Source organism: Staurois parvus, unplaced genomic scaffold, assembly GCF_062004578.1.
Source record: "Staurois parvus isolate SC_StPar_1 unplaced genomic scaffold, SC_StPar_1.0 ptg001254l, whole genome shotgun sequence".
NCBI classification, from domain to species: domain Eukaryota; kingdom Metazoa; phylum Chordata; class Amphibia; order Anura; family Ranidae; genus Staurois; species Staurois parvus.
Window position 1 is genome coordinate 80,595 of NW_028319050.1, and position 144,179 is coordinate 224,773.

At 46.5% G+C, this 144,179-nt stretch overlaps 4 protein-coding genes and 1 pseudogene across 5 annotated transcripts; 2 read left to right on the forward strand and 3 right to left on the reverse strand.

Annotated features, from left to right (window-relative positions):
• Nucleotides 1–12,959: 12,959 nt before the first annotated feature.
• LOC149437784 (uncharacterized) lies at nt 12,960–95,233 on the reverse strand. The gene is made up of 6 exons (XM_089660607.1): nt 95,169–95,233; nt 91,977–93,282; nt 83,976–83,979; nt 39,082–39,825; nt 14,487–14,640; nt 12,960–14,078 (listed from the first exon to the last, which is right to left on the reverse strand). Exons 1-6 carry the CDS (start codon nt 95,230–95,232, stop codon nt 13,447–13,449), a joined length of 2,904 nt encoding a protein of 967 aa, XP_089516733.1. The 5' UTR covers nt 95,233; the 3' UTR covers nt 12,960–13,446.
• On the forward strand, nt 25,364–30,833 carry LOC149437785 (uncharacterized). The gene is made up of 5 exons (XM_089660605.1): nt 25,364–25,459; nt 26,021–26,155; nt 26,242–26,365; nt 26,482–26,579; nt 30,618–30,833. Exons 1-5 carry the CDS (start codon nt 25,364–25,366, stop codon nt 30,831–30,833), a joined length of 669 nt encoding a protein of 222 aa, XP_089516731.1.
• LOC149437786 (uncharacterized) lies at nt 61,952–73,267 on the reverse strand (annotated as a pseudogene). Its single transcript, XR_016308008.1, has 5 exons — nt 73,211–73,267; nt 66,716–66,839; nt 66,502–66,599; nt 66,212–66,422; nt 61,952–63,387 (listed from the first exon to the last, which is right to left on the reverse strand). The product of XR_016308008.1 is annotated as an uncharacterized LOC149437786 (transcript).
• A 418-nt stretch (nt 95,234–95,651) lies between the features above and the next one.
• On the reverse strand, nt 95,652–97,808 carry LOC149437787 (uncharacterized). Its single transcript, XM_089660611.1, has 4 exons — nt 97,800–97,808; nt 96,457–96,585; nt 96,049–96,183; nt 95,652–95,939 (listed from the first exon to the last, which is right to left on the reverse strand). Exons 1-4 carry the CDS (start codon nt 97,806–97,808, stop codon nt 95,652–95,654), a joined length of 561 nt encoding a protein of 186 aa, XP_089516737.1.
• A 20,322-nt stretch (nt 97,809–118,130) lies between these two features.
• Nucleotides 118,131–127,685, forward strand: LOC149437788 (uncharacterized). The gene is made up of 11 exons (XM_089660612.1): nt 118,131–118,251; nt 118,368–118,465; nt 118,539–118,745; nt 119,142–119,348; nt 119,458–119,599; nt 119,990–120,787; nt 120,881–120,967; nt 121,059–121,130; nt 126,113–126,177; nt 126,275–126,340; nt 126,891–127,685. Exons 1-11 carry the CDS (start codon nt 118,131–118,133, stop codon nt 127,644–127,646), a joined length of 2,619 nt encoding a protein of 872 aa, XP_089516738.1. The 3' UTR covers nt 127,647–127,685.
• The last annotated feature ends 16,494 nt before the right edge of the window (nt 127,686–144,179 follow it).

Below are 144,179 nucleotides of genomic sequence, written 5' to 3' on the forward strand. Positions count from 1 at the left end.
GACGCTTTTCCAAGGTCTATGGCCGGATAGAACTGAGCATGTGCAGGACACAATTTAGCCGTCTGCCGTGGGCGCTTTCTTTTTAGACACTGTTCAATAGTAAATCTCAGTGTGGAGTCATCTGACAGACGGCACTCGATCGCGTCTCCTGTGTGTGCCAACCAGAACGATTTGTAGCCAGGCAGATCTTTATGTATTCTCATTTGACTTCCTTAGTTCTATTGATTCTGTTTTTGTTTCTTATCCTTTATAATTATTTCTGTAATGGTTTTACAGATTTCGAAGATCTAGATAATATATATTTTGACAGCTGAATCTAAAAATTAAGGTTGGCAATTATATAAATAAAACAAAAATGGCATAGGGTCCCCCCTCCCATCCATACCAAGCCCTTTGGGTCTGGTATGGATTTAAAGGGGAAGCCCTACGCCAAAATTGAAAAAAAAAATGGAGTGGAGTCCCCCCAAAATCCATACCAGACCCTTTTCCGAGCATGCAGCCTGGCAGGTCAGGAAAGGGGGGATGAGCGAGTGACCCCCCTCCTGAACCATACCAGGCCACATGCCCTCAACATGGGGGGGTGCTTTGGGGCAAGGAGGGCTTCCCTCCCCAAAGCACCTTGTCCTCATGTTGATGGGGACAAGGGCCCTTTCCCCACATCCCTGGCCAGTGGTTGTGGGGGGTCTGTGGGCGGGGGTCTTATCGGAATTTGGAAGCCCCCTTTAGCAAGAGGGCTCCCAGATCCAGGCCCCCCCACTAGTTGAATGAGTATGGTATACATGGTACCCCTACACATTCATAAAAAAACAAAACATGTAGTGTGGAAAAAGACAGGAGTCTGTCTCTGACAAGTCCTTTATTAAAAGAAGAAAACAAAAAGAATGTCCCCCCCGCAGTAGATCCAACGTAAATCACAATGCCCACCAACACCTGAGAAAAACTATTAAAAACAGGCTCTGCTCCTGATGATGGCTTCCAGTCGTCTGCTTCTGAGGTGGCTTGACAGTTCTTTAATATATAAGGGGCGGGGCCACCCAGGTCATGCATGAGACCCCACCCCATGTGACATCATTAGCAACATAAAGGAATACGCCCTGAAAGCCTGGAGGTGCTTATTGGATTTTGGAGTCCTGTATGTGGCTAGACTGCCAAAACGTCTCACACATGTGGTACCCCCATACTCGGTAGAAGTAGCAGAATGTATTTTGGGGTGTAATTCCACATATATCCATGGCTTGTGTGAGAAATATATCATTTAAATGACAACTTTGTATAAAAAAGGAAAACTTTTTTTTGCCAATTTTAAAAACTTGTGACAAAAAAAAAAATCTTCCATGGACTGAACATTTCTTTCAGAAAATTCCTTGTGGTGTCTACTTTCCAAAAAGGGGTCATTTGTGGGTCTTTGTACTGCAATGATATTTTAGCACCTCAAGAAATGTGATGAGCAGTCAGAAAGTAAAAGCTGTGTAAATTCCATTATCTCTCCCATAGTCTGTAGACGCTATAACTATCACACAAAGCAATCAATATACACTTACTGGGATTTTGTTTTTACCGGAGACATGGAGCAGAATACAATTTGGCCTAAATTTATGAAGAAATTTTAGTTTATTGGATATTTTTTATAACAGAAAATATTGTTTTTTTTGTAATGTTGGTCTTTCTTTCATTTATATGGAACACACCCAGTGCTGAGCAAATACCACTAAAAGAAAGCTTTATTTGTGTGATAAAGGATATAAATGTTGTTTGGGTAAAGCGTTGCATGACCGAGCAATTACCAGGTGAAATAGTGCAGTGCTGAATAGTAAAATCGGCCTGGTCATGAATGGGGGAAACCTTCCACAGCTGATTGGATCCACAGAACAGAACAATCTATAGCTGATCATACACTGTTAGTTCTTTTGTTCAGATTTCTCCTTCCACACAAACAAGGTGAACGGAGGAATCCCTCCCGCTGGGAATACACTGATTGGTGGCTGCAGACGCTGATTGACAAACGTTTCCCATCATATCCCTGAGACAGAAACAGCCAACGTTTGTTGTAGGAGAACAGCCACACATGGAGCGGAATGTATAATTATTATACAGGATTTATATAGAGCCAACAGTTTGCTCATCACTTTACATACAATATGAGGGCAGACAGGACAATTCCAATACAATTCATTATAGGAGGAATCAGGGGGCCGGCTCGTTACAGCTTACAATCTAAAATGGAGGGTAACCTGATACAAAAGGTAATAGTTGGGGGGATGGGCTGATGGAGAAAATAAAAGTACAGATATTAGGTGGGGGCAGGATAGGCTTCTCTGAAGAGAAGAGTTCTCAAGGATCATCTAAAAGTGGACAGAGTGGAAGATAGTCAGACAGATTGTTCCATAGCATGGGGGAGCCTTGGGAAAAGTCCTGGAGGAGAGCATGGGAGGAGGTGACAAGGGAGCTAGAGAGTAGGAGGTCTTGGGAGGAACAAAGAGAACAATTTGGTTGGTATTTTGAGACGGGGGGTTGATGTTAGTGGGGGCTGAGCTGTGGATGGCATTGTAAGTTTTTAGTGATTTGAATTGAATTTGTTGGTGAGTGGCAGCCAGTGAAGGGATTACAGACAGGAGTTAGGTTGGTCTTTGGTGAATCCACCACATTCAATCAGTGTATGGTCATCATAACCCGAATGGTGTGTATGAGTAGAGGGATGATGAATAACGTCCTCCCAGGAGGAGAGACCATTCCCAATCATCCTACAAGACTTCCATTCAATGTCAATCTGCAGCTTCTACAGCCGGCAATGGAGAGGAGATCGAAGTACGGACTGAACTTTTCCTGTTCTGTTCTTTGTCCAAATGGCAGACTATTTGCTGATATATAGTAGCTGTATGTCCACCACTTCTAGACAGAGCACCTTCCTTCCTGTCATTGGTGGTAAGAAACCAGCGGATGGCTACCAGTGATGTCACCCGGCCCCAGTCAGGAGTCCCCAGCCATGTAAATAAAGGGGCGGAGATAGCATGACATCACTAACCAAAAAGAGACACATGCTCATATTTGGATAATGACATCACCCTGGAGATCCCGCCCCTCTTTTACATTTAGCGTATAGGGACCAGAAGTTGTCATTCATGGTCAGTGCAATAATGGATCATATGTATTCTCTGGAGTTGTCATCAAAACCTTTTTGGCTGCAATAGTCAATCCAGTATTGCTCACTGACACCATAAGGCTGGAAAAACCAGAGTTAGGCTTTACCGGTAACTCCTTTTCTATGAGTCTTCCAGGGCAGCCCCTTGAGATGTAGCACTCCTCCCTCTGGGTCAGGAAACATGTAATCCCAATGCCTTAAAGGTGGAGCTCCAGGCCTCCATCCTCAGTTTTACCCGAGAACTACTGGAAGACAATGAAAGACATGAACACTTAAAGCGGAGTTCCACTCAACCTATCAAATAATAAGTCAGCAGCTCCAAAACCTAAAGCGGAACTTCCTTTTGGGTGGAGCTCCGCTTTAAGTAACCAAAGATACATTACTTGAGCAATGTTAGGGTGGGAAATCACAGCTGTCCTGGAAAACTTGTAGAAAGGAGTTACCGGTAAGTTTAACTCTGGGTTTCTCCCAGCGTCTTCCAGGACAGCCCCTTGAAATGATAATCAAGAACTTACCCCCTAGGGTGAGGTCACTGCCTGGAGGACCTTGCACCCAAATGCCTGCTCCTTGATAGGAGATCCAGGCGATAATGCTTCACAAAGGTAGAGAACCTGGACCAGGTGGCCGCCTTACATATCTCCTCCAGCGAAGCACCGGTTCTCTCTGCCCAGGATGCTGATAAGGATCTGGTTGAGTGTGCATTAACAAACGGGGGAGGAATCTATAATAATTTATAAGCTTCCACGATAACTAACCTAATCCACCTAGCTATGGTGGATTTAGATGCTCTGGAACCTTTCCATGTTCCTGCAAATAGCTCAAAAAGGAATCCAAATTCCTAAACTCTCAGGATCTACTAAAATAAACCATAAGGCTTCTTTTCACATCAAGCAAATTCAATCTTTCTTTCTCCCTACTGCCGGGAGAACAGAAGGTCAGTAGGACTATATCCTGAGACCTATGAAAGGAGGAGGACACTTTAGGGAGAAACCTGGATATGTTTTGCGCACAACCCTGTCTTCAAAAACAGTCAGATAGGGCTCCCTAATGGAGAGTGCCTGTAGCTCACTTACCCTACGGGCTGACATGATTGCTACCAAAAAAATGTTTTTTAAAGTCAAACATTTTATAGAAGATTTTTCCAGTGGTTCAAAGGGACAGAGGACTAAGGCCCTTAGGACTAGGGACAGATCCCAAACTGGGCAAGACTTGACCTTTACTGGTCTGGGCTTGGAGAGAGACCTGAAAAAATCTATTACAAAGTGATCCTGCTGCAGGGGGACCTGAAGAAATATACTAAGGGCCGATGCTTGCACTTTTAAGGTGCTGACTGAGCGCCCCTGATCTGCCCCTTCCTGAAAGAAATCTAAAACTGCCAGAATATCTGGAAGGCCATCCGTTTATTTAACAACCAAGACTTGAATTTCTTCCAGACCTTCACATAAATAGCTCTGGTTACTGGTTTTAGGGCAGTTTACCAAAGTTTTTATTACGGTGTCTGAAAACCCCTGAGCTTTCAGAAGTTGCTCTTCAGAAACCATGCAGCCAACTTCAAGGTTCTGATCTGAGGATGTAGAACAGGACCTTGAGAGATCAGATCCTCCCTCTCTGGAAGTGGGAATGGGGGAGCTGAGATAAGGCTCTGCAGCAGAGAAAACCAGGGTCTCTTTGGCCAGAATGGTGCTATCAGAATGAGATCTGTCTTTTCTATCAGAAACTTCTGCAGGACCGCTGGGATCTGTCTCACTGGAGGGAATGTGTAAGAGAGGTTGAATTCCCATGTGCTTGTCAGGGCGTTCACCCTCAAGGCCTGCTCTCACGGATCCTGTTCTCCTGGGAAGCAAAATGATTTGCCTCTGGTATGCCCCAGCTAAGAGCTATGCTTGAAAGCACCTCTTGGTTGAGAGACCATTCATCGTGACTGACTGGCCGTGGACTTAGGAAGTCCGCTAGGGAGTTTTGTGACCCTTTCAGATGAATGGCAGAAACCGAAAGCAGATTTTGCTCGGCCAAGGATAGAATGCTGCCTGCAATCTCCTGCAGAGAGGGGCTTCGTGTGCCCCCCTGCTTGTGGATATACACTACTGTAGCCATATTGTCGGACCGGATTCATAGGTGAAGGTCCGATAGCTTAGTTCCGAAGGCATCTAATACCCTTTGGACTGCTATAAGTTCTTTCTGATTCGAGGATCTCTGAGACTCCTTCCAAGACCACAACCCCTGGGCCACCATATCGCCTAGATGGGCTCCACAACCAAAACTGCTGGCATCGGTTGTAATAATGAGCGGAGAAGGATGGTTCCACTCAAGACCCCTGGCCAGATTGACTTCCTACTGCCACCACCAGAGGGATGTCTTGACCCTGGATGGGAGCTGGACTGATAGATCTACGGTAGACCTGTCTCCGTTCAAAATCTTCAGAAGAAAAGCTTGAAGAGGCCGCTGGTGGAGTCTTGCCCACGGGACAGCCTGGAAACATGAAGTCATGAGCCCCACTGCCCTTGAAACCTTCCTTATTGACACCGACAGATTGCATTGTAACTCTGCCAGCATCTGATCTATCTTGAAAAATTTTTTCCAGAGGAAGGAAGGAAGATTTTCTCCTCCATTGAAGAGATCTTGTATAGATCACTCTCTGGGAGGGAGTTAAAAATGGCTTGTCCCTGTTTATGGGCCAGCCCAGGAAATCCTGAGCCACCTGTAGATCTGCCAACTGCTGGTGAGATTTGGCCACAAAGAGAAAGTCATCCAGAAAAGGAACGACGGTAATGTACTTCATCCTTAGGGGAACTAAGGCCTCTGCCAGCACCTTTGTAAAAATTCTTGGCGCTGAGGCTAGCCCAAAGGGTAGAGCCCAACACTGCCAGTGGAGGATCTGTGAAACCATATTTACCACTATTCTCAGGTATTCCTGACTCGCTCGGCAAATGGGAATATGGAAATACATATCCCTCAGATCCAACATGCCCATAAAACACTCTTGGAAAATAATGTTTTTTACAGAGAAGATCAATTCCATCCTGAAGTGCTTGTATCTCAGTGATCGATTTAGGGGGCGCAGGTTTAAAATTAGGCAAAACTTACCCGAAAGCTTCCCCACTACAAACACATGGGAATAATATCCCTTTCCCTGCTTGCTCTGAGGGACATGAACTAGGACTGCTGGTCCACCAAGTCTCCAATTAGGCAATGCAGAGCTTGTGCCATGTTTCGGTCTTTGAGAAGATTGGTTACCAGAAATCTGGCAGGGGGACAGGAGTCGAACTCCAACCAGTACTCCCTTTCTATTAGATCTAAAATGTAGGGGTTCGGGGAGATTGAAGCCCACTGAGGGAGAAAGGTCCCCATTCTTCCTCACACTGGGATGCTCAAGTGATTGAGGCTTGGAGGGGCCTTGAGGAGGATTGAATAGAATCCCCTTTTTTCCCCTATTTTTGTGTCACGTCCAATATTTTTTGGGCTGACCATCCTTAATCTGCTGTACCTGCGATTTTGGATGAAAAACCATAAGGCCTGCCTGCTGAGTTTTCCAAGGCTGAAGTCCTTGCGGCTAGCTTCACTGATGATGCTGAGGCATCTGCAAGAAACCCTATCACCTTAAACAGTAAAGGTGTCAGGGCTCCGGGTAAGACCAGAGGTATGTGAACTGACGCAGGGAAACGCAGGCTTCATATATGTTATAAACAATATAATTTATTAAAGACTAACAATACAAACATAAATGCAGTGCACCAAACCCCAAGCTAACACAAATACATACAACAAGGTGAAACAAACCCAAACCTAAACTGATACAGATACACAGGTACATACACATATAGAGCACAACGTAATCAGGCAGGCCGGGTCGATAACTATCGGGCAGGTAGGTACAGGAGGAGCAGGCGGAGAGAATGATCAGGGTCACTAGCCAGGGATCAAAACAGGAGAAGTCAGCAGAGGTCAGGATCAGGCAGGGTCAGCAACAAGTTAGGCAGAGGCAGAGGCAGGAACAGGAACGCAGGTTACAAGATACAGGGGCCCATGGAAAAACACACACCAAGGCCCAGACTGCAGGTCTGGCCATCCCTTAAATACACCTCCGTAATCAGCTTCAGGTGTTTGGCTGACTGCAGGGTTGAGTCTCTGATTGCTGAGAGCACCCGCTGGCCAGCCCTGGTACTGCAGCCCACAAGGCAGGTGAGTCCCACCATTACTGGCAAGTCCATTCCTGACAAAAGGCAAGGATTTTAAGATCTGCTGCCTGGAGATTCATGTTGCCAAGTGAGTCTGTACTGGGTAAGCCAGCATTCGAGGTTTCTGGCTATACAGGTGGCCGATAGAGCCAGATTAAGGCTAATGGATGAGGATTATCATTCTCTATGCAGCAAGATATCTCCCCTCTTATCCATGAGGTCCTTTAGGGCCCGCATGTCCTCCAATGCCAAATCCATCCTCTTGGAAACTCTGGATAAGGGGCGTCCAATCTTGGGACCTTGTTCCAAGGTTGGGACCCATCCTCGTCAAAAGGCAATCTTCTTTTTAAACTCCTTGAAAAAAGGGCTTCCTTTCAGGGTTTTCCCACTCCTGCTTAATGGTATCAACCAGGGAGCTGTGGACCAGAAAGACCCTATTCTTCTTGGCATGAAGACCATGATATATGAGGTCATGCTTAAACAAACTTCCTCTTCAATCTCTAAGGTTTCGTAGATAGCCTTCAGGTTGTCGTCCACATCTTCCAGGGTCAACTTGTATCTGGAACTTCTGGAGGAGCTAGTTTCTTCCTCGTTCCGCTTCTGAACCTGAATCCGCTTGAGAAGAAGCAAGGGACCGAAGGTCCTCTTCCAGATCCTCCTGCCTTGCTGATACTGCCGTAGCGGCCAACTTGGTCCAAGGGCCCAGTGGTGTCTGCATCCTATCCAGCAGGGATCTGAAGGATTGGAATGTAGCTGTCATGTCATCTTTAATAGAGGTGAGAACTTTGTGACAGGCCGTAAAAGACTCATCTTTAACTAGGCTATCTACACAGTTGTGACATAAGGGTTTTTCACAAGTAGAACCCAACCTAACCACGCACACGTCACACTTCTTCTTTGGGGTCTGACTCTGAGTCCTGTCCTGGGTCTTATCCTAAGAAAGAAAAAGACAGAAAAAGGAGGACTCTCAGCCCTAATCTCCTTCCATACACCCTGTGCTAGGTGAGAATGTGAAGTGTGCCCCACAGTCACCTGCCATCAGAGACTGAGAAAACAATTACCCACCCCCCAGGAGTCAGCAAGAGGGACTGTCCCCAAGCCTACCTGAGAGGAACTGGTGCCGGAACCAGGGTCTGCTTGCTGTGAAGAGCCAGCTTCCATCACATCCCCTTTGGCGTGGTCCGCAGCATCTGCTTTGTTTCAAAACGCTGCACCGACCGCTCAATCTGGATGCCTTTACCTTCTTCTATGTAGACGGTAACCAGCGTCTACAGGCGCCCGCTAATGATGTCACCACGCCGACCTTCCTGCTTCTGGAACACATAGCCACGCCCCCAAAAGTCATGCCCGGCCCTCCTTCTGCCCCGCGCCTTTCACTCCTGTACAGCCCATACCGGAGAAGGGAAGGGATGGCTCCCTAGGCTCCTGGGGGAACGGATGCTCTGGGCTCACCGCCAAAGACTCCCCATTCCTCCTGTGGGTGACCTGTCACTGGCAGTCTCTCCACTGATGACTGCAGGTGATCTGACCCACAGCCCTACTCCACTCACCATGGAGGGATCGCGTCATGAGAGGAGGTAAGCTACAAATGGGAGTTTACACTCTTCCAGGACCCCCAAGAGTACAGAGACCCCTCGGGCACCTCAATGTGTATCTTTCCAGATCAGGAAACACTAAAAACTGAAGATGGAGGCCTGGAGGTCCACCTTTAAGATGTTGGGATGACGTGTTTCCTGACCCAGAGGGAGGAGCTCTACATCTCAAGGGGCTGTCCTGGAAGACGCTGGAAGAAATTTCATTCTAATGTATTCCCATCATTGCTTCTGGATGATAGCGTGATCTAAAGCAGTCAATTAGTTTATAGAACTCTGACACAAACCTTGCAATCAAAGTTGAGGGGATGGAGTGATACCAATTGTTGGACAGAATTTTGTAACATATTTCCTTGTAATGTATGTTTTCCATAATGACTACGTTACCACCTTTATCAGATGGTTTCATTGCAATGTTGTTATTGTTCTGTAGGGCGCATAGCGCTCATGTTCCATAGAGGACAAATTGTCACTGTAAATCTGATCATAGGAGAGGTTCTTGATGTCTCTCAATGTAAATCTGATCATAGGAGAGGTTCTTGATGTCTTTCAATGTAAATCTGATCATAGGAGAGGTTCTTGATGTCTTTCAATGTAAATCTGATCATAGGAGAGGTTCTTGATGTCTTTCAATGTAAATCTGATCATAGGAGAGGTTCTTCATGTCTTTCAATGTAACTCTGATCATAGGAGAGGTTCTTGATGTCTCTCAATGTAAATCTGATCATAGGAGAGGTTCTTCATGTCTTTCAATGTAAATCTGATCATAGGAGAGGTTCTTGATGTCTTTCAATGTTTGTATAAGGAATATAGCAATGCTAGGATAATTGCTCAAAGGTGGAAACTTTGAGGATGGATTTTTAAATAGAGTCAAGGAATCGAATGGTGATTGGTCTGAATCCCACAATAGTGAGTCCAGATCGAGTTGATCAATAAGATCCCTGGGTTGGCTTTCTTCCAGCAGGAGCATCAAATCTCTGAGGGCTTTGAAATCTCTGCTGGAGTATTGCGACCAATCAAAAGATTCAGTGGCATGACCGGATGAACACATCTTAGTGAACGTTTTCTGGCAAAAATCTGTAAATCCTTAACTAATTCAAACTCATCTGTATTTTGAAGTGGACAGAAGCTTAGTCCACAAGAGATTTTCTTCAAATTGGGTCAAGGCATATGAGGACAAATTGACAATATGTAAAGTAGAGGTCAAGTTGGGGTCAGGTAATGTTCTATCCCCCGGCCCGATCTCCCCCTTCGGGTCCTAAAAAAATCAGAATGTGACTGGCATGTGCCAAAAGGAAGAAATCTATACTACGGTGCTGGATGAGTCTGACAAAGAAGATTCAGACTCACCTGCTATTGCACCCTCTACAAGAGAGGGTCATGTGATAGGACTTCATGACTCACTCATGTGTTCTCCTGTAAGGATACGGGGCGAGTATCCAGAGAACGGTTTTTATTTTTCTATTATGGTTTCTTTTAAGGTGACCTTGTCCCCTGTTCGGAGTAGAATACATTTGAAGAGAGGAGGAGGAGTCAGAGTCCAATGGTGTATTATTGAAATGTGATACTTCTAAGGTGTCCTGTGTAGTGTGGTGATAGCGCCTCCTCTGGAGGTTCATGTTCTAAGGTGTCCTGTGTAGTGTGGTGATAGCGCCTCCTTTGGAGGTTCATGTTCTAAGGTGTCCTGTGTGGTGTGGTGATAGGGCCTCCTCTGGAGGTTCATGTTCTAAGGTGTCCTGTGTAGTGTGGTGATAGTGCCTCCTCTGGAGGTTCATGTTCTAAGGTGTCCTGTGTAGTGTGGTGATAGCGCCTCCTCTGGAGGTTCATGTTCTAAGGTGACCTGTGTAGTGTGGTGATAGCGCCTCCTCTGGAGGTTCATGTTCTAAGGTGTCCTGTGTAGTGTGGTGATAGCGCCTCCTCTGGAGGTTCATGTTCTCAGGTGTCCTGTGTAGTGTGGTGATAGCGCCTCCTCTGGAGGTTCATGTTCTAAGGTGTCCTGTGTAGTGTGGTGATAGCGCCTCCTCTGGAGGTTCATGTTCTAAGGTGTCCTGTGTGGTGTGGTGATAGCGCCTCCTCTGGAGGTTCATGTTCTAAGGTGCCCTGTGTAGTGTGGCGATAGCGCCTCCTCTGGAGGTTCGTGTATTGAGGGATAGTCCACCTGTATGCTTTCCCTTCCAAAAACAGTTTTATCTCCCCAAAATGTGTTCTTTTTTGTTGATATGTGTTTGTACAAATCTGCTAGGCCTTCCCTAAGTTTCCTCTCCAAATCAGAATACAATGAATGTGTTGTGAATGCAGATAACAATCTCTCTGCACCTCCAACATCCTTCTCCAATGATAACATCTGTTCATTATATTCCGGAGCCACCGGACATCATTTGCTGTGAGCATGATTGTAGGCTTTCCTCCCGTTCCCTCTTGAATTCCTCACTTATTTTTTCAATGTTGGGAAAGATCTGGATCCTCCACCCAAGTGGGTTGATCTTTTCTCGGGCATACTTATCGAATGTTTTAATAAGCCAAAAAAATGCTGATTTCTTTTCCAAGAGCTTTCCCAACCTCAAAAACAGCGAATACATTTCTGTTTCAGTTTGTTCCTTCTGGGTAAAGTCCGCCTGATAAGAAGACATGAAATGTAGCCATTCTTGACCCCGGAACTCACTGATATTGATGGATCCACAATCCCATTCCAACAAATGTAACACTTCAGTGGCAGAGGATGTGCCCTGTACAGAGGAAAACATGTAAATAATATTCTTTGTAATGTGTAAACGATGATCGCGTTCCTTCATTTTTATATTTAATAAAAGCTCTTTTCTTATTATCTATCGCTTTTGTAACTTTGGCCGTAAGCCACATAGGTTGGATTTTTAGCCTTTTATACTTGTTGCCCATGGGAATATATTTTGCAGTGTGGTCACATACAGTCTTTTTGAAGAACTCCCATTTCTGTGTTGTGTTGATCAATGCCAATATTTCCTCCCAGTCTAAGTCTTGGAGAGCAGATCTCAGCCTTGGAAAATTAGCTCTCTTAAAGTTGAGCATTTTTATTTTTCCCATATGTGCTCTCTATTTACAGCTAACAATAAATGAAATCATGTTATGGTCACTGCTACCCAGATGTTCTTTTATATGGACATTCGTAATAAGCTCTGCGTGGGTGGAGATGACCAGGTCCAGCAGAGCTTCATTCCTAGTTGGGGCCTCTATGAACTGGACCATAAAATTGTCCTGCAATAGATTTATACATTTTTGCCCTTTAACTGTTCCTGCAGTACCATTACTCCAGTCAGTTTCTGGGTAGTTACCATCCCCCATTATTATCACTGTCCCAGCCCTTGCAGCCCTTTCCATCTGTGGGAGGAGCTGAGTCTCCACCTCCTCATTAACACTGGGAGGCCTATAACAAACTACAATGATTACCTTTGTAGTACCGCCCCCCATGTGCAGTTCCACCCCTAATACTTCAGCCTCATCACACTCTCCATCATCTAGGTCCTCTTTCACACTCGCTCTGAGATCACTTCTCACATAGAGACAGACACCACCACCTTTCCTATTTCCCCCGTCTCTCCGAAAGAGAACCTAGCCAGGAATATGAATGGCCCAGTCATGTGAGGAATGAAGCCAAGATTCAGCAATACCAATTCAATCCTAGTTCTCTTCATGCACCAGACCTTCCAACTCACCTATTGTGCTGGACACACTTCTGGCATTGGGGAACAAACACTTTCATTCACCAACACCTTGTCCATTCACCGACACCTTGTTCATTCACCGACACCTCGTTCATTCACTGACACCTTGTCCATTCACTGACACCTTGCTTATTCACTGACACCTTGACCATTCACCGACACCTTGTCCATTCACCGACACCTTGTCCATTCACCAAAGCCTTTGTTCATTCTCTGACACCTTGTTCACACGGATTTTATGTATTTTTTATTTTCATACAAATGGTACCAATTCCACTGGTTGTTTGTAACATGGGAACCTTCTTACCATCTGCCATAGCCCTCCCCCCATCTTTCCCCATTCCTCCCCCCAATAAGTACTGACCCGTCTGATCTGTCTACCCCGTTATAATCAAATTCTCCCTCCCCATCCATCCTAGTTTATATACTCCTCCAACCTTCCCATAAACACCTCCCACAGCACAGCTTCCATTTAGGTGCAAACCATCTCTAGTATATAGGCTGCACCCCAATGATAAGTCAGCCCAGTGCTCTAGGTCAGGACTCCATTGTTATTCTTCTCCTGCTATCAATGGCCAACCCGGTCCCATACTTCATCCATGGCTTTGGGGGCCTCTGATCTCCTTATGAACTGTTTCTTCCATGATGAAGATCAGCCATGGAGTATATCTGAGGTGTATATCAGGGTGTGCTTCTTAAACACGAGAGCTGGGATGTCCAGCAACATTCATCTAGAAGACATTTCCCGCACTCAAGGCACTAATACACCGCTAGGGCTGTGTGGGGCCCCTGATGTACAGGAAGAAAGGACTTAAAGACTTAAGTGAAGAACATTTCCCTCACTAAGGACAGGAAAGTGGCTTCTCCCCAGTGTGAGATCTCTGATGTTTGTATAGATGGGGCTTCTGTGAAAAACATTTCCCGCACTCAGGACAGGAATATGGCTTTTCCAAATTGTGACATCTCTGATGTCTTTGTAGATTCGACTTATCTGAAAAACATTTTCCACACTCAGGACAGGAATATGGCTTTACCCCCGTGTGAGATCTCTGATGTCTGTAAAAACTGGACTCATATGAAAAATATTTTCCGCACTCAGGACAGGAAATTGGCTTCTCGCCCGTGTGAGATCTCTGATGTCTGTAAAGATCAGACTGCTGTGAAAAACATTTCCCACACTCAGGACAGGAATACGGCTTCTCCCCTGTGTGAGATCTTTGATGTTTGTACAGATTGGACATCTGTGAAAAACATTTCCCGCACTCAGAACAGGAATATGGCTCTTCCCCCGTGTGCGATCTCAGATGTGTGTTAAGATTGGACTTACGTGAAAAACATTTCCCACACTCAGAACAGGAATACAGCTTCTCCCCTGTGTGAGATTTCTGATGTGTGGAAAGATGGGACTTCATTAAAAAACATTTCCCGCACTCAGGACAGGAATACGGCTTCTCCCCTGTGTGAGATCTCTGATGTCTGTGCAGACGGAACTTCACTGAAAAACATTTCCCGCACTCAAGACAGGAATATGGCTTCTTGTGAGATCTCTGATGTGTGTGAAAACTGGACTTCTCTGAAAAACATTTCCCACACTTAGGACAGGAATATGGCTTTTCTCCCGTGTGAGATTTCTGATGTGCGGAAAGATGGTACTTCATTGAAAAACATTTCCCGCACTCAGGACAGGAATATGGCTTCTCCCCTGTGTGAGATCTCTGATGTCTGTGAAGACCAAACTTCACTGAAAAACATTTCCCGCACTCAGAACAGGAATACGGCTTTTTGTGAGATCTCTGATGTGTGTGAAAACTGGACTTCTCTGAAAAACATTTCCCACACTCAGGACAGGAATATGGCTTCTCCCCCATGTGAGATCTCTGATGTCTACAAAGATGGGACTTATGTGAAAAACATTTCCCACACTCAGTACAGGAATATGGCTTCTCCCCCGTGTGAGATCTCTGATGTCTGTGCAGACGGAACTTCACTGAAAAACATTTCCCGCACTCAGAACAGGAATACGGTTTCTCTCCCGTGTGAGATCTTTTATGAACATTAAGATGGTATTTAGAACAAAAACCTTTCCCGCACTCAGTACAAGAGAACCTCTTCTGGCCGGCCTGGTCCCACACAGTCTGAGGTTCCTCAGGATACGAGGAATCCGATGGTCCATCTACACTGGGTGGTGCCGGATGGACATTGGAGGGAGCCGGGTTTTCTCTTGGACTATACGGTGTGATGTCCTCATCTTCTACTTTCCAGTCTGGAGACAAAGTGAGACAATCCTCGGAGGTTTTCCTCATCTCCCGGCCATGGACTAAAATACAAAGACAAAGAGAATTACTAGACAGGAGCTGATTGGTTCCCCCAAACTAGGACTCCGCCCACATCAGGCAGCTTGGTCTCTGAGGAGCTTACAATTCCACCCTCAAGGGAACTAGGAAATGGCTCCTCTGATCTCCTACCAGGTCATTTCTTTATTCATGGACCTTAGTCAGAGAGTGAGGAAACAACCAGAACTGTCTTTTATAGGAGGGACAGTGATGAGGGGATTATAGGACGAGGGTCCCCACCCCCTCTATCACTCATCGCCATCTTCCCAACACAAGAAGTACTGCACTTCCTTATTTACTCCATGATTTAGTCATGAAGAACAGCGGGGCTGAGCCCCACCAGAGGTCAGAGAGTGAGGATGGGGGGAGAACAACCAAGATGAAGACTGGACTGATCCTGAAGACCACCATCATTGGGTTATTGACTCCTCCCTCATTATCATTTTCTGTTTAAGGGTCCAAAGTTGGAGGATGTTATCACATTATTATCACCATGTAAAAGTCTGTGCTCCAATCACATCATCCGATATAAAATATCCAGCTGGGAGGAAATGGGGGGAACAAAAGAGAATCCATAATATGTGTATATATTGCAGTGGGGGAGGGGGGAGAGCAGAAGTCAGGAGTATGTAATGTACAACATAGAGTATATAGTGCAGGGATCAGGAGTATATAATGTACAACAGAGAGTATATAGTGCAGGGGTCAGGAGTATGTAATGTACAACATAGAGTATATAGTGCAGGGGTCAGGAGTATGTAATGTACAACATAGAGTATATAGTGCAGGGGTCAGGAATATGTAATGTACAACATAGAGTATATAGTGCAGGGGTCAGGAGTATGTAATGTACAACATAGAGTATATAGTGCAGGGGTCAGGAGTATGTAATGTACAACATAGAGTATATAGTGCAGGGGTCAGGAGTATGTAATCTACAACAGAGAGTATATAGTGCAGGGGTCAGGAGTATGTAATGTACAACATAGAGTATATAGTGCAGGGGTCAGGAGTATGTAATGTACAACATAGAGTATATAGTGCAGGGGTCAGGACTCATAATATTGGTATTCAGCAAACCATAGAAGTTTAAATGTTTACTGTAGACAAGTTGCAGAGGTCCAACACCGCTGCCTTTCCTGGGACTGCACTCAGTGACTTGTAACTCTTAGAGGATTGTTCTGTCAGAGATCTTACTAGACCCGGGCATGGGGAAAAAGACTCAAAGCACATGTCCCAGGTGCCCAGGTATAGTAACATCTATGGTGAAAATGAACATTTTGCTGCCAGCTGAACCCCAGAACCTCCATAAATCCAGTCTAGAGACATAAATTGTGTCTGCAGCACAGAGAAGGAAGATTATCCGAGAGAAATCCAGGAATACAGGACGGGGAACACAGCTCAGGAAAGTGACCAGGGGATTACAGGCTGATATCACCCAGTCCCCGCCCTACTCTGGACCAATCAGTGAGCAGTATGGGTGGAGGAATGGATTTAGTGTTCATGACCCACCTGTGCTGATCTCTGTAGGAGTGTCCTCCTCTATAAATGTCCCCGTTATTCCATCCTCCTCCATAGACTGCTGATCATCCCTCACATACGCCTCTTCTTCTTCTGCTTTCACCTCAAATTCTATATCGATTGGATCTCCACTCTAAATCAAGGAAATGAGAGAAAATATCATCTGTAAAATATAAGATTTATGATTGTGACATCACACACACAATCCACACATTGTCTCCCTTCACAGAAGCAGATCACATGTGATATGTGGGTACATTTCCCCTAAATACCGCATGCCATCCTGAAACTGTCCATTTCCTATCCCGTGTTGCGGTATTGACCACAAACACTGAACACGCTCAGTAAATACCGCATGAACAGGCGTTACATTCACAGAAGGAAATAAAGAATGAAATGCATGCGTTCATTAATTAGTGGTGGAGACATGCGGCATTCAGGAAATGTGTACTGCTTGGTAAAGAGTGGGCGGCCGCTGGCATCCTTAACAACCAGTAAACAACATGGTTGTTAGGGAGCGAGCGTCTGCCATGTCCTAACCAACCGATAAATCGGAAAAAAAGAATTACTGGCAATGAAATATTAAGAAAATGGTGTGGGATCCCCCCCTTTGGGGATCTAGTATGAATTTTGAGGGGGACCCCTTGCCAAAATGAAAGAAATACATACCAGACCCCTTTCTGAGCATGCAGCTCAGGAAAGGGGGGACGAGCAAGTGACCCCCCTCCTGAAACATACCAGGTCATGTGCCCTTATCAAGTACCATGATTGGATCATCGATGGTTCTACATCAGGGGGATATTTTTCTTTATTTTTGTCTTGTCAAAAATTACTTCCAGTTTTTGTTTACACTATATGTTTTTGGTGAATGAATAGGGGTACAATGTACTCTATACTCATTCACATTGTGGGGGGGGCTGGGATCTGGGGGCCTCCTTGTTAAAGATGGCTTCCAGATTCCAATAAGTCCCCCACCCACAGTCCCCCAAAACCACTGCCCAGGGTTGTGAAGAAGGGACCCTTGTCCCCATTGACATGGGTACAATGTGCTTTTGGGAGGGTAGAGCGCCCTTGCCCTGAAGCACCCACCCCATGTTGAGAATATGTGGCCTGGTTTGGTTCAGGAGGAAGGTGGGCACTCACTAAGGGTCTGCTATTGATTTTGGAGGGGAACCCACGCCTTTATTTTTATTATTTTGGCATCGGGGTTCCCCTCAAAACCCATACCAGACCTGTCACAGCTGTCAGCGGGGAACCTGGCGGCCATCCGCTCCTTGTTTACTGGTTGTTGGGTACACTGGCGGCTGCCCTCTCCTTAACAACAAGCTATTTACAAGTGTTGCTATGGACACCAGTGGTAAATTCCCCGCAGGCTTCACTACTAAAAAACAGAATGCAGCATCTTACTACATACTGGGATACGGGAAGATCCCGCTTTGTGATTGGAGCCCATAGTCTCTACAAGTCCATGTTCTAGATTCTCCATCCACCAACCTTATAATAGTGAGGGATGGTGTGACCTTCCTGTGTGGAATCCCAGGAATACAGAGGACGGGGACATCTCTCTGGTGGGTTCCTGGTATTAGGTGGCTCCATCATCTCCTTGTGTCCTTCTGAAAACTCCTCCATCACTCCATACTCCTCATCCTCCTCTTTATACTCTTCTTTAACATCAATATTATCATCCCCGAGGATTCCACTCTGAAAGATATAATAAAACATTCATTGTAACAAACATGCTGTGTATAAATCACAACTACCAATAATTGTCATCATCTACCTGATGATGGTGAGGGATGGTGTGACCTTCCTGTGTGGAATCCCGGGAATACAGAGGACGGGGACATCTCTCTGGTGGGTTCCCATGACTGGATCCATCTGTAGGAAACACACACACTGACTGAATCCATTGTTTCTATGTGTTTATCAGATGATGGGGGATCTAGGTGGATCCTCCGTACTGCTCTCTCCTTTACAATAAAGTCTCCTCTTACCCGGTGATGTGAGGGGCGGCTGATTGTCCATCATGACGTCCTTGTAGAGATCCTTGTGTCCTTCTAAATACTCCCACTCCTCCATGGAGAAATAGACAGTGACACCCTGACACCTTATAGGAACCTGACACACACAATGATACAGTCACCATCCAGACACATCCCTTGTCTGTTACTGGAGAATGTCCCAGAATTCCCGGCACCGCTCACCTCTCCTGTCAGCAGCTCAGTGATCTCTCTGGTGACTTCTAGAATCTTCTTCTTCTTTCTCTCTTCTATCAGGGAGGGAGGTGGAGGCAATGTGATGTCATATGATCTCCAGACTTCACAGGAGGAAAACTCTACATCTGAACACAAAGAGTCACATCAAATGATATTCCCAGAATCCTCCTCACCTCTCCATTCAGGTCTCCATTTTATTAAAGCCCCACTTCAGGTTGAGCTATAATTCCCCCCCACAGGACCCCCACACTACGCAGGGTATAGGCTTGTTGCAGCATTCTGATGTCATTACATACAACGCAGGACCAACAGTCCCACTTTACATGTGAGGATACCAAGGGACCCCCACATCCTAAGAGGATCAGAAAAAAGTCAGATGGAGCGACATTGGGAGGAGGAGCTGTGAGGTCAGTGTGATGTCATAGGATTCTCTGACTCTGGATGGAGGGACATTGGGAGGAGGGGCTGTGAGGTCAGTGTGATGTCATAGGACATATAGACTCTGGATGGAGGGACATTTGGATGGGGAGATTTGAGGGGTCCTCTATATGAGGCTCCCATGCAAACCAAATCCTTGTTCCTGGGTGCGTCCTACCTCTCCTAAACTGAAGAGTGACCTTTGACCTTTACCATCCAGAAATCTGTCCGGAATCTGTGGAAGTAAGCTGTCATGTGATCAGGTGACGTGCGGAGGAACGGAGTGTAAATAGCAGACAATTGTCTCCAGAGCCCCTAATGGTGGGGATGGATTTGGCGGCGTGCTGGTGCCAAGTTTCCTCCCCCCAGGGTCACTGCAGGTGTGGAGAAAAGCTGTGTAAGAGGATATGGAGGAGAGATGAGGAGGAGATCCAGGAATCAGGAGAAAGGTCAGGGCAAGCAACAGACGAGCGCATCCAAGAGACCAAGCCGGGGTCACTACACAGAAAATCAATCCAAGGAAACAACAGGCAGGACGAGGAATAGCAAGAAGGAGCTGAGAGACAAATGAGAATATTGCTCAGCCAATGGGAGATGATCTCAGCATGACTTCCATCATGAAGGAGATGAGGGGGAGGGGAGGAAGTCACTGAAGGTGACCATAGATCCATGGAAATTCAGCTGGTTCAGCTGGGATCGCTCACATTTCCATCCATGTGTGGCCACTGCCGGATAAAAGCCACTCCCCCCGCGGCTGCAGCCAATAGCTTCAGTGCTGATCTGTGTATTCTGAGAGCAGAGGAGCCCCCCATTGTCAGAATACAAGAGTGCAGTGGGGAGGATTCCCCCATCCACCTCCAATGTGTGGATGGGGGAATCCCTTCAGTTTTCATGGTCATCCCGCTGGCTGAACGATAAAACTGAACCATGTAGGCCAGCTTTGGGAGCAAATATATTATCATCAAATCCTCCCCCTGAAGGCGTTAATCTGGGTTCCCACACTATATATGTGTGTATCATCATCTGCTGGAGATAAAAGACATCACAATGACTATGGAGGAAGAGGACGGACATGACTATGGAGGAAGAGGACGGACATGACTATGAAGGAAGAGGACGGACATGACGGGAAGTTACTAGGTGTAAATAGGAAATAACATCTTATTACCTCCTCTGCTGCCACTTCTAGCAACGTCTCCTCTCTACTTCCTGCCTGTACCTGACATCACATCCTGTCTGTACCTGACATCACTTCCTGTCTTCAATAGAGACTTCCTTTCTGGGTAGAAGTGAGATCCCCACCTTGTGGAAATCAGAGGAACTGCAGCCCCGAGAAGCGTCTGGTAGTGTGACCCCGGCCTTGTGCTGGGTGTGTATGGACTGTAGATCCTTATAGAGGGGTCACCTCCACTCCCACCAAGGGGGACAGAAATATGTGACTGCTCGGGGAGGGATTTTGTCATCTTTGATTTTGCAGTAAAATGTAATTGCAGATTTAGTCCTGTCACATATCTGTTATATGGATACAAGGAACCCCAGATGAGAAATGGCTCCTGATCCCCATATTACATCAGATTTTTTATTTTGGTGGGCATCAGATTTCATGATTGACATTAATGTACAGCATAGGACATTTCTGATAATTCTTTTTCTTTACAATTTCTCTTTTTCTGAGTGAATAGAGGTATAGAGGAAGAGACCCTTAACCTTGTCCCCCCCGGCAAGTCCTCATCTCAATGTTGAGGGTATGTCACCTGGTATGGTCCAAGAAGGAGGAAATACATCCCCTCCCCACCTGTTTCATGGCCTGGCCATGCTCAGATAAGGGTTTGGTATGGAATGTTGGCAGAACCTTCTGGAACAGCTCAGATACTCTCTGTAAGGTGACCATAGACATGGAGGACACCAGCAATGGTTGGGATGTAACATCCCCTGTAAAGGTGGCATGATATGACAGATATTCCTGGAATTCAATGTTCAGTATTACAGATACAGTGTTCTCTTCATTTAGTGGTCAGTAGAAGACAAATGGTCACAATATAAAAATCTGAATAGTCGGCTCTGGAGTGTGAAGATTGGAGGAATGAACACCTAGATGGCAATAATGATCTGACATTCCTGTAGACATAGATACGGATGAATGATCTGTCACCTCACTGAGCCTCAAAGGAAATATTTTGATGTGCTGACTACGACCCCAGTGGGGAGAAGAGATTTGTGCACATTGGGCTCCTCACTGGCTGAAAAGGATTGTCCTTCTTATATAAAATGGTATGTGTCAGGAGTACAGAATCCCAGAGGGGCCCCAACATGGTTCTATGGGGTCTGCTCATGACAGCCGTGCTGTGAATGAATATGTTGTAATCAGACTTAAGCAATGGTGTTGGAAATCACATCGCCAACCCAGATACCAGAAACGTTGGGTCCATATCTATCTATCTACACACAAATCTATCTCTCAACCCCCCACCTCACCCCCTCGGTCTCCGCCCGAATCACACACCTACTGAGTGACATATCAGACTGGATGTCACTCCACTTCCTTAAACTGAACCTCTCCAAAACCGAGTTTCTTGTCTTCCCCCCAGCCCGGACCCCACCCCCCATTGACTTCTCCATCACATCCAACAATGTCACCATCAAACCTGCCCTGCAGGCCAGAGTACTTGGTGTCATTCTGGACTCCAACCTATCCTTCCAGCCCCAAGTCCAATCTTTAACAAACTTGTGCAGACTCCACCTCCGCAACATCGCCAAAATCCGCACGTTCCTAACCCCAGAAACCACTAAACAGTTCATCCACTCCCTCATCATATCACGACTCGACTACTGCAACTCCCTCCTCACTGGCCTGCCTCGCCGCTGGCTATCCCCGCTTCAGTCCATCCTGAATACGGATGCCAGACTCATTCACCTTTCTAATGGCTGCATCTCCACCACCCCCCTCTGCCAATCCCTCCACTGGCTTCCACCCCCCTCTGCCAATCCCTCCACTGGCCTCCGCTCAGTGTCCGCCACCCCCCTCTGCCAATCCCTCCACTGGCTTCCGATTGCGCAACGGATCAAATTTAAAATCCTAACACTGACGTACAAAGCCATCCACCATACTGCCCCGAACTACATCACCGACCTAATATCCAAGTACCGCCCAACACGCACACTCCGCTCCTCACAAGACCTCCTTCTCTCTAGTTCCCTGGTCTCCTCCTCCCATGCCCGCCTCCAGGACTTCTCCAGGGTGTCACCCATCCTCTGGAACTCCGTGCCCCAACCCATCAGATTATCACCTACTCTCCTCTTCTTTAGGCGCACCCTGAAAACCCACCTCTTCAGATAAGCCTACACCACCCCCTCCTAACTTGCTGACCTCCTCCACTCTTCCTACCACTCCATCCCCCACAGCTATCTCCTCCTGTGCCACCATCCCCTCCCTCCTAGATTGTAAGCTCCAAGGAGCAGGGCCCTCGATCCCCTCATGTTTTGCATTGTATTGGTATTGTTCTGTCACATGTTCTGTCCCCCTTTGTAATGTACAGCGCTGAGCGAACTATTGGAGCTTTATAAATACTGTATAATAATAATAATATAGCCCATGGCACCTTCAGAAGACAGAACCAACCCCAGGACTGAGGAGGGAACACCCCCCAGAGGTGATTGGACAGGGTTAGAGCCCACATATTATCTCTATAAATTAGGAAGCATGAGATATGGACTTGGTCTCCTGTGTTCTCATCTGTGACTATACCGTCTACAAGAAGATGAAGAGTCTCACTACGTAATCAGCCCATTCTTCATATTTTATTCTGTGTGTCACCCCAATGGGCTCGTTCACAAGGATAGAGTGGCCCCAACCCTACTCTATGTGAACGAGCCCATTGGGGTGAAACATATTTCGGGAGTTTGGTTTATCAGGAGATCATGTGTATGGAGTTATTTCATCATCAACAGAATGAAATATCAAGAGGGAGCTAATTACAGAGTGCAGCTGATGAGAATCCTTCATGTGACAAGTCACCCCCAGGTTCAACTATGGCCCCAGGCAGAGACAATAATATCAATAGTTTTTGTTATTCTTAAGAAAGATGTAATCCTCGGGACATTGCTGCTGAGTTATGGAGGGTTTTATAGGCTGATTGCCATCATATGGATTAGATTGGATAACCCAGGTCTGTAACTTCCCCACTAAGGATAATTAATGGGCAAATGTTACAAGAAAACATTCAAAAAGCTGAACTCATAGCACAAGACCATGTTCAGGGAGACATTTCTCTGGGCTGCAGTTCCTCTGAGCTCCACAAGGTGATGTTCTCGCCTATACACAAACAGGAAGACAATATGGAAGACAGGAAGTGATGTCAGGTACAGACAGGAAATTCCATGAGGTAGGTGGCAGCAGAGGAGGTAATGAGATGTGATTTTTTATTTACACCCAGTAATCCTCCGTCATGTCCGTCCTCTTCCTCCATAGTCACGTCTGTCCTCGTCCTCCATAGTCACATCCGTCCTCATCCTCCATAGTCACGTCCGTCCTCTTCCTCCATAGTCACGTCCGTCCTCATCCTCCATAGTCATGCCTGTCCTCTTCCTCCATAGTCACGTCCGTCCTCTTCCTCCATAGTCCCGTCCGTCCTCTTCCTCTATAGTCATGTCCGTCCTCTTCCTCCATAGTCATGTCCGTTCTCTTCCTCCATAGTCATGTCTGTCCTCATCCTCCATAGTCATGCCTGTCCTCTTCCTCCATAGTCATGTCCGTCCTCTTCCTCCATAGTCATGTCCGTCCTCTTCCTCCATAGTCATGTCCGTCCTCTTCCTCCATAGTCATGTCCGTCCTCGTCCTCCACAGTCATGTCCGTCCTTGTCCTCCATAGTCACGTCCGTCCTCGTCCTCCATAGTCACGTCCATCCTCGTCCTCCATAGTCACGTCCGTCCTCTTCCTCCATAGTCACGTCCGTCCTCTTCCTCCATAGTCACGTCTGTCCTCGTCCTCCATAGTCACATCCGTCCTCTTCCTCCATAGTCACGTCCGTCCTCTTCCTCCATAGTCACGTCCGTCCTCTTCCTCCATAGTCATGTCCGTCCTCTTCCTCCATAGTCACGTCCGTCCTCTTCCTCCATAGTCACATCCGTCCTCTTCCTCCATAGTCACATCCGTCCTCTTCCTCCATAGTCACGTCCGTCCTCTTCCTCCATAGTCACGTCCATCCTCTTCCTCCATAGTCACGTCTGTCCTCTTCCTCCATAGTCACGTCCGTCCTCTTCCTCCATAGTCACGTCCGTCCTCTTCCTCCATAGTCTCTGTGAGTTGTCATCCATGGTGAGTAGTCTCTGGAAACAGATGGTGTTGGTGGTCAGCATGTGTTTTCTCATTGGGCATTGTTCAGTATTAATGATGTAGATCTGCATTGTTGATGAGTGACGAGGGATTACTTTGGGGGAATCTTTGTTTATTAATAAAGGACGAGTCATGTGATGTGGGTGACGTCTTTATTTACTAATTTCATTATTTCTTTCTGAATGAGCCCCCCGGGGTATACGTACCCTTACACATTCATGTGGGGGAGGTAGCTGAGAGCCCTCTTATTTGAAGGGGGATTCCAATATGTCCCCCACCAGGAGACCCCCCTGGGTCAGGGTTGTGGGGAAGAGGTCCTTTACAAGATACACTCCCCATATTGAAGACACATGGCCTGGCATGGTTTGGGGGAGGGGGTGCGTGATCTGGGGAGGACCCCAGGCCTTCTTTCATTGTGTGGGCTTCCCCCATTTATATCTATACCAGACTCCCATCCAGGATAAGGGTCTGCTATGTATTTGTAAGGAGGACCCCACACAGTCTTGTTTTTGTTGTGGAAGTTCCCTATTACCATGTATCCCAGGCCGCTCTATTTACAAACTAGACTGAACCGGGTACATTTGGCTCCTCAATACCTCTCACTATCACCAACTCCAATGTACTGACATCATGGCTGCTCTCAGACCCCCCCACCAGGTATAGGGACCCCCTGTGATGTCTGCAGCTTCTGACTCTGTATTTAGCCTGTTGGAGCTTCATATACACATATCTGTCTCCAGTCAAAGGACAAGAAAACAAGGATTTTCCTGATATTACAGACCTGCAAGAAACACAACAAACACTAAGTAACCTGATCTACATGTTCCATCTCCCACTGAGAGCAGCCCGTCTATTACCCCCTTATATCCCCCCCCCCTAATATTATACAACCAATACAGTCCAGATAATTCTCTGCTATCCATCTACAGAAAAAACCACATGACCCCACCAATGAGGATGGAGGAGGACCAGAGTCACATGACTGAGAGGATACTAAACCTCACCCTGGAGATCATCTACCTGCTGACCGGAGAGGTGAGGAGGATTCTGGGAGGTCACATGACATCACTTATCTCTATTAATAAAACACAGACCTGACCGGAGAGGTGAGAAGGATTCTGAGAGGTCACATGACATCACTTATCTCTATTAATAAAACACAGACCTGACCGGAGAGGTGAGGAGGATTCTGGGAGGTCACATGACATCACTCTTATCTCTATTAATAAAACACAGACCTGACCGGAGAGGTGAGGAGGATTCTGGGAGGTCACATGACATCACCCTTATCTCTATTAATAAAACACAGACCTGACCGGAGAGGTGAGGAGGATTCTGGGAGGTCACATGACATCACTCTCATCTCTATTAATAAAACACAGACCTGACCGGAGAGGTGAGGAGGATTCTGGGAGGTCACATGACATCACTCTCATCTCTATTAATAAAACACAGACCTGACCGGAGAGGTGAGGAGGATTCTGGGAGGTCACATGACATCACTCTCATCTCTATTAATAAAACACAGACCTGACCAGAGAGGTGAGGAGGATTCTGGGATTCTAACATGATATTCCTATTGGTTCCTCAATACAGAGATTTCCTCCTCTGAAGTCAGGTGATCATATGACCATCACAGTGCCTCCATGTGACTCCCTAAACCCTGAGAGACACAACATGCAGAAGATTCTAGAAGTCACCAAGAAGATGATGGAGCTGCTGACAGGAGAGGTGAGCGGTGCCGGGAATTCTGGGACATTCTCCAGTAACAGACAAGGGATGTGTCTGGATGGTGACTGTATCATTGTGTGTGTCAGGTTCCTATAAGGTGTCAGGGTGTCACTGTCTATTTCTCCATGGAGGAGTGGGAGTATTTAGAAGGACACAAGGATCTCTACAAGGACGTCATGATGGACAATCAGCCGCCCCTCACATCACCGGGTAAGAGGAGACTTTATTGTAAAGGAGAGAGCAGTACGGAGGATCCACCTAGATCCCCCATCATCTGATAAACACATAGAAACAATGGATTCAGTCAGTGTGTGTGTTTCCTACAGATGGATCCAGTCATGGGAACCCACCAGAGAGATGTCCCCGTCCTCTGTATTCCCGGGATTCCCCACAGGAAGGTCACACCATCCCTCACCATCATCAGGTAGATGAGGAACAATCACTGATAGTATCATTAGGATCTGTACATTATCTGCATTGTTACCATTGATGGCATTTTTATTATATATTCAGAGTGGAAACCTGAGAGATCCTAAAGTTGGGGTTAAAGAAGAGATAAAAGAGGAGGAGGATGAGGATGGGGGGATGGAGGAGTCAGAGCTTCTAAGAGAACACAAAGATCTGTACCAGGACACCATGGTGGAGTCATCCAGCTACAGGAACCCCCCAGAGAGATGTCCCTGTCCTCTGTATTCCCGGGATTCCACACAGGAAGGACACACCATCCTTCAGTATTACAAGGTTGGTGGGATGGAGCATCTAGAACATGGACTTGTGGAGACAATGTGTGGAGTTTTTATATGATCTTATATTTTACAGATGATATTCTCTCTCATTTCCTTGATTTAGAGTGGAGATCCAATCGATATAGAATTTGAGGTGAAAGCAGAAGAAGAAGAGGCGTATGTGAGGGATGATCAGCAGTCTATGGAGGAGGATGGAATAACGGGGACATTTATAGAGGAGGACACTCCTACAGAGATCAGCACAGGTGGGTCATGAACACTAAATCCATTCCTCCACCCATACTGCTCACTGATTGGTCCAGAGTAGGGCGGGGACTGGGTGATATCAGCCTGTAATCCCCTGGTCACTTTCCTGAGCTGTGTTCCCCGTCCTGTATTCCTGGATTTCTCTCGGATAATCTTCCTTCTCTGTGCTGCAGACACAATTTATGTCTCTAGACTGGATTTATGGAGGTTCTGGGGTTCAGCTGGCAGGAAAATTCTGATTCATGGGCGTTACTTGACATAGACACCTGGGACATGTGATTTGGTTCTCCTTCCCCATGCTCGTGTCTAGTAAGATCTCTGACAGAACAATTCTCCCAGGGTTCCTTGCTCTGTGGTCTGCTGGCTGTGCCGGGTGGAGGGATATGTCTGTAGTGTCTCAGACCCAAGTCACTGAGTGCAGTCTCAGGAGATGGGAGGCAGCGGTGTGGGATCTCTGCAACTTGTCTACAGTAAACATTTAATCTTCCACTGATTACTGAGTACCAATATTATGAGTCCTGACCCTTACACTGTATAATTTATATTGTACATTACATACTCCTGACCCCTGCACTATATACTCTATGTTGTACATTACATACTCCTGACCCCTGCACTATATACTCTATGTTGTACATTACATACTCCTGACCCCTGCACTATATACTCTATATTGTACATTACATACTCCTGACCCCTGCACTAGATACTCTATGTTGTACTTTACATACTCCTGACCCCTGCACTATATACTCTATGTTGTACATTACATACTCCTGACCCCTGCACTATATACTCTATGTTGTACATTACATACTCCTGACCCCTGCACTAGATACTCTATGTTGTACATTACATACTCCTGACCCCTGCACTATATACTCTGTTGTACATTACATACTCCTGACCCCAGCACTATATACTCTATGTTGTACATTACATACTCCTGACCCCTGCACTATATACTCTATGTTGTACATTCCATACTCCTGACTTCTGCTGTCCCCCTCCCCCCACTGCTATATATACACATAATATAGATTCTCTTTTGTTCCCCCCATTTGCTCCCAGCTGGACATTTTATATCGGATGATGTGATTGGAGCACAGACTTTTACATGGTGATAATAATGTGATAACATCCTCCAACTTTGGACCCTTAAACAGAAAGTGATAATGAGGGAGGAGTCAATACCCCAATGATGGTGGTCTTCAGGATCAGTCCAGTCTTCATCTTGGTTGTTCTCCCCCATCCTCACTCTCTGACCTCTGGTGGGGCTCAGCCCCGCTGTTCTTCATGACTAAATCATGGACTAAATAAGGAAGTGCAGTACTTCTTGTGTTGGGAAGATGGCGATGAGTGATAGAGGGGGTGGGGACCTTCGTCCTATAATCCCCTCATCACTGTCCCTCCTATAAAAGACAGTTCTGGTTGTTTCCTCACTCTCTGACTAAGGTCCATGAATAAAGAAATGACCTGGTAGGAGATCAGAGGAGCCATTTCCTAGTTCCCTTGAGGGTGGAATTGTAAGCTCCTCAGAGACCAAGCTGCCTGATGTGGGCGGAGTCCTGGTTTGGGGGAACCAATCAGCTCCTGTCTAGTAATCCTCTTTGTCTTTGTATTTTAGTCCATGGCCGGGAGATGAGGAAAACCTCTGAGGATTGTCTCACTTTGTCTCCAGACTGGAAAGTAGAAGATGAGGACATCACACAGTATAGTCCAGGAGAAAACCCGGCTCCCTCCAATGTCCATCCGGCACCACCCAGTGTAGATTTCTCGTATTCTGAGGAACCTCAGACTGTGCGGGACCGGGCCGGCCTTCCAACAGGGAAGAGATTCTCCTGTACTGAGTGTGGGAAGAGGTTCTGTTCTACATACCATCTTAATGTGCATAAAAGATCTCACACGGGGGAGAAGCCGTATTCCTGTCCTGACTGCGGGAAATGTTTTTCACAGAAGTCCATTCTTTACACACATCAGAGATCTCACACAGGAGAGAAGCCGTATTCCTGTCTTGAGTGCGGGAAAAAATTTTCACAGAAGTCCCATCTTTACATACATCAAAGATCTCACACAGGGGAGAAGCCATATTCTTGTCCTGAGTGTGGGAAAAGTTTTTCAGATAAATCCAGTCTTTACAGACATCAGAGATCTCACACAGGAGAGAAGCCGTATTCCTGTCTTGAGTGCGGGAAATGTTTTTCACTTATATCAAATCTTTACACACATCAGAGATCTCACACGGGAGAGAAGCCGTATTCCTGTCCCGAGTGCGGGAAATGTTTTTCACAGAAGTCCCATCTTTCCAGCCATCAGCGATCTCATGCGATGGAGAAGCCACTTTCCTGTCCTTAGTGAGGGAAATGTTCCTCACTGAAGTCCTGTCTTCCTGTACATCAGGGGTCCCACACAACCCTGGAGGTGTATTAGTGCCTTGAGTGCGGGAAATGTCTTCTAGATGAATGTTGCTGGACATCCCAGCTCTCATGTGGGGAAGAAGCACACCCTGATATACACCTCAGATATACTCCATGGCTGATCTTCATCATGGAAGAAACAGTTCATAAGGAGATCAGAGGTCCCCAAAGACATGGATGAAGTGTGGGACCGGGTTGGCCATTGATAGCAGAAAAAGAATAAAAATGGTGTCATGACCTTTCATTGGCTGAGTACATTTTGTGGTGGGAGATTTCACAAACATTTAGAGGTCTATTTAAAAAAAAAAAAAAAGATTTAGTTGAACGAATGTGACCGGCGTTCGCCCAGCTGGGATGAATATTGGCCATATTTTATTTCATACTCTGATTTTCTTGGCTCCATCTAGTGGCCATAATGCAGTATTGCACTACTTTTACTGATTGAGGTATTTCATGAATAATACCTCATTATGGTCACTAGATGGAGCTGACGGTCATAGGAAATCAATGTGTTACATTTTTAAATATACATTTTTATCATATTCGTCCAATGAATTTTCTTTGAGCAGACCCCTTCATTTCCTTCTTCAGGCATGGATTCATACTAACAGCACACGCCAATTAGGCCACAACATGCTATTATCAGACCACCCATTATTTGCCTCAATCTTCCTAGGCCGGGTATCCATCCAAATACCCCGTCCCACCCATTACCAGGGACATCCTGTTTAATTCCTGAGGACAAGTCATGTAAAGCCTTTATGTGTGATTGTATAGAGGTGGCATGATCACTTACATTCCGTCACAATGTTCCCAACCATGATCATTGTTAAGCAGTAAATCATCTATAGTCACTGGATTCTGAAGAACAGCTTTACGGGTTCCTTGGAGGTGGAGTAACAGTTCCTGCAAAGCCATAGAAGTACGATTCAGACTTTTATCCAGACTACATACAATAGATCCAACTAAACTAGTGTATTCAGCTTTGGAAAGCAGTGTGATGTCTGATATACAATCTTCTGATACAATCTCAGTCCTCCTTCTTGATCTTAGATCCTTCTCCGTAGCTTTAGGATGCTCAGGCAATATCATACTCAGACGGCTCCAAGTACAAGGCCCTCCAGTAATATTCCTGGAATATATGAATATGTGGGATTTCCACAAGAAAACAACCATCCTAAAGGTAGTGTGACCTGTGACTGTGGCTGGGCTGTGATAGAACATGATGACAGCTCATTGGGTTATGTACTGAACTACATGTTCTATTAGACGTACAGAAAATCCTGTCCTGAGGAGATCGGGTTGTGTGATGTGGGCCATATGGAAATCTGAGATCCCAACACCGGGGAATCTCTTCAGAATCACACGTCATATTGTAACACATCTCCTGGGGGAACATTCAACGTTTTCATACCAGTCATATATTCCCAGCCTTTATATGGACCTGGACAGTTCTGACAGTCCTCATACAATTATTATTATTATTATTATTATTACTACGAGTTTATATAGCGCCAAAGGGTTTGCTCAGCGCTGTACAATAGGGGGGGACAATACATGGCACAGTACAACAAAGACAGACAGCGTACGAGGGGTAAGAGGGCCCTACTCTTACGAGCTTACAATCTAGGAGGGAGGGGGTAAAGGTACAGTAGGAAGTGGCTGGGGGGGATGAAGTGGTAGGAGGAATGAGGGAGGATGGCCGTTAGGTGGGGTAGGCTTCCCTGAAGAGATGGGTTTTGAGGGAGCGCCTGAATGTGAATAGAGAAGGCGACAGTCTGATGGATTGGGGCAGTGAGTTCCAGAGGATGGGGGAGGACCTGGAGAAGTCCTGCAGTCGTGCATGGGAGGAGGAGACCAGGGAGCAGGATAGAAGGAGGTCCTGTGAGGAGCGAAGGGTACGGGTAGGGTGGTACCTGGTGATCAGATTGGTGAGGTAGTCAGGGGCAGTGTTGTGAACGGCTTTGTAGGTCAGGGTAAGGAGTTTAAATTTGATGCGTTGGGCAATCGGGAGCCAGTGGAGGGAGAGGCAGAGGGGGGTGGCAGAGGTGGAGCGGGTGGTAAGGTGGATGAGTCTGGCAGCTGAGTTCAGGATGGTCTGGAGCGGGGAGAGCCTGCACTTGGGTAGGCCGGTGAGGAGGGAGTTGCAGTAGTCAAGGCGTGAGATGATGAGGGAGTGTACTAGAAGTTTGGTGGTGTCTGGGGTGAGGAAGGAGCGGATCTTGGCAATGTTGCGAAGATGGAGCCTGCATGTGTTTGTCAGTGATTTGACATGCGGTTGGAGGGAGAGGTTCGCGTCAAGAATGACGCCAAGGACTTTGGCTTGCGGGGCGGAAGTGATAGTGGAGTTGTTGGTGATGATGGATAGGATGGGGGGGGGGGGGTGTTGGCAGGGGGAAAGACGAGAAGCTCGGTTTTGGAGAGGTTAATCTTGAGGAAATGTAGCGACATCCAGTCTGAGATGTCATATAGGAGGTGAGTGATGCGGGCGGAGATAGTGGGGGTGAGGTGAGGGGTGGAGAGGTAGATTTGGGTGTCGTCAGCGTAGAGGTGATAGTTGAAGCCGTGAGAGTGTATGAGTTTGCCCAGGGAGGAGGTGTAGATGGAGAAGAGAAGGGGTCCAAGGACAGAGCCTTGGGGGACCCCAACAGAGAGGGGGAGGGAGGGGGAGGTGGCACCATTGTAGGTGACACTGAAGGAGCGTCGGGATAGGTAGGATGAGAACCAAGAGAGAGCAGCATCTCCGATGCCAAGGGAGAGTAGTTTATTAAGGAGGAGGGGGTGGTCAACTGTGTCGAAGGCCGCAGAGAGGTCCAGGAGAAGGAGGACAGAGTAGTCGCCCTTGGCTTTGGCGTTGAGTAGGTCGTTAGTGATTTTGAGGAGGGCAGTTTCAGTGGAGTATAGGGGACGGAAGCCGGACTGTAGAGGGTCAAGGAGGTTATTGTCAGTAAGGTGGGAGCTTAGGCGATCGTAGACTAAGCGTTCAAGGAGCTTGGAGGTGAGTGGCAGCAGGGAGATGGGTCTGAGGTTGTTGGGGTACGCGGGATCCAGGGAGGGCTTATACAATGACATAGATGGTCCATCATCCATTCTTACATCAGTATCATTAGTCATTACTCTGAAAATGTCCAACAAAACCGAGGTTGGGGTGGGAATGGCCATCAAACATGTAGTTAAATGATCGGCAGCATATCTGACAGACAGAAATTGGGAACATTCATCACTCTCAGTACCATATAAACCCAGACATTCTCTGATTGTTTTAACAGTTCACGTGGATGTGTGCGTGGGACAAGGGTCAGTCTTATGGGGCTGCGGAAGGGCCGGATCTATCCTGATCTGGGGGTGCAGTAGAAAAAAGGTGAGGGGCATAATGAAAATAGTGTGACAGAGGTGCATGGAACTGGTATTCCCTGTTCATTTGGTATGTTTCTGTACTATGGAGTCACAACCTGGAAATAATATGACAGGTAGTGCAGAGAGAACACTAGTATGTATTAGCATGATAAAACAGAGCTTGTGTCCCTATCAGAGTCCTTTCTTGCATCAGGAGTCCTCAGAGTTTCCCCTTTACGTCACGGTTCTTTTGAGAGTCCTCCCTTGCATCAGGTGTCCTTACCAGTGTGTCCCTTATATAAAATGTCCTCATCAGAGTGCCCCTTTACATTAATTGTCCCCATCAAGTGTCATGGATCAGTTGTATCCTCTCTCAGAGATCTGGGAGTATAAGTAAAATCTGGGGGTACAAAGCCCACCCCAGCACCCCCTAGATCCGGGCCTGGGCTATGGATAAATGTACATCAAGTCCTGCAGGTGATAATAATGTACTAATCACCCAAATCGGGAGAAATACAATCACTGTAAGACAACCTATTAAAAGGAAGATATTCCAGGCGGTTTGTGGATGCAAAAGTATGGACATCTTGATTGTTATCGGTCCGTCTGTCTTCTAGTGGAACTATCGTCTGCTTCTCTCTCTAACACGTCTGCTTCAGGGTGTTCAACACCTTCTTTTGTAGTGAACACCTCCGGTGGAAGAGAGTCCAGGACTTTCTTTACCCTTGACACATGGATCCAGGCCTGAGAATCTGCGGTCAGAACTGCTGTACGGGTCACGGCTGTTATCACTGTGGGCTCCCCATAAGGTGGGTCCAGGACCTTGTGCTTATGTACGGCTTTAACAACCACATGGTCTCCAGGCATGAAAGGATGTGTTGGTTCCTGTGAGCGAAGCAGAAAAGAAAGAGATACATCACCGTAGATGCCATTCAAAAGCCTTATACGATTCATCACATATGTTTCTTGGATCAGCTCTAATTCTCCAGGAATAATCACCAGCAGACCTTTGGTCCATGGGGTAGGAAATGGTCTATTAAAATTTCAAAAGGTAACAATTTAGTTGTTTTGTTTGGTGTCATCCTGATTTCAGCCAACACTGCGGGCAGATAAGTCTCCCACTTAACAAATGTACCTCCAGTAGCTTTCCTCAACTCCTTGATTGTCCTGTTCATCCTCTCTACCATTCCTGAACTCTGCGGGTGATAAGGGATGTGAAATTTCCATTGAATAACCATTCATTTGGCTACATATTGAGTCACTTTGGATGTGAATGATGGGCCCTTGTCTGAATCAATCACCAGAGGGCATCCCCATCTTGGAATGACTTCCTTGCACAACATTTTGGCCACAGTGGAGGCATCCTCTTTGTTAGTGATAAAAACCTCCGGCCATTTTGAAAATGTATCCAATATAACCAGCAGATACCTCTCTTGTTAGGCATGTGTGTAAAATCAATCTGTAATTCCTCAAAAGACCCCGTGGTGGAGGAAGATGGTCATGTTGGCCATACTGATATCCTCTATTATTGTTCCTCAAATAACACACCTAACTGATCTTGCACCCGTTGTGACATATTCTGTATACAAAATGCTTTTTCATTTCCTGCAAAGTCCTCTGCCATCCTCTGTGCCCTATGCCATGAAACTGCTATAAGCACCGGTGCACTGTGCTGAGGTATCCCTATGATCCCCTCTTTGGACATCAGACCATTCTGGTCCAATGTCAAACCTTTGTCTTTCCAATATTGAATAACCTTTAGTGCCTGTGTACTGTAATTCTGTGAGTAACTGTTGTTCCGGGAGCATGGGCGGCTCTAACATAGTCAAAACAAGGCTGGCAGACTCCTGTGAAGACTGCAAAGCAGCTTCCTTGGCCGTACAGTCAGCCAATGCATTACCCAGAGCTATGGGGTCATGTGAAGATGTGTGGGCTTTACATGTGATACCAGCAATAGTATGGGGTTTGTGTATGGCTTCCAAAAGATCATTCACTAAAGATGCATGAGATCCCCTGCCAAATCTTGCCAAAATCCTGCACTACATCAAATGTGTACTTGGAATCTGTGTAAATGTTAACATCTTTCCTTCAAATAATTCACAGACACAGGTCAGGGCTATGAGTTCTGCAGCCTGTGCTGAGGGATAAGGCAGGGCTTTGCTTCCCATACCTTATCTGGGAGTTGAACGACCGCATAACCTGCCAAGTAGACATTGTCATTAGGTCTTGTGCATGAACCATCTACAAAGATATCAACATTCCCTTCTACTGGCTCTTCCAACATGTCAGCTCTGGGAGTAATGTCTTCATGTATAACTGGAACACAATCATGTTCCTCGGGAGGAATGTCAGATTCTGACTTCAAACCAAGCATGCCATTTAAAACAGCAATTGGTCCTGAACTTGGAGATGAGTATTTAATAGATACATGAACAGTGGAAGTGAGAATGACCTCATACACACTGGCTCTTTGGGCTGTCATGTGTTGTGTGGGAAGATTCTTCAGAATTTGTAATACATGATGTGTGGTATGTAACACGGTGTTATGTCCCAATGTCATAGCCATAGATGCCTCCACTCCCATTTTCTATCCCTGCATGACTGCCTGTATATATATAATTCCTAACTCTGGTGTTGTCAGATTTCATCCTGCCTCTTCTTTCCAGACCTTCTTAAATCTTTTTAGTTACTCCATAGTTGATTCCTTGCTGCTCTGCTTACAAGCAACTGCTGTATCTAGTGACTGCTTATCTTTCCACAACCTCTGCATTTCTGCAGCCAACTCCTTCCACATCTGTTCCCGACACGGTAGTTATCCATTCATAGTCCACAGCCAGTTTAAATGGCTCATGAAGCTCATAAATAGCAGCACATTGGTCCAATCCCAACCTGATTCCATATCATATCCCAAAATTCCATCGATGATTATCCTCATGTCCTGTTGTGAACATTGTTGCCCCTGAGTTGCTCTTTTCAAGTAGTTAATGTCAGCAGTGGGGTTTTCCCGAGGATCAGGACAACCCTTTATAATGTCATTAACGTCATTAATTTCCATTGGCTCTATCACCACATCACATCCCACAATGATGGAAGGGTAAGCTTGGGTGGCTCCCTCGTCTTCTGCATCTTTTCTGGACCTCATATAATACTTACCAAATTCTTCTGAATTATCCTGCTCCGGCCAACTCACCTCTCATGTTGAATCTTCTGACATCTCACTTGCTGTGTCCCTCTCCTGTACTGTCTGCTCTTGTAACATAGATTTCTGTCCGCCTGATTTCATTGCCTTGCTTACTACCTTGCCTTTTTTACTTTTCTCCATCTTGGTCCTGGGCAACGGAGCAGTCACAGTTTGCTGCATCTGGTCTAATGTCCTTCCCAATGTAACTTTTGTTTCTTTCCACTCTTTATTAATTTCACGCATTGATAAACTTCAACCTGACTCTTCTTCTGAAGAATCTTCCCCATCACCACTGATCACTGCCAAATGGCCTCCTTCATCAGTGGGAGACTCTTGGGGCAGAATGTAATGCATGTCTCCTCCGATTATGTGACAACAAATAATCCTCATCCTTAGGGAGCTGAGGATACAGCTGAATATAATCAGGAAGCGCAGTGTCAGGCATCAAAGTGCCATAAAAAGGACCATTACTGTGTTTAGCTACTGGGGCAGAAGGGATTGGTGTCAGGTGCTTATATCCTGGGCCATACTTCAACCAATTCAATGCTCCCTCTCATATATTTCATATCCCACTCAGGATCTGGACCAAAATAGAGAAAGTCAGTTTTATCCCCTAAACATATCCCCTTTATCATATCCATGTGAAAGTCATCATTGTACCCATCTCTGGGAAAAGGACTGGCACTCCCCATGGTTGAACTCCACCCCACCAAGCTGTCCACTCATGGGACAACACAATTCCAAGGTGACACTCAGGTAACATATTCTTTACATGTCTCATTAGCTGGTAGTTGGGATTTTTCTAGAGATGATCCGTCTTCCTTAGTAAATTTCTTTAACAGTTTTCTTCCTCTGATTACTTTACACGGTGGCTCCGGAGGGTCTGGGTACTTCCCCTTACCTTGGGAGTTTCCCATCATCACTGCAAAGCAAAGAAGCAATATTATGTGAGCTGGCCTATGTGTTTCTCTCCCGGTGATGACTCTTTGTGCCGGGTGAAGCTGGACTGAACTCACATAGAGCTCCGACAAAATTCTTCTCAACTGCACAAGTGCTTCAAGGCTGAAAATCACCTGGACAGGTACACCCCCTATTGTGACTCCTTCAGACTGTCACCATGCTTTCACCTATCCCAGGTCAATGGAGAAATCTCCTCGCTGAGTAGATGGGACGTCTCACAGTCCTACAGAGACTTAGAATACATCTACTGAACAGTTTCTCTAGTTACAAGCGTACATAATCACTGAACACACTACTCTGTATGATTGTATGGAGGACATACACACATTTCTTATACATCAACCTAGGTTCTGTTTAACCCCGCGAGCTCCCAAAGCTCCAGAGAACAATTGCTCATGCTACCGCAGCACAGAGGCTTGGTGGAGATAGGGGGCGATCAGGGCAAACAAAGACAAAAAATGCTCACTTACCTGCGATGGCCGATCCTATCCCACTTCTGACACCACTTCTGTCAGGAACATCAATTTATGCCGGCCTCCTCCTCCATACAAACATCCAGTTCAAAGTACTTTGGGAATAATACAAGTCAGACATCTGGATGTGTGATGCAAAATGTGACTTCTTTATTATTCATCAAGCTTTAATAATAAATGAGAACGCGGCATATTTCAGGCGGTTTCCATAAAGCACCAATCAGAATACAGAATAGAGATTTCAGTAAACTACTCCATGGCGCGTCATAACAGAATTACAACAGGATAGTGACTTCTGTGATTTCTATAAACAAGAAATGTGTGCATAGATACCAGCATTCACATCCCACAGGAACATCTTGTATGTACAACAAACCAGTTAGTAGGCACAGAGCAAAAGTGAGTGAACTATTAACCCTTTCATATAGTAGGTGGAGCTAATTACTGATTCTTAGCGCCATCTAAAGAACAAATAGGGTTTTTTTTTGTTTAAAATCAATGGTTGGTTTAATCCTGAGGTGTTATTCAGTGTATGTTCATTAATATCTACTGTGCTCATAAATGTAGCTCCAACTAGTGGCCATAGTGAGGTATTGGTTCCAAAATGCCTCACTCAGCAAAAACCGTTCAATACATTATGGCCACTAGATGGAGCCAATGATCATAGGAAATCACTGTGTGAAATAAAATAAGACCAACATGTGACATGGCTGAATGAATGCTGGTCATATTAGTTCATCTATTCTCTAAGTGGGGTGGTAACTATTGGGCCAATCCCTTTTACAAACCACACATAATATCGCCCTTCAAAGTGAAAACAGAAACGATTTGCACAAAATCAAATAGAAATATCTTCCGGTGGATCCCCTCTACCCAGACCCCATATGTAGACATAGAACAACAAGTTGTGTTCCCTCTCGTGCCGCACTCCTCCAACCACCCAAACCCACACAGAAGCAAAGGGAAATAATGAGAGGAAAGTTCCCCCCTAGTTTGGGGCGGAGTTCTCCTTCCCTCCTGTTGGGGGATGGGAGAAGGATGGACTGAAGACAGAGAGACGCTTCGGGGTCACCACTGTTCTGTAGAGCCTTGAAATGAAGGACATCAACTTCAGAAGTTCTTGTTGTCTGTGTAAAGTTCCCCGATAACGAGATCTGGGCTCTCCCGGCTTCTAGCTCTGTAACCCGCTATATCATTATCAGGAAACGCAACTCCGACACCCAAGAAGGGCTGAAGTTGTGTCCTTCATTTCCAGGATCTACTGACCACTCTGCACCCCGACATTTACTGCACTTCATCCATGACTTTGGGGGCCTCTCATCTCCTTATCAACTGTTTCTTCCATGATGAAGATCAGCCATGGAGTATATCTGAGGTGTATATCAGGGTGTGCTTCTTCCCCACATGAGAGCTGGGATGTCCAGCAACATTCATCTAGAAGACATTTCCCGCACTCAAGGCATTAATACACCTCCAGGGTTGTGTGGGACCCCTGATGTACAGGAAGAATGTACTTGAGTGAGGAACATTTCCTTCACTCAGGACAGGAAAGTAGCTTCTCCTCCATGTGAGATCTCTGATGTTTGGAAAGACTGGACTTCTCTATAAAACATTTCCCACACTCAGGACAGGAATACGGCTTCTTCCCCGTATGAGATCTCTGATGTGTGTAAAGACTGGACTTCTCTGAAAAAAATTTCCCACACTCAGGACAGGAATATGGTTTCTCGCCCGTGTGAGACCTCTGATGTCTGTAAAGATGGGAATTCATTGAAAAACATTTCCCGCACTCAGGACAGGAATACGGCTTCTCACCTGTGTGAGATCTCTGATGTATGTAAAGACTGTACTTCCCTGAAAAACATTTCCCACACTCAGGACAGGAATATGGCTTCTCCCCCGTGTGAGATCGCTGGTGTGTGTAAAGATTGGACTTCCTTGTAAAACATTTCCCACACTCAGGACAGGAACATGCCTTCTCCTCCGTGTGAGATCTCTGATGTCTGTAAAGATGGGACTTCCTTGAAAAACATTTCCCGCACTCAGGACAAGAATACGGCTTCTCCCCCGTGTGAGATCTCTGATGTCTGTAAAGATGGGACTTCTCTGAAAAACATTTCCCGCACTCAGAACAGGAATACGGCTTCTCACCCGTGTGAAATCTCTGATGTCTGTATAGATAGGACTTTGTTGAAAAACATTTTCCGCACTCAGAACAGGTATACGGCTTCTCCCCTGTGTGAGATCTCTGATGTTTGTAAAGACTGGACTTCTCTGAAAAACATTTCCCGCACTCAGGACAGGAATACGGCTTCTCCCCCGTGTGAGATCTTTTATGCACATTAAAATGGGATATATAATGGAAACCCTTCCCGCACTCAGTACAGGAGAATCTCTTCCCTGTTGGAAGGCCGGCCCGGTCCCGCACAGTCTGAGGTTCCTCAGGAAACGAGGAATCCGATGGTCCATCTACACTGGGTGGTGCCGGATGGACATTGGAGGGAGCCGGGTTTTCTCCTGGACTATACTGTGTGATGTCCTCATCTTCTACTTTCCAGTCTGGAGACAAAGTGAGACAATCCTCGGAGGTTTTCCTCATCTCCCGGCCATGGACTAAAATACAAAGACAAAGAGGATTACTAGACAGGAGCTGATTGGTTCCGCCAAACCAGGACTCTGCCCACATCAGGCAGCTTGGGCTCTGAGGAGCTTACAATTCCACCCTCAAGGGAACTAGGAAATGGCTCCTCTGATCTCCTACCAGGTCATTTCTTTATTCATGGACCTTAGTCAGAGAGTGAGGAAACAACCAGAACTGTCTTTTATAGGAGGGACAGTGATGAGGGGATTATAGGACGAGGGTCCCCACCCCCTCTATCACTCATCGCCATCTTCCCAACACAAGAAGTACTGCACTTCCTTATTTAGTCCATGATTTAGTCATGAAGAACAGCGGGGCTGAGCCCCACCAGAGGTCAGAGAGTGAGGATGGGGGGAGAACAACCAAGATGAAGACTGGACTGATCTTGAAGACCACCATCATTGGGGTATTGACTCCTCCCTCATTATCACTTTCTGTTTAAGGGTCCAAAGTTGGAGGATGTTATCACATTATTATCACCATGTAAAAGTCTGTGCTCCAATCACATCATCCGATATAAAATGTCCAGCTGGGAGGAAATGGGGGGAACAAATGAGAATCCATATTATGTGTATATATAGCAGTGGGGGGAGGAGGGAGAGCAGAAGTCAGGAGTATGGAATGTACAACATAGAGTATATAGTGCAGGGGTCAGGAGTATGTAATGTACAACAGAGTATATACTGCAGGGGTCAGGAGTATATAATGTACAACAAAGAGTATATAGTGCAGGGGTCAGGAGTATGTAATGTACAACATAGAGTATATAGTGCAGGGGTCAGGAGTATGTAATGTACAACATAGAGTATATAGTGCAGGGGTCAGAAGTATGTAATGTACAACATAGAGTATATAGTGCAGGGGTCAGGAGTATGTAATGTACAACAAAGAGTATATAGTGCAGGGGTCAGGAGTATGTAATGTACAACATAGAGTATATAGTGCAGGGGTCAGGAGTATGTAATGTACAACATAGAGTGTATATAGTGCAGGGGTCAGGAGTATGGAATGTACAACATAGAGTATATAGTGCAGGGGTCAGGAGTATGTAATGTACAACAGAGTATATAGTGCAGGGGTCAGGAGTATGTAATGTACAACATAGAGTATATAGTGCAGGGGTCAGGAGTATGTAATGTACAACAAAGAGTATATAGTGCAGGGGTCAGGAGTATGTAATGTACAACATAGAGTATATAGTGCAGGGGTCAGGAGTATGTAATGTACAACACGGAGTATATAGTGCAGGGGTCAGGAGTATGTAATGTACAACAGAGTACATAGTGCAGGGGTCAGGAGTATGTAATGTACAACATAGAGTATATAGTGCAGGGGTCAGGAGTATGTAATGTACAAGTTATATAGTATAAGGGTCAGGACAGTATTAGTATTCTGTAATCAGTAGAAGCTTAAATGTTTACTGTAGACAACATGTAGAGGTGAGCTGGGATTAAACCATCAAGAAACAGGTTAGATTGGAGGTGAGCAAATCCTTGGACAGAGGGGTGGCGGTGGACGTGGTATACTCGGACAGAGGGCTGGCGGTGGGCGTGGCATACTCGGACAGAGGGCTAGCGGTGGGCGTGGTATACTCGGACAGAGGGGTGGTGGTGGGCGTGGCATACTCGGACAGAGGGCTGGCGGTGGGCGTGGCATACTCGGACAGAGGGCTGGCGGTGGGCATGGCATACTCGGACAGAGGGCTAGTGGTGGGCATGGCACACATGGACAGAGGACTGGTGGTGGGTGTGGTATACTCGGACAGAGGGGTGGCTGTGGACATGGTATACTCGGACAGAGGGGTGGCGGTGGACGTGGTATAGTTGGACAGAGGGCTGGCGGTGGGCATGGCATACTCAGACAGAGGGCTGGTGGTGGGCGTGGCATACTCGGACAGAGGGGTGGCTGTGGACATGGTATACTTGGACAGAGGGGTGGCAGTGGACATGGTATACTTGGACAGAGGGGTGGTGGTGGATGTGGTATACCTGGACAGAGGGATGGCGGTGGACGTGGTATACTTGGACAAAGGGGTGGCTGTGGACGTGGTATACTTAAACAGAGGGGTGGCGGTGGATGTGGTATACTTGAACAGAGGGGTGGCGGTGGACGTGGTATACTTGGACAGAGGGGTGGCGGTGGACGTGGTATACTTGGACAGAGGGGTGGATATGGTACACTTGGACAGAGGGGTGGCGGTGGATGTGGTATACTTGGACAGAGGGGTGGCGGTGGATGTGGTATACTTGGACAGAGGGGTGGCGGTGGACATGGTATACTTGGACAGAGGGGTGGGGGTGGATGTGGTACACTTGGACAGAGGGGTGGCGGTGGACGTGGTATACTTGGACAGAGGGGTGGCTGTGGACGTGGTATACTTGGACAGAGGGGTGGCGGTGGACGTGGTATACTTGGACAGAGGGGTGGGGGTGGATGTGATGCACTTGGACAGAGGGGTGGCGGTGGATGTGGTATACTTGGACAGAGGGGTGGCGGTGGATGTGGTATACTTGGACAGAGGGGTGGCGGTGGATGTGGTATACTTGGACAGAGGGGTGGCGGTGGACATGGTATACTTGGACAGAGGGGTGGGGGTGGATGTGGTACACTTGGACAGAGGGGTGGCGGTGGACGTGGTATACTTGGACAGAGGGGTGGCTGTGGACGTGGTATACTTGGAAAGAGGGGTGGCGGTGGACGTGGTATACTTGGACAGAGGGGTGGCGGTGGACGTGGTATACTTGGACAGAGGGGTGGCGGTGGACGTGGTATACTTGGACAGAGGGGTGGCGGTGGACGTGGTATACTCGGACAGAGGGGTGGCGGTGGACGTGGTATACTCGGACAGAGGGGTGGCGGTGGACGTGGTATACTCGGACAGAGGGATGGCGGTGGGCGTGGCATACTCGGACAGAGGGCTAGCAGTGGGCGTGGTATACTCGGACAGAGGGGTGGCGGTGGGCGTGGTATACTCGGACAGAGGGGTGGCGGTGGGCGTGGCATACTCGGACAGAGGGCTGGCGGTGGGCGTGGCATACTCGGACAGAGGGCTGGCGGTGGGCATGGCATACTCGGACAAAGGGCTAGTGGTGGGCATGGCACACATAGACAGAGGGCTGGTGGTGGGTGTGGTATACTCGGACAGAGGGGTGGCTGTGGACATGGTATACTCGGACAGAGGGGTGGCGGTGGACGTGGTATACTTGGACAGAGGGGTGGCGGTGGGCGTGGCATACTCAGACAGAGGGCTGGTGGTGGGCGTGGCATACTCGGACAGAGGGGTGGCTGTGGACATGGTATACTTGGACAGAGGGGTGGCAGTGGACGTGGTATACTTGGACAGAGGGGTGGTGGTGGATGTGGTATACCTGGACAGAGGGATGGCGGTGGACGTGGTATACTTGGACAAAGGGGTGGCTGTGGACGTGGTATACTTAAACAGAGGGGTGGCGGTGGATGTGGTATACTTGAACAGAGGGGTGGCGGTGGACGTGGTATACTTGGACAGAGGGGTGGTGGTGGACGTGGTATACTTGGACAGAGGGGTGGATGTGGTACACTTGGACAGAGGGGTGGCGGTGGATGTGGTATACTTGGACAGAGGGGTGGCGGTGGATGTGGTATACTTGGACAGAGGGGTGGATGTGGTATACTTGGACAGAGGGGTGGCGGTGGACATGGTATACTTGGACAGAGGGGTGGGGGTGGATGTGGTACACTTGGACAGAGGGGTGGCGGTGGACGTGGTATACTTGGACAGAGGGGTGGCTGTGGACGTGGTATACTTGGACAGAGGGGTGGCGGTGGACGTGGTATACTTGGACAGAGGGGAGGGGGTGGATGTGATACACTTGGACAGAGGGGTGGCGGTGGATGTGGTATACTTGGACAGAGGGGTGGCGGTGGACATGGTATACTTGGACAGAGGGGTGGGGGTGGATATGGTACACTTGGACAGAGGGGTGGCGGTGGACGTGGTATACTTGGACAGAGGGGTTGTTGTGGACGTGGCATACTTGGACAGAGGGGTGGCGGTGGACGTGGTATACTTGGACAGAGGGGTGGCGGTGGACGTGGTATACTTGGACAGAGGGGTGGCGGTGGACGTGGTATACTTGGACAGAGGGGTGGCGGTGGACGTGGTATACTTGGACAGAGGGGTGGCGGTGGACGTGGTATACTTGGACAGAGAGGTGGCGGTGGACATGGTATACTTGGAAAGAGGGGTGGTGGTGGACGTGGTATACTTGGAAAGAGGGGTGGCGGTGCACGTGGTATACTTGGAAAGAGGGGTGGCGGTGGACGTGGTATACTTGGACAGAGGGGTGGCGGTGGACGTGGTATACTTGGACAGAGGGGTGGCGGTGGACGTGGTATACTTGGACAGAGGGGTGGCGATGGACGTGGTATACTTGGACAGAGGGGTGGCGGTGGACGTGGTATACTTGGACAGAGGGGTGGCGGTGGACGTGGTATACTTGGACAGAGAGGTGGCGGTGGACATGGTATACTTGGAAAGAGGGGTGGTGGTGGACGTGGTATACTTGGAAAGAGGGGTGGCGGTGGACATGGTATACTTGGAAAGAGGGGTGGCGGTGGACGTGGTATACTTGGACAGAGGGGTGGCGGTGGACGTGGTATACTTGGACAGAGGGGTGGCAGTGGACGTGGTATACTTGGACAGAGGGGTGGCGGTGGACGTGGTATACTTGGACAGAGGGGTGGCGGTGGACGTGGTATACTTGGACAGAGGGGTGGTGGTGGACGTGGTATACTTGGACACAGTTCCCCACATACGGCTAATGTGTAAGGTAAAGTCTATGGGTGGAGAAATCTGAATGTAAATGGATAGAAAACTGGCTAAAAGATGGTATTCAGAGAGTAGTGGTTAATGATTCATACTCTGAATGGTCTGGGGGTGTCAGTAGTGTACCCCAAGGTTCAGTGTTATTAGTGGGGTACCCCAAGGTTCAGTGTGATTAGTGGTTTACCCCAAGGCTTACTGTTATTAGTGGGGTACCCCAAGGTTCAGTATTAGTGGGGGACCCCAAGGCTCAGTGTTATTAGTGGTGTATTCCAAGGTTCTGTGTTATTAGTGGGATACCCCAAGGCTTAGTGTTTTTAGTGGTGTACCCCAAGGTTCATTGTTAGCGGGGTACCCCAAGGTTCAGTGTGATTAGTGAGGGACCCCAAAGTTCAGTGTTATTAGTAGTGTACCCCAAGGTTCAGTGTCATCAGTGGGGTTCCCCAAGGTTCAGTGTTATTAGTGGTGTACCCCAAGGTTCAGTGTTATTAGTGGTGTACCCCAAGGTTCAGTGTTATTAGTGGGGTACCCCAAGGTTCAGTATTAGTGGGGTACCCCAGTGTTCAGTGTTATTAGTGGTGTACCCCAAGGTTCAGTGTTATTAGTGGGGTACCCCAAGGTTCAGTCTTATTAGTGGGGTACTCCAGGGTTCAGTGTTATTAGTGGGGTACACCAGGGTTCAGTGTTATTAGTGGGGTACCCCAGGGTTCAGTGTTATTAGTGGGGTACCCCAAGGTTTAGTATTATTAGTGGGGTACCCCAAGGTTCAGTATTATTAGTGGGGTACCCCAAGGTTCAGTATTATTAGTGGGGTACCCCAAGGTTCAGTGTTATTAGTGGGGTACCCCAAGGTTCCATGTTATTAGTGTGGTACCCCAGGGTTCAGTGTTATTAGTGGTGTACCCCAAGGTTCAGTATTATTAGTGGGGTACCCCAGGGTTCAGTGTTGGGACCCTTACTTATTAATATATATATAAACAATATGGGGTGTGAGATTATAAATCCCATTCCAGTCTTTGCAGATGACACCAAGCTGTGCCGGGGAATAACGTCCTTACAGGATGTCTCCAACTTACAAGCCGACCTCAATGCTCTGTGTAATTGGGGGGCTATGGGGCCAATGAGGGCTAATGGTGATAAATGTAAGGTTCTGCACTTGGGGGGGCTAAGAATATGCATCATACATACTAGGGGGGTACAACTGGGGGGGTCAATGGTGTAGAAAAATCAGGGGGGGGCAATGGTGGAAAATGATCTAAGGGACAATGGTGGAGAAGGATTTGGGGGATCAGTGGTGGAGAAGAATTGGGAAGGTCAATGATGGAGAAGAATCTGGGGGGCAATTGTGGAGAAGAAGCTGGAGGGGTAGGGGTCAGTGGAGGAGAAGGATCTGGGGGTTCTAGTAGATCACAAGCTTAATAATGGCAGCAATGCAAAGCTGCGGGTTCTAAAGTGAGCAAAATCCTCTCTTGTATTAGGAGAGGTATAGACTCCAGAGAGAGAGATATCCCCCCCCCCCTCCCCCCCCCGGTACAAATCATTAGTAAGACCTCATCTGGAATATGCAGTTCAGTTTTGGGCTCCAATTCACAAAAAGAACATTGGGGAACTGGAGGAAGTACAGAGAAGGGCAACCAAACTGATACGAGGCATGGAGGAGATCAGCTATGAGGAAAGATTAGAGGAACTGAATGTATTCTCTACTGAGAAGAGGAGATTAAGGGGGGATATGATCTCCATGTATAATACATAAGGGGGGGGATATGATCACCATGTATAATACATAAGGGGGATATGATCTCCATGTATAATACATAAGGGGGGATATGATCACCATGTATAATACATAAGGGGGGATATGATCTCCATGTATAATACATAAGGGGGGGATATGATCACCATGTATAATACATAAGGGGGGGATATGATCACCATGTATAATACATAAGGGGGGATATGATCTCCATGTATAATACATAAGGGGGGGATATGATCTCCATGTATAATACATAAGGGGGGATATGATCACCATGTATAATACATAAGGGGGGACATGATCTCCTTGTATAATACATAAGGGGGATATGATCTCCATGTATAATACATAAGGGGGGGATATGATCACCATGTATAATACATAAGGGGGGATATGATCACCATGTATAATACATAAGGGGGATATGATCACCATGTATAATACATAAGGGGGATATGATCTCCATGTATAATACATAAGGGGGATATGATCTCCATGTATAATACATAAGGGGGGGATATGATCTCCATGTATAATACATAAGGGGATATGATCTCCATGTATAATACATAAGGGGGGATATGATCTCCATGTATAATACATAAGGGGGATATGATCTCCATGTATAATACATAAGGGGGGATATGATCACCATGTATAATACATAAGGGGGGATATGATCACCATGTATAATACATAAGGGGGGATATGATCTCCTTGTATAATACATAAGGGGGATATGATCTCCATGTATAATACATAAGGGGGGATATGATCTCCATGTATAATACATAAGGGGGATATGATCTCCATGTATAATATATAAGGGGGGATATGATCTCCATGTATAATATATAAGGGGGGATATGATCTCCATGTATAATACATAAGGGGGATATGATCTCCATGTATAATACATAAGGGGGGATATGATCTCCATGTATAATACATAAGGGGGATATGATCTCCATGTATAATACATAAGGGGGATATGATCTCCATGTATAATACATAAGGGGGGATATTATCTCCATGTATAATACATAAGGGGGGATATGATCTCCATGTATAATACATAAGGGGGGATATGATCTCCATGTATTATACATAAGAGGGATATGATCTCCATGTATAATACATAAGGGGGGGATATGATCACCATGTATAATACATAAGGGGGGATATGATCTCCATGTATAATACATAAGGGGGGATATGATCTCCATGTATTATACATAAGAGGGATATGATCTCCATGTATAATACATAAGGGGGGGATATGATCACCATGTATAATACATAAGGGGGATATGATTTCCATGTATAATACATAAGGGGGGATATGATCTCCATGTATAATACATAAGGGGGATATGATCTCCATGTATAATACATAAGGGGGGATATGATCTCCATGTATAATACATAAGGGGGATATGATCTCCATGTGTAATACATAAGGGGGATATGATCTCCATGTATAATACATAAGGGGGGATATGATCTCCATGTATAATACATAAGGGGGGATATGATCTCCATGTATAATACATAAGGGGGATATGATCACCATGTATAATACATAAGGGGGGGATATGATCTCCATGTATAATACATAAGGGGGATATGATCACCATGTATAATACATAAGGGGGGATATGATCTCCATGTATAATACATAAGGGGGGGGGATATGATCTCCATGTATAATACATAAGGGGGGATATGATCTCCATGTATAATACATAAGGGGGGATATGATCTCCATGTATAATACATAAGGGGGGGATATGATCTCCATGTGTAATACATAAGGGGGGATATGATCTCCATGTATAATACATAAGGGGGGGATATGATCTCCATGTATAATACATAAGGGGGATATGATCTCCATGTATAATACATAAGGGGGATATGATCTCCATGTATAATACATAAGGGGGGATATGATCTCCATGTATAATACATAAGGGGGGATATGATCTCCATGTATAATACATAAGGGGGGATATGATCTCCATGTATAATACATAAGGGGGGGGATTGCTGTAGGAAAGTCCTGGATTCTTTCTTGGATACACAGAATATAACTGGATATAACATTTATAGGGAAAGTTGATCCAGGGAATATCCGATTGCCTCTCGGGGGGGTCAGGAAGGAATGTTTTCCCCTGTAGGAGCAGATTGGATCGTGCTTTGCTGGATTTTGCCTTCTGGTGGATCAGCTGTGGGTGTCGGATTATAACTTTTATTATTAATGGTACAACTAGATGGACTGTCTTTTTTCAGCCAGACTAACTATGTAACTATGTAGGTCCCACACCGCTGCCTCCCATCTCCTGAGACTGCACTCAGTGACTTGGGTCTGAGACACTACAGACATATCCCTCCACCCGGCACAGCCAGCAGATAACAGAGAAGGTCCCCTGGAGGAGTCAGGCACAAGGCAGGAGACCCCAGTCACATGTCCTGGGTGCCTACATTATGCAATGCTTATAGGAAAAATCAACATTTTGCTGCCAGCTGAACCCCAGAACCTCCATAAATCCAGTCTAGATACATAAATTGTGTCTGCAGCACAGAGAAGGAAGATTATCCGAGAGAAATCCAGGAATACAGGACGGGGAACACAGCTCAGGAAAGTGACCAGGGGATTACAGGCTGATATCACCCAGTCCCCGCTCTACTCTGGACCAATCAGTGAGCAGTATGGGTGGAGGAATGGATTTAGTGTTCATGACCCACCTGTGCTGATCTCTGTAGGAGTGTCCTCCTCTATAAATGTCCCCGTTATTCCATCCTCCTCCATAGACTGCTGATCATCCCTCACATACGCCTCTTCTTCTTCTGCTTTCACCTCAAATTCTATATCGATTGGATCTCCACTCTAAATCAAGGAAATGAGAGAAAATATCACATTAAAAAATTCACACATCCCCCCTACGAGTCCATGTTCTAGATCATCCATCCCACCAACCTTGCAATGGGGAGGGATGGTGTGACCTTCCTGTGTGGAATCCCGGGAATACAGAGGACGGGGACATCTCTCTGGTGGGTTCCTGGTATTAGGTGGCTCCATCATATCCTTGTGTCCTTCTGAAAACTCCTCCATCACTCCATACTCCTCATCCTCCTCTTTATACTCTTCTTTAACATCAATATTCTCATCCCCGAGGATTCCACTCTGAAAGATATAATAAAACATTCATTGTAACAAACATGCTGTGTATAAATCACAACTACCAATAATTGTCATCATCTACCTGATGATGGTGAGGGATGGTGTGACCTTCCTGTGTGGAATCCCGGGAATACAGAGGACGGGGACATCTCTCTGGTGGGTTCCCATGACTGGATCCATCTGTAGGAAACACACACACTGACTGAATCCATTGTTTCTATGTGTTTATCAGATGATGGGGGATCTAGGTGGATCCTCCGTACTGCTCTCTCCTTTACAATAAAGTCTCCTCTTACCCGGTGATGTGAGGGGCGGCTGATTGTCCATCATGACGTCCTTGTAGAGATCCTTGTGTCCTTCTAAATACTCCCACTCCTCCATGGAGAAATAGACAGTGACACCCTGACACCTTATAGGAACCTGACACACACAATGATACAGTCACCATCCAGACACATCCCTTGTCTGTTACTGGAGAATGTCCCAGAATTCCCGGCACCGCTCACCTCTCCTGTCAGCAGCTCAGTGATCTCTCTGGTGACTTCTAGAATCTTCTTCTTCTTTCTCTCTTCTATCAGGGAGGGAGGTGGAGGCAATGTGATGTCATATGATCTCCAGACTTCACAGGAGGAAAACTCTACATCTGAACACAAATAGTCACATCAAATGATATTCCCAGAATCCTCCTCACCTCTCCATTCAGGTCTCCATTTTATTAAAGCCCCACTTCAGGCTGAGGTATAATTCCCCCCCACAGGACCCCCACACTACGCAGGGTATAGGCTTGTTGCAGCATTCTGATGTCATTACATACAACGCAGGACCAACAGTCCCACTTTACATGGGAGGATACCAAGGGGCCCCACATCCTAAGAGCATCAGAAAAAAGGCAGATGGAGGGACATTGGGAGGAGGAGCTGTGAGGTCAGTGTGATGTCATAGTATTCTCTGACTCTGGATGGAGGGACATTGGGAGGAGGAGCTGTGAGGTCAGTGTGATGTCATAGGATTCTCTGACTCTGGATGGAGGGACATTGGGAGGAGGAGCTGTGAGGTCGGCGTGATGTCATAGGACATATAGACTCTGGATGGAGGGACATTTGGATGGGGAGATTTGAGGGGTCCTCTATATAAGACTCCCGTGCAAACCAAATCCTTGTTCCTGGGTGCGTCCTACCTCTCCTAAACTGAAGAGTGACCTTTGACCTTTACCATCCAGAAATCTGTCCGGAATCTGTGGAAGTAAGCTATCATGTGATCAGGTGACGTGCGGAGGAACGGAGTGTAAATAGCAGACAATTGTCTCCAGAGCCCCTAATGGTGGGGATGGATTTGGCGGCGTGCTGGTGCCAAGTTTCCTCCCCCCAGGGTCACTGCAGGTGTGGAGAAAAGCTGTGTAAGAGGATATGGAGGAGAGATGAGGAGGAGATCCAGGAATCAGGAGAAAGGTCAGGGCAAGCAACAGACGAGCGCATCCAAGAGACCAAGCCGGGGTCACTACACAGAAAATCAATCCAAGGAAACAACAGGCAGGACGAGGAATAGCAAGAAGGAGCTGAGAGACAAATGAGAATATTGCTCAGCCAATGGGAGATGATCTCAGCATGACTTCCATCATGAAGGAGATGAGGGGGAGGGGAGGAAGTCACTGAAGGTGACCATAGATCCATGGAAATTCAGCTGGTTCAGCAGGGATCGCTCACATTTCCATCCATGTGTGGCCACTGCCGGATAAAAGCCACTCCCCCAGCGGCTGCAGCCAATAGCTTCAGTGCTGATCTGTGTATTCTGAGAGCGGAGGAGTCCCCCCATTGTCAGAATACAAGAGTGCAGCGGGGAAGATTCCCCCATCCACCTCCAATGTGTGGATGGGGGGATCGCTTCTATTTCCTTCCATGACCTTTTTGTCCACTCACCCAGACCCAGTGGTCGGAAAGGTGGTGGGGTTGGATTGCTTCTATCCCCACTCAGCAGCTTTCAAGTCCCCCCTAACCCTCCCTCTCTATCCTTCTCTTCTTTCCAGATTCACTGCATCCGGCTGTTTTCTCCCATCTCCCTGAGGATTGCAGTGATCTATCGGCCTCCTGGACCCGTGTTCCGCTTTCTTGATGATTTCTCCGCCTGTACACCCTACTTTCTCTCCTCTGAACTACCCGCTATCATTCTCAGAGATTTTACCATCCCTATTAATGTCAACAACCCGGCTACATCCCAACTCTTCTACATAACCTCATCTTTTGCATTAGCACAATGTATACCGTCCTCCACTCACTCTGATGGGAATACATTAGACCTTGTTTCCTCCCATCTTTGCACTCCCTACAACCTCACAAACACCCCCTTTCCTCTCTCTGATCACAATCTCATCACCTTTACAGTCTCCTCGTCTTCAAACACCTATCCCTCCAAGCAGCCAACAATTACCCGCAGAAACGTTCACAACTTGAACCCGGCTCCTTTCCACTCTGCAACTGACCAACTCTATGACAGAATCTCTCCCCTGTCCTGCCCTGACCTGGCCACTGCTGTCTACAACAGTTCACTGTCATCCACAATAGACTCACTTGCTCCTCTAACAACACGAAGCCTCAGGCCCCGACCATTACATCCGTGGCAGACTGACCACACCAGAAATCTTAGGAGACATAGTCGTGCGCTGGAGTGATTGTGGCGTAAAACCAAATCTCAGCAAGCATTCACCCGATATAAATCTGCTTTCTTCACATACAATTCCTCCCTCCATGTTGCCAAACAAGACAACTTTGTCACTCTTATTAATACCTTGTCATCCAGTCCTCGTCGTCTCTTCTCTACTTTTAACTCTCTGCTTTCTCCACCTCCACCCAGTACCTCACTCACTGCTCACGAGATTGCAAATCATTTCAAAAACAAGATTGATGCAATTCGTAGGGACATCTCCACTGCACAGACATCCATCCCACTTAGCATACCTTATACTAAACCTCCCTCAACCTTTTCCTCATTTTGACCTCGCTACTACTGAAGAGGTCACTAAGGTTTTCTCAGAAGCCCATCTCACCACCTGCCCCCTGGATCCTGTCCCCTCCCAACTACTACGGTCACCCTCTTCTTCCATCCTATGCTCCCTCACTCACATCTTCAATCTTTCCCTCTCTACTGGTGCCTTCCCCTCCCCTCTAAAGCATGCGCACATCACTCCCATACTTAACAAGCCCTCCCTGGACCCCACCAACCTGAACAACTTAAGACCCATCTCCCTGCTGCTATTTACCTCTAAACTCCTAGAACGCTTAGTCTACAATCGCCTGAGCTCCTCCCTGACCGACAACAACCTTCTTTACCCTTTACAGTCTGGCTTTCGCTCTCTACACTCCTCTGAAAGTGCCCTACTAAAACTCACTGATGATCTGCTAACTGCTAAAACCAATGACCACTACTCCATACTCATCCCAACCAATGGCCACTACTCCGTACTCATCCCAACCAATGGCCACTACTCCATACTCATCCCAACCAATGGTCACTACTCCATACTTATCCCAACCAATGACCACTACTGCATTCTCATCCCAACCGATGGCCACTACTCCGTACTCATCCCAACCAATGGCCACTACTCCGTACTCATCCCAGCCAATGGCCATTACTCCGTACTCATCCCAACCAATGGTCACTACTCCGTACTCATCCCAACCAATGACCACTACTCCATTCTCATCCCAACCGATGGCCACTACTCCGCACTCATCCCAACCGATGGCCACTACTCCGTATTCATCCCAACCAATGACCACTACTCCGTACTCTTCCCAACCAATGACCACTACTCCGTTCTCATCCCAACCAATGGCCACTACTCCGTACTCATCCCAACCAATGGCCACTACTCCGTACTCATCCCAACCAATGGCCACTACTCCGTACTCATCCCAACCAATGGCCACTACTCCATACTTATCCCAACCAATGACCACTACTCCGTACTCATCCCAACCAATGGCCACTACTCCGTACTCATCCCAACCAATGGCCACTACTCCGTACTCATCCCAACCAATGGCCACTACTCCGTACTAATCCCAACGAATGACCACTACTCCGTACTCTTACTACTTAACCTCTCTGCGGCTTTTGATACTGTTTACCATCCCCTCCTCCTCAAAAAACTCCACTCTCTTGGCCTCCGAGACTCTGCTCTCTCCTGGTTCTCCTCCTACCTATCACAGCGCTTCTTCAGCATTACCTATAATGCTGCCACCTCCCCCTCACTTCCTATTTCTGTAGAGGTCCCTCAAGGCTCTGTCCTTAGACCCCTTTTCTTCTCGATCTACACCTCCTCCCTTGGTCACTTGATAAACTCCCATGGCTTTAAGTACCATCTCTGTGCTGATGACACACAAATCTATCTCTTTACCCCTCACCTCACCCCTTCAGTCTCCTCCTCACCTCACCCCTTCAGTCTCCTCCTCACCTCACCCCTTCAGTCTCCTCTCGCATTACTAACCTACTAAGTGACATATCGGCATGGATGTCACTCCACTTCCTCAAACTCAATCTTTCCAAAACTGAGCTCTTAGTATTCCCCCCAGCCTGTGCCCCCTCCCCTGACTTCTCCATCAAGATCAATAACACAATCATCAGTCCCTCCCCTCATGCCAGGGTACTAGGTGTAATCCTAGACTCCCATCTGTCCTTTCAGCCACAGATCAAATCACTGTCCAAATCTTCACCTCCGCAACATCTCCAAGATACACCCGTTCCTAACCTTGGAAACCACTAAGCAACTTATTCCCTCCCTGGTTATATCTCGCCTTGACTGTTGTAACTCCCTCCTCATTGGCCGACCTCATCGCAGGCTATCCCCTCTTCAGTCTATCATGAATGCTGCTGCCATTTATAATTCTGCCCCAAATTACATCACCAATCTTGTCTCTTTATCACCCAAACCGTCCTCTCCTCTCCTTGCAAGACCTTCTCCTCTCTAGCTCCCTTGTCTCCTCCTCCCATGCTCATCTCCAGGACTTCTCCCATCCTCTGGAACTCTCTACCCCAATTTATCAGACTATCGCCTACTCTGCTCACTTTTAGGTGATCTCTAAAAATCTATCGCTTCAGGGAAGCCTATCCTGCCCTCAGCTAATAATGGAATCTTCTACTCCTCCAACCAGTCCATCCCCCACAGTTACTACCTTTTGTACCACTAGCCCCTCCCTCCTAGATTGTAAGCTCCCAGGATCAGGCCCTCCTATCCCTCTTTTATTGATCTGTATTGTTGCTGTATTGTCTCCCTTTATATTGTAAAGTGCTGAGCAAACTGTTGGCACTATATAAGTCATGCATAATAATAATAATATTTTTTTCTCTCATCCCGCTGGCTGAACGATAAAACTGAACCATGTAGGCCAGCTTTGGGAGCAAATATATTATCATCAACTCCTCCCCCTGAAGGGGTTCATCTGGGTTCCCACACTATATATGTGTGTATCATCATCTGCTGGAGATAAAAGACATCACAGTGACTATGGAGGAAGAGGATGGACATGACTATGGAGCAAGACGACGGACGTGACTATGGAGGAAGAGGATGGACATGACTATGGAGGAAGAGGATGGACATGATGGGGGGTTACTGGGTGTAAATAGGAAATAACATCTTATTACCTCCTCTGCTGCTACTTCCACCGATGTCTCTTTTTCTTTGTGCCACACGGAACTTTGTCTTTATTTCAGGTCACTTCCTGCCTGTACCTGACATCACTGCCTGTCTGTACCTGACATCACTTCCTGTCTGTACCTGACATCACTTCTTATCTGTCTTCCATAGAGACTTCCTGACTGGGTAGAAGTGAGATCCCCACCTTGTGGAGCTCAGAGGAACTGCAGCCCCGAGAAGCATCTGGTAGTGTAGATCTCATTTGCTGCCATAAGTTTTTGAAGATTGAAGAAAAAAAACAAAAGAAATGTTTCTATTTTTTTTTATATTTCAAAACCTTTTGAGAAAAAATGAGATCTGCAAAATACTCCCCATGCCTCTTTTTAAATTCCTTGGGGTGTCTACTTTCAAGAAAGGGGTCATTTGGGGGGGTTTGGTACTATTCTGGCATGTCAGGGCCTCCAAAACTGTGATAGGTAGTGAGGAAGTGTAATGAGGAAGTTACGCACCTTCAGGCTTTCAAAGTGGTCATTGGATTTCAGGTTCCTGTATGTGGCTAGGCTCCCAAAAAGTCTCACACATGTGGTACCCCCATACTCGGTAGAAGTAGCAGAATGTATTTTGGGGTGTAATTCTATATATACCCATGGCATGTGTGACAAATATATAATTTAAATGACAACTTTGTGTAAAAAACGTTTTTGTAATTTTCCAGAAACTTGTGGAAATAAAAAAAATCTTCCATGGACTCAATATGCCTCTCAGCAGATAGCTTAGGGTGTCTACTTTCTGAAAAGGGTCATTTGGGGGTGTTTGTACTATCCTGGTATTTTAGCACCTCAAGAAATGTGATGAGCAGTCAGAATGTAAAAGCTGTAAATTCCATTATCTATCCCATAGTTTGTAGACGCTATAACTTTCACACAAAGCAATCAATATACAATTATTGGGAATATTTTTAACCAAAGATATGTAGCAGAATATTTTAGTATTTTTTAATATTTTTATGACAGAAATGAGAAAATGTTTTTTTTTTCAAAACTTTTTTTTTCAAAATGTTTTTTGTTTATAGCACCAAAAATAAATATTGCACAGGTGATCAAATACCATGGAAAGAAAGCTCAAAAGGACGTAAATTTCATTTATTTACTGTATTGCATGACCGCGCAATTGTCAGTAACACTAGCGCAGCGCTGTATAGCAAAAAATGGTGTAAATTCCATTATCTATCCCATAGTTTGTAGATATAACTATCACACAAAGCAATCAATATACACTTATTGGGATTTTTCACCAAAAACATGGAGCAGAATACATTTTGGCCTAAATTTATGACTAACTTTGAGTTTACTATATATTTTTTATAGCCGAAAGTAAACAATTTGGTTTTTCTTCAAAATGTTCGGTATTTTTTTGATTGTAGCGTGAAAAATAAAAAGCGCACAGGTGATGAAACACCACCAAAAGAAAGCTCTATTTGTGTGAAAAAAGGATGTAAATATTGTTTGGGTGAAGCATTGCATGACCGCGCAATTATCAGTGGAATTAGTGCAGCGCTGAATATCAAAAAGAGGCGTGGTCAGGAAGGGGGGAAAATCCTTTGGAAGGCAAGGGGTTAATCATGTCCAGCAAAAAAAAAATTAAAATTAAAATTTCGTCATAAATTTCGTCCAGAATGTATTCTGCTCCGTGTCTTTGCTAAAAATAAAACCCCAATCCGTGTAAATGAATCGGTTTCTGTGAAAGTTGCAGCGTCTACAAATGGCGGGATAGATACTGGAATTGTATTTTTTTTACTAGTGTGATAGATATTTTGGGCCTACAGTAATTTTTACCATCATTGTGAACTTGTTTTTTTTTCAAGAAATATTTATTGGGTTTTTTGTCAATAAAAAAAAAAAGAAAACATCAAGTCATTTGGGTGTTACAAACAGGGAGAACAGATGACATTAATGACTGGATAGACATTGCAGATGATGTACATAGAGCATTGCTGGGTTCTGCTCTCCAATGTGTGATGGAGTGAGGAGACCGGGGATCACATCAACACCTATACATCCTACAATACATCCTACAAATGTACAAAAGGGACATAAAAGAAAGACAAAGAAAAAGGAATACAGCAGAGGGCTTAAGAAGGGGGAGGGGGGGAGAAGGGAAGGAGGGGTTGGAAGGAAGGGGGTAGGGAGGGAGGGGGTGGAAAGAAGGGGGAGAGGGCAGAAAGAAAAGGGAGCTAGAAAGGGAATAAAAAGGAATCCCCTGATCTCTGATGTGTGGGCTTAGAGAGGGATAAATAGACATACAAGTATAGCCGGAACCTCTAGTGGAGCATCTAAGCAGCACGTTGTTCAGCGACCCCTTGAAGGGGAGGGAGGGGGTGGATCCTAAGGACATCATGGCCTCATGCTCATATGACAAGTTGGATTTAGATGGGTTGACCTCCATGGAGCAGAGGGATCTCAGGACCACTAATGCCTTAATAAATACATTATCCATACGTTTTAGTCAGAAGTGGAGACAGTGTTCTGGAGGGGGTGTAGGTGGGGGCAGGATCTGCCATAGCATTTTCCAGAAGGCTTCTTTGTTCAGATAGAATGTTCTGGATACGTATATTTGCCATTTTCATCTGAAAGAGTCCGATTTGTTTGGACAGGATGAGAAAAGATCAAGTTTGTCTGTATGGAGGAGGCGGATGAGATCCTTTTTGACGTCAGATATGGTTGGTGGTGTACCATCTACACATTTTTTCAGGATGGCTCGTCTTGCCATTAGGAGGAAAGTAGACATCCAAGACTTGTTTTGTTGAAGAAGTGAGTTGAGGCCCCTGTGAAGCATGAAAAGGGTAGAGTCCAAATTGCCGAATAGTAGATGTATTGGAGATTCAGGGAGTTTAACTCCTGTCACAAATTGGATGAAAGATAGCGCTTGATCCCAAAATGTGGAGATAGGATGGCAAATCCAAAATCTGTGTTTAAGGTTTGGTAGGTTACAGAGGCAGAGAGGCCATTGAGACGTGTTCGATGCGGACTTGGAGGAAGAGCGAGGCATGTAGGCCCGATGCATAATTTTCAATTGCTGTTCCTGACAGAACTCGTTCGTAACATAGGCACAGGTGGTGTTGAAGCCTGCCAACATGTGTTCCACAGTAAGTCCTGGAAGTCCTTGACCCATGAGGTCACAGATGTAGACTCTACAGGTTTAGTAAAGCAAAGGTTAAGTGGGGAGTAAATATCTGAAATCTTGAACCTGCCTCTGCTCAACAGAGTGTCAACCAATGTGGTTTGAAAAAGAGAAGGCTTGTCAGGAGCTGGTGATTTAACAAAGTTTATTACTTGCATTGCATATATAAAATGGTGTGAGGGCAAGTCCAGGGTCCCTAATGTCCGCAGGATTGGTGGAGGTTTACCGGAGGAAGTGTCAAAGATTGTGGAACAAGTGTAAGGTCCTGGGTGTGCCATTAGCGTAGGCCGCGTATTGTTGTGGATGAGGGAAAGATGGATTACCATGAATAGGGAGGTAGAGGGAAACCCATGGGGACACTCCCAATTTGCGTCTGATTTCTCTCCAGGCCACCAAAGTGTCACGTAAAAGAGGGTTGTTTTTTAGGGGAGTTGGAAGCTGGTTTATATTGCATGTAAAATAGCAGCTACATTGTGCGGGTTACCATGTCAGATTCTAGCTGGTGGAGTAAATAGACGACTTGGATAGCCAGTCTAGACTGATGTGTAAGAGACATGCAAGGTTATATATGTGAATGTTGGGAAGGCCCGATCCCCCCTCGCTCCTCCGGTATGTGAATGTTGGGAAGGCCCGATCCCCCCTCGCTCCTCCGGTATGTGAATGTTGGGAAGGCCCGATCCCCCCTCGCTCCTCCGGTATGTGAATGTTGGGAAGGCCCGATCCCCCCTCGCTCCTCCGGTATGTGAATGTTGGGAAGGCCCGATCCCCCCTCCACCGGTATGTGAATGTCGGGAAGGCCCGATCCCCCCTCGCTCCTCCGGTATGTGAATGTTGGGGAGGCCCGATCCCCCCTCGCTCCTCCGGTATGTGAATGTTGGGAAGGCCCGATCCCCCCTCGCTCCTCCGGTATGTGAATGTTGGGGAGGCCCGATCCCCCCTCGCTCCTCCGGTATGTGAATGTTGGGAAGGCCCGATCCCCCCTCGCTCCTCCGGTATGTGAATGTTGGGAAGGCCCGATCCCCCCTCGCTCCTCCGGTATGTGAATGTTGGGAAGGCCCGATCCCCCCTCGCTCCTCCGGTATGTGAATGTTGGGAAGGCCCGATCCCCCCTCGCTCCTCCAGTATGTGAATGTTGGGAAGGCCCGATCCCCCCCTCGCTCCTCCGGAGATAGAGGTTTTGCAAAGCTATGCGTGGACAGCGACCCCTCCAGAGAAATTGTGAGAGAGCTGTGTTTAGTTTGGTTACGTCTCCATGCCGGAGTAGTAGAGGAATGGATTGAAGTGGATAAAGTAGTTTAGGGAAAGTGGCCATTTTAAAAATATGAGACCTCCCCAGGAGCATGAGGAGCAGACCCACCCACATGGCTAGCAGACACCTCTACCCTCCCCCACTTCCCATCTACTTCTCACACGTGAAAACAGCTAGCAGACACCTCTACCCTCCCCCACTTCTGCTCTACTTCTCACACGTGGACACCGCTAGCGGACACCTCTACCCTCCCCCACTTCTGCTCTACTTCTCACACATGGACACCGCTAGCAGACACCTCTACCCTCCCCCACTTCTGCTCTACTTCTCACACGTGGACACTGCTAGCGGACACCTCTACCCTCCTCCACTTCCCATCTACTTCTCACACGTGGACACCGCTAGCAGACACCATTACCCTCCCCCACTTCTGCTCTACTTCTCACACGTGGACACCGCTAGCGGACACCTCTACCCTCCCCCACTTCCCATCTACTTCTCACACGTGGACACCGCTAGCAGACACCTCTACCCTCCCCCAATTCCGCTCTACTTCTCACACGTGGACACTACTAGCAGACACCTTTACCCTCCCCCACTTCTGCTCTATTTCTCACACGTGGACACTGCTAGCAGACACCTTTACCCTCCCCCACTTCTGCTCTACTTCTCACACGTGGACACTGCTGGCAGACACCTTTACCCTCCCCCACTTCCTCTCTTTCTCACACGTGGACACAGCTAGCAGACACCTCAACCCCACTTCATCCAAGGAGATCCCATTACTCCATCTTCTCTGCAGATTTGACCCAGTCATTACCATCCCCTATACTCCAACTGTTGAAGGGCCCCATCTATAGCCGGCAGAAGATGAACTCTCCATGGTCTCCATATACTGTATATCCATCGGTAACTCAGAGATGCTCCCACTTTCCATTAGCCAATCCCTGCTCCTCATCCCTCCACACCCGCCCCATATACAGTCCAGGCATGGCAGTCCCGGGAGTGCAGCTGTAGCTGTGTGAAGCCTGAATGTCCCAGTAGGAGGAGTTCTGCCCGCAGTGTGAGCTGCACTCCTGGAGGACCCTGTTCCAGTCTATGCTGCACCACCCAAAGCTTCATGATTGGCCTTCCTCTGCCTCATTGTCTGATATCAATTGTCCGTGTATTGCTACATGTTGGGGATTTCTGCTACAAATCTGAACTAGGAATAGAGAAAGGGAGAAAGGATGGCGCTCTACTTCCTGCTCTCTGTGCTTTCCATCCCCCATCAACCAATCACAATGTGTCCACAATCACCATGGAAATGATCAGATCAATGAAACGTTTGTCATAGACAGACCATCATGTGCCGATCATATACACAGACATTTGTATCACGGGAAACATACAAGAAGAAACATGTATGGAGAAAGACACGGGAAAGTCCCAATATGTGCATTCACCAATCACTCCTTCATTCCCGGTATACACACAATTCCATTGCTTCCATGTGTACACCATCAGTCACTCTTCTAGAATTGGGACATTTTATTACCACCCACCTCTTCAGTGATCCCCCACCATGCAAGTTTTGTCCTCACCTCCAACTGTGGGCCTAATGAGTGCTTGGAACATTTGTCCACAAAGTATTAATAATAGACCTCCAAGTGTTTGTGAAATCTCCCACCACAAATGTACTCAGCCAATCACAGGGCAGGACTCCATTTATATTCTTCTCCTGCCATCAATGGCCAACCCGGTCCCACACTTCATCCATGTCTTTGGGGGCCTCTGATCTCCTTATGAACTGTTCCTTCCATGATGATCAGCCATGGAGTATATCTGAGGTGTATATCAGGGTGTGCTTCTTCCCCACATGAGATCTGGGATGTCCAGCAACATTCATCTAGAAGACATTTCCCGCACTCAGGGCACTAATACACCTCCAGGGTTGTGTGGGACCCCTGATGTACAGGAAGACAGGACTTCAGTGCGGAACATTTCCCTCACTCTAGAGTAGAAAGCAGCTTCTCCCCCCTGTGCAATCTCTGATGTTTGTAAAGACTGGCCTTCACTGAAAAAAATTTACCGCACTCAGGACAGGAATACGGTTTCTCCCCCATGTGAGATCTCTGATGTGGGAAAAGATTTTACTTATTTGAAAAACATTTCCCGCACTCGAGACAGGAAAATGGCTTCTCCTCCGTGTGAGATCGCTGATGTTTGTAAAGAATGGATTTCCGTGAAAAACATTTCCCACACTCAGGACAGGAATACGGCTTCTCTCCTGTGTGAGTTCTTTTATGCTCATTAAGATGGCATTTAAAACGGAAACATTTCCCGCACTCAGGACAGGAATATGGCTTTTCCCCCGTGTGAGATCTCTGATGTACGGTAAGCTGGGATTTCTGTGGAAAACATTTCCCGCACTCAAGGCAGGAATACGGCTTTTCTCCTGTGTGAATTCTTTTATGTTCATTAAAATAGCAATTAAAACGGAAACATTTCCCGCACTCAGTACAGGAATACGGCTTTTCTGTGTGAGATCTCTGATGTACGATAAGCTGGGATTTCTGTGAAAAACATTTCCTGCACTCAGGACAGGAATACGGTTTCTCTCCTGTGTGAGTTATTTTATGCTCATTAAGATGGCATCTAAAACGGAAACATTTCCCACACTCAGGACAGGAGAACGGCTTATCTCCCATTTGAGATTTCTGATGTCTGACAAGATTGGATTTCTGTGAAAAACATTTCCCGCACCCAGGACAGGAATACGGCTTCTCACCTGTGTGAGATCTTTTATGCACGTTAAGATGGTATTTAGCATGGAAACACATCCCGCACTCAGTACAGGAGAAGCTCTTCCCTGTTGGAAGGGACTGTTGGTCCCGCACAGTCTGAAGTTCCTCAGGATACAAGGAATCCGATGGTCCATCTACACTGGGTGGAGCCAGATGGACATTGGAGGGAGCTGGGTTTTCTCCTGGACTATACAGTGTGATGTCCTCATCTTCTTCAGGGCAAGAATGCGGCTTCTCACCTCTGTGAGATCTTTCATGCTCATTAAGTTTGGATTTATAATGGAAACATTTCCCGCACTCAGTACAGGAATATCGCTTCTCAGCTGTGTGAAGCCTTTGATGTGTTTTAAGATTAGACTTTTGTGAAAAACATTTCCCGCACTCAGGACAGGAATACGGCTTCTCCCCCGTGTGAGATCTGTTATGCTCATTAAGATGGAATTTAGAAGGGAAACATTTCCCGCACTCAGTACAGGAGAAGCTCCTCCCTGTTGGAAGGCTGGCCCGGTCCCGCACAGTCTGAGGTTCCTCAGGATACGAGGAATCCGATGGTCCATCTACACTGGGTGGTGCCAGATGGACATTGCAGGGAGCCGGGTTTTCTCCTGGACTATACTGTGTGATGTCCTCATCTTCTACTTTCCAGTCTGGAGACAAAGTGAGACAATCCTCGGAGGTTTTCCTCATCTCCCGGCCATGGACTAAAATACAAAGACAAAGAGGATTACTAGACAGGAGCTGATTGGTTCCCCCAAACCAGGACTCCGCCCACATCAGGCAGCTTGGTCTCTGAGGAGCTTACAATTCCACCCTCAAGGGAACTAGGAAATGGCTCCTCTGATCTCCTACCAGGTCATTTCTTTATTCATGGACCTTAGTCAGAGAGTGAGGAAACAACCAGAACTGTCTTTTATAGGAGGGACAGTGATGAGGGGATTATAGGACGAGGGTCCCCACCCCCTCTATCACTCATCGCCATCTTCCCAACACAAGAAGTACTGCACTTCCTTATTTAGTCCATGATTTAGTCATGAAGAACAGCGGGGCTGAGCCCCACCAGAGGTCAGAGAGTGAGGATGGGGGGAGAACAACCAAGATGAAGACTGGACTGATCCTGAAGACCACCATCATTGGGGTATTGACTCCTCCCTCATTATCACTTTCTGTTTAAGTGTCCAAAGTTGGAGGATGTTATCACATTATTATCACCATGTAAAAGTCTGTGCTCCAATCACATCATCCGATATAAAATGTCCAGCTGGGAGGAAATGGGTGTAACAAAAGAGAATCCATATTATGTGTATATATAGCAGTGGGGGGAGGGGGAGAGCAGAAGTCAGGACTATGGAATGTACAACATAGAGTATATAGTGCAGGGGTCAGGAGTATGGAATGTACAACACAGAGTATATAGTGCAGGGGTCAGGAGTATGTAATGTACAACATAGAGTATATAGTGCAGGGGTCAGGAGTATGTAATGTACAACATAGAGTATATAGTGCAGGGGTCAGGAGTATGTAATGTACAACATAGAGTATATAGTGCAGGGGTCAGGAGTATGTAATGTACAACATAGAGTATATAGTGCAGGGGTCAGGAGTATGTAATGTACAACAGAGTATATAGTGCAGGGGTCAGGAGTATGTAATGTACAACAGAGTATATAGTGCAGGGGTCAGGAGTATGTAATGTACAACATAGAGTATATAGTGCAGGGGTCAGGAGGATGTAATGTACAACATAGAGTATATAGTGCAGAGGTCAGGAGTATGTAATGTACAACATAGAGTATATAGTGCAGGGGTCAGGAGTATGTAATGTACAACATAGAGTATATAGTGCAGGGGTCAGGAGTATGGAATGTACAACATAGAGTATGTAGAGCAGGGGTCAGGAGTATGTAATGTACAACATAGAGTATATAGTGCAGGGGTCAGGAGTATGTAATGTACAACATAGAGTATATAGTGCAGGGGTCAGGAGGATGTAATGTACAACACAGAGTATATAGTGCAGGGGTCAGGAGTATGTAATGTACAACAGAGTATATAGTGCAGGGGTCAGGAGAATGGAATGTACAACATAGAGTACATAGTGCAGGGGTCAGGAGTATGCAATGTAAAACACAGAGTATATAGTGCAGGGGTCAGGAGTATGTAATGTACAACACAGAGTATATAGTGCAGGGGTCAGGAGTATGTAATGTACAACATAGAGTATATAGTGCAGGGGTCAGGAGTATGTAATGTACAACATAGAGTATATAGTGCAGGGGTCAGGAGTATGTAATGTACAACATAGAGTATATAGTGCAGGGGTCAGGAGTATGTAATGTACAACATAGAGTATATAGTGCAGGGGTCAGGGGTATGTAATGTACAACATAGAGTATATAGTGCAGGGGTCAGGAGTATGTAATGGACAACATAGAGTATATAGTGCAGGGATCAGGAGTATGTAATGTACAACAGAGTATATAGTGCAGGGGTCAGGAGTATGTAATGTACAACATAGAGTATATAGTGCAGGGGTCAGGAGTATGTAATGTACAACATAGAGTATATAGTGCAGGGGTCAGGAGTATGTAATGTACAACATAGAGTATATAGTGCAGGGGTCAGGAGTATGTAATGTACAACATAGAGTATATAGTGCAGGGGTCAGGAGTATGTAATGTACAATATGGTCAGGACTCATAATATTGGTATTCAGTAATCAGTGGAAGCTTAAATGTTTACTGTAGACAAGTTGCAGAGATCCCACACCGCTGCCTCCCATCTCCTGAGACTGCACTCAGTGACTTGGGTCTGAGACACTACAGACATATCCCTCCACCCGGCACAGCCAGCAGACCACAGAGCAAGGAACCCTGGGAGAATTGTTCTGTCAGAGATCTTACCCGGGCATGAGGAAGAAGACCCACAGATTAGGTCCCAGATAACTCAACATCTATGGTGAAATGAACATTTTGCTGCCAGCTGAACCCCAGAACCTCCATAAATCCAGTCTAGAGACATAAATTGTGTCTGCAGCACAGAGAAGGAAGATTATCCGAGAGAAATCCAGGAATACAGGACGGGGAACACAGCTCAGGAAAGTGACCAGGGGATTACAGGCTGATATCACCCAGTCCCCGCCCTACTCTGGACCAATCAGTGAGCAGTATGGGTGGAGGAATGGATTTAGTGTTCATGACCCACCTGTGCTGATCTCTGTAGGAGTGTCCTCCTCTATAAATGTCCCCGTTATTCCATCCTCCTCCATAGACTGCTGATCATCCCTCACATACGCCTCTTCTTCTTCTGCTTTCACCTCAAATTCTATATCGATTGGATCTCCACTCTAAATCATGGAAATGAGAGAAAATATCATCCTTAAAATGTAAGATTTATGATTGTGACATCACATATAAAATCCACACATTGTCTCCACAAGTCCATGTTCTAGATTCCCCATCCCACCAACCTTGTAACAGTGAGGGATGGTGTGACCTTCCTGTGGGGAATCCCGGGAATACAGAGGACGGGGACATCTCTCTGGTGGGTTCCTGGTATTAGGTGGCTCCATCATATCCTTGTGTCCTTCTGAAAACTCCTCCATCACTCCATACTCCTCATCCTCCTCTTTATACTCTTCTTTAACATCAATATTCTCATCCCCGAGGATTCCACTCTGAAAGATATAATAAAACATTCATTGTAACAAACATGCTGTGTATAAATCACAACTACCAATAATTGTCATCATCTACCTGATGATGGTGAGGGATGGTGTGACCTTCCTGTGTAGAATCCCGGGAATACAGAGGACGGGGACATCTCTCTGGTGGGTTCCCATGACTGGATCCATCTGTAGGAAACACACACACTGACTGAATCCATTGTTTCTATGTGTTTATCAGATGATGGGGGATCTAGGTGGATCCTCCGTACTGCTCTCTCCTTTACAATAAAGTCTCCTCTTACCCGGTGATGTGAGGGGCGGCTGATTGTCCATCATGACGTCCTTGTAGAGATCCTTGTGTCCTTCTAAATACTCCCACTCCTCCATGGAGAAATAGACAGTGACACCCTGACACCTTATAGGAACCTGACACACACAATGATACAGTCACCATCCAGACACATCCCTTGTCTGTTACTGGAGAATGTCCCAGAATTCCCGGCACCGCTCACCTCTCCTGTCAGCAGCTCAGTGATCTCTCTGGTGACTTCTAGAATCTTCTTCTTCTTTCTCTCTTCTATCAGGGAGGGAGGTGGAGGCAATGTGATGTCATATGATCTCCAGACTTCACAGGAGGAAAACTCTACATCTGAACACAAATAGTCACATCAAATGATATTCCCAGAATCCTCCTCACCTCTCCATTCAGGTCTCCATTTTATTAAAGCCCCACTTCAGGCTGAGGTATAATTCCCCCCCACAGGACCCCCACACTACGCAGGGTATAGGCTTGTGAGGTCAGTGTGATGTCATAGGATTCTCTGACTCTGGATGGAGGGACATTGGGAGGAGGAGCTGTGAGGTCAGTGTGATGTCATAGGATTCTCTGACTCTGCATGGAGGGACATTGAGAGGAGGAGCTGTGAGGTCAGTGTGATGTCATAGGATTCTCTGACTCCAGATGGAGGGACATTGGGAGGAGGAGCTGTGAGGTCGGTGTGATGTCATAGGATTCTGACTCCGGATGGAGAGACATTGGGAGGAGGAGCTGTGAGGTCAGTGTGATGTCATAGGATTCTCTGACTCCGGATGGAGAGACATTGGGAGGAGGAGCTGTGAGGTCAGTGTGATGTCATAGGATTCTCTGACTCTGGTTGGAGGGACATTGGGGGAGGAGCTGTGAGATCAGTGTGATGTCATAGGATTCTCTGACTCTGGATGGAGGGACATTGGGGGGAGGAGCTGTGAGGTCAGTGTGATGTCATAGGATTCTCTGACTCTGGATGGAGGGACATTGGGGGAGGAGCAGTGAGGTCAGTGTGATGTCATAGGATTCTCTGACTTCGGTTGGAGGGACATTGGGAGGAGGAGCTGTGAGGTCAGTGTGATGTCATAGGATTCTCTGACTCTGGTTGGAAGGACATTGGGAGGAGGAGCTGTGGGGGACTCTCTGTGAGGTTTCTGTACATTGCTCCCAGGTGCATCCCACCTCTCCAAACATGAAAGATGACCTTTGTCTTTGGGCTTTGCCAGGACACATCATATTTCTCAGATCTCCGTGATCTCCGGAGACTTTACTGATCACATTTTAGGATGAATATCTGTGACTGGGATCATTATGAAGAAATATGGTTTCAGGGCATTTTTATTATTATACAGGATTCATGGCGCCAATAGTTTGCTCAGTGCTTTACAATATAACGGGAGACAATACAGCAACAATACAGATCAATACAAGAGGGATAGGAGGGCCCTGATCCTGGGAGCTTACAATCTAGGAGGGAGAGGCTAGTGGTACAAAAGGTAGTAACTGTGGGGGATGGACTGGTAGGGGGAGTAGAAGATTCCATTATTAGCTGAGGACTGGATAGGCTTCCCTGAAGAGATAGGTTTTCAGAGATCGCCTAAAAGTGAGCAGAGTAGGCGATAGTCTGATAAAATGGGGTAAAGAGTTCCAGAGGATGGGGGAAGCTCTGGAGAAGTTCTAGAGGTGAGCATGGGAGGAGGAGACAAGGGAGCTAGAGAGCAGGATGTCATGGGAGGAGCGGAGAGGATGGTTTGGGTGATATTTAGAGACAAGATTGGTGATGTAATTTGGGGTGGAGTTATAAATGGCTTTATATGTTATTGTTAATGGTTTGAATTTTATCCATTGAGCAATGGGAAGCCAGTGGAGGGATTGGCAGAGAGGGGTGGAGGACACTGAATGGAGGCCAGTGGAGGGATTGGCAGAGAGGGGTGGAGGACACTGAATGGAGACCAGTGGAGGGATTGGCAGAGAGGGGTGGAGGACACTGAGTGGAGGCCAGTGGAGGGATTGGCAGAGAGGGGTGCAGATACAGAACGGTTAGTAAGGTGGATGAGTCTGGCAGCAGCATTCATGATAGACTGAAGAGGGGATAGCCTGCGATGAGGTCGGCCAATGAGGAGGGAGTTACAATAGTCAAGGCGAGAGATAACAAGGGAGTGAATAAGTTGCTTAGTGGTTTCCGAGGTTAGGAACGGGCGTATCTTGGAGATGTTGCGGAGGTGACGTCTACAAGATTTGGACAGTGATTGGATTTGGGACTGAAAGGACAGATGGGAGTCTAGGATTACACCTAGTACCCTGGCATGAGGGGAGGGACTGATGGTTGTATTATTGATCTTGATGGAGAAGTCAGGGGAGGGGGCACGGGCTGGGGGGAATACTAAGAGCTCAGTTTTGGAAAGATTGAGTTTGAGGAAGTGGAGTGACATCCATGCCGATATGTCACTTAGTAGGTTAGTAATGCGAGAGGAGACTGAAGAGGTGAGGTGAGGAGGAGACTGAAGGGGTGAGGAGGAGACTGAAGGAGCGAGGTGAGGAGGAGACTGAAGGGGTGAGGTGAGGAGGAGACTGAAGGGGTGAGGTGAGGAGTAGAAAGATAGATTTTGTGTGTCATCAGCATAGAGATGGTACTTAAAGCCATGGGAGTTTATCAAGTGACCAAGGGAGAAGGTGTAGATGGAGAAAAGAAGGGGTCCAAGGACAGAACATTGAGGGACCCCTACAGAGAGAGGGAGTGAAGAGGAGGATCCAGAGTTATAGATAACACTGAAGGAGCGCTGCGATAGGTAGGAGGAGAACCAGGAGAGAGCAGAGTCTCTGATGCCAAGAGAGTGGAGTTTTTTGAGGAGGAGGGGATGGTCAATAGTATCAAAAGCCACAGAGCAATCAAGTAGTAAGTGTATGGATTAATGGTCATTGGTTGGGATGAGTATGGAGTAGAAGCCATTGGCTGGGATGAGTACGGAGTAGTGGCCATTGGTTGGGATGAGTACAGAGTAGTGGCCATTGGTTGGGATGAGTACGGAGTAGAAGCCATTGGTTGGGATGAGTACGGAGTAGTGGCCATTGGTTGGGATGAGTACAGTGTACTGACCATTGGTTGGGATGAGTACGGAGTAGAAGCCATTGGTTGGGATGAGTACGGAGTAGTGGCCATTGGTTGGGATGAGTACGGAGTAGTGGCCATTGGTTGGGATGAGTACGGAGTAGTGACCATTGGTTGGGATGAGTACAGAGTAGTGGCCATTGGTTGGGATGAGTACGGAGTAGTGGCCATTGGTTGGGATGAGTACGGAGTAGTGGCCATTGGTTGGGATGAGTACGGAGTAGTGGCCATTGGTTGGGATGAGTACGGAGTAGAGGCCATTGGTTGGGATGAGTAAGTAGTAGTGGCCATTGGTTGGGATGAGTACCGAGTAGTGGCCATTGGTTGGGATGAGTACTGAGTAGTGGCCATTGGTTGGGATGAGTACGGAGTAGTGGCCATTGGTTGGGATGAGTACGGAGTAGTGGCCATTGGTTGGGAGGAGTACGGAGTAGTGGCCATTGGTTGGTTGGGATGAGTACAGAGTAGTGGCCATTGGTTGGGATGAGTATGGATTAGTGGCCATTGGTTGGGATGAGTATGGAGTAGTGGCCATTGGTTGGGATGAGTATGGAGTAGTGGCCATTGGTTGGGATGAGTATGAAGTAGTGGCCATTGGTTTTAGCAGAGTGTAGATCATTAGTGAGGTTTAGTAGGGCAGTTTCAATGGAGTGTAGTGAGTGAAAGCCAGACTGTAAAGGGAGAAGAAGGTTGTTGTCGGTGAGGTGGGAGCTCAGGTGATTGTAGACTAAGCGTTCTAGGAGTTTAGAGGTAAATGGTAGCAGGGAGATGGGTCTAAAGTTGTTCAGGTTGGTGGGGTCAACGGAGGGCTTGTTAAGTATGGGAGTGATGTGCGCATGCTTTAGAGGGGAGGGGAAGGCACCAGTAGAGAGGGAAAGATTGAAGATGTGAGTGAGGGAGCATAGGATGGAAGAAGAGGGTGATCGTAGTAGTTGTGAGGGGACAGGATCCAGGGGACAGGTGGTGAGACGGGCTTCTGAGAAACCTTAGTGACCTCTTCGGTAGTAGCGAGGTCAGAAGAGGAAAATGTTGAGGGAGGTTTAGTATAAGGTATGCTAAGTGGGATGGATGTCTGTGCAGTGGTGATGCCGCTATGAATTGTATCAATCTTGTTTTTGAAATGATTTCCAATCTCATGAGCAGTGAGTGAGGTACTGGGTGGGGGTGGAGAAAGTAGAGAGTTAAAAGTAGAGAAGAAAGATGAGGACTGGATGACAAACTATTGATGAGAGTGACAAAGTAGGCTTGTTTGGCAGCATGGAGGGAGGAATTGTAAGTCTCTTAACCTCTTCCAGTCCGGACACTTTCACCCCCTTCCAGTCCAGGCCAATTTTCAGCTTTCAGCGCTATCACACTTTGAATGACAATTGCGCGGTCATGCAACACTGTGCCCATATGAATTTTTTACCGTTTTTTTTTTAGACAGATAAAGCTTTATTTTGGTGGTATTTATTCACTACTGGGATTTTTATTTTTTTGCTATGTAAATGAAAAAGTCCAAAAATTTTGAAAAAAGTTTTTACTTGTAAAATTTTGCAAATAATATTTCATGATAAATCTTGGCCAAAATTTATTCCGTTATCTTTTTAGTTAAAAAAAAAAATAGCCCAAATTAGTTTATAACCAAAAATTATAACTTTTAAACATTTTTTTTACATTTTTAATTTTTTTTATATTATTATTTATGTTGGTTTTTTTTACATACTGTCACCCTAGTAGTACAGCGTCACCATGGTGACACTGTAGTACTTGTGGGGGGTGATGAAGATATTTTTTTTTTTACTCTGATTGCTTTTACACCCATAAAGGCTGTAAAAGCAATAATTTCTCCTTCTCTCTGGCTGCATTCTTGCAGCCATTGAGAGCTACTGTGTGAGCTGTGATTGGTCACAGCTTGTCACATGGTACAAGTCTGTTGTGAATAGCCTTGTACCATGTGACCTTTGTGATCATTCACAGATTTCACACGTAGTAAGCAATGTTAGAAGCAGGGGTGGACTGACAACTCATGGGGCCCCCCGGGCAATAGGGGATCATGGGGCCCCTGTGTCCTTCCCAAACTCAAAAAAGCTTATGAAAAAGGTACCAGGGGCATCTCATGGGGCCCCCTACTGACCCCAGACCCTCAGGTAGTGCCGAGTTTCCAAATGGTCAGTCCACCCCTGGTCAGAAGTGACATCTTGTGATCACTGATTGGCCAATCGGTAATCACATGATCGGGACCTCACAGAGAGGTCCCATACGTTGATCGGTATTCGTGGTGCTGCATGCTCTCAGGAAGTGCGCATAAGCAGGGGGCAGGGAGTCCATTTATAAATGGCCACCTGACCTTGCACTGCCACCATCCGGCCATTTATATACAACGGATGGATGGGAGGTGGTTAAGATGTCTGGTGTGGTCAGTCTGCCACGGATGTAATGGTCGGGGCCTGATGCTTCGTGTTGTTAGAGGAACAAGTGAGTCCAGTGTGGATGACAGTGAACTGTTGTAGACAGCAGTGGCCAGGTCAGGGCAGGACAGGGGAGAGATTCTGTCATAGAGTTGGTCAGTTGCAGAGTGGAAAGGAGCCGGGTTCAAGTTGTGAAGGTTTCTGCGGGTAATTGTTTGCTGCTTGGAGGGATAGGTGTTTGAAGACGAGGAGACTGTGAAGGTGATGAGATTGTGATCAGAGAGGAAAGGGGGTGTTTGTGAGGTTGTAGGGAGTGCAAAGATGGGAGAAAACAAGGTCTAATGTATTCCCATCAGAGTGAGTGGAGGACTGTATACATTGTGTTCAGGACATTTACTACAAATGACATTTTTCTCTCTTTCTTCCTATTTGAATCTTATAAAACAAAGACATAGATATTCCAATCCCCCTAAATATCCCCCCATCCCCCGCCACTAACTAAAGTAATAAAATCCGTTAGTATAGACTGATGAGGTGAGAAGGTGACACCTCTCCACAATGAGGAGAATGTTCCGGCCCCGGAAGTGGGGGAATGTTCTGCCCCTGAAGGGGTTCATCTGGGTTCCCACACTATATATGTGTGTATCATCATCTGCTGGAGATAAAAGACGTCACAGTGACTATGGAGGAAGAGGACAGACATGACTATGGAGGAAGAGGACAGACATGACTATGGAGGAAGAGGACGGACGTGGCTATGGAGGAAGAGGACGGACATGACTATGGAGGAAGAGGACGGACGTGACTATGGAGGAAGAGGACGGACGTGACTATGGAGGAAGAGGACGGCCGTGGCTATGGAGGAAGAGGACGGACATGACTATGGAGGATGAGGGCGGATGTGACTATGGAGGAAGAGGACGGACGTGGCTATGGAGGAAGAGGACGGGGGTTGGTTACTGGGTGTAAATAGAACATAACATCTTATTACCTCCTCTGCTGCCACTTCTACCAACGTCTCCTTTCTACTTCTGTCTGTACCTGCCATCACTTCCTGTCTGTACCTGACATCACTTCCTGTCTGTCTTCCATAGAGACTTCCTGTCTGGGTAGAAGTGAGATCGCCACCTTGTGGAGCTCAGAGGAACTGCAGCCCCGAGAATCATCTGGTAGTGTGACCCCGGCCTTGTGCTGGGTGTGTATGGACTGTAGATCCTTATAGAGGGGTCACCTCCACTCCCACCAAGGGGGACAGAAATATATGACTGCCTAGTCCAGCCTTTCTCAGCCAGGGGTCCTCCAAAGGTTTCTAGGGGCTCCTTCAGCAATGAACAATTCCTGTCTCTTAGTAACAAATGGCATCAATGATCTGTAAAATCCATTTCTTGGAATACATCACAGGACACGAAGCATCTTTATAAATCCTTCCTAACACTGTTATGCCCACCTACAGGGGATCGGACATTGGCCAACAATAGACAGGACGTCCCCTTGTAGAGCAGATCTCTGACATAGGAAATGTTTGCAGCAAGCCATAGCCCATAACAGGAGGGGACGGATCTCTGGGATTCCTGAGGGAAGGAATCACTAACTAGCTGACATCTCCTGAGCATTCCAAATCAGACTCGCCCTCGCAACTTCACAACTTCTCCCAGACACAAAAACATTCCACGCATGTAAACACATACATGTAATCTGACCGACGTCAACATGCTCAACTCTGACAGTCCCAGAATATCCAATGTGTTTGGTGTTTAGTGACATCATATATCATGCCTGCTCAATATACAGGAAATGATCCACTACAGGGACCCATCACCTCCCAATCGTGCCGCTCACCTTCAGGTTTGAGCCACACAAAGGGAAGGTCAAACACACTTTGGTCACCACTATGGGTGGCAGAACTGGCAGCATTCCTCCACTTCACTTGGAATCAGTAAGTCTCATTTTACAGCCCGCAGGTCTCCAGGCAAATCCTTGTTAAAATTAAAGCCCAAAAGAGCTCATGATTGTTTACATTTCCATTCAATGAGTTTATTGTGGTGCAGGGAAGTTCAGGCACTCCAAACTTGTGTGAAATGCCGTCACCTCCACCTGAGTTGCCTGAACTTCCGGTAAGAGATGCTAAAGATGTTCTCCCTAATGAGTCACCCATTTAGAGTATAACTCCGTTCCTGGCTGGGCAGGATTTGGCACCGTGATGTGTAACTTACTTTTTTCGGATCATTGCTTAGTCAGGAGCTGGAGGGAGTGATGTGCATGTGACAAATCAGCAGGAAGGTATCAGTCTGGGTAAAGATGCCAAACCATTCATTTCAGTCAAATGTTCATCCAGTGTAATGTGTCAGGGAAAGGCATTCACCAATACCTGGTCCTAGGGGTGGGACAAGAACATGATCTAGTGTTTGGTGTCAGACGAGGCCCCTGTCCTACTGTACGCTTGTGCTGTGTGTTAAACACTCTTTCATTTTTTGTTTGTTTCTCCTTGCAGCCAACATTGGATGCAGCTGGATCGGCACCCCGTCCACCTGGACCCGGCCCCCTTCTCAAGCTTGGGGAAAGGCTGTTCAACATGGAGAGATTATGGGAGCAAAGGAGGCTTTCTAATGCATCCAGTAATATAGAAAGGTTACTGGGGCTCCAACATGAAGCCCTGCTTGGACTTGTCACCGCGGTCAGGGAGCAGACTACAGCATTGCAGGACCTTAGTCATGATATCCGGGCCTTATGTCAAGCAGGGGCTGAACAAAATGCACCTTCGGCCAGAGGCTCCCAACCCCTGTGCAGTAGTTGTTTGGGGCCAATGCCAAGGTTGCCACAGATTTCCCTGTAGAAAGTGCCAGGAAATCAGCAGGGGAACAAGCTTTGGAGGTGACAATTCTGGAACTACCCACTCTGGAGCAGCCCCCTCAAGAAACCTCACCTGAAGACCAGTATGCCTCCTTCCCCATGGATCCCTCTTTTGCTCCCTCCTCACACTCCACTTTGCCCCTTGACCACACCCCCACTTTCACATCCCCTCCCCTTGTTTCTACATGCTCCTCCTCTCAATCCCGTTTCCACCCTTACCTTCCACATCCTGCCCACTATCCTCAGCCCTCAAATGCCCCTCCCCACATTCTCCCTGTCTTCCATTCCCCCCATTCAACCTCTCCCCCAGCACTCCCTCCCCACCACTCTTTCCCAGCCCCCCACACACTGTACCTCCCCAACCCTCACACCCACCCCCTCTGCAGCAGCAGCCTCCTCCTCCCCATTAATTTTGTATGTTTTTTGTAATAAACATTATTTGGAAAGTAGCAGAACGTGTCTTTCAAATTGTCAACAATGCATTTGGGGTAATAATGGTGGCTTGGTCATGTAGGGAATCCAACACAGGGGCTTTTCTGAGTATGGCTACCAATAATTCCAAATAGCGAACACTAAAAAAGCAGCACTTCAGAAAGAAAACTAAAAGGTGACCCTTCCAGAGGCATTGGTGGTGAGACTCTTTGGCCTTTCTGCTGCTTTCACCTGGTGGTCTGTCCTGCAAATAGTTTTAGCTGTTCCCCATCACACAAGTTCTCTGGCACATGTAGCGGTTGGCCATTATCTGCTAACCATTTGGCTGTCCCAAGGGAGCTTAGAATTATCAGTGGACTCTGTGGGCAAGGCTAACGTTCCCCAATATGGGAACACACAATATTGCAGCTTGTTCTCTAAGTGTCGGCTAGCTTTTGTCTTTTTGGGGTGCTGATTTTGGCCAAGACTCCTGCATGGAACACTCACCCCCCCCAGAGACTGACACTGCTGTCCAAATATGTTCCCTGTGCTACTTCATTGACACACACTATACAAGAAGTGTGTAATATCCAGGACACCAGGCGTGACACCAGGACACAACTTACACACAGTAAGCCTGCCAAGGAATGCTAGAGACACAGAAAAGTTGGGAGAATAAGAAGAAGGCCTTCTGTTGTTTGGACTATCATTATGCTGGACTAACTGGACCCAGACTAAGTTTGCTTTACACCCCGTGTAACATCTTGTCCTGAGATTGGTTGGGGGCATAGGATCTTTAGCTGCCTGATTCTAGATGTGTGTGCCTATGGAATTTATGTGCCCAGTGGACACTTGTTCCTCACTTCATTCCCTCCCCACCTCTTGTTGCCAAAACACTGACCTGAATGAGCAACAAGTTGGATCCAAGTGGTATGTGTGGAGCAGATAGACAATTTGCCCATTAGGGCCCCTTCTTTTCTGGGGGACATTGCATGTAACTGGTCTCATCCATAACTGATAGTCCTTCCAAGAGCAGCTTTCAAGTCATGTGACTTCTGTGTAATGCCAATCCCAACTAGAGATGAGGTGATGGGAGACATCTTGACAGAGTTGGGCCACAGGATCCCCCACACTTTGTCTACTTGGCTGCACCCCCCTTTTGGAACTCTGCAGAACTACACTCCACCAAGCTATGTAGAAGTCCCTGGATGGAATGAAGAGCTACTCCAAACGTGAACAATGTAACGTGAATGGAGTGTTCTGTGTAAACTGTTGCAGCATTTCACAAGAGGAAGCAAACCAAGATTGGGAGTAGCTGCAGACAGCAAGCAGACAACTTGTCAGGGATCACTGCGACGCATGAGTCTGCACATGCGTAGGTGTCCGACAAGACATGCAGGCAGGCGGGCACTAGGACCCAGGCGCACCTGTCACCTATGATGGCGCTGGCAGGCACTGGGACCCAAGGGCACCTGTCTGTGCAGGGCGGGCTATTTAAACCAGCCCTGCAAAGACACAAGTTGCCGTTTGGTCTTATTGTCCTGTTCCTGTATTCTGATCCTGTGAAGCTTCCTGTTGCCGACCTCTGCATTGATCCTGACCCTGCTGATTGTCTCCTGCTTGACCCCTGGCTTGACCCGACCATTCTTCTGCCTGATCCTCTGTACCGCGCTGCCCGTTAGTTGCTGAACCTGGCTTGTGACCCTGACCATTCTCTGCCTGCTCCTCTGGTACCTCGCTGCCCGCACGTTGCTGACTGGACTGCCTGACTACTCCTTACGATCCATCCATACCGCATGGATCTGTCCCTGTTACTAGGCCTGCCAGCCTCTTCACGTCAGGCTCTATTTCCCGCACACCCCTGACGGTGCTCTCTACCACTGCCGAACGTACTCAGGGGTCGCGACCTGGTCTCAGTCTGCTCCAAGTCCATCCCCACCATCAGGGGCCCTGGTGAATAAGCAGATTGGGGCTTAGACCCCGTGCCCTGGGGAACCCTGCTCTGTGGGTTGCTAGAGGCGGTGTTTGACACAACTTCAATCTTTATGTATCCCAGCTTAGGATTGAAGGAGCTGGTTTACCTCTCGGAAACATGCAATCCTATCTGCTACAGTCCTAAAGCTGGACTTGCCAGAAAACACTTCGTTTGGACATTACCAACAATTCCAGGTAAGCAAGACTGTCCAGTGCAGCTGGAGCTAGCAGAGTCCTGCAATGCTTTAGGGACATGCAGATCAGCTCCAACTGCAATGAAGAAGATTGCCGACCTGCAAAGGCTGAAGAAGGCCACAACACAGGGCACTGTCCAAGAGAAATAGAACATTTATTTACAAATTTATAAAAATCTAAAAACATCTTAAAACCAAAAACTAAAAATGTTGCTTAATATAGACCACAAGTCCAGGCTTGTCCTTGGCTGGGTCCACCTCCAGGGCTTGCTCCAGGGTCTGGATGTGTCGGCACACACAGCACATGAGGCCATGAATGTCTGGATCGGGGAACAATGTAGAAAAAGCCAAACAAAATGTATTATCTGTAATATAAACCAACAACAGCATGCAATACTTGTCTACCTTTGTCCATTATCCTGAAAGCACTCTATGCTGTTGTCACCGTATAACTGGAACACAGAGCTTACATTTCTTGCCTGGGGGGGCTGGATCTCCCCCATAGCACCCCGGGCATTCTGAGGTACAAATACGTGAAGAGTAAAAAAAAGACACAGTAAAGATGCGAGCCCTGACATTCAAGAAACACATGGATGTTAAACAGTCACATAGTACAGGCCCCGGTAGTAAGTCCTAGCCCTACCCAACATAGCAAAGTCCTCTTTCAGTTTGGGCTACTAAACTAGATGACCAGAACCAGAATATGGCCACTTGTTGGCACCCACACTGCAGCAAGCTGCTCATATCCTACAATGCTGACATGCTCTCTGGCTGTCCATTGATGATCATAATGTGAAGTGAAAAAATGCTGCGCTACATGAAACAATGGCACAATCCTTATATAACCAAAAAACAAAGTGAAAAAAAATATACAGTTGTGTTCAAAATAATAGCAGTCAGACATCACTAACCGGATCAATCACTGTTTTTGGTGGAAATGATATTTCTACATGGCAAATAATTTCCTAGCAGGTGTAGTAGAATCATAGAAATCCAACAGACCCAACAGTCATGACATGCATGCTGCTGATTCTGTGTCATTGAATCACTCATTGAGGGGCGTGTTCAATATAATAGCCGTGTGGAGTTCTATTAGTGAGGTCATTCATTCTTTGAAAAACAGGTGGCAATTATTGCCCTTATTTAGGAAGGAAGGCAGCAAATGTTGTACATGCTGGTTACAGTGCATTTCTCTCTGAAATTCTGAGGAAAATGGGTCGTTCCAGACATTGTTCAGAAGAACAGCGTACCTTGATTAAAAAGTTGATTGGAGAGGGGAAAACATATAAAGAAGTGCAGAAAATGATCGGCTGCTCAGCTAAAATGATGGCAAATGCTTTAAAACGGCAACCAAAACCTGAAAGACGTTTAAGAAAATGAAAAACTACCATTGGAATGGATAGAAGAATAGCCAAAATGGCGCGGACTCAGCCAACAATCAGCTCCAGGAAGATGAAAGAAGGTGTGACGTTCCCTGTGAGGACTGTTACAATTAGAAGACGCCGATGTGAAGCCAAGCTATCTGCAAGAAGTCCCCGCAAAGTCCCACTGTTGGGAAAAAGACATGTGCTGAAGAGGTTACAATCTGCCAAAGAGCACATTGACCGGCCTAAAGAGAAATGGGGCAACATTTTGTGGACTGATGAAAGTAAGATTGTTCTTTTTGGGTCTAGTGGGTGGAGACAGTTTGTCAGATGACCCCCAAACACTGAATTCAAGCCACAGTACACTGTGAAGACCGGGAAGCATGGTGGTGCAAGCATCATGATATGGGGATGTTTCTCATACTACGGTGTTGGGCCTATTTATCGCATACCAGGGATCATGGATCAGTTTGAATACATCAGAATACTTGAAGAGGTCATGCTGCCTTATGCTGAAGAGGAAATGCCCTTGAAATGGTTGTTCCAACAAGACAACAACCCCAAACACATCAGTAAATGTGCAACATCTTGGTTCCAGACCAACAAGATTGACGTTATGGAGTGGCCAGCCCAATCCCCGGATCTTCATCCAATAGAAAACTTGTGGGTGACATCAAAAATGCAGTTTCTGAGGCAAAACCAAGAAATAGAGAAGAACTGTGGAATGTGGTCCAATCATCCTGGGCTGGAATACCTGATCACAGGGGCCAGAAGTTGGGTGACTCCATGCAACACAGATTGTCAGGGATGCGGGTGTGACCAGAAGTGTGTGGACTGACACAGGGAAACGTAGGCTTCAGATATAGTAAATAATATAAATTTATTGAGACTAACAATACAAATATAAACGCAGCGCACCAAACCCCAAGCTAACACAAATACATACAACAAGGTGAAACAAACCCAAACCTAAACTGATATAGATACACAGGTACATACACATATAGAGCACAACGTAGTCAGGCAGGCCGGGTCGATAACTATCGGGCAGGTAGGTACAGGAGGAGCAGGCAGAGAGAATGGTCAGGGTCACAAACCAGGGATCAAACAGGAGAAGTCAGCAGAGGTCAGGATCAGGCAGGGTCGGCAACAAGTCAGGCAGAAACAGGAACAGGAATGCAGGTTACAAGATACAGGGCAGGTGAGTCCCACCGTTATTGGCAAGTCCATTCCTGACACAGATGTACAGCAGTTCTCAGAAACAGTGCTTATACAACCAAATATTCATGAAGTCATTCAAAGGAAAGCAAAATCTTCAAACATTTTTCAGTTTATATAGTGAATGTTTGAGTTTGTAAAGAAGAATACAAAAACTGTTATTTTTTTGAACCGTCTAATATTCACTTTTCTTCCATTTTTTTAGAGGAACAACACAAATTTGATATATTTTTCTTCATGTTTTGATTTGGAATAGAATGTGTCGTGTTCTCAATGTATTTGTGTGGATGGAAATAAAAGCTATTAGAAGGATTTTCAGCTTTATTCACTTTTTTCAACACACTGCTATTATTTTGAACACAACTGTCTATATATTTATTATTCTTTTTTTAGAAGAAAAAATAGAAAAACTATTAATATTGAAATAAAAAAAAAATAAATTTATATATATATATACACACACACACATACAGTGAGGAACAGAAGTATTTGAACCCCCTGCGATTTTGCAAGTTCTCCCACTTTTCCATCATGGAGGGGTCTGACATTCACATTGTAGGTGCATTCCCACTCTGAGAGACAGAATTTAAAAAAACAATTCAGGAAATCACATTGTATGATTTGTAAAGAATGTATTTGTCTTGCACTGCTGAACAGAAGTATTTGAACCCCTGAGAAGATCCGTGTTAATATTTGGTACAGAAGACTTTGTCTGCAATTACAGAGGTCAGACGTTTCCTGTAGTTCCTGACCAGGTTTGCACTACAACAGGGATTTTGGCCGACTCCTCCACACGGATCTCCTCTAGATCTGTCAGGTTTCGTGGCTGCCTCTGAGCAACACGGAGTTTCAGCTTCCTCCAAAGATGATCTATTGGATTTAGGTGTGGAGACTGGCTAGGCCACTCCAGAACCTTGATATGCTTCTTACGGAGCCACTCCTTGGTTCTCCTGGCTGTGTGCTTCGGGTCGTTGTCATGTTGGAAGACCCAGCCACGACCCATCTTCAATGCTCTGACTGAGGGAAGGAGGTTGTTGCTGAAAATCTCACAATAAATGGCCCCATTCATCCTCTCCTTAATACAGTGCAGTCGTCCTGTCCCCTTCGCAGAAAAACACCCCCAAAGCATGATGTTACCACCCCCATGCTTCACAGTAGGGATGGTGTTCTTGGGATGCAACTCATCCTTCTTTTTCCTCCAAACACGACGAGTGAAGTTTAGACCAAAAAGTTCTACTTTGGTCTCATCTGACCACATGACTTTCTCCCATGCCTCCTCTGGATCATCCAGATGGTCATTGGCAAACTTCAGACGGGCCTGGACATGTGATAACTTGAGCCGGGGAACCTTCCATGCAATGCATGATTGGAAACCATGACGGCGTAGTGTTCTACCGACAGTGACCTGTGAAACTGTGGTCCCAGCTCTCTTCATGTCATTGACCAGCTCCTCCCTTGTAGTTCTGGGCTGATTCCTCACCTTTCTTATCATCGGTGATACCCCACGAGGTGAGATCTTGCATGGAGCCCCAGTCCGAGGGAGACTGACAGTCGTCTTTAGCCTCTTCCATTTTCTAACAATTGCTCCAACAGTTGATCTATTTTCACCAAGCTGCTTGGCAATTGCCCCGTAGCCCTTTCCAGCCTTGTGGAGATCCACAATTTTGTCTCTGGTGTCTTTTGACAGCTCTTTGATCTTGCCCATGGTAGTAGTTGGTGTCTGACTGACTGTGGGGTGGACAGGTGTCTTTAAAGAGCTCAGACAGGTGCTACTAAGTTAGATTAATGAGTGGAGTAGAGGTGGACTTTTTAAAGGTACAGTAATAGGTCTTTGAGAGCCAGAATTCTTGCTGTTTCTTATGTGTTCAAATACTTCTGTTCAGCCGTGCGAGACAAATACATTCTCTAAAAATCATACAATGGGATTTCCTGAATTATTTTAAAATTCTGTCTCTCAGAGTGGGAATGCACCTACAATGTGAATGTCAGACCCCTCCATGATTTCTAAGTGGGAGAACTTGCAAAATTGCAGGGGGTTTACATACTTCTGTTCCTCACTGTATGTATAAATATATATAAAACAAAAATCACACAAAATTAAATATATTTTTAAGCTTGAATCAAACAAAAGTCATTAAAAAAATCAAGTTCAATCAATAGTGTTCATTCAGTGCACCCTCCTTTGGATAATGAAAAATATATGCATCTGTCATCAATTCCCATGCAGAGACATCCTCCACCATATATCTGCTCATCATCCTCCACCATGAATCTGCTCACCATCCTCCACCATGTATCTGCTCACCATCCTCCACCATGTATCTGCTCACCATCCTCCACCATGTATCTGCTCACCATCCTCCACCATGAATCTGCTCACCATCCTCCACCATGAATCTGCTCACCATCCTCCACCATGTATCTGCTCACCATCCTCCACCATGTATCTGCTCACCATCCTCCACCATGTTGCTGCTCACCATCCTCCACCATGTATCTGCTCACCATCCTCCACCATGTATCTGCTCACCATCCTCCACCATATATCTGCTCACCATCCTCCACCATATATCTGCTCACCATCCTCCACCATATATCTGCTGAGTCACGTGAGCTTCTTCAGCCCACAGCACACCGGACACACTAGACCTCTTTGCAGACCTAATTATCCACGGATGATTACACGGCATAACTCTACACTTCCACTATGCAGCGGGAAGACAATGTATTAGCAAACAACACTTGGATGGGAAGCAGAAGGAGCCAAGAGAAGATGGGGAGCAGGAGGAACCTAGAGAGGATGGGGAGGTGAAGATTCCTAGAAAGGATGGAGAGGAGAAGGAGCCTAGAGATGACGAGGAGGAGAAGGAGCCTAGAGAGGGAAGGGAGCCTAGAGAGGATGGGGAAGGGATGGAGCCAAGAGAGGATGGGGAAGGGATGGAGCCAAGAGAGGATGGGGAGGGGAAGGAGCCTAGAGAGGATTAGAAAGGAGAAAGAGCCTAGAGAAAATGGGGAGGAGAAGGAGCCTAGAGAGAATGGGGAGGAGAAGGAGCCTAGAGAGGATGGGAGGGGGGTAGAAACCTAAGGAGAATCGGAGAGAAGGGTGGAAAAGGAAGGGAAGGAAAGTATAGAGGATGGAGAAGAAGCCTAGAGAGGATGGGAAGGGGAAGGAGCCTAACGAGGATGAGGAGTGAAAGAAGCCTAGCCTCCCCAGCGGTATTCCTGAGTGTAGCTCGGGGTAAAATTTCAGTATCAAGAGAGGTAACCCCGAGCTACACTCCGGCTTACCATGCAGCGTTGTTCAGGGATTCCCTGCAGTACTTACCTTGTCCTTCGCTCCCGCGATGTGTCCCCTGCAGCATCTCCGGCCATCTCCTCCAGCCGATACCGGCATCCGGCTTCCGTGTTCCTGTCACTGTGATGTCGGGACGTACGGGTGCCGGAACCGGCGGCAAATTAAAAAATTTTTTTGCAAACAAATATTACATAGTAAAACATTGCTGGTTCAAACCATTTCACATACATTGTGTCCCGAGTGATTTGTCCTGTGTCCTGCCTGCATTTTTACTCTTCTTTCTGCCTGGAAACAGAAACGTCCATGGCGCCCAAAAAGTGTCCCTTTAGGTCAGACGCGGTTTTAGACCGGCTAGAGAACAGCGATAGTAAATCAGAACCACTTGCAGAATTGAGTGATAATGATTTGTGGGGGAAATTCCTCATCAGACACTGAAAACGATTCTGCGACTGAGCTCAGCGATGTGCGAACTTGGCGCTATATTTCACATTTCAGTGTTTTTGGTTTGATTATATTATTGAATTACATTTATTATTATTATATTATTATTTTTTAGGAGTATTTATTAAATTATAATTTATGATTTTGTGTTTCAAGTTTGATCATCCCCGGGATGTTTACTAGACTCTTGTTCAGGCAGATTTCAGTGAGTTATTCCTAAAAATTACAGGCCTACAATAAAAAAACAACATATTTCCATGCAAAATAATGGTACCGCTTTCAGCACAAAAAATCTGAAATAATCAGACGGCCAGGGAGGTTAGAGAGGATGGGGAGGAGAAGGAGTCTAGATAAGATGGGGAGGGGAAGGAGCCTAGATAAGATGGGGAGGAGAAGGAGTCTAGAAAGGATGGGGAGGGGAAGGAGCCAAGATAAGATGGGGAGGGGAAGGAGCCTAGAAAGGATGGGGAGGGGAAGGAGCCTAGATAAGATGGGGAGGGGAAGGAGCCTAGATAAGATGGGGAGGAGAAGGAGTCTAGATAAGATGAGGAGGGGAAGGAGCCTAGATAAGATGGGGAGGGGAAGGAGCCTAGAAAGGATGGGGAGGGGAAGGAGCCTAGATAAGATGGGGAGGGGAAGGAGCCTAGATAAGATGGGGAGGGGAAGGAGCCTAGATAAGATGGGGAGGGAATGGAGCCTAGGGGGAATGGGAGCCTAGAAAGGCTGGGGAGTAATAGGAGCCTAGAGAGGATGGGGAGGGGAAGGAACCTAGAGAGGATGGGAAAGAGGATGGAGCCTAGAGAGTATGAGTAGGGGAAGGAGCCTAGAAAGGAAGAAGCCTAGAGAGGATGGGAAGGAGCCTAAAGAGGATAGGTAGGAGAAGGAGCATAGAGAGGATAGGAAGGAGGAGCCTATAGAGGATGGAGTGGGGAAGAAGCCTAGACAGCATGGAGAGGGGAATGAGCCTAATGAGGATGAGGAGTGGAAGAAGCCTAGAGAGGATAGGGGGAGGGGAAGGAGCCTAGAGAGCATGAGAAAGGGAAGAAGCCTAGAGAGGATGGAGAGTGAAGGGAACCTAGAGAAATTGTAGGCAATTGAGCCTAGAGAGTCTGGGGAGGGAAAGGAGCATAGAAAGGATGGGGTGGGGAAGGACCATGGAGAGGATGGGAGGAGAATACATTTGAGTAGGTTTCTGGCACTACAGACTCCATGCAGTCATCTCTGGCTTTCAATACTTGCCATTGTCCTCACAGTGTTCATTTTCTACAAACACCAACCCATAGGTGCCTCCCTCCCAGGAATACAGAACACATTTTCTCAGATGATCCCAGTATTGGACCCATTTAGTATGCTGGACATGAAAGTATTCTGCATCCAACCTTCTGGAAAAGACAAACATATTTCCTCCCCCCATCCCTTCACTGGGTTGTTTTACAGAAGAACTAAAGGCATTGATTTTCTGGAGAGTGGAGAGGGGTTAGACCTCCTGTTGGTTTCTATTGCTGCCTCGGCCTCCTTTAGGGAGATTCAGCCTCTCTATTTGTCCTGTTTACAATTATTACCGAAAGTGATATAAAATCCTGAGATTTGGGGTGTCACCAGAACAGGATCAGGAAGAGGACTCCCTATGACACCACTGTATGTAGGGGGCGCTCTGCAACTAGATTTTACACCATCGTATATAGGGGCAGCTTTCCAAATATATTATTACACACTGTACAGTATTCTCTCTCCGCCCTCTACATTGTAACCCCCCCGGGACACCCCCCATGTGTACATCTGGAGGTCATCTTTCCAGAATCATTCCAATGATAAAACACACACCCCCATATTAATACAACACATGTACTGGTGGTCCAGTCAGAACCCTCCAGGCCCCAGCAGTGCACACCCCCAGATTAATATGACACATGCACTGGTGGTCCAATCAGAACCCTCCAGGCCCCAGCAGTGCACACCCCCAGATTAATATGACACGTGTACTGGTGGTCCAATCAGAACCCTCCAGGCCCCAGCAGTGCACACCCCCAGATTAATACAACACATTTACTGGTGATCCAATCAGAACCCTCCAGGCCCCAGCAGTGCCCCCAGCCCTGAATTCTCTCCAATGGGACTCTCCAGTGAAATCTCCTCTCATCAATTACTAGTCGGATTCTCTCTATTACCTCCTGTATGTACAAAACTCACCCAAATCTCTCCCCTCCTCACCATCCACTAGAAATTGGAGGAATTGTTTCTTCTTCATGAAATCCAGACCTAGAGAGGAATAGAAAAGATCCAACAAACCCCACAAAGTCTTTTTATAGAGATTTATTCCATCAAATCCAAACTATTCTACACATATTTATTCCATGGAATATGAAGAGATTTTTCTATCAATAATCCCATCAAATCTGCGTGTTTATTGGACTTTATTCCCAGCAATAATCAATCAGGAATCCATGCCAGCAATCATCAGATCAATAGGAATGTTTCCAATATCCATTGATCACGGTTTGATCCTCCAACATAACCAATGCACAGAATGATAAATCTATCCCATGAAATGGATCTTATTGATTGGTTGATGTCATTTATTGATCTATTGATTCCCTTCTATGATAGAATAGATTGATTTCTCCATGTATTGATCATCCTCTCCATATATCTCTTCACCTTGTCTAACATCATACAAATCCTGAATGCTATAAATCTCAGTCCTGTCCATGAATTGTATGTGACTCGGGTCTTTATAATACCATATACTGGACTGTTACTTCATTCCCTATTTTTATATCGTCTTCTTACACCTGTCCTGATGAAGTGACACTTTGAAGCCATGAAACGCGTTGATGGTGTATTTTACATTCACTTGTCCAGTAAACTCCGACCTTCTGAAGAAAACATTTCAGAGTTTCCTCCTTTACTATGGGCTCCTCTGCTGACCTCACCCTCATTATTTCTTGGGGTGAAAGTTCTCCATCGGGATCCAAATCCTGCTTAGTATATGATGATCCGGAATTCCCCGATGACCATGGAGGGTGACCACCCATTGACTTCAGTGAGGAGACGGACATATTCTCCACAAGTCCTCAGATAGGTTGTCTGATCCCTGGATGGGTTCCCCACAACCTCCCAGATGTGAGTCCATGCACCGTACTTCTCCCCATCTTCTAGAACCATCTCCCACCTTCTGGTATCCATCACTACACTCAGTCCCATCTCTCTCATGGTCTTTTATCCTCTTTTCCTGTCTCCTGATGGTTTGGAGGATTTCTACATATTGCTCTCATGACAGGTCTAGTTTAATTGTATGCAGAGGGGAGGGGGAGGAGTACACAGACTCCTCCCAGTGTTGGTTTATGAGGGGGACCTATAGGGTATTCTGCCCTGTCCAATCACAATATTCCCTGAGGAGCCCACACTGTGTGCAGGTACCCCCCAGACATGAGACTGTCCTCCAATCTGGTCATTTCCTGATAGATCAGATGACAAAGTCATATCTATGAGGGTCTCTATCATGTCATGTCTATGGGCCCCTTATTGTACTATAACCCCTCCCCCTCTTGACCTGTACTGGGAAATATCTGGGCTGTGATTGGTGAGGACAATACTGCTGTTATCTCCAATATTGTTCTATGGGAGGGATTTGTAGGAAGATTCTGTACAGAGGCTCCTATTCATTCACAAAACTGAAGCCCAGGAAACACACTTTACTATACTTCAGTGAATGAACACAAGAGTGATTGGTATCGATCATTCACCAAATCAATTTAGGAAGGGGCTGGTAAACATGACATGCCAACCCCCCCACACTCCATCCAGAAGCTGCAGCCAGTGTGGGGGGCAGGAGGGGAAGTCAGACAGCAGCACTGCACAGATGGAGGCTGGGGCATCAGAAGGAGGTCCCAGCACAGGGAGGGAGTTTTAGTGATGGGGAAGTATTTGGACATTTTGATCTCCTTGTGGCTTCCGTGCAGCAGCTGAAGCCAATGGGAGGGGAAAGAAGAAACCAGATGCAGGGGAGCCAGATGGATTGGTGCTGCAGAGGAATGGATGCTGTGAGGGGATCAGTGCTGTGGGAGGATCAGTGCTGTTGGGGGATGGGTGCTGTGGGGGGATCAGTGCTGCGGGGGAGGGGGGAACAGTGCTGTGGGGGATCAGTTTTGTGGGGGGATGGGTGCTGTGGGGGGATCAGTGCTGTGGAGGGATCAGTACTGTGGGGGGATGTTAGAGCTGTGGTGATCCATCTTAGAGGACAGGCATAGGGGCTGTGGAGTGGAGGGAAGCTCAGCAGACCAGGCGCTCATAGCAGAAGGGGGAAAGCCATGACAGTATGTTGTAGCTGGAGGCAGTTCTGTAGGTCAGTAGGACATCAGTACATCCATGGCAGGGAAAGGGTTCAAGTGCCATCTAGGGGCCATTTTTCAGTAACAACCTTTTTCATCATCTCAATGGCACACTCCATTTTAGGGCTGGACATGTTGGGTATCTATTGACTCGGCACAACCTCATCTTTTATATTTTACTAAACAATTGGTAAAATAAAGTATTTGGGTTCTCAAAAATTACATTTAGTGCATTTTGTACTGATGGAACTAATATCATGTGACATTAAAAAATCAGAACTATCACCACTGTATTCTCCAGGGCCTCTGCTGTCATGAAATTTATGTTTGGGGGTTTAAATAATCTTGAGGCCCAAAATCTGCATTTTAATATGCATGCAAAAAAAATGCAAAACTAGCTCTGTCAGTGAAAAGGTCAATGTGAGCTAGATGGGATCACTCTGCTGGGGTCAGAGTGCGGGAGTGTGACCTCAGGGTGCGGGAGTGTGACCTCAGAGTGTGGGAGTGTGAGCTCAGAGTGCGGGAGTGTGACCTCAGGGTGAGGGAGTGTGACCTCAGAGTGCGGGAGTATGAGCTCAGAGTGCGGGAGTGTGACCTCAGGGTGAGGGAGTATGACCTCAGGGTGAGGGAGTATGACCTCAGAGTGAGGGAGTATGACCTCAGAGTGCGGGAGTATGAGCTCAGAGTGCGGGAGTGTGACCTCAGGGTGCCGGAGTGTGACCTCAGAGTGCGGGAGTATGACCTCAGAGTGCGGGAGTATGACCTCAGAGTGTGGGAGTATGACCTCAGAGTGTGGGAGTGTGACCTCAGAGTGTGGGAGTGTGACCTCAGAGTGCGGGAGTATGACCTCAGAGTGCGGGAGTATGACCTCAGGGATTACTATGGAGCCAAGTCTGATGAAGGAAACCAAGGGCTCTATTTATAGAACATTCATTAAACCAATGAGACAATCATTCCTCCACCTGTGACACAGTAACACAGTGATTTCCTATGATCACCGGCTCCATCTAGTGGCCATAATGAGGTGATTTTTCTGAAATATCTCCATCAGTAAAACTAGCCCAATATGATATTATGGCCACTAGATGGAGCCAATGATCATAAGAAATCAAATAGGGCCAAAACTCCTCCCAGCTGGAGAATGCCGGTCACATCCGTTCAACATTGTTCTCCATAGACCTCCAAGTGTTTGTGAAATCTCCCACCACAAAATGCACTCAGCCAATCACAGGGCAGGAATCCATTTTTATTCTTCTCTTGCTATCAATGACCAACCCGGTCCCACACTTCATCCATGTCTTTGGGGACCTCTGATCTCCTTATGAACTGTTTCTTCCATGATGAAGATCAGCCATGAGGTATACAGGTGAAACTCGAAAAATGAGAATATGGTGCAAAAGTTGATTTATTTCAGTGCAGCAACTTAAAAGGTGAAACTAATATATGAGACTCATTCCATGCAAAGCAAGATAGTTCAAGCCGTGATTTGTCATCATTGTGATGATTATGGCTTACAGCTCATGAAAACCCCAAATCCACAATCTCAGAAAATGAGAATATTCCATGCAATCAATAAAACACGGATTGTACATAGAACAATATCGCACCTCTGAAAAGTAGAAGCTGCATATGTACTCAGTACTTGGTTTGGGCCCCTTTTGCAGCAAGTACTGCCTCAATGAGGCGTGGCATGGAAGCTATCAGCCTGTGGCCCTGCTGAGGTGTTATGGAAGACCAGGATGCTTCAATAGCGGCCTTCAGCTCTTCTGCATTGTTCGGTCTCATGTCTCTCATCTTTCTCTTGGCAATGCCCCATAGATTCTCTATGGGGTTCAGGTCAGGCGAGTTTGCTGGCCAATCAAGCACAGTAATCCCACGGTCATTGGACCAGATTTTGGTGCTTTTGGCAGTGTGGGAGGTGCCAAGTCCTGCTGGAAAATGAAGTCAGCATCCCCATAAAGCTCGTCTGTGGAAGGAAGCATGAAGTGCTCCAAAATCTCCTGGTAGACGGCTGCGGTGACCCTGGACTTAATGAAGCACAGTGGACCAACCCCAGCAGATGACATGGCTCCCCAAATCAACACAGACTGTGGAAACTTCACACTGGACTTCAAGCATCTTGCAGTGTGTGCCTCTCCATTCTTCCTCCATACTCGGGGTCCTTGGGCCTCTCCATTCTTCCTCCTCCATACTCAGGGTCCTTGGGCCTCATTCTTCCTCCATACTCGGGGTCCTTGGGCCTCTCCATTCTTCCTCCATACTCGGGGTCCTTGGGCCTCTCCATTCTTCCTCCATACTCTGGGTCCTTGTGCCTCTCCATTCTTCCTCCATACTCGGGGTCCTTGTGCCTCTCCATTCTTCCTCCATACTCGGGGTCCTTGGGCCTCTCCATTCTTCCTCCATACTCGGGGTACTTGGGCCTCTCCATTCTTCCTCCATACTCGGGGTCCTTGGGCCTCTCCATTCTTCCTCCATACTCGGGGTCCTTGGGCCTCTCCATTCTTCCTCCATACTCGGGGTCCTTGGGCCTCTCCATTCTTCTTCCATACTCCGGGTCCTTGGACCTCTCCATTCTTCCTCCATACTCGGGGTCCTGGGGCCTCTCCATTCTTCCTCCATACTCGGGGTCCTTGGGCCTCTCCATTCTTCCTCCATACTCGGAGTCCTTGGGCCTCTCCATTCTTCCTCCATACTCGGGGTCCTTGGTTTCCAAATGACATGCAGAAGTTGCTCTCATCAGAAAAGAGGACTTTGGACCACTGAGCAGCAGACCAGGCCTGTTTTTCTTTAGCCCAGGTAACACGCTTCTGACGTTGTTTGTTGTTCAGGAGCGGCTTGACAAGAGGAATACGACATTTGAAGCCCATGTCCAGGATCTGTCTGTGTGTGGTGGCTCTTGATGCACTGACTCCAGCCTCAGTCCACTCCTTGTGAAAGTCCCCAACACTTTTGAATGGTCATTTCCTGACAATCCTCTCCAGGCTGCGGTCATCCCTGCTGCTTGTGCACCTTTTTCTTCCACACTTTTCCCTTCCACATAACTTTCTATTAATGTGCTTTGATACAGCACTTTGGGAACATCCAACTTCTTCTGCAATTCCCTTTTGAGGCTTTCCCTCCTTATGGAGGGTGTCAGTGATGGTGTCAGGTCAGCAGTCTTTCCCATGATTATGATTCCTACTGAACCAGACTGAGAGACCATTTAAAGGCTCAGGAACCCTTTGCAGGTGTTATGGCTGAATGAGCTGATTAGAGTGGGACACTTTGAGCCGAGATTATTCCACCTTTTCACAAGATTCTCATTTTCTGAGATTGTGGATTTGGGGTTTTCATGAGCTGTAAGCCATAATCATCATAATGATGACAAATCACGGCTTGAACTATCTTGCTTTGCATGTAATGAGTCTCATATATTAGTTTCACCTTTGTTGCATTACTGACATAAATGAACTTTTGCACGATATTCTAATTTTTCGAGTTTTACCTGTATCTGAGGTGTATATCAAAGTGTGCTTCTTCCCCACATGAGAGCTGGGATGTCCAGCAACATTCATCTAGAAGACATTTCCCACACTCAAGGCTCTAATACACCTCCAGGGTTGTGTGTGACCCCTGATGTACAGGAAGACAGCACTTCAGTGAGGAACATTTCCCTCATTCAGGACAGGAAAGTGACTACTCCCCTGTGTGAGATCTCTGATGTTTGGAGAGATTGGACCTCCATGAAAAACATTTCCCGCACTCAGGACAGGAATATGGCTTCTCCCCTGTGTGAGATCTCCGATGTTTGAGCAGACTGGACTTCTCTGAAAAACATTTCTCACACTCAGGACAGGAATATGGCTTCTCTCCCGTGTGAGATCTCTGATGTGTGAGCAGACTGGACTTCTGTGAAAAACATTTCCCACACTCAAGACAGGAATACGGCTTCTCCCCTGTGTGAGATCTCTGATGTGTGAGCAGACTGGACTTCTGTGAAAAACATTTCCCGCACTCAGAACAGGAATATGGCTTCTCCCCTGTGTGAGATCTCTGATGTTTGTGCAGACTGGACTTCTCTGAAAAACATTTCCCACACTCAGGACAGGAATACGGCTTCTCCCCTGTGTGAAATCTCTGATGTATGTGAAGACTGAACTTCATTGAAAAACATTTCCCGCATTCAGGACAGGAATATGGTTTCTCCCCCGTGTGAGATCTCTGATGTGTGTGCAGACTGGACATCTGTGAAAAACATTTCCCACACTCAGGACAGGAATATGACTTCTCCTTTGTGTGAGATCTCTGATGTGTGTGAAGACTGGACTTGTCTGAAAAACATTTCCCACACTCTGGACAGGAATATAGCTTCTCCCCCATGTGATATCTCTGATGTTTATAAAGTTGGTACATCCGTGAAAAACATTTACTGCACTCAGTACAAGAATATGGCTTCTCCCCCGTGTGAGATCTTTTATGCACATTAAGATTGAATTTAGAACAGAAATCCTTCCCGCACTCAGGACAGGAATATGGCTTCTCACCTGTATGAAATCGCTGATGTCTATAAAAATTGGACTTCTGTGAAAAACATTTCCCACACTCTGGACAGGAATACGGCTTCTCCCCCGTGTGAGATCTCTGATGTGTGTAAAGATGGGACTTCCTTGAAAAACATTTCCCGCACTCAGGACAGAAATACGGTTTCTCCCCCGTGTGAGATCTTTCATGCGCATTAAGATTGGATTTAGAATGGAACCTCTTCCCACACTCAGTACAGGAGAAGTTCTTCTCTGTTGGAAGGCCAGCCCGGTCCTGCACAGTCTGAGGTTCCTCAGGATACGAGGAATCCGATGGTCCATCTACACTGGGTGGTGTCGGATGGACATTGGAGGGAGCCGGGTTTTCTCCTGGACTATACTGTGTGATGTCCTCATCTTCTACTTTCCAGTCTGGAGACAAAGTGAGACAATCCTCGGAGGTTTTCTTCATCTCCCGGCCATGGACTAAAATACAAAGACAAAGAGGATTACTAGACAGGAGCTGATTGGTTCCCCCAAACCAGGACTCCACCCACATCAGGCAGCTTGGTCTCTGAGGAGCTTACAATTCCACCCTATCAATTTCTGTTTAAGGGTCCAAAGTTGGAGGATGTTATCACATTATTATCACCATGTAAAAGTCTGTGCTCCAATCACATCATCTGATATAAAATGTCCAGCTGGGAGGAAATGGGTGTAACAAAAGAGAATCCATATTATGTGTATATATAGCAGTGGGGGGGGGGGGGGGAGGGGGAGAGCAGAAGTCAGGAAAATGGAATATACAAGATAGAGTATATAGTGCAGGGTCAGGAGTATGTAATGTACAAAATAGAGTATATAGTGCAGGGGTCAGGAGTATGTAATGTACAACAGAGTATATAGTGCAGGGGTCAGGAGTATGTAATGTACAACATGGAGTATATAGTGCAGGGGTCAGGAGTATGTAATGTACAACATAGAGTATATAGTGCAGGGGTCAGGAGTATGTAATGTACAACATAGAGTATATAGTGCAGGGGTCAGGAGTATGTAATGTACAACATAGAGTACATGGGGTCAGGAGTATGTAATGTACAACATAGAGTACATAGTGCAGGGGTCAGGAGGATGTAATGTACAACATAGAGTATATAGTGCGGGGGTCAGGAGTATGTAATGTACAACATAGAGTATATAGTGCAGGGGTCAGGAGGATGTAATGTACAACATAGAGTATATAGTGCAGGGGTCAGGAGGATGTAATGTACAACATAGAGTATATAGTGCAGGGGTCAGGAGTATGTAATGTACAACAGAGTATATAGTGCAGGGGTCAGGAGTATGTAATGTACAACATAGAGTATATAATGCGGGGGTCAGGAGTATGTAATGTACAACATAGAGTATATAGTGCAGGGGTCAGGAGTATGTAATGTACAACATAAAATATATACTGCAGGGGACAGGAGTATGTAATGTACAACATAGAGTATATAGTGCAGGGGTCAGGAGTATGTAATGTACAACATAGAGTATATAGTGCAGGGGTCAGGGGAATGCAATGTACAACATAGAGTATATAGTGCAGGGGTCAGGAGTATGTAATGTACAACATAGAGTATATAGTGCAGGGGTCAGGAGTATGTAATGTACAACATAGAGTATAGTGCAGGGGTCAGGAGTATGTAATGTACAACAGAGTATATAGTGCAGGGGTCAGGAGTATGTAATGTACAACATAGAGTATAGTGCAGGGGTCAGGAGTATGTAATGTACAACATAGAGTATATAGTGCAGGGGTCAGGAGTATGTAATGTACAACATAGAGTATATAGTGCAGGTGTCAGTAGTATGTAATGTACAACATAGAGTATATAGTGCAGGGGTCAGGAGTATGTTATGTGCAATGTAAATTATACAGTGTAAGGGTCAGGACTCATAATATTGGTATTCAGTAATCAGTGAAAGCTTAAATGTTTACTGTAGACAAGTTGCAGAGATCCCACACCGCTGCCTCCCATCTCCTGAGACTGCACTCAGTGACTTGGGTCTGAGACACTACAGACATATCCCTCCACCCGGCACAGCCAGTAGACAACAAAAAGTAACCCTGGGAGACTTGCTCTGTCAGAGATCTTGCTACAACCAGGTATGGGGCCGAAGACCCAAAATACATGTCCCAGGTGCCTAGGTTAAAGCTAATGGTAAAAATCAAAATTTTGCAGCCAGCTGAACCCCATAATCTCCAAAAATCCAGTCTAGATACATAAATTGTGTCTTACATGCTGATATTTCTAAGTGTTTACTCTACTCTGGACCAATCAGTGAGCAGTATGGGTGGAGGAATGGATTTAGTGTTCATGACCCACCTGTGCTGATCTCTGTAGGAGTGTCCTCCTCTATAAATGTCCCCGTTATTCCATCCTCCTCCATAGACTGCTGATCATCCCTCACATACGCCTCTTCTTCTTCTGCTTTCACCTCAAATTCTATATCGATTGGATCTCCACTCTAAATCAAGGAAATGAGAGAAAATATCATCTGTAAAATGTAAGATTTATGATTGTGACATCACACACAATATCCACACATTGTCTCCACAAGTTCATGTTCTAGATGCTCCGTACAACCAACCTTGTAATGGGGAGGGATGGTGTGATCTTCCTGTGTGGAATACCAGGAATACAGAGGACGGGGACATCTCTCTGGTGGGTTCTTGGTATTAGGTGGCTCCATCATATCCTTGTGTCCTTCTGAAAACTCCTCCATCACTCCATACTCCTCATCCTCCTCTTTAACAACAATATTCTCATCCCCGAGGATTCCACTCTGAATGCATAATACAAATCCTATCAATGGTAACAATGCAGATAATGTACAGATCCTAATGATACTATCAGTGATTGTTCCTCATCTACCTGATGATGGTGAGGGATGGTGTGACCTTCCTGTGTGGAATCCCGGGAATACAGAGGACGGGGACATCTCTCTGGTGGGTTCCTGTAGCTGGATGACTCCACCATGGTGTCCTGGTACAGATCTTTGCATTCTCTTAGAAGCTCTGACTCCTCCATCCCCCCATCCTCATCCTCTTTTACTATTTCTTTAACCTCAACTTTAGGATCTCTCAGGTTTCCACTCTGAATATATAATAAAAATGACATCAATGGTAACAATGCAGATAATGTACAGATCCTAATGATACTATCAGTGATTGGAGAATGTCCCAGAATTCCCGGCACCGCTCACCTCTCCTGTCAGCAGCTCCATCATCTTCTTGGTGACTTCTAGAATCTTCTGCATGTTGTGTCTCTCAGGGTTTAGGGAGTCACATGGAGGCACTGTGATGGTCATATGATCACCTGACTTTAGAAGAGGAAATCTCTGTATTGAGGAACCAATAGGAATATCATGTTAGACTCCCAGAATCCTCCTCACCTCTCCGGTCAGGTCTGTGTTTTATTAATAGAGATAAGAGTGATGTCATGTGACCTCCCAGAATCCTCCTCACCTCTCTGGTCAGGTCTGTGTTTTATTAATAGAGATAAAAGTGATGTCATGTGACCTCCCAGAATCCTCCTCACCTCTCTGGTCAGGTCCGTGTATTATTAATAGAGATAAGAGTGATGTCATGTGACCTCCCAGAATCCTCCTCACCTCTCCGGTCAGCAGGTAGATGATCTCCAGGGTGAGGTTTAGTATCTTCTCAGTCATGTGACTCCGCTCCTCCTCCATCCTCATTGGTGCCATCATGTGATCTATACAGGTCTCCTTGTAGACGGATAACTTTGGGAAATGAAAGTAAGAATGATTTGGATGGTATTGGTCACACAATAATAGGATGTGGATGTGAGGGGGGAATAGGAGGGTTGCTGGACATTGAAGAACTACTCCCCCCATGGGAAGACATTTTGTTTGGACTGTTTAGTGTTTACTACAATTTTGAGGTCCGGGGCCCCTTTTCTCTGTTGGGTTTGTTTGGTCTCTGAACTGGTTTTGATGAGCTTTAGATCTGCAGACAAGGAATGATAAATCTGATCCTTCCTATGACTAGTTTGCTCTAAAGCAGTTCTGTGAGGTCAATGTCGGCTCATCATGCAGGGATGGTCACTTTACATCGCCCGACGCCCGGGACATGTAGTTCTGGGTGCCGGGCAAGTATTGTTTTTATTATTTATCCCTGATGCGGGCAAGCCACAGGGCTCTCCTTTCAGGTGCCAGCCTCTGCCACCCCGTGTGTGTGATCCTCTCCTGTACCTACTATGCTTCCCCGGCTCTTCTTGCCCATTTGTGGGTGCAGTTCAGCGGGTGCCAGACGGTAGAGGGGACAGATGTCAGGGCTCTGTCCTCAGCAGAGGTGTTAGGAGACCTGGCACCCCTGCCAATACCTTGCATGGCTGCAAAAGTTCACATCAGCTCAAATTTGGTGGCAAACGGCCTTTATAAGGAAGCCCTGCACTACTCTCAGGTTCTGATTGATCTCTGGCTCCCCAGTATCTTGTTCCTGTTCTACTGTGAACTGTGATTTCCTGTTCCTGTGCTACTGTGATCTGTGATTTCCTGTTACTGACTCGGCTTGCTCCTTGACCTGTCTTCTCTGCTTAAACCCTGACCTGACCTCGGCTGGCTAACGGATATTTTCTCTTTCTCTTTTGTGTATGACCTCAGCTTGGCTAACGGATATTCTCTCTTGCTCCTCTGTGTATGACCTCAGCTATCCCATCTGACTACGTCTGTTCTGATCTCCACCCGGTACTGGATCTTGGCTTTGAACCGGCTATCCAGTAATCCTGTTCCCCGGAAGGGCTTGCATACCTCGCACAGGCACCACCTGACTGCAGACCTCATCTCAGTGCATCAGCTGTGCTCCTGGGTGGACCACCAACAAGCACTCCTACAGGTGACCTGTGCCACTTTGGTCCTGACTCCTGCTGTCCCACTCTCAGGGGAGTCTCGAACTTAGTCACAAGCGAAGCCCTCTCTCCATTGGCGTCTCTCACCAGATACATGTTAGTATCAACCAGCCATTATGTCTGAGGCCGAGAGAGGTGCTTCCACATTAGAGGCCCTGTGCCAACAGATGACGGCACTTACACAAGTGGTCAAGGATCTGCAGGAGGGATATTTTCAGCTGGAGGGATGTCTTCATTTGCTCACTACTGCTGTGACTTCTGCAGACCAGAATCCATTGCCTAGTCCTATCTCTACAGTGGCACCAGCCAGTTCGCCTTCCACTGTTACACCCACTTTGGTACTACCCAGAGTTATCGTTCCGGAATGCTTGCTGGGACCAATGTAAATTCTGAGCTTTCAAGAATGCTTGTGAGTTGTATTTTGCACTGCAACCCAGGATCTTCTCACTTGAGGCAGTTAAAGTGGGGTTCATCATTTCTCTCATATCTGATGAACCTCAATCATGGGCACACAGCTCACTGGAACAAAAAGACCCAGCGCTGAACTCAGTGATCACATTCTTTGAAACCATGGCAGCTCTTTATGATGACCCCCAGAGGACCTCTACTGCTGAATCCACCCTTCATGCTCTACAACAAGGCCGACGGGCTGTGGAGGACTACATTGTGAAATTCCGCAAATGGTCCACCAATACCGGGTGGAATGACGCAGCCCTGAAATACCAGTTCCATCTAGGTCTGTCTGAGTCCCTCAAGGATGAATTAGCTAGGGTGGAAGCTCCCTCCTCCTTGGAGAACCTTATTCAACTCGCTACCCAATTGGATTGACGGCTACGGGAGAGATGTTCTAAACGTACCCAGACCTTTTGCCAAGGGTTCTGCCAAGGGTTCCAAGACCAGTGGATTCTGTCTCTATTTCTCTGCCTATCGGCACTCCTGAAGTAGAACCCATGCTAATTGGCCTTCTCCGACCTGCCTTAACTCTAGAGGAAAGATTACGCAGACGGCAAGGCAACCTATGCCTTTACTGCGGGGCTGTCACGGATCCACACCGCACGCACATGCCCACACACAGTGCAATTGCATACAGATTGGCAATGAACTTAAACCGAGCACATAGACACTGTAATACAATAATCTCTCTGGAGATATGAGCCGGAGCTTAAGTACCCAGAAGTCACTTATTAATTTTATGATTTAATATCCCAAAAGTGGGCAGTGCATAAAATATGTACAAAGTATAAAATGTTTCAGATAATACAGAACATACAAAAAGACACACAATTGGCTATTCACTATAACATTAAAGGGAATAAAAACAGAAATAAAACTTTTACCAAGAGTTATCCTGTGAATGGAGCAAGTCAGAGAAAATCTGCAATTCACCAGTCAAATAGAACCGGCTCCATACGAATCACACCGTCCATATCTCAAGGTCCTCAATTTATTGAAATATGGACGTAGGCTAGACATTAGCCCTTGGCCAATCACCCTTGGGGGGTGTTCCTGTACCAGCCCACAGGACATTCGGGGTACTGAAGTGCCTAAAGTCGATTGGACCAGGAATGGTTTGAATCACCAAGTCAGGGATAGAATTTCCAACACCAGCGCATCAATCCGATCGTGACAGTACCAATCTGTTCAGCTGTTGTAATCAGGCACCATATAACTGTTTTCTGTGTTTCTCTGGGATTCTACAGAGGCTACAAATACAGTTTTACATGCAGATTTTGCTTACAGTGTGTCCAATCAGAAGAAAGTATTTTTTATCTCTCTGCAACTAATATTGAATCTTTTATGAGAGATGAAATATATTCCTCTGATCTGTGGATATAAATCACAGCTAGCAGACAAAGCGGAGCCCTCTCCTGGTCTCCTGCTTTTTCCCAAAGCCAAAATGGTTGGAGCTCTTCTTTTAGATTTCAAGAAGGTGGCAATCTCTGGCTACATAGGTGACAACGTTTTATTGACATCTAGGTGTCACCTCTAGCCTTTGAGCTGCTCTGTCCTTTTAGATGCTAATTGGTGAACATATGTCTCTGACTGAATACTGAACACTTATCTTTAATAACATGGACTGAAACTAAATTTACAATGACATATTTCTACTGATCACATCTCAACTACTTGAATCTTACATTTATGTCATGGGGCCATGGGCCATTTCTTACACAACTGCCCAGTGCGACCAAGTAAGTCCAGCCAGCCTCATCCTTCATATATCCAGTTATCCAGAACCTTGACCACCTATGTCATTCTACCCATGTCATTACAGGTGGCTGGAAAGGAAGTCAAGTTGCGGGCAATCATTGATTCGGGAGCCTGTAGTTGTTTCTCGGACATCCACCTTGCCCAGAACCTAGGTATTCCTCTTTGTCCTAAAACACAAAGGCTTGATGTACTCCTAGCAGATGGCACCGCTCCTAGCTCAGGACCCATTACCCAAGAAACCATTCCCATCCTAGCCACAACTGACTCTGTCCATCAGGAATTAATTTGCTTCAACATCCTGAGATCTCCCATGTTTCCAGCCATCCTAGAAATACCTTGGTTGCAAGCTCACAATCCTTAAATCAACTGGCTCAAGAAAGAAGTCACCTCCACATCAAATTACTGCCTTCAGCACTGTGGCACTTGCACACCCACCAATTTCCCTGTGTACCTCTCAGTTCAGCCTACATCCTGCCAGTCAATCTGTTCCCCCTGCCTACCACCATTTCCTTGATGTATTTGATAAAGGGAAAGCTGACACTTTACCATCTCATCGATCACATGATTGCCCTATTGAGCTGCTTCCAGGGGCAGAAATACCATTTGGGCAAATCTTCCTACTATCCGAAATAGAACTGAAAGCTCTCCAGCAATATATTGACGAGAACCTTGCCAAAGGATTCATCCGTCCCTCTTCCTCACCTGCCAGGGCAGGTATTTTTTTTCATTGAAAAAAAGGACCAGTCTCTCCGTCCCTGTACCGATTATAGGAAACTCAACAAGACCACCATTAAAAATTGGTACCCACTCCCTCTTGTTCCTGAGTCATTTCAGAGGTTTTGGACAGCCCGAGTGTTCAGCAAGCTAGATTTATGAGGAGCCTACAATTTAGTCAGATTAGGGAGGGCAATGGGTGGAAGACCAGTTTCAGAACACGCTTTGGGCACTTTGAGTACCTAGTGATGTCGTTTGGATTGTGCAACACCCTTGCAACATTCCAACACTTTATGGATGATATCTTCAGGGAATACCTCAATCTCTTCTTGATCGCCTACCTGGACGATGTCCTGATTTTCTCCAACTCATTGGAACTCCACTGAGACCATGTTAAAAGTGTACTGACTACACTAAGGATGCATGGTCTGTATGCTAAGGCGGGAAAGTGTGAATTCGAGAAGAAGTCCACCCAGGTCCTTGGGCTCATAATCTCTACTGAAGGAATCTCTATGGATCCTCAGAAAATCTAAGCCATATTGGATTGGCTTGCACCTAGTGACAAAAAAGTGGTCCAAAGATTTGTGGGCTTTGCCAACATTTATCGGAAGTTCATCAAGGGCTTCTCAACCATTATAGCCCCCATTACCCAACTCGCTCACCAGCATGCAAGTTTTCTCTGGAGCCAGGAAGCACAGACAGCCTTTGAGCAGCTAAAAAAGCAGTTCACTTCTGCTCCTGTATTACAACACCCAGAGCCAACAGTTCCCTTCATCCTGGAGGTGGATGCATCAGAGGTGGCTACAGGAGCCAAGGCCCAAAAGCTCTGCTCCATCCGGTAGCTTTTTGCTCTAATAAACTAAGCCAAGCTGAAAGGCACTATGACGTAGGCAACAGGGAACGTTTGGCGATCAAAATGGCATTCAAAGAATGGAGGTACCTTTTGGAAGGAGCTAGTCACCCAATCATGACCTTCACAAATCATAATTATCTAGAATATTTAAGATCTGCCAAGCGCCTAAGATTACGGCAAGCTAGATGGACCCTATATTTCTCCAGGTTCAATTTTCACATCACCTACCGCCTCCTGATACCATCCTGTCGGCCCAACATTTTTTGTTGATCCAGCCCAGTCTGAAGCTTTTGATTGAACAGGCATCTGCATGGTGCGCCGAACCTGAGCAGAACTTGTTAAGAAGGCAGGATGGCTTTCTGTGGTACCAGGATAAGATCTTTGCACCCCATGAGGTAAGATCCCAAGTTTTCAAGACATTCCATGACCATCAACTGGCTGGTCACTTTGGAGCCCAAAAAAATGGATCTGATCCAGCAATCGTTTTGGTGGCCCAACTTAAGTCAGGACTGCAGAACCTATGTAAAATCCTGCACAGTATGTCTACGTAGCAAGGGAGACAAAGCCAAGGCATGGGGGTTGCTGAGGCCCCTATCCATTCCTAATCGTCCCTGGGAAATGATCGCAATGGACTTTATTGTAGACTTGCCATCTTCTGAGGGGTTTACTACCATCCTAGTAGTGATATATTGGCTATCCAAGATGACCCCTTTTCTGCCAATGATAGGAACTCTGTTGGCGCCTGAGACAGCACATATTTTTATTAAGGAAATTGTTAAGCTACACGAACTGCCCAGCAATATCGTGTCTGACCGAGGGGTTCAATTTACCTCCAGGTTCTGGAGAGCCTTATGTAAAACTCTGAAAGTTGAACTCTGCCTATCATTGGCCTACCACCCTCAAAGTAATGGGCAAACAAACTGAACAAACTAACCAAACGTTGGAACAATATCTACAATGTTTCTCCGCCTTTTCCCAGGATGACTGGACATCTCTACTTCCATTAGCATAATTTGCATACAATAATTCCGTCCATTCCACTACATATCAGTCACAATTTTGGGCCAATTACGGATTCCACCCTTCTTGCCTGCTGGATACCATACTCAAAACCTCGGTACCTGCAGTTCAGGACAAAATCAGCAGGATACAGGACAACTATTGAGCTCTCCAGGAATCCGTACAAAGATTGCAAACTGACTACAAAAGATACTATGACAAGAAATGGAGGGGAAATCCTTCTCTGAAGGTTGGAGACCAGGCTTGGTTATCAACAGCCAACCTAAAACTTCCTTGCCCATCGTGGAAGTTAAGACCAAGATACATTGGGCCCTTTCAGATCAAACGAGTAATCAATCCAGTGGCATATGAGTTATCTCTTCCCGAATCATATGGGATTCACCCAGTCTTCCATGTTTTTCTGCTCAAGCCAGCAGTTCATGATCCATTTCCGGGAAGAGTGGAACCTCCTCCGCCACCAATAACAGTTGGGGAGGATGCAGAATACGAGATAGAATCAATCCTGCACTGCAAGAAGTGAGGAAGGCAGATCCAGTACTTGATCAAATGGAAGGGGTACTCTCCTGAAGAAAGCTCCTGGGAACCAAAAGACAACATACAGTACATGCCCCAGACTTCTCCAGGAGTTCTACTCCAAATATCCACACAAGATGGCTCAAGTAGGCATCCGGAGGCTGCCCTTTAGGGGGGGCACTGTCAGGGCTCTGTCCTTGGCAGAGGTGTTAGGCGACCTGACACCCCTGCCAGTACCTTGCATGGCCGCAGAAGTTCACATCGGCTCAAATTTGGCAGCAAATAGACTTTATAAGGAAGCCCTGCACTACTCTCTGGCTCCCCAGTACCTTGTTCCTGTACTACTGTGATCTGTGATTTCCTGTTACTGACTCGGCTTGCTCCTAGACCTGTCTTCTCTGTTTAAACCCTGACCTGACCTCGGCTTGGCTAACGGATATTCTCTCTTGCTCCTCTGTGTATGACCTTGGCTATCACATCTGACTATGTCTGTTCTGATCTCCACCCAGTACCGGACCTTGGCTTTGAACCGGCTATCCAGTAATCCTCTGTTCCCCGGAAGGGCTTCCATACCTCACACAGGTGCCACCTGTCTGCATCTCAGTGCATCAGTTGTGCTCCTGAGTGGACCACCAACAAGCACTCCTACAGGTGACCTGTGCCACTTTGGGCCTGACTCCTGCTGTCCCACTCTCAGGGGAGTCTGGAACTTAGCTGCAAGGGAAGCCCTCTCTCCATTGGCCTCTCACACCAGGTAAGTGACAACGGAGGAGAGCGGACACGTTCACTCCCTTCTTGTCATGACCCAGAAGTGACGTTATGACAGATTTCCTGACCGTCGAGGCCGGCAAAGAATGTAATGCGATGCGATGTGCACTACATTACATCCAATGAAGTACAGGGGAGACATTGGGGGTTTTTTAGAGCCTGGATGTCTCAATAAAGAGAACCTGTCATCAAAAGTCATCTCAAAGAGGACTTTGTCCCCTTAAGTAAAATGTGTTTTTTTTTAATTGTAAAGAATGAAAGTTACACCCAAGTACATAACTCCTCCCCTTAAAAATTTTTGAGGCACCCCCACATATATGCACGCCCAAACATAAGAGCACACGCTGGAGGGCCTACACGTGATAACATTGATTGTGATACACGTTACATATCGCCGGTCACACCAGAATGAGAGGATAATTCTAGGAGCAGACCTCCTCCGTACTCTATACTGATGACCTAGAAGGGGCTATAAATGTGTCCCCTATAGATAATACCGGGACTAAAGGTTGTCACCATTTCAGCACACACAACTTAAGGTTTGACATGTTGGATATCTATTTACTCGCTGCAACCTCGGCTTTTATATTTTTACACATAAATGGGTCATTTATTGCTTTTTTGTGCCCTGAAATTGACTTAAGTGTATTTTTTACTGAAATTTGGCATTTCCTAGACTTTGTGATAATATTTTGTGACATAAAAAATTAGAACTGCCGCTATTTTATTCTCTAAAGTCTCTACTTTCAAAAAATCGATATTTTGGGGGTTTTGTATCATCTTCAGGACTAAAATAATTTTTTAAACATGTGCAAAAAATGCAAAAACGGCTCTGGGAGTGAAAGGAAGAAAGGATAAACAGGACACTCCCCTTTCCTGAGGAGCAGCCAATCGGTTCTCATTACACTGCAAGGTCCCTTCCCTCCCTGCTAGTCCCCGGGTGCGGTGCTGGAGACAGGTGGGGGAGGGGAAGAGGAGATAAACAGAACAATGTTACACATATTAAATGTTTTAGTCGCTATAAAGCCCCATTTATTTTTTAAACCCCAGATATTCCTAAAAGAGCCTCAGATTTATATACATTTTCTGTTACAAAGGAATGTTTCCTTCCTCCTGAGCAGCAATGTAAGGGGCTCTATGCTCCATACTCCTGACCCCGGCACTCCATCATTGTGTTGGCTGCATAGTGTAATGATTGCCCATTGGCTGCCTGTGTAGTGTCATCATTGCCCTTTGTAGGCCATGTATGGTCAGGATGGTCCTTGTCTTGTCTATTTATTGTCAGTGCTGTTTGTTTAGAGGACCATATTACTAGAATTTATCTCCACAATGAGGAGAATGTTCCGGCCCCGGAAGTGGGGGAATGTTCTGCCCCTGAAGGGGTTCATCTGGGTTCCCACACTATATATGTGTGTATCATCATCTGCTGGAGATAAAAGACGTCACAGTGACTATGGAGGAAGAGGACGGACGTGACTATGGAGGAAGAGGACGGACATGACTATGGAGGAAGAGGATGGACGTGACTATGGAGGAAGAGGACGGATGTGACTATGGAGGAAGAGGACGGACATGACTATGGAGGGAGAGGACGGACATGACAATGGAGGAAGAGGACGGACGTGACTATGGAGGAAGAGGACGGACGTGACTATGGAGGAAGAGGACGGACATGACGGGGTTACTGGGTGTAAATAGGAAATAACATCTTATTACCTCCAATGCTGCCACTTCCACCAACGTCTCCTCTCTGCTTCCTGTCTGTACCTGACATCACTTCCTGTCTGTCCCTGACATCACTTCCTGTCTGCACCTGACATCACTTCCTGTCTGCACCTGACATCACTTCCTGTCTGCATTCCATAGAGACTTCCTGTATGAGTATAGGTGAGATCAGCACCTTGTGGAGTGCAGAGGAACTGCAGCCCCGAGATCCATCCCATAATCCCCCTTCCTGTATAATATGTACCTTACAGGGATACTACGGGAGATGAAACATTACTGAATAAAGGAAGAAGAAATAAATGTAACTCTTATGTAACCAACTGTTCAACAAACATCTCTTATTACATATAGAAAAGTCTTACAAACACAGAACACAAAATACAAATGTATAGCTAATGAGAGCGATCCCGCCAAACCTGATCCTTCTGGGGGGGACAATACAAAATATATATCAATCCACTCATAATGACATCATCTTCTGGGAGTGTCTGCACATCCATCCATTTCATACACATTTCATTGTCTCAGCAGATCTCCTGCAGCCTATTAGCACCCATTTCCCTCTCTATGTCTCGGCGGATCTCCTGCAGCCTATTAGCACCCATTTCCCTATGTCTCAGGGAATCTCCTGCAGCCTATTAGCACCCATTTCCCTCTCTATGTCTCAGCAGATCTCCTGCAGCCTATTAGCTCCCATTTCCCTCTCTATGTTTCAGCGGATCTCCCGCAGCCTATTAGCTCCCATTTCCCTCTCTATGTATCAGCAGATCTCCTGCAGCCTATTAGCACCCATTTCCCTCTCTATGTCTCAGCAGATCTCCTACAGCCTATTAGCTCCCATTTCCCTTTCTATGTCTCATCAGATCTCCTGCAGCCTATTAGCACCCATTTCCCTCTCTATGTCTCAGCAGATCTCCTGCAGCCTGACTGCTCGGGGGAGGGATTTTGGCTCCTCTGATTTTGCAGTAAATGTGATTGCATTAGTCCCGTTGATTTTCGTATTTCCATGTAATAAAAGGTGTCACATGATGTCAGGTTCCCCTTTCTCTCCTCCCTGAGTGTGTATTTAGAGGCGGAGCTCCTTCTGGAATGGCGGTCGGAGGCGGAGTCTAGGAGGGAGACTGACAGAACCCGCAGCAGACTTGCAGGAGTGAGCGAGGAGGATCCGGTTCCTTTACCATCGGAGATGAGGAGAGTGTGAAGGATGTTTCTGACTCTGGGAGCTGAAAAGCTGGGAGTCCTATTGGTGTGGTGAGGGGGAAGCACTACTAGGGGGCGCACTCACCATCCCGTGTACAAGAGGTGGAAGAAGGCGGGGCTACACTACAGCCGCCATGTTTGGAGGGCGGAGCACCTTCACACCTTATCAACTTTTCACTGATTGGTGGATTTTTGGAGAAAAATAAGTGGATTGAAGTAGATGCAAAGTGGAAGCGGTGGACTTGCAGAGAACACTATACTGAGCACACAATATTGTCTGTCTCCATGGATTTGCACAGGATTTGAGATGATTTCCTATAGCAGCAAATCTGATGAGATGAATGAAGTGGGTGTAAAGTGGAAGCAGTGGATGTGCAGGGAGCAGCATCTTGAGCACAAAGCACTTTATGTTGTGGATGGATTTGCACACGGTTCAGTTTCCTTCATTTATTGATAAACCCCATAAGACCAATGAAGTGGGTGTAAAGTGGAAGCAGTGGATGTGCAGAGAATAGGATTTGGAGCCCCGAGCTCTTTATCTCTGAATGTCTCCACATATTTGTAGTGTATTTGTGATGATTTCTGTGCACACACAATAGGACAGCGCTGTGACACATAATGCTCTTCTAGATGACAGGGAATCCTTCCCTTTGTTACAGCAGCAGTCCGCTAGAAGGTTTTTGTAGGTTTGGAGTTGTTACACATAGCGCGGGTTTTATCCATTTATAGTGATGACATCATTGCCCAAATCTGGGGGTCACCAGCCATTTCCACCCTTTACTCCCAGCTGGGGGGCTTTGTATCCATATACCAGATGTTCTACAGGACTAAATCTGCAATCAATGTTACTGCAAAATCAAAGGGGCCAAAACCCCTCCCCCGAGGAGTCATATATTTCTGTCCCCCTTGGTGGGAGTGGAGGTGACCCCTCTATAAGGATCTACAGTCCATACACACCCAGCACAAGGCCGGGGTCACACTACCAGATGCTTCTCGGGGCTGCGGTTCCTCTGAGCTCCACAAGGTGGGGATCTCACTTCTACCCAGACAGGAAGTCTCTATGGAAGAAAGACAGGAAGTTTCTATGAAAGACAGGAAGTGATGTCAGGTACAGACAGGAAGTTTCTATGGAAGACAGGAAGTGATGTCAGGTACAGACAGGAAGTGATTTCAGGTATAGACAGGAAGTGATGTCAGGTACAGACAGAAAGTTCCATGAATGAGGAAGCAGAGAGCAGACATTCCTGGATCTGGCGGCAGAGGAGGTAATACGTAGATGAACCCCTTCAGGGGGAGGAGTTGATGATAATATATTTGCTCCCAAAGCTGGCCTACATGGTTCAGTTTTATCGTTCAGCCAGCGGGATGACCATAAAAACTGAAGTGATTCCCCCATCCACACATTGGAGGTGGATGGGGGAATCCTCCCCGCTGCACTCTTGTATTCTGACAATGGGGGGACTCCTCCAATCTCAGAATACACGGATCAGCACTGAAGCTATTGGCTGCAGCCGCTGGGGGAGTGGCTTTTATCCGGCAGTGGCCACACATGGATGGAAATGTGAGCGATCCCTGCTGAACCAGCTGAATTTCCATGGATCTATGGTCACCTTCAGTGACTTCCTCCCCTCCCCCTCATCTCCTTCATGATGGAAGTCATGCTGAGATCATCTCCCATTGGCTGAACAATATTCTCATTTGTCTCTCAGCTTCTTCTTGCTATTCCTCGTCCTGCCTGTTGTTTCCTTGGATTGATTTTCTGTGTAGTGACCCCGGCTTGGTCTCTTGGATGCGCTCGTCTGTTGCTTGCCCTGACCTTTCTCCTGATTCCTGGATCTCCTCCTCATCTCTTCTCCATATCCTCTTACACAGCTTTTCTCCACACCTGCAGTGACCCTGGGGGGAGGAAACTTGGCACCAGCACGCCGCCAAATCCATCCCCACCATTAGGGGCTCTGGAGACAATTGTCTGCTATTTACACTCCGTTCCTCCGCACGTCACCTGATCACATGACAGCTTACTTCCACAGATTCCGGACAGTAAAGGTCAAAGGTCACTCTTCAGTTTAGGAGAGGTAGGACGCACCCAGGAACAGGGATTTGGTTTGCATGGGAGCCTCAAATAGAAGACCCATCAAGTCTCCCCATCCAAATGTCCCTCCATCTACAGTCTATATGTCCTATGACATCACACTGACCTCACCGCCCCTCCCCCAATGTCCCTCCATCCAGAGTCAGAGAATCCTATGACATCACACTGACCTCACAGCTCCTCCCCCCAATGCCCCTCCAGCTGTTTTTTTCTGATGTTCTTGGGATGTCAGCAGGTACTTGTTATTCTCACTAGCACAGTGGGACTGTTTGTCCTGTCATATGTAATGACATCAGAATTGCTTACACCAAGCTTTACCCTGAGTTATGTGGGGGTCCTGTGTTGAATTTTGGATCCATTTTCGATTGAACTGAATGTATCTGATATTTATAGCAATTATTAGGGATTCTTTTTTGAGTTACCTCCATTGCTATTTTGTAAGAAATTTGGGCTTCAAAGACGTAAGTAAACTTCCTAGGAACATATTATGATATACTGCGTTTCCATGATCCCTTTATAATTCTGTCATTTCCGTGATCCCTTTATAATTCTGTCATTTCCGTGATCCCTTTATAATTCTGTCATTTCCGTGATCCCTTTATAATTCTGTCATTTCCGTCATCCCTTTATAATTCTGTCATTTCCGTCATCCCTTTATAATTCTGTCATTTCCGTCATCCCTTTATAATTCTGTCATTTCCGTCATCCCTTTATAATTCTGTCATTTCCGTCATCCCTTTATAATTCTGTCATTTCCGTCATCCCTTTATAATTCTGTCATTTCCGTCATCCCTTTATAATTCTGTCATTTCCGTCATCCCTTTATAATTCTGTCATTTCCAGGAACCCTTTATAATTCTGTCATTTCCGTGATCCCTTTATAATTCTGTCATTTCCGTGATCCCTTTATAATTCTGTCATTTCCGTGATCCCTTTATAATTCTGTCATTTCCGTCATCCCTTTATAATTCTGTCATTTCCGTCATCCCTTTATAATTCTGTCATTTCCGTCATCCCTTTATAATTCTGTCATCTCCCTGATCCCTTTATAATTCTGTCATTTCCGTCATCCCTTTATAATTCTGTCATTTCCGTGACCCCATTATAATTCTGTCATTTCCGTCATCCATTTATAATTCTGTCATTTCCAGGAACCCTTTATAATTCTGTCATTTCCGTGATCCCTTTATAATTCTGTCATTTCCGTGATCCCTTTATAATTCTGTCATTTCCGTCATCCCTTTATAATTCTGTCATTTCCGTCATCCCTTTATAATTCTGTCATTTTCGTGATCCCTTTATAATTCTGTCATTTCCGTGATCCCTTTATAATTCTGTCATTTCCGTGATCCCTTTATAATTCTGTCATTTCCGCCATCCCTTTATAATTCTGTCATTTCCGCCATCCCTTTATAATTCTGTCATTTCCGCGATCCCTTTATAATTCTGTCATTTCCGTGATCCCTTTATAATTCTGTCATCTCCGTGATCCCTTTATAATTCTGTCATTTCCATGTACCCTTTATAATTCTGTCATTTCCGTGATCCCTTTATAATTCTGTCATTTCCGTGATCCCTTTATAATTCTGTCATTTCCGTGATCCCTTTATAATTCTGTCATTTCCGTGATCCCTTTATAATTCTGTCATTTCCGTGATCCCTTTATAATTCTGTCATTTCCGTCATCCCTTTATAATTCTGTCATTTCCGTCATCCCTTTATAATTCTGTCATTTCCGTGAATCCTTTATAATTCTGTCATTTCCGTGATCCCTTTATAATTCTGTCATTTCCGTCATCCCTTTATAATTCTGTCATTTCCAGGAACCCTTTATAATTCTGTCATTTCCGTCATCCCTTTTTAATTCTGTCATTTCCATGATCCCTTTATAATTCTGTCATTTCAGTGATCCCTTTATAATTCTGTCATTTCCGTCATCCCTTTATAATTCTGTCATTTCCGTGATCCCTTTATAATTCTGTCATTTCCGTCATCCCTTTATAATTCTGTCATTTCCGTGATCCCTTTATAATTCTGTCATTTCCGTCATCCCTTTATAATTCTGTCATTTCCGTGATCCCTTTATAATTCTGTCATTTCCAGGAACCCTTTATAATTCTGTCATTTACGTCATCCCTTTATAATTCTGTCATTTCCGTGACCCCTTTATAATTCTGTCATTTCCGTCATCCCTTTATAATTCTGTCATTTCCGTCATCCCTTTATAATTCTGTCATTTCCAGGAACCCTTTATAATTCTGTCATTTCCGTGATCCCTTTATAATTCTGTCATTTCCGTCATCCCTTTATAATTCTGTCATTTCCGTGATCCCTTTATAATTCTGTCATTTCCGTCATCCCTTTATAATTCTGTCATTTCCAGGAACCCTTTATAATTCTGTCATTTCCGTGATCCCTTTATAATTCTGTCATTTCCGTCATCCCTTTATAATTCTGTCATTTCCGTCATCCCTTTATAATTCTGTCATTTCCGTCATCCCTTTATAATTCTGTCATTTCCGTCATCCCTTTATAATTCTGTCATTTCCGTGATCCCTTTATAATTCTGTCATTTCCGCCATCCCTTTATAATTCTGTCATTTCCGCGATCCCTTTATAATTCTGTCATTTCCGCGATCCCTTTATAATTCTGTCATTTCCGCGATCCCTTTATAATTCTGTCATTTCCGCGATCCCTTTATAATTCTGTCATTTCCGTGATCCCTTTATAATTCTGTCATTTCCGTGATCCCTTTATAATTCTGTCATTTCCGTCATCCCTTTATAATTCTGTCATTTCCGTCATCCCTTTATAATTCTTCATTTCTGCCATCCCTTTATAATTCTGTCATTTCCGCGATCCCTTTATAATTCTGTCATTTCCGCGATCCCTTTATAATTCTGTCATTTCCAGGAACCCTTTATAATTCTGTCATTTCCGTGATCCCTTTATAATTCTGTCATTTCCGTCATCCCTTTATAATTCTGTCATTTCCGTGATCCCTTTATAATTCTGTCATTTCCGTCATCCCTTTATAATTCTGTCATTTCCGTCATCCCTTTATAATTCTGTCATTTCCGTCATCCCTTTATAATTCTTCATTTCTGCCATCCCTTTATAATTCTGTCATTTCCGCGATCCCTTTATAATTCTGTCATTTCCGCGATCCCTTTATAATTCTGTCATTTCCACGATCCCTTTATAATTCTGTCATTTTCGCGATCCCTTTATAATTCTGTCATTTCCGCGATCCCTTTCTAATTCTGTCATTTCCGCGATCCCTTTATAATTCTGTCATTTCCAGGAACCCTTTATAATTCTGTCATTTCCGTGATCCCTTTATAATTCTGTCATTTCCGTGATCCATTTATAATTTTGTGATTTCCGTCATCCCTTTATAATTCTGTCATTTCCGTGATCCCTTTATAATTCTGTCATTTCCGTGATCCCTTTATAATTCTGTCATTTCCGTCATCCCTTTATAATTCTGTCATTTCCGTCATCCCTTTATAATTCTGTCATTTCCGTCATCCCTTTATAATTCTGTCATTTCCGTCATCCCTTTATAATTCTGTCATTTCCAGGAACCCTTTATAAGTCTGTCATTTCCGTGATCCCTTTATAATTCTGTCATTTCCGTCATCCCTTTATAATTCTGTCATTTCCGTGATCCCTTTATAATTCTGTCATTTCCGTCATCCCTTTATAATTCTGTCATTTCCGTCATCCCTTTATAATTCTGTCATTTCCAGGAACCCTTTATAATTCTGTCATTTCCGCGATCCCTTTATAATTCTGTCATTTCCGCGATCCCTTTATAATTCTGTCATTTCCACGATCCCTTTATAATTCTGTCATTTCCGCGATCCCTTTATAATTCTGTCATTTCCGCGATCCCTTTCTAATTCTGTCATTTCCGCGATCCCTTTATAATTCTGTCATTTCCAGGAACCCTTTATAATTCTGTCATTTCCGTGATCCCTTTATAATTCTGTCATTTCCGTGATCCATTTATAATTTTGTGATTTCCGTCATCCCTTTATAATTCTGTCATTTCCGTGATCCCTTTATAATTCTGTCATTTCCGTGATCCCTTTATAATTCTGTCATTTCCGTGATCCCTTTATAATTCTGTCATTTCCGTCATCCCTTTATAATTCTGTAATTTGCGTCATCCCTTTATAATTCTGTCATTTCCGTCATCCCTTTATAATTCTGTCATTTCCGTGATCCCTTTATAATTCTGTCATTTCCGTGATCCCTTTATAATTCTGTCATTTCCGCCATCCCTTTATAATTCTGTCATTTCCGCCATCCCTTTATAATTCTGTCATTTCCGCGATCCCTTTATAATTCTGTCATTTCCGCGATCCCTTTATAATTCTGTCATTTCCGCGATCCCTTTATAATTCTGTCATTTCCGTGATCCCTTTATAATTCTGTCATTTCCGTGATCCCTTTATAATTCTGTCATTTCCATGTACCCTTTATAATTCTGTCATTTCCGTCATCCCTTTATAATTCTGTCATTTCCAGGAACCCTTTATAATTCTGTCATTTCTGTGATCCCTTTATAATTCTGTCATTTCCGTCATCCCTTTATAATTCTGTCATTTCCGTCATCCCTTTATAATTCTGTCATTTCCGTCATCCCTTTATAATTCTGTCATTTCCGTCATCCCTTTATAATTCTGTCATTTCCGCGATCCCTTTATAATTCTGTCATTTCCGCCATCCCTTTATAATTCTGTCATTTCCGCGATCCCTTTATAATTCTGTCATTTCCGTCATCCCTTTATAATTCTGTCATTTCCGTCATCCCTTTATAATTCTGTCATTTCCGCGATCCCTTTATAATTCTGTCATTTCCGTCATCCCTTTATAATTCTGTCATTTCCGCGATCCCTTTATAATTCTGTCATTTCCGCGATCCCTTTATAATTCTGTCATTTCCGTCATCCCTTTATAATTCTGTCATTTCCGTCATCCCTTTATAATTCTGTCATTTCCGTCATCCCTTTATAATTCTGTCATTTCCGTGATCCCTTTATAATTCTGTCATTTCCGTCATCCCTTTATAATTCTGTCATTTCCGTCATCTTTTTATAATTCTGTCATTTCCGTGATCCCTTTATAATTCTGTCATTTCCGTGATCCCTTTATAATTCTGTCATTTCCGCGATCCCTTTATAATTCTGTCATTTCCGTCATCCCTTTATAATTCTGTCATTTCCGTCATCCCTTTATAATTCTGTCATTTCCGTCATCCCTTTATAATTCTGTCATTTCCGTCATCCCTTTATAATTCTGTCATTTCCGTCATCCCTTTATAATTCTGTCATTTCCGTCATCCCTTTATAATTCTGTCATTTCCGTCATCCCTTTATAATTCTGTCATTTCCGCGATCCCTTTATAATTCTGTCATTTCCGTCATCCCTTTATAATTCTGTCATTTCCGCGATCCCTTTATAATTCTGTCATTTCCGCGATCCCTTTATAATTCTGTCATTTCCGTCATCCCTTTATAATTCTGTCATTTCCGTCATCCCTTTATAATTCTGTCATTTCCGTGATCCCTTTATAATTCTGTCATTTCCGTCATCCCTTTATAATTCTGTCATTTCCGTCATCTTTTTATAATTCTGTCATTTCCGTGATCCCTTTATAATTCTGTCATTTCCGTGATCCCTTTATAATTCTGTCATTTCCGCGATCCCTTTATAATTCTGTCATTTCCGTCATCCCTTTATAATTCTGTCATTTCCAGGAACCCTTTATAATTCTGTCATTTCCGTGATCCCTTTATAATTCTGTCATTTTCGTGAACCCTTTATAATTCTGTCATTTCTGTCATCCCTTTATAATTCTGTCATTTCCGTGATCCTTTTATAATTCTGTCATTTCCGTCATCCCTTTATAATTCTGTCATTTCCGTCATCCCTTTATAATTCTGTCATTTCCGTCATCCCTTTATAATTCTGTCATTTCCGTGATCCATTTATAATTCTGTCATTTCCGTCATCCCTTTATAATTCTGTCATTTCCGCGATCCCTTTATAATTCTGTCATTTCCGTCATCCCTTTATAATTCTGTCATTTCCGCGATCCCTTTATAATTCTGTCATTTCCGCGATCCCTTTATAATTCTGTCATTTCCGTCATCCCTTTATAATTCTGTCATTTCCGTCATCCCTTTATAATTCTGTCATTTCCGTGATCCCTTTATAATTCTGTCATTTCCGTCATCCCTTTATAATTCTGTCATTTCCGTCATCTTTTTATAATTCTGTCATTTCCGTGATCCCTTTATAATTCTGTCATTTCCGTGATCCCTTTATAATTCTGTCATTTCCGTCATCCCTTTATAATTCTGTCATTTCCAGGAACCCTTTATAATTCTGTCATTTCCGTGATCCCTTTATAATTCTGTCATTTTCGTGAACCCTTTATAATTCTGTCATTTCTGTCATCCCTTTATAATTCTGTCATTTCCGTGATCCTTTTATAATTCTGTCATTTCCGTCATCCCTTTATAATTCTGTCATTTCCGTCATCCCTTTATAATTCTGTCATTTCCGTCATCCCTTTATAATTCTGTCATTTCCGTGATCCATTTATAATTCTGTCATTTCCGTCATCCCTTTATAATTCTGTCATTTCTGTGATCCCTTTATAATTCTGTCATTTCCATCATCCCTTTATAATTCTGTCATTTCCGTCATCCCTTTATAATTCTGTCATTTCCGTCATCCCTTTATAATTCTGTCATTTCCGTGATCCCTTTATAATTCTGTCATTTCCGTGATCCCTTTATAATTCTGTCATTTCCGTGAATCCTTTATAATTCTGTCATTTCCGTGATCCCTTTATAATTCTGTCATGTCCACGAACCCTTTATAATTCTGTCATTTCCGTGAATCCTTTATAATTCTGTCATTTCCGTGATCCCTTTATAATTCTGTCATTTCTGTGATCCCTTTATAATTCTGTCATTTCTGTCATCCCTTTATAATTCTGTCATTTCCATGAACTCTTTATGTTTTTGTAAATTTCTTCAAGTTACTGTTTAAATACAGTGCCTATATTGTGGGAATCATTGCAGCTGTGTGTGCTACTTCCCCTACTGATGTAGTTCCCAGCCTTGCTATAACGTATGTCCATTTTGTAACCTTTATTATGATATTTATTTTGTTTCTATCTCTGTATACTACGCTGTTGCAGCACATTGCTGTATGATTATCAATCTTTATATGTGTATGCATCCTGCTGCTGTTTCCCCTCCTGGCCTCTGGGGACTGGACCTGCTATTGCTCCTTTGTTTTTTCACTGGGCTGATAAGCCGTTTGGTTGGGCCTGATGTGCGGCCGGGTAGCCGTGGTGTCCCTTGTGTATCCTTGCTAGGGTCCAAATGTTCATGGCTTGGTAGGGACCTTCTGTCCCTCCCTGTGCAGGCCTGTGATGTAGCATGAATGGCCATAGCACGCCGGTGTCATCATTGATGGCCGGACGCGGTGACGTCACGCGTCACAACACAGACGTGCCTCGCCTGGGCACTACATAGGTCTCGGTTCACAGCCGCCCAGTGCCATTCTTCCAGGGCTGTTAATCCCTACAGGTTATCAGATTTATGATCCTCGTGGCACAATCCTTATTCCGTGCCCTTTTCCAGTTGTGGTCGTCTCCTCGCCGGACAAGTGCGTTTGTTCCATCAATTAAGCACCAATATAAACAGTTTTTGGTAAGATACCTTTTTGAAATTGTTGGGATGAATAAGATATTAGATTGTTTTATCTATATTTACACCCTTAGACCTGCCTTCCAATGACTGGCTGGGCCTACTTTTTTGATACCCCCAAAGTATTTGACGGGCTGGCCCAGGTGTATTATCCTGTGGCTCTATGGTGACTGGGAGTCATCTCCTCATAGCTGGGATGTCATTGTAGTTGATGCTATTATACAAGTGACTACTCTATGGAGGTGTTGTGTTACTTTCTTCCCCTCCCCCTCCCTTTTCTCCTTCTTTTTTTGGATAGTTGTCAGGAGTCAGAGATATACACAGTAATGTTATGGGGGGTAAGAAATATGTAAAAAACGTTTTTCGCTGCTACTAGAAAAGATGGGACTATTGGGACGCAGCGCACACCCGGCTATACCACTAGTAACAGACAACAGACAGAACATTGATGCTGCGCTAATCACAATAATGCCGCAGATATTCCAATACAAATCATGAGATGAGAAGACAACAGAGAATACACCAGAACATCATCAGTAAATGAAGGAATATGGGAGAGAAGGGAAAGGTGAAATCATAAAGGTCCAAAATGAGGACCACAGGGTGTAACAGACAATAAATCGTGACCGCGGGCAAAACGCACGGAAATGATCCGGGAGAAATAAAATCTGAACTCAATCCCAGTAATAGTGGGACATAGGAGTCCGTCACAACATACATGACATAACGTGAATACAACTGAGGAGAAAGTGGAGCAAAATGTGAAAAATACAAAATGAAGAGCTTAATATGAAAAGTGTACAAACCACTTATCACAGAAGAATGACAATAACAACGCACAGTGCGGCCAAACATTGTGACCGTGCGACTAAAGAGTCACCACAATGTGCAACAAAGGCCATGTGACATAAACCGACTAATAAGTGACCTTAGAAATACCATCAATAAATGTGGCAAACATATATAGAGTGCGGCTAGTATAAAAGAGGAAATGGTGATATAAACGCACAGCGACACCAAATGAATGGATTACTGAGCACCGCAAATACAATAACACAATGAAGAAATAAATAACATGTGACTAAAAAAATTTGTAAAAAAGACATAAAGTCCATGTGCAAAAATGTCCAACAAAAACACATAAAAAAACAAACCACAACGTGGATAGGTAAATGATTGTTGAATCCCACACCGGCTACATTGCCTCCTCACCTCTGTGCCCAGACCCCAAGGGGCCAAAAGGCTTTCAGGACACTCCCTGCAGGGGCCCTTTAAGTGGAATCCCAAACGGCAATGTAGGGATGATATCCCCTCACTGGTGGACCATACTGCTCAGCGGTGGTAATAGATCTTTCACCTTTGGACACGGAAATCCACCAGCGCACAGAACTCCTTCCAGGGGATTGTTGGACCAGAAAGAACAGCCAGCTCACAGCACTCCCAGGGAGACAAGAACAAGTCCTTCCATAGTGTGATGTTATAAATGAATCATATTTATTGTAAAGACAAATGAGGACTTACATGGGAACAGATCCAACAACGCACCAATCACATGTGCTGATATGGGTGTACTGGGTGTACCAATATGGCTGTGGCCGTTCATGTCAGAAATGACGTCACCACATTCCGTTCTCCGACCTACGCGTTACGTCACTGTCATGTGACTTCATCAGGGACTTGCAATCAGCCACCCCTCACATCACCGGGTAAGAGGAGACTTTATTGTAAAGGAGAGAGCAGTACGGAGGATCCACCTAGATCCCCCATCATCTGATAAACACATAGAAACAATGGATTCAGTCAGTGTGTGTGTTTCCTACAGATGGATCCAGTCATGGGAACCCACCAGAGAGATGTCCCCATCCTCTGTATTCCCGGGATTCCACACAGGAAGGTCACACCATCCCTCACCATCATCAGGTTGACAATTATTGGTAGTTGTGATTTATACACAGCATGTTTGTTACAATGAATGTTTTATTATATCTTTCAGAGTGGAATCCTCGGGGATGATAATATTGATGTTAAAGAAGAGTATAAAGAGGAGAATGAGGAGTATGGAGTGATGGAGGAGTTTTCAGAAGGACACAAGGAGATGATGGAGCCACCTAATACCAGGAACCCACCAGAGAGATGTCCCCGTCCTCTGTATTCCCGGGATTCCACACAGAAAGGTCACACCATCCCTCACCATCATCAGGTAGATGAGGAACAATCACTGATAGTATCATTAGGATCTGTACATTATCTGCATTGTTACCATTGATGTCATTTTTATTATATATTCAGAGTGGAAACCTGAGAGATCCTAAAGTTGAGGTTAACAAAGAGATAAAAGAGGAGGAGGATGAGGATGGGGGGATGGAGGAGTCAGAGCTTCTAAGAGAACACAAAGATCTGTACCAGGACACCATGGTGGAGTCATCCAGCTACAGGAACCCACCAGAGAGATGTCCCCGTCCTCTGTATTCCCGGGATTTTACACAGGAAGGTCACACCATCCCTCACCATCATCAGGTAGATGATGACAATTATTGGTAGTTGTGATTTATACACAGCATGTTTGTTACAATGAATGTTTTATTATATCTTTCAGAGTGGAATCCTCGGGGATGATAATATTGATGTTAAAGAAGAGTATAAAGAGGAGGATGAGGAGTATGGAGTGATGGAGGAGTTTTCAGAAGGACACAAGGATATGATGGAGCCCCCTAATACCAGGAACCCACCAGAGAGATATCCCCGTCCTCTGTATTCCCGGGATTCCACACAGGAAGGTCACACCATCCCTCAGTATTGCAAGGTCGGTGGGATGGAGTATCTAGAACTCGGACTGATGAAGACAATTTGTGGATTTTTTAATGTGAGTTTATAAATTACAGATGATATTTTCTCTCATTTCCTTGATTTAGAGTGGAGATCCAATCGATATAGAATTTGAGGTGAAAGCAGAAGAAGAAGAGGCGTATGTGAGGGATGATCAGCAGTCTATGGAGGAGGATGGAATAACGGGGACATTTATAGAGGAGGACACTCCTACAGAGATCAGCACAGGTGGGTCATGAACACTAAATCCATTCCTCCACCCATACTGCTCACTGATTGGTCCAGAGTAGGGCGGGGACTGGGTGATATCAGCCTGTAATCCCCTGGTCACTTTCCTGAGCTGTGTTCCCCGTCCTGTATTCCTGGATTTCTCTCGGATAATCTTCCTTCTCTGTGCTGCAGACACAATTTATGTATCTAGACTGGATTTATGGATGTTCTGGGGTTCAGCTGGCAGAAAAATGTTGATTTTCACCATAGACATTGCTTGACTTGGCATTTGGGTCTTGGACCTTCTTTCCCATGCCCTGGTCTTGCAAAATCTCTGACAGAGCAATTCTTCCAGTCTTTTGACCCAGACAACTGACCCTTGCCCTTATGTCCCTTTTTCTGTTGCAGATTTCCACACTAACACACGGACATCCCACCACTTAGGACCCACTGCTGCTGCAAACAGCATCCAGCCAGACTCCCTGCCCACGTTTCCTCCCATGGCACCCCCAAGGGGGCAAAAAGGCCAGGCTTCCAGGGGGAGCCATGGTGCCAGGGGGGACACTGGGCCACACCTTGGCCATGATGCCAGGGGAGCTACTGGGGCCCAGGGGTCCATTAGGGCTAGGGTGGACCAGAGGTCTGACTGTGGTGTGAAGGGGTCACAAACTGGTGGCAGAAGGGGCCAGTCTTCCTTCAGAAAAAAGGCGGAAGCTAAGTTGAGGACCTCACCTGGGGCTGCTGTATCCCCTTTGAGCCCAGGAGAAGGGACATCAAGGGGAGGCAGAAGGTCCCAGGCCCAGGCCCAATCCCAGCCCAATTTTCCACCCTTCTCCCATGATGAGATCTGGGCCATGGTGGTTGCTTATGTAGAACGGGCTGAATGCATCTCGGGGCCCAGGTCCTACCGCAGCGGTAAGGCAGCAAAGGACCGTCTGTGGAAGGAAATCACGGTGGCCGTAAATGCAGTGGGCAGGATGGTACGCCGGTACCCCAAGAATGTGAAGAAGCATATGCGTGATCTGAGGTGGAATTTAAAGGAGAAGCTGACTCTGTGGGCTCGGCAGGGACATGTTACAAGGCATGGGGTGGACCCTGACCATCTGCAGGAACTGTCTCAGGCAGAACGGGCACTTCTGCCAATCATTGGTCTCAACACGATTTTTGGGGTGACGGCTCATGAAGATACTGATGACTGGCAGAGTGGTAAGTACACTACACATGTCCATATTGTGTCTTCAAAGTTGTGTTATCTTTTTAACATTTACCATTTGTTGTTCATTTTGTCTTGTGTTGTAGCCAATCCCGAGGCAGGGGCAGCCCGAGCCAGCCCATCAGAGGACAAGCCAGATCACACATACGCTGATGAAGAGATGTTCCCTCCTGGTAAGCACTCATTGGGAATGCCCCCCCCCCCGTAATGTTGAACAGACTGCTAGAACATCAATCATCTCACATGTCAATGTCCTATTCACAGCACAACATCAGCAGGAGGAGGAGGAGGAGGAGCGGCTCCCCCCACTGCAGCCAGGAATGGAGGAAGATCTGGGTATGTATTAATGTGCTTGTCTACAACAATCATAATCACTCAGGATGAGCCAATGAGCATCCTCTTAGGAATGCAGAACAAACCAATGCTAAACTCTGTGTGAACACAAATATATCTCCACAACACGCTGGATTTCTTTGGGGTTCCTCACTGTATTGCGCTCAAACCCCTAGAGAAATCAGTGTGGAAAACTGTTACCACACAGAAATGTGTCTAATCCCTGCCAAATGTCCTGGGACCAGTTTCCCTGAACCATGAAAAGCAGGTAACCCCACAAAACCAAATGGGGGAACTAACTGATGAGGGCAATAAAGTTCCAAACATCACTAACTAGCTGACATCTCCTGAGCGTTCCAAATTAGACTCGTCCTCGTAACTTCACAACTTCTCCCAGACACAAAAACATTCCACGCATGTAAACACATACATGTAATCTGACCAACGTCAACATGCTCAACTCTGACAGTCCCAGAATATCCAATGTGTTTGGTGTTTAGTGACATCATATATCATGCCTGCTCAATATACAGGAAATGATCCACTACAGGGACCCATCACCTCCCAATCGTGCCGCTCACCTTCAGGTTTGAGCCACACAAAGGGAAGGTCAAACACACTTTGGTCACCACTATGGGTGGCAGAACTGGCAACATTCCTCCACTTCACTTGGAATCAGTAAGTCTCATTTTAAGGTCTCCAGGCAAATCCTTGTTAAAAATAAAGCCCAAAAGAGCTCATGATTGTTTACATTTCCATTCAATGAGTTTATTGGCCCCTTAAGGATGCTGATTTCCAGAGTAGTGTTTAACCACTTGTCACCCGCACTGTAGCTGTCATTTGGCTACAGTCTGGGGAGGGCGTCATACAACATCCTCCCAGAACACGCCCTCCCATAGGCCCCTGGGGGTGCACACCCAGCCATCTCAGGGGTCGCTGTGTCCTACGGACACAGCTGATCACATGATGTGGTAAAAGGCCAATCACAGCGGCCTTTTACCACGTGATCACGGCAGATCACCGGTAAATGCAGTTGCCGGTTATCAGCTGCACTTTCCTCATGCTGTCACAGTGGGAGTAAAGTACTGCAGATAACCGACAATTGGCAGAGAACAGATCAGCACCGATCACCAGCTCACTGATGATCATTGACCTGATGATCAGAGCCCAGCAGTGCTGCCAGTCAGTGCCCATCATTGGTGCCGATCAGTGCTGCCTATCATTGCCCATCAGTGCTGCCTATCCATGCCACCTCATCGACACACATCAGTGAAGGAGAAAAATTACCTGTTTGAAAAAGAGAAACAAAGACAAAAACTTTTTAATTTCAAATTTTTAGCTCTTTTTTTGTTTATAGTACAAAAAACAAAACACCCATCAGAGATTAAATACCACCAGATGCAACCACTATTTGTGTGAATAAAATGATAACAATGTCATATGGGTACAGTGTTGCATGACCACAATTGTCATTCAAAGTGTGACAGCGCTGAAAGGTGAAAATTGTCCGGGGCAGGAAGGGGGTCTAAGTGCCCGGTAGGCAAGTGGTTATAAAAGCCGTGCTGACACTGCTGGCAGTAATGTCTAGTAGGCCCCTCTCCTGACTTGTTTCATCATGTGATCTGGGACTTCAGCATAGGAAAACTTGAGGTCAACATCAAGAAATGTAGCTACTCACCCAATTGTCAAGTTCCAAGTGACGGCGACCATTCTCCTATTGCTCCAAATGTAGAGGCCAAATCAAATACATACCAAGACTGAGTATTCTTGGGGCCATTTTCCCGAAGCCCAAAAACCCAACCAGATCCAAATAATATAACACAATTTAATTTTCCTGATTCCAGGAAAAGAGTCAAATCATTTTACAGTGCCCCTCCACCCCCAAAAATACAGGAACCTAACTAAAGATTTGGGCCTCTCATGTAAACTTGGGGCCAATAATTAGACTGCTTTGTTTTGGCACATCACATGACTAGCAGGAAGATCTATTCCTTTGTCAGAGTTATCCACCGAGAATCTCAGGATTGAAGCACCTAAAGCCCAAAAGGCATCATAAAGACTAATCTATAGTTCATTGACAAATACACTATATTGCCAACACTGCTGGGATGACTTCCTTTCCACACACATGAACTTGAATGGCATCCCAGTCTTAGTCCGTAGGGTTCAATATTGAGTAGTCCCGCCCTTTGTAGCTCAGCTTCCAATCATCTGGAAAGGCTGTTTAATGTTTTCAGATACAAGATCAAGTAACTCTGAGACTGCCACATGAGTTCATTATTTTCTTTTTCACATTGAGTTTGCAGGAGACCTGCGGTTTAAAAGTGATTAAAGGAGTTTTGGATGCATTGCTCTTGGTCTCTTCAGATCAACAGTTATATCAACAATTCTTTTGGGTGCATTTACATGCGTTTGGCTTTGGAAATATTTTGGGGAACATTTATATTTGATTCAACCCATTTTTTTCCCTGGGTGACCCTTCTATAACCTATTGAATCCTTTTTGGAATGTTGCCTTAATGACAAATGTTATATCTTTTGCTTTAATGTTTGAAGCCCATGGTCAAAATGGCTGCAGTAGCCTATGGGCATAATGGAGCCATCCTAACATCTGCCTCCTTGTTTGGCAGGAAAGGTGGCCCCTCATTCTTGTGGCCCCTGCTCCTGAGCCTTACCATGCCTCTTTCTACTCCCTATCAGTCTCCTGGGCTGTGGCTGCCAGTGTCCTATTTGTCTGGATAAACTGGAGTGAAGAACATACCAATGAGCAATCCCTCAAACCTTGGTCACAAATGTCACATCATACATGCAGCCTGTGACGGAAGCGTAGGCAGGACAGAACACACATGGAGGATGATAAACACACAACGTTTTATTGAAGTAGGAGAGACACTCAATCAGGGTAACAAGGGTAGCGGGTGGGTACTAAAAAAAGGGGGGAGGAGTCCAAACAGTGATAATCCGGCCCACGATAGGGCAATTCAGGTAGCGATAATCCGAGCATTCAGTGGGGCAGGCCAGGTAGCTACAATAATCCAGGCACACAAGAGGGGCGTTCAGGCAAGTATTAATCCGGGCACACAAAAGGGGCAGTTCAGGCAAGTATTAATCCCGGTGTACAAGAGGGGCAGTTCAGGCAAGTATTAATCCGGGAGCACAAGAGAGGCAGTTCACACAAGTATTAATCCGGGTGCACAATAGGGGCAGTTCACACAAGTATTAATCCGGGTGCACAATAGGGGCAGTTCACACAAGTATTAATCCGGGTGCACAATAGGGGCAGTTCACACAAGTATTAATCCGGGTACACAATAGGGGCAGTTGAGGCAAGTATTAATCCGGGTGCACAATAGGGGCAGTTCAGGCAAGTATTAATCCGGGTGCACAATGGGGCAGTTCACACAAGTATTAATCCGGGTGCACAATAGGGGCAGTTCACACAAGTATTAATCCGGGTGCACAATAGGGGCAGTTCAGGCAAGTATTAATCCGGGTGCACAATGGGGCAGTTCACACAAGTATTAATCCGGGTGCACAATAGGGGCAGTTCACACAAGTATTAATCCGGGTGCACAATAGGGGCAGTTCAGGCAAGTATTAATCCGGGTGCACAATGGGGCAGTTCACACAAGTATTAATCCGGGTGCACAATGGGGCAGTTCAGGCAAGTATTAATCCGGGTGCACAATAGGGGCAGTTCACACAAGTATTAATCAGGGTACACAATAGGGGCAGTTCAGGCAAGTATTAATCCGGGTGCACAATAGGGGCAGTTCACACAAGTATTAATCAGGGTACACAATAGGGGCAGTTCAGGCAAGTATTAATCTGGGTGCACAGCGGGGCCGTTCAGGTAAGTATTACTCCGGGTGCACAATAGGGGCAGTTCACACAAGTATTACTCCGGGTACACAATAGGGGCCATTCAAGCAAGCAATAGTTCAGGTATTCAATGGGGCAGTCCAGGCAAGGGGCATAGGGGTGTTTCACAGGGCAGTCTGGGCAAGGATAATATGGGAATTCAATGGGGTAGTCCAGGCAAGGGGAAATATGGGAATACAATGGGGCAGTCCAGGCAAGGGAAATATGGGCATACAACGGGGCAGTCCAGGCAAGGGAAATATGGGCGTACAATGGGGCAGTCCAGACAGGGGTGATATGGGTACACCATAAGACAGTCTGGGCAAGGACAAAGGGGTGCACAATAAGGATAGTTCCACACTCTGCCACATGCGGCTTGTAGGGGCACTCATGGCAGGTAGTTTTCAGGGGCATCCAGCAAACAATGTGCAGGAACACTCACGGTTCAGGGACCCTAACAGTGGTCAGCTTTCCAGGAACAGCAGCGATCAGTAGACAGGGACCCTCGCAGCAATCAGCAGCAGGGTCAGCTTTCCAGGGACAACCAGTGATCAGCTGACAGGGTCAGCTTTCCAGGATCAACAGCGAGGGTCTTGGCTGTGGGGTCTGGCCTCAGCTCAGACCTCACACAGCACTTCTCTCAAGAGCAGGGGACCAACAGCTCATGGGTCTTCAGAGGGTTGTGTGTCTTGGCCGCAGCTTCAAGACTACACAGGCAATATAGGACCACAAGTCCCAGCAGTGCACAAAGCAAAGCACAGTTCAATGCATCTCCTAGTTAGGGCTCGGCCAGGAGGGGCTCTGACATCCTCTCTCTAGCTCTCTCCTTTTTCAAGAGATCGCATGGCCCTTTCAATTGTCCAAGCCCCAAACTCCCAGTGAGAACTGGTCTGGTCTTGTCCGGCCTTTCACAGCCACAAAAGACCATGCTGTCTGCACTCCCTGCTGAGATCAATCCCATTTCCCACCTCCTGTGGGGCACAATAACTCCAAATTGTAGACAAAGCAGACAAGCTAACTGTTTGGCCACAAACAAAACACAAAAATAAATAGAATATTTCTGCTGTCCGTCACACAGCCTAACTAGTATCTGTTACTAATCATCATCTTGAACTCTATTTGCAGATCATCTTTTGCCCCTGGAGGCCCCAGCTGTTGGAGTGGGAGAAGAATCTGCATCTGATGTTGGGGTACGGGAACTGCTGTAATGGGGTGGGGATGTACAAATGCATGTTACATGTGTATTTGGGAAATGTCATGCATTTTTTTTTTTGTTTTGTGGTGCAGGGAAGTTCAGGCACTCCAAACTTGTGTGAAATGCCGTCACCTCCACCTGAGTTGCCTGAACCTCCGGTAAGAGATGGTAAAGATGTTCTCCCTAATGAGTCACCCATTTAGAGTATAACTCCGTTCCTGGCTGGGCAGGACTTGGCAACGTGATGTGTAACTTACTTTTTTTGGATCATTGCTTAGTCAGGAGCTGGAGGGTGTGATGTGCATGTGACAAATCAGCAGGAAGGTATCCGTCTGGGTAAAGATGCCAAACCATTCATTTCAGTCAAATGTTCATCCAGTGTAATTTGTCAGGGAAAGGCATTCAGCAATACCTGGTCCTAGGGGTGGGACAAGAACATGAGCTAGTGTTTGGTGCAGGGGCGGACTGAAACTCATGGGGCCCCGGGTCAATAGGGGATCATGGGGCCCCTGTGTGCTTGCTCACCCTCAAACCACACCCAAAAAAGCCTATGAAAGGTACCAGGGACATTTCATGGGGCCCCCTACTGACCCCGGCAGTGCCCGAGTTCCCCAATGGTCAGTCCTCCCCTGGTTTGGTGTCAAACGAGCCCCCTGTCATGCTGTGTGTTAAACACGCTTTCTTTTTTTTGTTTGTTTCTCCTTGCAGCCAACATTGGATCCAGCTGGTTCAGCACCCCGTCCACCTGGACCCAGCCCCCTTCTCAAGCTTGGGGAAAGGCTGTCGTTCAACATGGAGAGATTATGGGAGCAAAGGAGGCTTTCTAATGCATCCAGTAATATAGAAAGGTTACTGGGGCTCCAACATGAAACCCTGCTTGGACTTGTCACCGCGGTCAGGGATCAGACTACAGCATTGCAGGACCTTAGTCATGATATCCGGGCCTTATGTCAATCAGGGGCTGAACAAAATGCACCTTCAGCCAGAGGCTCCCAACCCCTGTGCAGTAGTAGTTTGGGGCCAATGCCAAGGTTGCCACAGAGTTCCCTTGTAGAAAGTGCCGGGGAATCAGCAGGGGAACAAGCTTTGGAGGTGCCGAATCTGGAACTACCCACTCTGGAGCAGCCCCCTCAAGAAACCCCACCCGAAGACCAGTATGACTCCTTCCCCATGGATCCCTCTTCTACACCTTCCTCACACTCCACTTTGCCCCTTGACCACACCCCCACTTTCACACCCCCTCCCCTTGTTTCTACATGCTCCTCCTCTCAATCCCGTTTCCACCCTTACCTTCCACGTCCTCAGCCCTCAAATGCCCCTCCCCACATTCTCCCTGTCTTCCATTCCCCCCATTCAACCTCTCCCCCCGCACTCCCTCCCCACCACTCTTTCCCAGCCCCTCCACACACTGTACCCCCCCAACCCTCACCCCCTCTGCAGCAGCAGCCTCCTCCTCCCCATTAATTTTGTATTTTTTTTGTAATAAACATTTTTTGGAAAGTAGCAGAACGTGTCTTTCTAATTGTCAGAAATGCATTTGGGGTAATAATGGTGGCTTGGTCATGTAGGGAATCCAACACAGGTGCTTTTCTGAGTATGGCTACTAATAATTCCAAATAGCGAACACTAAAAAAGCAGCACTTCAGAAAGAAAACTAAAAGGTGACCCTTCCAGAGGCATTGGTGGTTAGACTCTTTGGCCTTTCTGCTGCTTTCACCTGGTGGTCTGTCCTGCAAATAGTTTTAGCTGTTCCCCATCACACAAGTTCTCTGGCACATGTAGCGGTTGGCCATTATCTGCTAACCATTTGGCTGCCCCAAGGGAGCTTAGAATTCTCAGTGGACTCTGTGGGCAAGGCTAACGTTCCCCAATATGGGAACACACAATATTGCAGCTTGTTCTCTAAGTGTCGGCTAGCTTTTGTCTTTTTGGGGTGCTGATTTTGGCCAAGACTCCTGCATGGAACACTCACCTCCCCAGAGACTGACACTGCTGTCCAAATATGTTCCCTGTGCTACTTCATTGACACACACTATACAAGAAGTGTGTAATATCCAGGACACCAGGCGTGACACCAGGACACAACTTACACACAGTAAGCCTGCCAAGGAATGCTAGAGACACAGAAAAGTTGGGAGAATAAGAAGAAGGCCTTCTGTTGTTTGGACTATCATTATGCTGGACTAACTGGACCCAGACTAAGTTTGCTTTACACCCCGTGTAACATCTTGCCCCGAGATTGGTTGGGGAGCATAGGATCTTTAGCTGCCTGATTCTAGACGTGTGTGCCTATGGAATTTATGTGCCCAGTGGACACTTGTTCCTCACTTCATTCCCTCCCCACCTCTTGTTGCCAAAACACTGACATGTGAATGAGCAACAAGTTGGATCCAAGTGGTATGTGTGGAGCAGATAGACAATTTGGCCATTAGGGCCCCTTCTTTTCTGGGGGACATTGCATGTAACTGGTCTCATCCATAACTGATAGTCCTTCCAAGAGCAGCTTTCAAGTCATGTGACTTCTGTGTAATGCCAATCCCAACTAGAGATGAGGTGATGGGAGACATCTTGACAGAGTTGGATCACAGGATCCCCCCACACATTGTCTACTTGGCTGCACCCCCTTTTGGCAGTCTGCACAACTACACTCCACCAAGCTATGTAGAAGTCCCTGGATGGAATGAAGATCTACTCCAAACGTGAACAATGTAACGTGAATGGAGTGTTCTGTGTAAACTGTTGCAGCATTTCACAAGAGGAAGCAAACCAAGATTGGGAGTAGCTGCAGACAGCAAGCAGACAACTTCAATCTTTATGTATCCCAGCTTAGGATTGAAGGAGCTGGTTTACCTCTCGGAAACATGCAATCCTATCTGCTACAGTCCTAAAGCTGGACTTGCCAGAAAAGACTTCGTTTGGACATTACCAGAAATTCCAGGTAAGCAAGATTGTCCAGTGCAGCTGGAGCTAGCAGAGTCCTGCAATGCTTTAGGGACATGCAGATCAGCTCCAACTGCAATGAAGAAGATTGCCGACCTGCAAAGGCTGAAGAAGGCCACAACACAGCGCACTGTCCAAGAGAAATAACATTTATTACCAACAATCAATAGAAAACTATAAAACATCATAAAAAATTGTAACTAAACTAAAATTGCTGCCTGAAATAGGCTCCAAGGCTGGGCTGGTCCTCGTCTGGTTCCACCTCCAGGGCTTGCTCCAGCTCCTGGATCCAGCGGCACATCCAGCCCAGGAGGCCACGAATGTCAGGATCGGGGAACAATGTAGAAAAAGCCAAACAAAATGTATTATCTGTAATAAAAAAGGAGACAGACTTGCTTCACACAACAACAGCATGCAATGCTTGTCTACCTTTGTCCATTATCCTGAAAGCACTCTATGCTGTTGTCACCTCATAATTGGAACACAGAACTTACATTTCTTGCCTGGATGATATCATGGCCCAAGGAGTGAGCTTGGAATCCTTAGTCCTAGATTACCCGCTTCCCACCCGCAATGTACTGTGGCCAGGCGGCAGCTACAGGCAAAGCAATGTACTTGTACGTCACTCTGGCTGTACTAACACAGGAGGCACACCACACACCCGAGCCGGCACACAGCGCTCCCCTCCCCCGACTGCTGTGTCTGGTGGATACAGCGGAATGAAGATCCCAGTGATTGTGACCCGGTGATCATGTGATCTCTAGGTGATCCCAATGTAAGCAGTTATTATGAATCAATCTCATTCATAACAGCTCTGCTTCTCCTCCAAGTGAGCTGTGATTGGCCCACAGCTGTCACATGATACATGGGGCCAATCCCAGCACCCTGTACCATGTGACCAGCTCCAGCCAATCACAGACCATTATCTTGAGCTGTCAAAAAGCTAACTCACTGATGACAGTTGATGAATGAGTTCGGTTCTGACAGCAAGCTTTGCATTGCAGGAGAAATGATCATTATATCTCCTGCAAAGAAAAGTGTGGAAACAAAATCCCTGATCACCCCCCTCCCCCCCACAGTAGTACAATGGTTACTATGGTAACATCCTACTATTCTGGTAAAAGTATTTAAAAAAAAGTTAAATACCATATTGAGAATTTTGTTTTAAATTTTTTTAAGTTTTTTTTTTAACTACTTGCCAACCACTTACCCGCATTTTGTGGACGAACAGCAGCTCTTGGCAAAGTGGCGTAATCTGCATCACTTCCTGTTTTGGGGTGTCAATGTGCCTGCACCCCCCACTGCCCCCCCGGTCGGTCCAGGGAGAGAAGAGAGAACACGGCACCGAGTAAAAGCACCACTACATTGTACACACACGTTAGATTAGCACATTTAACCCTTTGATGGCCCCGTCACCCAGCCAGTGCCATTAGTACAGTGTCAGTATATAGAATGTTTCACTGATCTCTGTATTCCTGCCACTAGTGACATCACATAGTGTCAGGGTCAGTAAGCCCCTCCCAGCCAGGGTCAGCTGGCGTTAGATTGGCCGCACACTGTCGCACTCACGCTATAGGTCGCTGATCACCGCCATTACTAGTATAGTGTTTGTACGGATCAATATATTGATCATGAACAGAACTATTCTAGTGCCGGCTTTGTATAGTGTCCCCAATACTCAGTGTTAGCCGGATCGGCCCGGTCACTGCCAGCACTAGTGTTCAGCCCCTCCACTGTTCTTCACAGAAGATTTGTACCAATTGTGGGCCAAGGCAATTTATACACCACAATACATGGCGACACCCAAATTCAGCTCTTGTCACACAATTCACATGGAACTCTATCACCGTTTATGAATTTAACATTTGTTTGGGCCGAACCCCCAACATGGACATTACAGAAAAGAATGAATTGTAGTCATATTGGTCCGCAGACCCGATTCATCGTATGTCCGTGTTCTCTGCTGGTACATATATGTCCAACATGGACCAGCAATGTACTGGAACGTCGCTGGACTTGGAGTGGTTATACCGGGAGGATGCTTGCAGCTACAGCCATCATTCTAGTGCTGGTTTATTAGCTGGAGGTCGGCTTTCATGTAAAAGTAATCCTAGTGGCCAATTAGCTGCAGAATTGTTTTTACGAGCAGCGAGATGGGACATCATTTAAATGATTTCCTATAGCAGCAAATCTGATGAGATGAATGAAGTGGTGTAAAGTGGAAGCAGTGGATGTGCAGGGAGCAGCATCTTGAGCACAAAGCACTTTATGTTGTGGATGGATTTGCACATGGTTCAGTTTCCTTCATTTATTGATAAACCCCATAAGAGCAATGAAGTGGGTGTAAAGTGGAAGCAGTGGATGTGCAGAGAATAGGATTTGGAGCCCCGAGCTCTTTATCTCTGAATGTCTCCACATATTTGTAGTGTATTTGTGATGATTTCTGTGCACACACAATAGGACAGCGCTGTGACACATAATGCTCTTCTAGATGACAGGGAATCCTTCCCTTTGTTACAGCAGCAGTCCGCTAGAAGGTTTTTGTAGGTTTGGAGTTGTTACACATAGCGCGGGTTTTATCCATTTATAGTGATGACATCATTGCCCAAATCTGGGGGTCACCAGCCATTTCCACCCTTTACTCCCAGCTGGGGGGCTTTGTATCCATATACCAGATGTTCTACAGGACTAAATCTACAATCAACTCCACCGCTCTGACCAGTCTTCCAGCAACACCAACTCCTGTTCATGTTACAGGTACCTCCAAGTTCTATATGTAGTCTGGGGGTCCCTGTGGAAGTCCATGTGTGGACATTCCTACCTATGATAAATGACAGGCTAAACCCACCTGGAGACTTTCTCCACACCTGGAGTGTGCTGAGTTCTTGGAGAACGTCTACACAGTGTTTCCAGATTGGCTTTATCACCCCAACGAGCTCGCTCCAGTTCATGGATGTCATCATTATGTTTGGAGGATCTCACCAGTCAGGAGCCTTTCCTGTCATCCTACATGTTCCCTTCTGAGGATTGTTCTATCCTTCCAAACAAATGTATGAAATCATGGATGAGTCCTCCTTCTATGTGATCTAGAAGATCTTCAATCACAATGTCTTTATGGATGAAGTGGATGGCCCAGTTTATATATTATTTATTGCTTTACAGCTTTATTCCCTCCAGGATTCATTCTTTATTTATAGAACCATTCAAGGAAGTGTTCTTACTGTGAGAGATCTCCACCACCATTCCTCTGTGACCATTACATCCTTGTCATTTATGTCTAACATCTTCATTATGAGTGGATTGATAGATATTCTTATACTTTAGGATTATTTTTGCATTTTTTTCAACAAAAGGATCAGTTTTGGTGGTATCTGTTTTATTAACTATACATTTGTATTTTGTGTTTTGTGTTTTTAAGACTTTTCTATATGTAATAAAATATCTTTATTAAACATAAGAGCTATTTATTATTATTATTATTATTATTATTATTATTGAACTTCCCCAGTAGCCCTGTAAGGTAGATATAATACATGAATGGATATTCTGAGATGTTTCTGCAGTTCCTCTTTGCTTGAGGTGATTGTAGCCGTATTAGTGCACTTGTGACAGAAACAATTGAGTACTGTCTGTGATACTTTTTTTATTTGCACTAACATACAATTTTGAGGACAAGCTTTCGGGGTATGTCCCCTTCTTCAAGGTCCAAGCAGTGCTGCTCGGACCTTGAATAAGGGGACATACCCCGAAAGCTTGTCCTCAAAATTGTATGTTAGTGCAAATAAAAAAAGTATCACAGACAGTACTCAATTGTTTCTGCAGTTCCTCTGAAATCCACAAGGTGGTGATCTCACTTATATCCAAACAGAAGGTCTCTATGGAATACAGACAGGAAGTGATGTCAGGTACAGACAGGAAGTGATGTCAGGTACAGACAGGAAGTCATCTGGAATAAAGACAGGAAGTTCCATACAGTAAGAACCAGCAAGAAGACGGTGGAAGTGGCAGCAGAGGAGGTAATAAGATGCTATGTTCTATTACACCCAGTAACCCCCGTCATGTCTGTCCTCTTCCTCCATAGTCATATCCGTCCTCTTCCTCCATAGTAATGTCCGTCCTCTTCCTCCATAGTCATGTCCATCCTCTTCCTCCATTGTCATGTCCATCCTCTTCCTGCATAGTAATGTCCATCCTCTTCCTCCATATTCACATCCATCCTCTTCCTCCATAGTCATGTCCGTCCTCTTCCTCCAGTCATGTCCGTCCTCTTCCTCCATAGTCATGTCCGTCCTCTTTCTCCATAGTCATGTCCGTTCTCTTCCTCCATAGTCACTGTGACGTCTTTTATCTCCAGCAGATGATGATACACACATATATAGTGTGGGAACCCAGATGAACCCCTTCAGGGGCAGAACATTCCCCCACTTCCGGGGCCGGAACATTCTCCTCATTGTGGAGATAAATTCTAGTAATATGGTCCTCTAAGGGTTCTGATGGATGAAGGGGAGCTGAGGGATCTCTTTGGGGGTACAGAGGATGGAGGACTTTGGGGCCCCTTGGAGGGTAGTGGAGTTCATGTTCTCTGAGGGGGTAGAGTAGCTGAAGGACTTTGGGTCCTTGATAGGAGATCTCTGAGAGAAGAGGAGGTACTATGGCTCAGGGAGTCGCTGAGTTAGGGAGGGGGCTGTTGGTCTATGATGGTCCTCCTACCTGAACTTACTTTCAGTCCTCCTTACAGAACTCCAGCCATGAAAAGAAGGCGACCTTCACCTTCTTACCATCTCACTGGTCAAATAATATTGTCCAAGTGGAATGAAGGACAGTCTTCACCGCTTGGTGGGCACTTGTTTCTAAAGGAGGTCTGTATGCTCAGCATAGACTAACAGGTAGTCAGGGGTCAGTGCTATACATCTTCCGGAGACAGTCCTATACCTTCCCATGACACAGGCTCTGGCAGTGCCCGGTGCTGGAATTCAGAGCCCCAGGAACCCACCACCACTCTGTACAATGTCCTGGGTATTACAGTATATTTGGCAACCAAAGGTCTTCCCCCTGTTGTCCCCCCTCCTACCCACACTGAGCTGCCATTGGAGGGAGGAGAACAGAGTCCTCCCCCAAAGCTCTCCCTGCTCTACCAGCAGCATCCTCCTGCTATCCAATCCAATCCCTTCTCTTCCTGCAGAGAGTGACAGTGACATCACTCCTGTCAGTCAGCAGGCTGCCGGAGATTGGAGCCTTGCAGCCGGATATCGGGCAATTATCCTGATTATCCAGCAACTCCAGGCAAAAGTCATCAAGTTCCCCTTCCTGGACCTCATGATGAGCCGACATTGACCTCACTGCACTGCCTCAGAGCAAACAAGTCATAGGAAGGATCGTATTTATCATTCCTTGTCTGCAGATCTAAAACTCATCAAAACCAGTTCAGAGACCAAACAAACCCAACAGAGAAAAGGGGATTTCTGATCCAGCAAGCCGAGGACCCAGGACCTTGGAAATGTACTAAACGTTAAGCAGTCCCAGCGATGTGGAAATTTTTCAAAAAACTATTTGTCCAAGGGACTAAATCGGGGTCCCAAACTACTTGTCCCTCATGACAATCTACTTGTCCTGATAAAAATAATAATTGAACCCAAACCATATTTATATCCGGTGTTTATTGTTCTATTACTGAATGAGACATTTTATCACGAAGGACTGTCAATGGATGGATGTCCCTATAAAGCATGAAATGACTTTGCCAGGGTGGAGAATATGAAGGTTGATGCACATGGGAGCACTTGGGTGCTCAGTACAAGCACATGCTGAGCAGACAAATCAAGCTCCAGTGTCCTCCAGGATTGGATCATTTTGTTTTCTGTTCAGCCCACTGATTGGATGAACAATATGAGTAATGTATGGACTGCCTTAATGAGCCGACCTTAAAGAAGAATTTCATTCCAACCAGCAACTGTTGGGACAATGAACATCTTAGTCAGGTCTACATACAACATAATGTATAGAGTGCAGGGGCCAGGAGTAAGTACAAAACACAACATATAGAGTGCAGGGGCCAGGAGTAAGTACAAAAACACAACATAGAGAGTGCAGGGGCCAGGAGTAAGTACAAAACACAACATAGAGAGTGCAGGGGCCAGGAGTAAGTACAAAACACAACATATAGAGTGCAGGGGCCAGGAGTAAGTACAAAACACAACATATAGAGTGCAGGGGCCAGGAGTAAGTACAAAACACAACATAGAGAGTGCAGGGGCCAGGAGTAAGTACAAACACAACATATAGAGTGCAGGGGCCAGGAGTAAGTACAAAACACAACATATAGAGTGCAGGGGCCAGGAGTAAGTACAAAACACAACATATAGAGTGCAGGGGCCAGGAGTAAGTACAAAGACAACATAGAGAGTGCAGGGGCCAGGAGTAAGTACAAAGACAACATAGAGAGTGCAGGGGCCAGGAGTAAGTACAGAAACACAACATAGAGAGTGCAGGGGCCAGGAGTAAGTACAGAAACACAACATAGAGAGTGCAGGGGCCAGGAGTAAGTACAAAGACACAACATAGAGAGTGCAGGGGCCAGGAGTAAGTACAGAAACACAACATATAGAGTGCAGGGGCCAGGAGTAAGTACAGAAACACAACATAGAGAGTGCAGGGGCCAGGAGTAAGTACAAAACACAACATAGAGAGTGCAGCAGTCAGGATGAGCACCATGTTCACATAAGAGTCCCCCCTTGCATAAAAGTCCCCATCTTTACCCCTTATGTCAGTGTCCAGCGGAGTGCCCCCCTTATGTCAGTGTCCAGCGGAGTGCCCCCCTTATGTCAGTGTCCAGCGGAGTGCCCCCCTTATGTCAGTGTCCAGCGGAGTGCCCCCCTTACGTCAGTGTCCAGCGGAGTGCCCCCCTTACGTCAGTGTCCAGCGGAGTGCCCCCCTTATGTCAGTGTCCAGCGGAGTGCCCCCCTTACGTCAGTGTCCAGCAGAGGCCCCCCCTTACATCAGTGTCCAGCAGAGTCCCCCCCCTTATATCAGTGTCCAGCAGAGTCCCCCCCCTTATGTCAGTGTCCAGCAGAGTCCCCCCCCTTATGTCAGTGTCCAGCAGAGTCCCCCCCTTATGTCAGTGTCCAGCAGAGTCCCCCCCCCGTATGTCAGTGTCCAGCAGAGTCCCCCCCCGTATGTCAGTGTCCAGCGGAGTCCCCCCCTTACATCAGTGTCCAGCGGAGTCCCCCCTTATGTCAGTGTCCAGCAGAATCCCCCCTTACGTCAGAGCTCAGCGGAGTCCACCCCCCTTACGTCAGAACTCAGCGGAGTCCCCCCTTACATCAGAGCTCAGCGGAGTCCACCCCCCTTACATCAGAGCTCAGCAGCTAACTGGACATGGAATAGTGAAGTGTGAAGCTCCTGGAAGAACAGGGAGGGGGGAGGTAGATAAGGAGAGAAGGGGAGGAGGTGGGGAAAGCTCCATGGTAGAGCAGAGATCGCTCACCCCCAGGCTGCTCTCTGCAGGCTCAGACATCGCCAATTGTACAACCAGATGGATCTTCAAATTTCCCACCCACGGGGCAGTCACAGAGCAGAGGGGTGGGAAGAGGCGGAGCAAAACAGAATCTCTCTCCTCCCCCATCTATGCGGGGAGGGAGGGGGGAAGTGTGCTGTCTGAGCAAGTGTCACAGACACTGAGCGTGCCCAGCTGCAGCCTGCCCCCCACCCCCGGAGTCTACTAATCACTTTCTTAAGTAAGCCCTGCTGCTTGCCTGCAACAGGGATAAATGTAAGAACACAACCTGCACAGCGCCCAGAACTACATGTCCCGAGAGTCGGGAGATAGGATTTGTAAATCCCTGAGTCCAAACTAAATGTGTTCCCATGGGGGGAGTAATTCTTCAATGTCCAGCAACCCTCCTATTCCCCCCTCACATCCACATCCTATTATTGTGTGACCAATACCATCCAAATCATTCTTACTTTCATTTCCCAAAGTTATCCGTCTACAAGGAGACCTGTATAGATCACATGATGGCACCAATGAGGATGGAGGAGGACCGGAGTCACATGACTGAGAAGATACTAAACCTCACCCTGGAGATCATCTACCTGCTGACCGGAGAGGTGAGGAGGATTCTGGGAGGTCACATGACATCACTCTTATCTCTATTAATAAAACACAGACCTGACCGGAGAGGTGAGGAGGATTCTGGGAGGTCACATGACATCACTCTTATCTCTATTAATAAAACAGACCTGACCGGAGAGGTGAGGAGGATTCTGGGAGTCTAACATGATATTCCTATTGGTTCCTCAATACAGAGATTTCCTCTTCTGAAGTCAGGTGATCATATGACCATCACAGTGCCTCCATGTGACTCCCTAAACCCTGAGAGACACAACATGCAGAAGATTCTAGAAGTCACCAAGAAGATGATGGAGCTGCTGACAGGAGAGGTGAGCGGTGCCGGGAATTCTGGGACATTCTCCAGTAACAGACAAGGGATGTGTCTGGATGGTGACTGTATCATTGTGTGTGTCAGGTTCCTATAAGGTGTCAGGGTGTCACTGTCTATTTCTCCATGGAGGAGTGGGAGTATTTAGAAGGACACAAGGATCTCTACAAGGACGTCATGATGGACAATCAGCCGCCCCTCACATCACCGGGTAAGAGGAGACTTTATTGTAAAGGAGAGAGCAGTACGGAGGATCCACCTAGATCCCCCATCATCTGATAAACACATAGAAACAATGGATTCAGTCAGTGTGTGTGTTTCCTACAGATGGATCCAGTCATGGGAACCCACCAGAGAGATGTCCCCGTCCTCTGTATTCCCGGGATTCCACACAGGAAGGTCACACCATCCCTCCCCATTGCAAGGTTGGTGGGATCGAGCATCTAGAACATGGATTCATAGAGACAATGTGTGGATATTTTATGTGACCTTACATTTTACAGATGATATTTTCTCTCATTTCCTTGATTTAGAGTGGAGATCCAATCGATATAGAATTTGAGGTGAAAGCAGAAGAAGAGGCGTATGTGAGGGATGATCAGCAGTCTATGGAGGAGGATGGAATAACGGGGACATTTATAGAGGAGGACACTCCTACAGAGATCAGCACAGGTGGGTCATGAACACTAAATCCATTCCTCCACCCATACTGCTCACTGATTGGTCCAGAGTAGGGTGGGGACTGGGTGATATCAGCCTGTAATCCCCTGGTCACTTTCCTGAGCTGTGTTCCCCATCCTGTATTCCTGGATTTCTCTCGGATAATCTTCCTTCTCTGTGCTGCAGACACAATTTATGTATCTAGACTGGATTTATGGAGGTTCTGGGGTTCAGCTGGCAGAAAAATATTGATTTTTACTCTAAGCATTGCATAATGTAGGCACCCAGGACATGTGACTGGGGTCTCCTGCCTTGTGCCTGACTCCTCCAGGGGACCTTCTCTGTTATCTGCTGGCTGTGCCGGGTGGAGGGATATGTCTGTAGTGTCTCAGACCCAAGTCACTGAGTGCAGTCTCAGGAGATGGGAGACAAGCCACCCTTTAAGGACCTTTAATTATTGAATAACAATATTATCAGTCCTGACCCCTGCACTATATAATTTATATTGTACATTACATACTCCTGACCCCTGCACTATATACTCTATGTTGTACATTACATACTCCTGACCCCTGCACTATATACTCTATGTTGTACATTACATACTCCTGACCGCTGCACTATATACTCTGTTGTACATTACATACTCCTGACCCCTGCACTATATACTCTATGTTGTACATTACATACTCCTGACCCCTGCACTATATACTCTATGTTGTACATTACATACTCCTGACCCCTGCACTATATACTCTATGTTGTACATTACATACTCCTGACCCCTGCACTGTATACTCTATGTTGTACATTACATAGTCCTGACTTCTGCTCTCCCCCTTCCCCCCACTGCTATATATATACTGTTAGGAATGGACTGGCCAGCAATGGTGGGACTCACCTGCCTTTTGATCTGCAGTACCAGGGCTGGCCAGCGGGTGCTCCCAGCAATCAAAGACTCAACCTTTCAGCCAGCTAACACCTGGAACTGATGATGCTGGGGTATTTAAGGGATGGCCAGACCCACAGACTCTGCCTTGGTGTTGTGTTTGTCCTGGGCCCTGTATCTGTCCTGCATCCTGCATCCTGTTTCTGTCCCTCTGCCTGACCCTCTGTACTACGCTGCTTGTTACCTGTTTTGATCCCTGGCTTGTGACCCTGACCATCCCTCTGCCTGACCCTCTGTACTACGCTGCTTGCTACCTGCTGAACCTGGCCTGTGACCCCGACCAATCTCTGCTTGCTCCCCCTGTACCTACCTGCCCAATTGATATTGACCCGGCCTGCCTGACGACGCTTGCTTGTATGTACTGTTATCTGTGGGTGATTGGTTGGTTTGTTTGCACTGTGTTATGTTTAGTATTGCACTGTGTTTATGTTTGTATTGTTAGTGTTAATAAATTGTATTGTTTATCACATATCTGAGGTCTGCGTTTCCCTGCGTCAGTCACACACCTCTGGTCATACCTGGGAGCCCTGACATTACACCAAGGCCAATCCTGACCAGAAGTGGCTGCACAGGGAAGCCATCTTGGCTTGTTGATGGGAAGGATGGATCTTGATGAGGTTGAATATTTATATCTGCTAGTGTTTGATGACAGGGAGTATGCTTATCAAACTCTGAAGGAGTATACCCGGGATGAACTGCTAGAATGTATACGGCTCGCTCATGTTCTAGTAGATCAGGGCACAGAGTTCTCTGAGGTGCAGCCTTTGATTGAGGTTTGTGCGGAGTTGGTTTCATCTGGTTCCCCCGAATGCAGGGATGAATTTTTGCCACCATTTAGTGCAGACCAGGTAGAGTCCCTGGTGTGGTTATTAGAGGATGATGTGGATTACTTTCTGGAGCGTTATTCCACATGTTCACCACAGACACTAAGAGATTGTATAAACGCAGTGCAGTCATTGACCAGACAGGCTTTGTGTAAGCTCAGCTTTGTTCAACCCCTACTGCAGACATGGACAGACTTGTTGCACCCAGCCTCAGTCAGCTTACAAAGACCCAGTCCTGCTTCTAATCTATTTCCTCAAAACTCTATTCCTGCATTCCCAACAGCTCCTCCTGCCCTGCTATCTACCGCATGTCAGTACCCTGTTCCCACTCGCTGCACCTATCCTGCCTTTAACCCTGTAAAAAAGCCCTCTGTAGCAACTGCTCCCTCTCCTGTTCCATCCTCCAGATCTTCTCTGTCTCCAGCTGCTCCATTCGTTTGCAGACCTGCGTTTACTTGCAGTGCTCCAGTAGTTAAAACCAGAAAAAAGCGAAAATTCTTTCCAACCAATACCATCCTGCCAGTATCCAAACCGGTGAGCCTGCCTTCCGTGACTCAGCCTGAAGCCTCTACTCAGCCTGAAGCCTCTACTCAGCCTGATGCCTCTACTCAGCCTGATGCCTCTCTTCGGCCTGATGCCTCTACTCGGCCTGAAGCCTCTACTCGGCCTGAAGCCTCTACTCGGCCTGAAGCCTCTACTCGGCCTGATGCCTCTACTCGGCCTGAAGCCTCTACTCGGCCTGATGCCTCTACTCGGCCTGAAGCCTCTACTCGGCCTGAAGCCTCTACTCGGCCTGAAGCCTCTACTCGGCCTGAAGCCTCTACTCGGCCTGAAGCCTCTACTCGGCCTGAAGCCTCTACTCAGCCGGACGCCGGCATTCAGCCTGATGCCTCTACCCAGCATGATGAACTGATCCAGCCTGACGATCCTATTAGGCCAGTTGACTCGATGCCCGCTGTTGATCCAGATGATCCGGTACCTGATCCGGTGCCCGCTGTCGAGCCAAATGACCTGATGCCTGGTGACCCAGTGCCCGCTGTCATACCTGGTGACCCGATGCCCGCTGTCGAGCCAGACAATCCGGTACCTGATGACCCGGTGCTCACTGTCGTGCCTGTTGACTCGGAGCCCACTGCCTTGCCAGATGACGCGGTGCCCGCTGTCGAGCCAAATGACCTGATGCCTGGTGACCCGATGCCCGCTGTCCAGCCAGACGATCCAATGTCTGACCCAGTGCCAGCGGTCATCCCAGTTGACTCGGAGCCCACGGTTGTGCCTGGTGACTCGGTGCCCGCCGCCCCGCCTGGGGGCCTGAGACCTGTCGTTCCGCCTGGGGGTCCGGCGCCCGCCGTTCCGCCTGGGGGTCCGGCGCCCGCCGTTCCGCCTGGGGGTCCGGCGCCCGCCGCTCCGCCTGGGGGTCCGGCGCCCGCCGCTCCGCTTGAGGGCCCGAGACCTGTCGCTCCTCCTGGGGGTCCGGCGCCCGCCGCTCCGCCTGAGGGCCCGAGACCTGTCGCTCCTCCTGGGGGTCCGGCGCCCGCCGCTCCGCCTGAGGGCCCGAGACCTGTCGCTCCGCCTGGGGGTCCGGTGCCCGCCGCTCCGCCTGAGGGCCCGAGACCTGTCGCTCCTCCTGGGGGTCCGGCGCCCGCCGCTCCGCCTGAGGGCCCGAGACCTGTCGCTCCGCCTGGGGGTCCGGCGCCCGCCGCTCCGCCTGAGGGCCCGAGACCTGTCGCTCCGCCTGGGGGTCCGGCGCCCGCCGCTCCGCCTGAGGGCCCGAGACCTGTCGCTCCGCCTCGGGGTCCGGCGCCCGCCGCTCCGCCTGAGGGCCCGAGACCTGTCGCTCCATCTGGGGGTCCGGCGCCTGCCGCTCCGCCTGAGGGCCCGAGACCTGTCGCTCCTCCTGGGGGTCCGGCGCCCGCCGCTCCGCCTGAGGGCCCGAGACCTGTCGCTCCGCCTGGGGGTCCGGCGCCCGCCGCCCCGCCTGGGGGCACGATGCCTGTCGCCCCGCCTGGGGGCACGATGCCCGTCGCCCCGCCTGGGGGCACGATGCCTGTCGCCCCGCCTGGGGGCCCGATGCCAGTCGCCCCTCCTGGGGGCCCGACGCCCGCCGCCCCGCCCGGGGGCCCGGTGCCTGCTGCCCCGCCCGGGGGCCCGGTCGCCCCGCCCGGGGGCCCGGTGCCTGCTGCTCCGCCCGGGGGCCCGGTGCCTGCTGCTCCGCCCGGGGGCCCGGTGCCTGCTGCTCCGCCCGGTGGCCCGCTGCCTGCTGCTTCGCCTGGTAATCCGATGTGCCTCTGCCCGGAGTCCTGCCCGATGTGCCTCTGCCCGGAGTCCTGCCCGATGTGCCTCTGCCCGGTGTGCCTCTGCCCGATGTGCCTCTGCCCGGTGTGCCTCTGCCCGCTGCGCCTCTGCCCGGTGTGCCTCTGCCCGGAGTCCAGCCCGGTGTGCCGCTGCCCGGAGTCCTGCCCGGTGTGCCAGTCTTTGTTATCCCGCCAGTTACCAGACCCGGGCGGTGGAACATTTTGCCCAGCTAGGACTGTTTGGAGCGTCCTGAGGCCGCTCCTTGGGGGGGGGGGGTACTGTTAGGAATGGACTGGCCAGCAATGGTGGGACTCACCTGCCTTTTGATCTGCAGTACCAGGGCTGGCCAGCGGGTGCTCCCAGCAATCAAAGACTCAACCTTTCAGCCAGCTAACACCTGGAACTGATGATGCTGGGGTATTTAAGGGATGGCCAGACCCACAGACTCTGCCTTGGTGTTGTGTTTGTCCTGGGCCCTGTATCTGTCCTGCATCCTGTTTCTGTCCCTCTGCCTGACCCTCTGTACTACGCTGCTTGTTACCTGTTTTGATCTCTGGCTTGTGACCCTGACCATCCCTCTGCCTGACCCTCTGTACTACGCTGCTTGCTACCTGCTGAACCTGGCCTGTGACCCCGACCATTCTCTGCTTGCTCCCCCTGTACCTACCTGCCCAATTGATATTGACCCGGCCTGCCTGACGACGCTTGCTTGTATGTACTGTTATCTGTGGGTGGTTTGGTTTGGTTTGTTTGCACTGTATTATGTTTAGTATTGCACTGCGTTTATGTTTGTATGGTTAGTGTTAATAAATTATATTGTTTATCACATATCTGAAGTCTGCGTTTCCCTGCATCAGTCACACACCTCTGGTCATACCTGGGAGCCCTGACATATACATAATATGGATTCTCTTTGTTACACCCATTTCCTACGAGCTGGACATTTTCCAACTTTGGACCCTTAAACAGAAAGTGATAATGAGGGAGGAGTCAATACCCCAATGATGGTGGTCTTCAGGATCAGTCCAGTCTTCATCTTGGTTGTTCTCCCCCCATCCTCACTCTCTGACCTCTGGTGGGGCTCAGCCCCGCTCTTCTTCATGACTAAATCATGGACTAAATAAGGAAGTGCAGTACTTCTTGTGTTGGGAAAATGGCGATGAGTGATAGAGGGGGTGGGGACCCTCATCCTATAATCCCCTCATCACTGTCCCTCCTATAAAAGACAGTTCTGGTTGTTTCCTCACTCTCTGACTAAGGTCCATGAATAAAGAAATGACCTGGTGGGAGATCAGAGGAGCCATTTCCTAGTTCCCTTGAGGGTGGAATTGTAAGCTCCTCAGAGACCAAGCTGCCTGATGTGGGCGGAGTCCTGGTTTGGGGGAACCAATCAGCTCCTGTCTAGTAATCCTCTTTGTCTTTGTATTTTAGTCCATGGCCGGGAGATGAGGAAAACCTCAGAGGATTGTCTCACTTTGTCTCCAGACTGGAAAGTAGAAGATGAGGACATCACACAGTATAGTCCAGGAGAAAACCCGGCTCCCTCCAATGTCCATCCGGCACCACCCAGTGTAGATGGACCATCGGATTCCTCGTATCCTGAGGATCCTCAGACTGTGCGGGACCAGGCCGGCCTTCCAACAGGGAAGACATTCTCCTGTACGGAGTGTGGGAAGGGTTTCCTTTATGAATGCCGTCTTAATGTGCATAAAAGGTCTCACACGGGGGAGAAGCCATATTCCTGTGCTGAGTGTGGGAAATGTTTCAGTTATAAATCCCATCTTAATGTGCATAAAAGATCTCACATGGGGGAGAAGCCATATTCTTGTCCTGAGTGTGGAAAATGTTTTTCAGAGAAGTCCAGTCTTTACAGACATCAGAGATCTCACAC

Excerpts from the sequence above, each read along its gene's own strand:
- LOC149437785 (XM_089660605.1), top strand. The coding sequence starts at position 25,364 with ATGACCCCACCAATGAGGATGGAGGAGGACCAGAGTCACATGACTGAG. Across the intron at positions 26,366-26,481 it reads GCCGCCCCTCACATCACCGG|ATGGATCCAGTCATGGGAAC; the intron begins GTAAGAGGAGAC and ends TGTTTCCTACAG. Across the intron at positions 26,580-30,617 it reads CCATCCCTCACCATCATCAG|ATCCTTCTCCGTAGCTTTAG; the intron begins GTAGATGAGGAA and ends TCTTGATCTTAG.
- LOC149437787 (XM_089660611.1), bottom strand. Across the intron at positions 96,184-96,456 it reads TCTACCTGCTGACCGGAGAG|AGATTTCCTCTTCTAAAGTC; the intron begins GTGAGGAGGATT and ends TCCTCAATACAG. Across the intron at positions 95,940-96,048 it reads TGGAGCTGCTGACAGGAGAG|AGTGGAAACCTGAGAGATCC; the intron begins GTGAGCGGTGCC and ends TTATATATTCAG.
- LOC149437788 (XM_089660612.1), top strand. The coding sequence starts at position 118,131 with ATGGCTGTGGCCGTTCATGTCAGAAATGACGTCACCACATTCCGTTCT. Across the intron at positions 119,349-119,457 it reads CCATCCCTCAGTATTGCAAG|AGTGGAGATCCAATCGATAT; the intron begins GTCGGTGGGATG and ends TCCTTGATTTAG. Across the intron at positions 126,341-126,890 it reads CTGAGTTGCCTGAACCTCCG|CCAACATTGGATCCAGCTGG; the intron begins GTAAGAGATGGT and ends TTCTCCTTGCAG.
- LOC149437784 (XM_089660607.1), bottom strand. The coding sequence starts at position 95,232 with ATGGAGGAGGATGGAATAACGGGGACATTTATAGAGGAGGACACTCCT. Across the intron at positions 14,641-39,081 it reads CCAAACATCAGAGATCTCAC|ACGGGAGAGAAACCGTATTC; the intron begins ATGGAGGAGAAG and ends AAAAGATCTCAC. Across the intron at positions 14,079-14,486 it reads TAAGTCCCATCTTTGTAGAC|ATCAGAGATCTCACACAGGG; the intron begins ATCAGAGATCTC and ends GTCTGCACAGAC.